This window comes from Trachurus japonicus, chromosome 11, assembly GCF_045865225.1.
Source record: "Trachurus japonicus isolate A0001 chromosome 11, Traja_1.0".
NCBI classification, from domain to species: domain Eukaryota; kingdom Metazoa; phylum Chordata; class Actinopteri; order Carangiformes; family Carangidae; genus Trachurus; species Trachurus japonicus.
Genome location: NC_140917.1, coordinates 27,011,181 through 27,136,417, shown reverse-complemented (window position 1 = coordinate 27,136,417; position 125,237 = coordinate 27,011,181). Strand labels below are relative to the sequence as shown.

The 125,237-nt window shown below is 42.3% G+C and overlaps 9 protein-coding genes and 1 long non-coding RNA gene across 19 annotated transcripts in view; 6 read left to right on the top strand and 4 right to left on the bottom strand.

Annotated features, from left to right (window-relative positions):
• Nucleotides 1–4,215: 4,215 nt before the first annotated feature.
• On the top strand, nucleotides 4,216–12,077 carry gpnmb (glycoprotein (transmembrane) nmb). Of its 2 annotated transcripts, none has more exons than XM_085792109.1 (12): nucleotides 4,216–4,454; nucleotides 5,984–6,139; nucleotides 6,221–6,361; nucleotides 6,941–7,114; nucleotides 7,212–7,373; nucleotides 7,452–7,778; nucleotides 8,805–8,864; nucleotides 9,021–9,230; nucleotides 10,814–10,919; nucleotides 11,324–11,544; nucleotides 11,647–11,737; nucleotides 11,884–12,077. In XM_085792109.1, the coding sequence occupies exons 1-12, from the start codon at nucleotides 4,382–4,384 to the stop codon at nucleotides 12,035–12,037; spliced, it is 1,875 nt and encodes a 624-aa protein (XP_085648235.1). In that variant the 5' UTR covers nucleotides 4,216–4,381; the 3' UTR covers nucleotides 12,038–12,077. The 2 variants fall into 2 exon arrangements, with proteins under 2 accessions (XP_085648235.1, XP_085648234.1); XM_085792108.1 differs by having other exon boundaries at nucleotides 6,221–6,382.
• A 1,629-nt stretch (nucleotides 12,078–13,706) lies between these two features.
• On the bottom strand, nucleotides 13,707–35,605 carry igf2bp3 (insulin-like growth factor 2 mRNA binding protein 3). 3 transcript variants are annotated; one of them, XM_085792111.1, is made up of 16 exons: nucleotides 34,819–35,367; nucleotides 33,684–33,744; nucleotides 27,684–27,732; nucleotides 24,094–24,145; nucleotides 23,743–23,806; nucleotides 22,641–22,919; nucleotides 22,379–22,513; nucleotides 21,807–21,929; nucleotides 21,486–21,621; nucleotides 20,258–20,389; nucleotides 20,011–20,079; nucleotides 18,924–19,043; nucleotides 18,698–18,772; nucleotides 17,065–17,196; nucleotides 16,810–16,923; nucleotides 15,960–16,426 (listed from the first exon to the last, which is right to left on the bottom strand). In XM_085792111.1, exons 1-16 carry the CDS (start codon nucleotides 34,991–34,993, stop codon nucleotides 16,325–16,327), a joined length of 1,818 nt encoding a protein of 605 aa, XP_085648237.1. In that variant the 5' UTR covers nucleotides 34,994–35,367; the 3' UTR covers nucleotides 15,960–16,324. The 3 variants fall into 3 exon arrangements, with proteins under 3 accessions (XP_085648239.1, XP_085648238.1, XP_085648237.1); XM_085792113.1 differs by lacking the exon at nucleotides 20,011–20,079 and having other exon boundaries at nucleotides 13,707–16,426; nucleotides 34,819–35,605; XM_085792112.1 differs by lacking the exon at nucleotides 20,011–20,079 and having other exon boundaries at nucleotides 13,707–16,426; nucleotides 18,924–19,046; nucleotides 34,819–35,480.
• A 7,618-nt stretch (nucleotides 35,606–43,223) lies between these two features.
• On the bottom strand, nucleotides 43,224–49,333 carry tra2a (transformer 2 alpha homolog). 2 transcript variants are annotated; one of them, XM_085792105.1, is made up of 9 exons: nucleotides 49,166–49,333; nucleotides 47,569–47,702; nucleotides 47,273–47,438; nucleotides 46,730–46,786; nucleotides 45,414–45,602; nucleotides 44,739–44,854; nucleotides 44,276–44,440; nucleotides 44,121–44,191; nucleotides 43,224–43,918 (listed from the first exon to the last, which is right to left on the bottom strand). In XM_085792105.1, the coding sequence occupies exons 1-9, from the start codon at nucleotides 49,199–49,201 to the stop codon at nucleotides 43,908–43,910; spliced, it is 945 nt and encodes a 314-aa protein (XP_085648231.1). In that variant the 5' UTR covers nucleotides 49,202–49,333; the 3' UTR covers nucleotides 43,224–43,907. The 2 variants fall into 2 exon arrangements, with proteins under 2 accessions (XP_085648231.1, XP_085648232.1); XM_085792106.1 differs by having other exon boundaries at nucleotides 44,282–44,440.
• Nucleotides 45,478–46,908, top strand: LOC146978999 (uncharacterized). Its single transcript, XR_015037148.1, has 2 exons — nucleotides 45,478–45,610; nucleotides 46,741–46,908. It is a non-coding gene; the product is annotated as an uncharacterized LOC146978999 (long non-coding RNA).
• A 1,037-nt stretch (nucleotides 49,334–50,370) lies between the features above and the next one.
• Nucleotides 50,371–80,962, bottom strand: ccdc126 (coiled-coil domain containing 126). 2 transcript variants are annotated; one of them, XM_085792104.1, is made up of 3 exons: nucleotides 80,945–80,962; nucleotides 51,746–51,987; nucleotides 50,371–51,605 (listed from the first exon to the last, which is right to left on the bottom strand). In XM_085792104.1, exons 2-3 carry the CDS (start codon nucleotides 51,981–51,983, stop codon nucleotides 51,400–51,402), a joined length of 444 nt encoding a protein of 147 aa, XP_085648230.1. In that variant the 5' UTR covers nucleotides 51,984–51,987; nucleotides 80,945–80,962; the 3' UTR covers nucleotides 50,371–51,399. The 2 variants fall into 2 exon arrangements, with proteins under 2 accessions (XP_085648230.1, XP_085648229.1); XM_085792103.1 differs by lacking the exon at nucleotides 80,945–80,962 and having other exon boundaries at nucleotides 51,746–52,263.
• Nucleotides 55,863–82,409, top strand: fam221a (family with sequence similarity 221 member A). Of its 2 annotated transcripts, XM_085792102.1 has the most exons (8): nucleotides 55,863–56,009; nucleotides 56,231–56,404; nucleotides 56,502–56,692; nucleotides 56,824–56,897; nucleotides 56,987–57,119; nucleotides 57,937–58,023; nucleotides 79,762–79,824; nucleotides 82,342–82,409. In XM_085792102.1, exons 1-7 carry the CDS (start codon nucleotides 55,945–55,947, stop codon nucleotides 79,773–79,775), a joined length of 738 nt encoding a protein of 245 aa, XP_085648228.1. In that variant the 5' UTR covers nucleotides 55,863–55,944; the 3' UTR covers nucleotides 79,776–79,824; nucleotides 82,342–82,409. The 2 variants fall into 2 exon arrangements, with proteins under 2 accessions (XP_085648228.1, XP_085648227.1); XM_085792101.1 differs by lacking the exons at nucleotides 79,762–79,824; nucleotides 82,342–82,409 and having other exon boundaries at nucleotides 57,937–58,093.
• npy (neuropeptide Y) lies at nucleotides 69,611–72,116 on the top strand. Its single transcript, XM_085792096.1, has 4 exons — nucleotides 69,611–69,714; nucleotides 69,971–70,158; nucleotides 71,592–71,681; nucleotides 71,773–72,116. The coding sequence occupies exons 2-4, from the start codon at nucleotides 69,971–69,973 to the stop codon at nucleotides 71,792–71,794; spliced, it is 300 nt and encodes a 99-aa protein (XP_085648222.1). The 5' UTR covers nucleotides 69,611–69,714; the 3' UTR covers nucleotides 71,795–72,116.
• Nucleotides 73,288–94,975, top strand: pals2b (protein associated with LIN7 2, MAGUK p55 family member b). 4 transcript variants are annotated; one of them, XM_085792100.1, is made up of 13 exons: nucleotides 73,288–73,397; nucleotides 79,762–79,824; nucleotides 86,613–86,713; nucleotides 87,362–87,514; nucleotides 89,417–89,569; nucleotides 89,788–90,015; nucleotides 90,809–90,940; nucleotides 91,048–91,144; nucleotides 91,482–91,550; nucleotides 91,636–91,797; nucleotides 91,901–92,103; nucleotides 92,244–92,372; nucleotides 93,325–94,975. In XM_085792100.1, exons 3-13 carry the CDS (start codon nucleotides 86,615–86,617, stop codon nucleotides 93,499–93,501), a joined length of 1,602 nt encoding a protein of 533 aa, XP_085648226.1. In that variant the 5' UTR covers nucleotides 73,288–73,397; nucleotides 79,762–79,824; nucleotides 86,613–86,614; the 3' UTR covers nucleotides 93,502–94,975. The 4 variants fall into 4 exon arrangements, with proteins under 4 accessions (XP_085648226.1, XP_085648225.1, XP_085648224.1 ...); XM_085792099.1 differs by having other exon boundaries at nucleotides 86,613–86,731; XM_085792098.1 differs by lacking the exons at nucleotides 73,288–73,397; nucleotides 79,762–79,824 and adding an exon at nucleotides 82,362–82,599.
• Nucleotides 94,976–103,076: 8,101 nt separating this feature from the next.
• Nucleotides 103,077–122,002, bottom strand: ago2 (argonaute RISC catalytic component 2). The gene is made up of 20 exons (XM_085792095.1): nucleotides 121,766–122,002; nucleotides 120,420–120,467; nucleotides 119,035–119,215; nucleotides 118,820–118,940; nucleotides 118,489–118,670; nucleotides 117,850–117,986; nucleotides 117,620–117,754; nucleotides 117,252–117,339; nucleotides 116,999–117,146; nucleotides 116,787–116,906; nucleotides 115,112–115,234; nucleotides 114,849–114,982; nucleotides 114,068–114,252; nucleotides 113,157–113,316; nucleotides 112,887–112,977; nucleotides 107,936–108,130; nucleotides 107,694–107,828; nucleotides 107,432–107,533; nucleotides 105,845–106,044; nucleotides 103,077–105,717 (listed from the first exon to the last, which is right to left on the bottom strand). Exons 1-20 carry the CDS (start codon nucleotides 121,782–121,784, stop codon nucleotides 105,609–105,611), a joined length of 2,613 nt encoding a protein of 870 aa, XP_085648221.1. The 5' UTR covers nucleotides 121,785–122,002; the 3' UTR covers nucleotides 103,077–105,608.
• Nucleotides 122,003–125,063: 3,061 nt separating this feature from the next.
• The window catches only part of dlx5a (distal-less homeobox 5a), a 1,859-nt gene continuing 1,685 nt past the window's right edge, over nucleotides 125,064–125,237 (top strand). Inside the window, exon 1 of the mRNA XM_085792093.1 lies at nucleotides 125,064–125,237. This exon is cut by the window's right edge and continues 403 nt beyond it. The gene's annotated coding sequence lies outside the window, so the exon portion shown is untranslated.

Sequence of the window (125,237 nt, the reverse complement as noted above, 5' to 3'; positions counted from 1 at the left end):
AAATCCCAGAAAGTTATTACAAGTGCTTCTAATAGAGCAGTGGCACAGATCCACGTCAAGACTCTGCGTGTTTTGTCCGAGCAACATCAGAAGGTTATAAATAAGCCCACATTGCAGTGGAATGAGAGCAGTGGATTGCGTTTTTATGTGCAGAGTGTTTTTATATTTTTCGTTCCAGTTGTGTGTGTGTGTGTGTGTGTGTGTGTGTGTGTGTGTGTGTGTGTGTGTGTGTGTGTGTGTGTGTGTGTGTGTGTGTGTGTGTGTGTGTGAGCGAGAGCGAGAGAGAGAGAGAGAGAGAGAGAGAGAGAGAGAGAGAGAGAGAGAGAGAGAGAGAGAGAGAGAGAGGCTGCTCGGTGCAGGCGTCTCCCCGGTGCGTCACACATCAAAGATGCTCTCTCCGGCCAGCTGGCTGCGGGCCTCGTGGTCCCATGACCGTCTGTCGGTGCCGGGAAGCGGGGCGGTCGCAGCCTCGATCTCCCTGGTTCGCCGAGGAGAACTTGGCAGCCGGGGCTGCTGTTTTCAACTGAATAGAGACAAAGACCTCCGTCCGCCCCAGTCTGAGACTTTTTTTTTTTGACAAGTGGAAAATGTTTTGTCATGAACTTGTTTTTTCCCACTGTATCAGATTATTGCAGCACAGCAAGTGGCACCATGCAGCCTCAGATTGTAAACATCCATTTTAATAGCGAAAATGCAAAAGGTCACCTGAGGATTTTTCAATGGAAATCACTAATAATTTCCAAATACATTTTCCAAGCCACCTTGGGTTGTGATATTTTCTTTTCCGGCCATGGCCAACAGGAGGTCAGACTGTACCCAAAGTTTTTCTTCACCACATCAGTACAAGTGAAGAGCTTCTGCGTCAGCCTCCTGCACAAACCTCTGCTCTGTGCTGACTGGAGCTGTGAAAGGCCACTGCAACTTGGCAGGACAGACTGTGGAGCTTTGAGGCCAGTTTGGCTGCAGTCACAGGCCAGTTCCCTGCCCTGCTGCTGCTGCTGCTGGTGCTGCTGCTGCTGCTGCTGGTGGTTTCTGGTTGGTGGTGGTGGTGGTGGTGGTGGTGGTATAGGGACTGACTGGCAGGCCTTGTGTGTGAAGAATGAGTGACTGGGTGGGGTGAGCAGATCCCTGCCCTCCTCCCATCACACACACACACACACACACACACACACACACACACACACACACAAAGAAACTCACCTCAGGATAACAGGCCACAGTGGCTTCTCAAGATTATGATTAGAGTACGCAGAGGAAGGGGGGAGGACGCACCTGGAGAGATGGAGCAAGAAGTTGAAAGAGCAAAGGGAGGAGTTCAGAGGGCAAGATGAGGGTGTTGCACTGAGGGTGGAAATGAAAGAAAGACATGAAAGAGAAGGAGAGAGAGAGAGAGAGCAAGAGAGGGAATGACCGGCTCCTGACTCCTGTGTTCCTGTGGGAATATGTTTATAAGCCTCAACGATCGAAAAGGAAAGAAGGTCTTCATGTATTTCCAGGGCTGCACACTGAACACTCCCATATGTTCCATCCTGCAGCCAAAACACACACTGAATTGAAGTTTCCACTGCCAGCACATTTTCAGACACACACATTAACACCAAAAGAACATGGACACACACAGACACACACAGAGAGAGACACACGCACACACACAAATACACACTGAGAAGGTCCAGAGTCCTGTCCGCATTCCCGGGAATGTGCCTGCATTCCTCCATTGGACCAGAAGCCAGAGCTGTAAATGAGAAGGCACGACAAGTACTCGCATGCATCCTCCCCTCACACACACACACACACACGCAGGGGGAGAGAGAGAGAGAGAGAGAGAGGTAGAAAGAGGGAGGGGGAGAGAGAGAGATAGAAGAGAAGAATGAAGCAGAGATATTTGGCTGCACGGTGCATTTTCAGGGCTGTTGTTCATTCATATTTCTGTTTTACAACCAGTTGAGTCTTTGTCTGGGTTGAAGAGAGAGAGAAAGAACACACACAAACACACACACACACACACGCACAAAACAATTAATTAACCACAGAATAGCTATTTATCTGGTTTTGATAATCAATTAATCACCATTAAGTCTTATTTTTAAGTAAATCTGCCAATACGTCACTGTTTATAACTGAATGGGAATGGCTGTTGGCCAATCACAACACATGTCAGCATGCCCCCTTATACATTATACATAGCCTATCATATAGTAGCCTGTAGACATATTGTTGAGGATGGATTGATTAATCAATATCATCATCAGCAGATAGACTGATAATTGTTTGTGTAGCCTATATACTGGAAATGATCCTATACTGTTAAAAGCACTTGGGTTGTCAACAGTTTGTGTTCTTATTCTAAATTCATAATCAATAGGCCTATGTATTGGAGTAATGTAACTACATGAATGAATGCCAGTCCAGCAGATGGAGGTGAGGGGGGCCCCGGCCCTCCACCTCTGGGAGCCTCACCGCCCTCAGCGGAGAGGTGCTGCCCCCCTCTGGTCACTGAGCGCTACTGACGGCTTCTCCACTTTTCATTCATGTTTATCTGACAAGACCAATCTGAGCTCAGGCTCCACTTACTACAGCTGCTCTGGAGCTCTCGGCCACGTGTCGTGGGCTTCATCTGCACATGCACTCAACACTTGGCTCGGTTGTCAGATGGGATAAATGAACGAGAAGAGGTTCAACGTCTGATGTTTTGTTTGTTTGTTTCCCAGCATGCTTCGCGATTATTTGTCTATTACTTATAGCCTATTTGTCAGTGATAGACCAACAGAAATAGCCTAGCCTATATACTACTGGAGATCAATTTCATTATGAATCATGATTATACTCATCTTTAAGGGTGTGGTTTGATTTTTAAATAACTGGATTGATTAAGACGAGGTGGGGCGAGGCTTTTCAAAACATTTATTATTAGCCTATCCTAATAATTATTATAGCCTATCATGATCGTCATCATCCCAGTTTAGGAGTTTGAATTGGCTATAGGTTATTCATTTATGTGTCCCAGATACTTTGACTTCAGCTTGAAGGAGGTTCAAATTATGAAATTACTGACTTGCTGTCTGGTGATTGGAAGTTTGTAACATTTTTCTTGCATGGGAGGAAACAGAGGCATATTATGTCTTTCTTTTGAATTCAACTCACGATAAGATCCCGGCAACCTCCAGTATTGTGGACATCCAGACTCTGCTCTGATGGTGGATTCATATCGTCACGTGTTTTGAAGCTATTTAATTCGTCCACACAGAGAGCTGCTCCTCTCTGCTCATATACTCTCCTCTACTTTTAAACACATACATGAAGAGTGGGTACATGGTAAATGTAGGCTATAATGTCACTCCCCAGCTTTGGGAGCCCTTTGCTGCAACTTTCCCCAACTTTCCTTGTGACAACAGAGGAGCCGCTGAAAGAGCAGTCACATGTCCGACAGTCTGTGTGGACAACGAACGCAGCAGCGCTGAATATCAGGCGCTTTCCTTCTGCTTTTTTTCCCTTCTAATTTGTTTAGCTATTATTCATTTCTCCTTCATTGCGGGAGAAGCTGCGATGTGGCGCAATAACCTGTCCGATCTCACCATGACACAGCAAATGACCACCTCGTGCGCTCAGCTGTCACACACGGTTATAGGTTATCAAGCGTTCAAAACCACAATGCAAAGAAAAACACGGCTGTCATTTCATTTCACTTAATATGATTCCACAGATCCAAGGACTTTTATTTATCATCTGTCTCTGTTCAGTCATATGAGCAAACACTCAACCAAAATCCAACTAACTCTATTTATTCTGTATTTTTAATTAAAAAAACAACAACAACATAATATTTACAATTAGTTTGTCAAGTTGGATGATGTTCATATTGAGAAAAGAGATGATGGTAGATTAGATCAATTAGAATAAGAGTTGTAAAATGACACCAGGCTATAGTAGCGCTCTGTTTTTACATTTTTAAAATAAACTAAACAATAATAAATGCAGCCTGAACTTAGTCCTATTTATGAATGTACAAGCTCTTTCGAAATATAAGCCTTGATGATTTCTTATCAAAGGCGAGTCTGGGTAAAGGCTGTGGGTATAGAGGAGGGGGGGTTGGGATGGGGTGGCGGTACAAGCGCAATGGACATAATAAGTGATGAGATGCGTCTTGTTAGGAAACATCACATGTTTGTGCGCTCAGCGGCCCCCAGATTAAATTAGAGAGCATCAGGACAGAGAGGGGAAGGGACTGGGACAAGCTGGACGAGCAGAGAGTGGGACAAGAGCTCTGTCGGTGCAGGGACACGCTGGGTTTTGGGGAGAGGCTACTTTATTTTTATTTGTTTGTTTTCGGGGGGCGCACTGTTCACACTTTGTCTTTCTAGTTTCCTGCTAACCGGTGGAGATGGAAGCCCTGACATTATATGTTTTTCTTTTGGCTTGTGTCTGCTCCCTGTATCAAGCTGATGGACGCAGAAGTAAGTACTGCTTTACAATTATAATATAAACTACAGCGGACCTGATATAATAGGTATAATAGGAAATATTAAATCCAGACTTGTATAAATCCAAATTTTGCTCCAATTTAAATATTCCCGCTGAACCTCGTGCGTTTTCTTACTAAAATAGGATTATATGATGTGGCATTATTGTCATTATTATTATTATTATTATTATTATTAATAAGTGTGCTATAAATTGACTTTTGGTGCTGGATGTTTTGCTCAGAGTTGATGTGTCACCTGTTCTGTCACCAGCTCTGTGCAGTCAGAGTCCCATGAGTTTAATTAAGGCGCGTGCCCTGGCTCTGCGTCTTCCTGCGGTTACACGGACACACAGCAGAAGACACTCAGGAAAATCTAGAAAAATGATCCACACGGAGGAAAAGATTTTACACTCTTCAAGAGAAAACGTCAAACTCTTCAAACGACACGTTTCCTCCCTCATGACTTCATATTTGATTCAAAGGAAATAAGAATCAATCCTCGGGTTATTCAAATAAGATATTTTTATTACAATGTAATCATTAATAAAGAAACGTTAAACCACATATTCTGTGCCCTATAGGTGTGTCTCGTGACATGCCGTAATTACCAGCAGATGTCTGTTTACACACAGCTGATCCGACTGTTTCCTTTAATCGAATTATGGCCGGAATTTGTTTTTCTTTTTCTTTTTTTTTCGTCTGTCATCCATATTTGATCGTTAAAGACGAGTTGCGTCTCAATTAAGGGGGAAGCAGAGGTCATGAGTTAGTGAGTTAATTCACAGATTAAAGGAATTTCATAGGATCAGATTAATTTTTTGACTAAGATAATGAATGTAGCTATAGAAAGCCAAGGCCAGGCGGTATGTGCTCAGCATGAAGGTTATTATCACCTCCCTCACTCAGTGATAAAAGGTTGTTACAGCTCCTTTTCATTTCCTTTTTTTCTTTTTCTTTTTTACCTCTCATCTCCAGTGATGGATGTATTGCCTGTATCCATCATCTTTTTATTCAAATTGGGCTTTTATGGAAATATTTGATTTAAACAGTATTATCTAAGAGAAATCTGATGTCACTTTTACTGTTTGACTTGAGATTTGAAATAAAAGTCTTTATGCCTCCTGAAAAGATTTCATTTCAGAAGGGTTTCATAGATCTATTGGTTTTTGGTTTTTCTGCACTTGTATGAAGAAGACACAAGGGGCTACAGCAGAAATTTAACATAATATGATAAAAGATAAATAAAATTTCATTAGAAGGACAAGGATTTGACCACATGAGATTATTAGTGACATTTGCTAAATAAAACTGCTGTGAATTACTTTTGATTATGATAATGAAGAAGATAGGATTTTCTTCCAAAAGTAAGTAAAAGAAAAGCTCCAGTATTTGTATTTTTTGAGGATTCTGGACAATCCTGGATTTCAGTTTTTCCCAGGGATCATCAGGGCCTTTTTTTTTTTTTTTTTTTTTTACAAGGTCTCTGAGTCTTAAACTGTGCTCTGGTCTCTCTCTCTCCAGCGTACGGTGACATGTTCCCCCACAAGCATGCCCTGGGAAAGTTCCCTTTTCCAATTCCACCGATCCCTGGCTGGGGTCCTGACACCAACCCGTGGGATGATTACCTCTACCCTCCACTAACCCCCCCTAAGCCAAAGGAGCTCACGCACCGAAAAGGTGACTAGGGTCATTTTGTTTTCCTGTCAAACGTCCACTATTGTGCTTTCAGTTGTTAACCCAGAACACACAACTCTGCAGGTAAACCCAAGGTTCGTCTGACCAGTGACGGTCCGGCTCTAAACGGCTCCTGCATCTCCTTCACTGCCAAGCTGGAGTACCCACCCTGCCAGAAGGAGGACGCCAGTGGGAACTTGGTCTGGGATGAGCACTGCGAGGACGGTACGGAGCTGGAGGCCTCAGGTGCTGCCAAGATGCCAGGCCAGGCCACGCCCCCACACAAAACACAAAACATCACACACACACACCAAATACATATATCAAACAAAAACACTTTCACAAAAGCTAAGCAATTAAAAAAAAAAAGGTTGAAGCTGTTACTCTTGGTCACTTTGGGGCAGTAGAGACATTTGTTACCAAATTACCTTAAAAAGTCGACATGGTGAACATTAGCAAACAGTTGGCTTTTTTTTACACATCCAGCAGATGAGAAAACAAAAACTGGAGTTTTGTTATTGACCATCCAACAAATTTTTTTCCAAGCTTCACACACTTTTTAACTCTTGATCTCCTGGCACTGGAACTAAGACATAAAGTTGCAGCCTTTGAATCCAAAACAGTGAGCTGATCGAGGCTAAATTGGTCTCTTGAGCTGAGGGGAAGGACAACATTGGGAAAGAATTTGTCACTAAGAGTAACCGCTTTAACATTACATGGACTCAATTGGGATAAAAAAAGAAAAGAAAGAATCATATTGAAATACAACACAACCTTTACTTAACTCTCTTCTCCTCTGTGCAGCCAATGGACAGCTTCGTTCAGGCTACGTGTACAACTGGACCTCTTGGTTGGATGACTACGGCTTTGGGAAGTGTATCGACATGAAAAAGTGCAACGTGTTCCCTGATGGGAAACCGTTCCCTCAGAGCAACGACTGGAGACGCAAGAGCTACGTCTACGTGTGGCACACGATGGGTGAGACCGACGCACAAGGTTCACAGATCTACACACACGCAGGAACACAATAAGAAACAGTTTTTTTTATCTTTGTTGTGCTCTCGGTTTGTTCTAGGTCAGTACTATGAGACGTGTGATGGCTCATCCTCCAGTGTGACCATCAACACCACCACCATCCCAGTGGGGGCTGAGGTCATGGAGGTCATGGTCTACAGGAAACGGGAGCGTAGGAAGTACAGTCCCCTCACCACCGACAACGCAGTCTTCTACGTCACAGGTGAGAGACAAATTTCACACACTCAGCTTTTTGTTTCAGAAACCCCAGAGACTGAATTATTTATCACTTCCCCTTTAGATAAGATCCCGGTGGCGGTCAACATCTCCCAGAAGGCTTCGGTCAATGAGTCAAAGGACGTTTTCTTCCGCGGTGAGGACGTGGTCTTCAAAGTCCAGCTCCATGACCCCAGTGGCTACCTCAAAACCGCCGCCTCCATCGACTACATCTGGGACTTCAGAGACGGCAACCAGCTGGTGACCCACCGCGAGGTGACCACACACGCCTACAGCTCGCTGGGGACCATGAGTGTGAAGCTGGTGGTGGAGGCAGCGTTCCCCGTGGAGTGTCCACCAGCCGCCGCCACCTCCACTCCCAAGAGCTTCACGCCGCCGCCGCCTCACACAGGTGCAAAGAAACTCTACAAGCATTTTGAGAAGATTATTAACAATTTTTTTTCTGCTTTCACCATCTTCATCTTAGTTTCACTTTTTAATGCCTTTAATACCAAAGGAGGGTGCAAAAGAACTCCACAGTGGTTAAAGTTAAAGAAACATTTCATCATTTTTAGGGTCTATGTTGACTTTTTAGCCAACAGTAACCTGAGAATTTAACACTCGGGTTTCTACCAAGGGGGGAGTTGTGGGTTCTACAAGTGATGACCACTTCCGCGTTCAAAAAGCTGCAGTACCCCGGTGGCCTCTGGGGGCTGGTACCAAAAGTGAGCAACTCTCCATTGACCCCTATGTTAAAATAGAAACTTTACAGCTTAAAAAAACATGTTTACAGCCTGGTACATGTTATTTTTTTGGTCTCTACCGATAGTTTCCACCTCCGTGAACACTGTGGGTGTGTGTGTGTGTGGGGGGGGTTGTACCACAACCGTTTTAGTGTTGTTTAGGCTACAAATTGGTACATAAATGGGGGACGTGGTTACGTTGAGTGACAGGTTCGCAGACAGTTACCGGCTGTTAATTGGTTGCTTCGAGTTCAGTGGGCGGGTTCTCGGCCAGCAAACCGCCGCACCTCTCCAAATATGGAAAGTAGACTCCCACTAAAATCCAAGATGGCGCAGTTCAAATGTCCGTAGTAGCGGCACAAAACAGACTCCCCCAAACCAATGGGTGACCTCGCGGGTGCTACGTCCATTCTTTAACCAGTTGTGTTAAATTGGTGGTGAGGGTGAATGAACGCTCTTCAAACCTGGAATCAAGAGTTTTCTGGAGGCGTTAAGGCACAAACCATGAATTGCAGCTTCCCTGCTTAGTGTCTGGTACTTTTTCTCTGTCTCTCTCTGCTGCTACATAACTTGTCCTTCATTATGAGCCGGAGACAAATAAATCCGGGACTTTCCCACCATTTAACACTTTGAAGTTGGATTACAGTGCACAGATGCGTCTTACATACAATATGTTCCTGTCTGTCCTCCTCCAGAGGCTCCTACACCTCCACCCCGGACTCATGCTGTTACTGTCAAGATGGAGACTACACGAGGTGAGGTTCCACAACCCACAATTTTCTTTTGTTTATTTATGTGTGAGACAGAGCGTAAAGGGGCTCATTCATCTTTAATAAAGAGTCAGTATCTTCATAAACACACACATGCTATGTACAGTGAGTCCAACTCTTGCCCCTTGTTTCCTGGTTCAGCACCAGCCACCACCAGCCGACCCATCCCCCACTCCTCCCCCAGTACCACAACAGGGTTGCCCACCACAGAGCCCCTGCCGCCTACCGTCGCCAGTGACACCCCAGAGGTCATCCCCACCATCCTGGCCGGGCTCCGCAGACGACGCCTCAACAGCAACGGGTGTTTCCGCTACGCCTACGGAACCTTCAGTGGGAACATCACCATTGTCGGTAGGTGGGAGGCTGCGGTTTGGTCTTCACCATGACAACCTGATGATGTCTGTTTGCCAGTTGGTCCAACGCCACTGTGGTCCAAACTGAAAAATCTTAAAGGGATAGTTCACCCAAAACTCAAATTGCACTCGTTATCTACTCACCCTCATGTGGACTAAGGGCTGGGAGAAGTTTCAGAGTCCTCCGTGGCTTCTCTGAGTTACAGGGGGTCTTGGCGTAGCAGTGCATGTCCATATAACGGTTACAAATGGATACCACTTTTCTTTGTAACAAAAAGACACACCAAAAAACATCCAAATACCTCCATGCTGCTCGTATGTAATGTCCGTCTTGTATTGAAGCCCCGAATCCTGGTCCGTCCGGGTCCGTCCTCTTCCTGGTCTTCAATACAAGACGGACATTACATACGAGCAGCATGGAGGTATTTGGATGTTTTTTGGTGTGTCTTTTTGTTACGAAGACAGTTGGTATCCATTTGCAACCGTTATATGGACATGCACTGCTACGCTGAGACCCCCTGTAGCTCAGAGAAGCCACAGAGGACTCTGAAACTTCTCCCAGCCCTTAGTCCACATGAGGGTGAGTAGATAACGAGTGCAATTTGAATTTTGGGTGAACTATCCCTTACTATCCTAAGTACAGGACGGCGGGTTTGTACTGAACTGCAGTAACTCTTCTGATCTGCTGAGCTTTCGTCTTGTGTTTCATCAGCTCAAATTTTAAATGTGTCCAGCAGTTTTATGAACTAAAGGAAAATTCAGATCTAATGACACCCTGTGTTGTTGTTGTTGTTTTGCAATTAGTTTACAAAACTTAACTTTCATAATTGTTGTCATCCTGGATCAAAAATGACCAGTTGATTGTTTATGAAACGGTATACAATTGTTATCCAACCATCATTACAAGAAATTTCCACTTTGTTTCAGACTCTTATAGGCCTCATTAACATCAAAACATACAGAATTTTTGGGTTAAAAAAAAAGGATTTGAAATGACAGATATATTACATTGTTGAAAACACAAGTTGATGAACTATGATTAATTCAATAGTGTGACCTATTGCCCCATTGCAGGGAAGACTACAGATGCTATTAATTTGAATAAAACTCCGGAAAAAAAAAGATTATTTTTGCATAACAAGGTGTGGTGAGGAACCATCCTTGTTATTTTTGGACAACTACATGAATAAAACAAACACATATCTGAATCTAATATTAAAACCTCTGGCTTAAAGAGAGCTACTAATATGGCTGGAGACCATGAGAGACAGGATGAGGATTGAGGTTACTGTTTTTATACAGTTCAGAATTAAAAGAAAACCCAATCCCCTTTTTTCATTTCAAATATAAACAAAAGAAATAAAAAATTATAGCAAACTTTGTCTTCCTTGTTGAATCCCATACTGATTTTTGTAGAATAAAAGAGAACAACGTAAGGATTATAAATTGTTGATCCCTATTGTTATAGGAATAAACACACACACAGCATCCTCCACTAAGAACCTTTGACCTTCATCATTTTAATATTATGAAAACATGATTACACATCTAAAACCAACTGCATTAATCTGTTCCCTACAGAGCCCAAGCACCCGGTCAGCAGCCAAGCAAACAGTCGCATTGTGGACGTGTCGGCTGCCAGAGTGACCAAAACTGACATCAGCTTCCTGGTCAAATGTCTGGGCAGGTGAGACTCTGTGATCAGTGTGGTTGAATGTTAACAGGCTACGTTTGTGTTATTTGTTTTTTCCCCCCACTGAATGGGTGAAGTCCATTATTATTTGATCTTTTGCTAGTATAGATAAATCAATACAGAAACTGAAACTTCTCTTGATTAGTTTAATGTTTACGATCTACAGATTTGTGGTGATTCAAAGAAAGTTATCATCAAAGCTTTCATAGATAAACCAAAAATTAGTGACTTAAGATAATCTGGTCAAGCCATTACACAATTCAAAGGACTTTAATAGTATTACTGTCTCGTAATTTAATTTAACATGTATTGTATCACTATCGGTTTATTTATGGTACACTCTCTTAAAGAAAAAAAAACTGTTTCAGTGATTTCATCCTTTCATCCCTCCTTCTCAGCATCCCCACTTCAGCCTGCACCATTGTGTCAGACCCCAGCTGCACTCAGGTGCGCAACATCATGTGCGATGATGTGCCGCCATCGTCGGCGTGCGAGGTGCATCTGACGCGGACGTTTCTGGAGCCCGGCACCTACTGCGTCAACATCACCCTGGAGGACTCCAGCAGCCTGGCCCTCGCCAGCACCACCGTCACCATCAACAAGTCCCAGGACCCCCCTGGTGAGTCACACACACAATGTGCAGTGTGTTTTTACACCCCACACATGTTCAGAAATAATTTAATTTACATTTTTTTGGTCTGTGGCTGCATCTGTCCTGCAGTGGCCAAGACTTCTCACACTGCAGAGGTGGTCCTGTCATCCAGCGCTGTGCTTGTGGCCGTCTTTGCATTGATCGCCTATCTAGTCTACAGGTGAGTGGTCATGTAATGAAGGAGCATACACTGTAATATAAACATAAACATCATTTATACCCAAGTAAAGTTTGGGCCTCCACATCCACAGTGTCCTTATCAATATGTGGTTATAATCTGACCCTCCCCCCTCTCCCCTCTCCCAGGCGCTACAAGGTGTACCGGCCCATCCGCAGGTCACTGGTGGAGGACGCCTGCGGCCACACTGTGGCTGGAGGTCCTATGGTCCGCCTGAGGGAGGCACTCTTCCCCTCCACTGAGGAGAGCCGTCACCTGCTGACAGAGCGACGCCCCCTGTAGGCCTTACAGAGCCACGCCAAAGGGCCTCTGCCCAGAAGAAGCATCACGACTGCCCCGTGAGGATCCAAGTAAAAATGTAATCATGAAAAAGTCAAGAGAGCATGATGGTGTCTGTGGAGAAGTTTTAATAAATAATACTCATGTCTTATTTTTTGTCTTAATTTAGTTGCTACATCAAAAGGCTAATGTTACAGCAGTATGTGATTGGTAGATAATTAACTAAGAGGCTGATGAATGTCTGGCTGCTCTTTTTAATCTCAGTGTTGAATGAAGTTGTTGCTAAGAGATGAAATGGGTTCAAGCCCTGTCTGTATTTTTTTAATCTAAAGCACTGCTTTAGAAAATGTTGTGCCAAGCATGGCTTTACAAAACTGTGCCTTATTCTGCAGTAACACTTAATGTGACGCTCACCCTGGGTGAATTATAATTGAAATTTGACAAACGCTGGGCTCAAAAGCTAAACCCAGGAATTCAGTGGAGACTTGACACAACTAATAAAGATTGAACTAACAACTTATCTTTTGAAGACGTTTGCTTTTGTCGTACGAATCATTTCACCAACTTTGATTCAGTTCAAACCATGACCAGCTTAGTCTTGGTTTTGAAACACTAAAAAGGTTCAATCTAATCGATCAGGGCTCTGTGGTCCAACTCGTCAATTTCAGATCAAGTTTGAGAGCCACTGCCCTATGGTAACTGCAAAGAGAGTGTACTGTAAAAGAACAGTATGGTACAGGTACAATTGGGATGGAGTAACACTATAAAACACAATATATATACACACTGTATATATAATTCTCAGCAGGTTTTAACAGGAACCACTGGACCATTTGTCAGCTTCCTTTGTCAACACCCACTCACAGGGATGTTGCTACTTGTCTGATCTGCAGCTGTAACTAATGAATAGATTTGGAAGTTCCCCTCATTTATTCAAGAAAATCCATCACAACAGAAGAAATAAGCACAAAATACCTTTGCAACTGAATTTATATGGATCTCAAGCAGCTAAGATTCAGCTCTGTCTGAACCACTTTGTCCCTGTGATTCAACAACCACATCATCCTTGTTTTGTGCCGTGAAGCTGCTGGCCTTTGAACAACATTCACCCAACAGTTCTTTGTCCAAGCCTATTGCACACAGTATAAAGTCATCCAGTTACACTGAGTTCAAGTACAGATGTGAAGAATTAGCATCAATTAGTTTCAGTGCTGTTCTCATCAGGAACTGATAAAGCCAAATACTTAATGCACTTTTAGAAACATTAGGGGGAATAAAAGGATAAACAGAGTTTAATTAATTTTTTTTTTTTTTATTCAGAGGCATTTGACAAGTGGAGCTGTGTGTGAGGAGGAGGTGAAGGGGCACAAGCATGGTTGCAGAGGGGGGGCGGGGGGGAGGGAATATCATGCTGAAATTGGATCACTTTTCCAATAGAAAAAAAAAACTCTGAGACCCAGTCCCTCAAATCTGTCCCATACCAAGAGGATGTTCCACAATACACAGCCAAGAAATGCTAACAGAAGAAAATAGCTACCGAATCAGCGAATGAGTGTAGCAACTGTGAAAGACAAAAAGGGAAGAAAAAAAAAAGACAGGACTTGTATCTATTTTGAAATCTTACAAATCAAAAACAAAAAAAAGGCAGGCCCTTTTTTTGAAAAATAAAACAAAAGTGTATTTTCTCGTTTTAACTATTGAATGCAAAAATCAAACACGTGATTTGACCTTTTCACAAAAAACCCAAGCAAAAGTTCAAATACATGTAAGCCACACCACCAAAAATAGAAAGCAGAAAGAAATAACTATCATTTGAGGATTTCAGTTAAGCCAAAAAGGAGTATATATAAACACTGGCAAAAAAGAAAATATTTTTTGATCACTTTCAATTATTCTCTCAATTCTAAACAGTACATGATTTTAGTTTAAGTTCTCATTCATATCTGGGGAAGCATGGGGGAGGCGTAAAGGGGGTGGGGTGGGGCGGGGGCTAAACTCTAACAAATAGAAGAATGCCTCTACTTCAAATATGTGTCTAAAGAGGTAGATCAAAACAAACTGCGGAGGAGGAGAGGGGAAGGGAGGCGCGCAGGGAGGGGAGGGGGAGGGGGGGGGGGGGTTGGCAGGAAGGAAGCGGGGAGCTGGGGAGCTGTCAGGGAAAATTTTAAGTATCACTTGTGCCCCTCAGTTTAAGCGCGGTGTTAGGATGGCGCGCCCATGTCAAAAAGAAGTGTTCGGGGGGACTGAGGTATCAGTGCGCGCTGGCGCTCAGTGGGGGTAGGGTGGGGTGCCTAGTGCCACAACAACCCCCCACCCCCTCAGCTGAGGTAGACGGCGTTCTACTGTGGAAGCATGGATACACTCAAGCACTTTTACCACAATCAACATATTTACATTCGGCATGAAGAGACAAATGAAATAAAATTGTATTATATTTAAGTTTTGGATTCCTTTCCTCTACTCTTACCCCCAGTCAGGGATCATTCAGTATTTTGTTTTGCCTTTTCCGGCGTGTTTTCCCTGTATGAACAACAAATCGAAACATCACGTTACATTTGTGGATTACAGAGAAAAATGTCATTTCTTTTGTTTAAATCATTTATTTTCCTAAAGCGCAAAAAGGAGAAAAAAAAAAATTGCGTCTATCAGTGTGACTCCCCCTACCCTCACCATGCAGTGAACGACGTTTACATTGCCTTGATGGCCTGGCTACAAGGGCCACTCCGAACTGACAAAGCTTGCTCTATGAAAATAAACCTAGTCGGGCTTGGACCTTGCTGAGACATAATCGTCAAGAAGGTGGCAGATGGCCTGGGAACAGAACAGACAGTAAACAGACGTTCTGCTGACTTTTCGGGACCGTTACCGTCCACGCCGTAGAGTCCTGACCACAGCCCTCGTAGGAAGGCGAAAAGGAATTCTTTTTGACAAATTAAAGTACCATTACCCATAACGATGTCAATCCCAAAACTAAATGGCATTGCTGCAATTATGTACGGTTGGCATTATTTGCATGTCTTAGTTGTTTTGTACTTTTTTCAGAAGATGGTGGACCCTCAGGGGAAAAACTGAGGCGATTTTCTCTCGATACTCCTGTCAGCCGCCAGCTGAGGGGGCGCCAACTCTTGCTCTGGCGCTGCTATGTACAAATAGACTTTATGTACAGGGTCATCTTAAGTCACACATACACATGTACAATGCCACCTAGAGCACCAGAGTTGAAAGCAAGGTCAGTTGGCAGCTGACCAAATTTTAAATTTTCTTAAAAAAATAAAAATGTTCAAAGACTATCAGCTTTATAAAGTATACAAAATACCACAAAAGCAAAATAAAAAAGAAAGGAACATTTTTCATATATATATAATCATTTTTTTCTCTTCTGAGGTACTAGATCCTGAGGTAGTTAAGTAAAATGCATATTAAATTGGTTTTCTTGGGCAGCAGCAGTTCGGCACCGTTTCCCTAAGTGTCAGTTGTGGCGCTGCCCTCACCTCTAAATATATATTCATCTATGTATATAGGTCTATCTATAAAATGCATCCGAATTTATAAAATGCCACTATCATTACAGGGGCAGGACGCCCAATATAATCCACCCTTGCAGGGGTCCTGTCCTGAAACAAGAATCTTTCCCCTAAACATGGCCCACCCGATCTGAGCCAACCCTCCCCCCAAATAAACCTCTCTGTTGGTCCGACCTGGACCTTGATAGCAATGCCTTTTCCTTTCCACAGAAAACTCATGAGAAAGCTTCATCAACCAATTAAACGCTATCAAAAAAAAAAGAAAAAAAAAGGGAAATAATAAAAAAAAAACAAAATCTGAAGTCAACCAAAACATCTTGTCAGGTTTGAAGTACCACACCAAGGAGGTGATAGGAGGGGGATCCTTATTTCTTCTTTGTGTTTCTAGTGTAAAAAAACAAAAAAAAGGGGAGAAAAAATGTTTTTCTTTATAAACACACCCGTGGGGGGAGGAGGAGAGCGGTCGAGGGGTGCGTACACGTGAGGGCAGGTGACATTGTTGGGAGCCCTCAGAAGTACATTCTCACAGAGATGCAGAGAGGTGAGGAGGGTGGCCGCGAGGAGGCGGGGAGCCTCTCTGTAGCCACGCTTGAAAGTTCATCAAGTAAGACAAGGAGGGGTGGATGTTCGGTTGGTGAAAACCTTTGACCCCTGAGATGAGCTTGACAACCCCTTGTCTTCTTCTCCCCCTGGACTCTGCTGCATCTGTCCATCTGTCGAGTCTTCTGGCAGATTCAGTCACCATTCCTCCAGGTCCGCGGGACCTTTACTTCCTGCGGGGCTGTGGAGGTTGGGCTCCAGGTGAGGGCTTGGGCTGCTGCTGCCTCCTCACCTGGGCCAGGATCTCCTGGATCTTCCTCTGGGCCAACTGGACGACATGGAGGAAACGCTCAGATCACAGCACAACGTAATCTAATAACGAGTCTGTCAAGGATCTCGTGACATCCTCAACGCAATGCATTATGGTCTGTCTGTCTTCTTTGCATATAGTGGCGCCATATGCAAAACCTCTGAGTTAACAAAATATGTAAATATACTGGATTTTCATAAAAGCACTTTATTTTGGTTATCACCTACTGCATACTTGCCCTTGCCGTTAAAACACTGTTAGTGAGTGGTTGCACGACTGTAGTGTAACATCTTACAGTAATTACTTTAATTCAATTAAACAGATCATGTGCGTCTGGGAAATTAGATCCAGGGCTTTGACCCCTCTGAGCTACATGTATATGTTTCTTTAGAGAGACCCACCTGGCATGCAAAGAAGTGTCCGCTAATCTTCACTATGACCTGGTCGTTCTCGTCCGGCGTCTGGTCCCTGGGCACCACCACCTCTGCACACGTCAGGTTCTGCAGCTCGTTCACCTGCAGCCGCAACACATCAAATAACCACTGGCTTCAGACTTGAAGACTTAAAAAGCTCAATTTGAAACAAACTTCAAAGTTAGCTTTAGAACATTTCTGGTTTGTGTTTGTAGTGATTAATGAATAAGTGTCCTTGTTTACAGTTTTTCCGCCCTTCCCGATGACTCGTCCAGCAGCAAAGGAGGGAACCTTGATGTGAGCCTCCAGTTTCACCTCTTCCTTAGGTCCAAAAAAATTCTCTTCCTTCAACTTGCCAAAGATGCGACACTGAGCCTGCAGCCACACAGGTTGGAGGACAGGTTAGTCATGCTGTATTTAAGACATTTTTCTAGGAAAAAGAAATAGCCTCACAAAAACTTACTTCTGGCTGTGAAATAGTCACTGACAAACCTCATCAACAGCTGCTACCATCAAATTCAACTACACATATACAGTTATGTTCATAATAATAGCAGTGTGTTTAAAAAGGTGAGTAAACCTCAAAATTCTTCAAATAAATTGTATTTTAAGGAACACAACTGCATTGGGGACACTACACATTCTATTTCAAACCAAGAAAATTGGAAAAAGTAATTTAATTTGATAATATTTTACAGAAAGTCAAGAAATATAATGTTCAAAAAAATAGCAGTGTTGACATGTTTCTTTACACGCTTGCTGGTGTGTTTGGGGTCATTGTCTTGTTTGGGGTCATTTCCTCTTCAGTATACGGCAACATGACTACTTCCAGTATTCTGGTGTACTCAAACTGATCCATGATCCCTGGTATGTGATAAATAGGACCAACACCATAGTACGAGAAACATCCCCATATCATGATACTTGCACCACCATGCTTCACCGTCTTCACCGTGTACTGTGGCTTGAATTCAGTGTTTGCAGGACGTCTGACAAACTGTCTGTGGCCCTTAGACACAAAAAGAACAATCTTACTCTCATCAGTCCACAAAATATTACGCCATTTCTTTTTAGGCCAGTCAATGTGTTATTTGGCAAATTGTAACCGCTTCATTACATGTTTTTTTTTTAACAATGGGACTTTGCGGGGGCTTCTTAGTGGTAGCTTGGCTTCACATAGACGTTGTCTGATTGTTGTAACAGGCAATCTTAGATCTTCTTTGATCCTCCTGGAGCTGATCATTGGCTGAGCCTTTGCCATTTTGCTTATTCTCCGATCCATTCGAATAGTCGTTTTTCTTTTTCTTCCGCGCCTTTCTGGTTTTGGCTGCCATTTTAAAGCCTTTGATATCATTTTAGCTGAACAACCTATCATTTTCTGCACTTCTTTATAGGTTTTCCCCTCTTTTATTAATTTCTTAATCAAAGAATGCTCTTCTTCTGAACAGTGTCTTAAACTACCCATTTTACTCTATTTTTCAAGGACAAATGCACAGCCAGCATATGCAGCATCAGTTGTCTTGATCCTTGAATAAGGGCCACCTGTTTAACACCTATTTTTTTTCACATAATCAATGACCTCAATAATTGAACCTGGCACTGCTATTTTTTTGAACACGCCCCTTTCAGTAAATGATTCAGTTTCACAGAATCAGCAGCATGCACGTCATGCCTGTTGGGTCTGTTGGTTTTCTATACCTTTACTAAACCTTCTAGAAAAAGTTGAAAAAAAAAAAAAAGTTGAAATTCTAACAAAATCAGTGGTTTATCTTACTAGTGATGTCGGACTGCTATTATTTTGAACACAACTGTACATTCTGCTTTTTTTTCCTGCCAACAGTGTTTTATGTGTTGCGCAGCTGTGAAGGTGCATCACCTTAAACTGAGCCTCTGGCGGTCCCACGATGATGACCATCCTCTGTTTGGCATCCATCCCTTCTGCAGGGGCGATCTGCAGGAGGGCAGATAGTTGGTATTAAAAAAAAAGAAGAGAACAGCAACCTTCATTTCCAATACCTGACAGTCAAGTGACAACAGGAAGACAGCCTGCGTCGACATGTTATCATTAAGATGCACAACTTCGCCGCCTGTCCGTCACTCACCTTGATTGAGGCTCCGGCAAAGTGTGACAGCTGTTTGATGTGTTGACCCTGTTTTCCGATGATGGCTCCCACTGCCAGCGCAGGGATGAACAGGTGAACGGTCTCCGACTCTGGGTGTCCCTGCTGGGGTATGAACGCTTTAGAACTCATGTTGACCGTCAGACGATCGCACAGACACTTCACTGCGGGCCGCTTGCTCAACTCCAGCCGTCAATGCACAAAACACTGAACCTAGCAGAAGCTACACCGGAGCTCATGCTCTCCGCTTTAAACAACCAGTCGGTCAGAAAGGGCACGTCGGTCCTGCCGTGACATGAACCGAGACACTACCATCACATTACTAGAGCAAACTGCATGCTCCCAAAACAAGTGTTTTTGCTCCTCACATCAAACGGTGTAATTACTTAAAAACATTTAGTCAAATTCCACAATCTGAATTTGCCACATGCACCAGTTTAGTGATTCCCTCCAGAAAGACAGTCAGACTGACAGTGGCATCTTAATGTGAAGCTCAATAACAGGAAATGCCCGACTACAGATGATTATTTACAGATGCCTTGTTGCAAACTGCTGCAGCATGTCACGCGTGTTAGCGGGGTGTGTGTGATTGACTTGAGCTCTGGAAGGGGAGGTGGCTGCATCGTCAAAGAGGAACAACAAGTAGCACTGTTGATTTTGGATGGAGCCCAATATTCCAGTCAATGTGTCAGCTGAGGGCACGCCAACAACTTGTTTTGGCAGTTTCCAAATCCTGGAGCAGGGCTTTTCGGCGCTGAAGATGTTTTACTCTACATTTGGAGAAACATGCACCTTATCTAACAAAAGCAAATGCTTCATATTTGGCAGAAATAAGATTCAAGCATCTGTTGGAGCCGGTCTAAAATATGACTACTAGCCAAGCTTCTGTTGCCCTCCACGGCTCGTGCCCCCCCATCCACCAGGTTAGACGTACATAGATTAGGGCCTGTCTAAAAGGTCAAGATCAATTGGCAGCTGGAGGAAAAACTTGGATGTAGCAGGCCCAGACCCCCGATCCTGCAGCGAGCAGCCACAAGCCGTGCAAAGCACTGTGGGACGGGCGACTTACAGCAAGGGGCTGGCTGCTCGCCGACTGCATAGAAGCCCAAAACTGCCCTTCAGCCCCATATGGACTGCACTAAAGGGAAAAAGAAACATGGAACTGAGTTGCTTAAGACTAAATGCTGTTTTAACAAACTGACCCAAGAGCTGAAGGTACATTGAGTTTAAGAAAAGACAACACAGCCTGTCCTGGGTTTGTAATGCTTATGTGTGAGGCGAGCCACTGCACTCTGTGACATGGAGACTTCACTTACTCCAAATGATGAGCATCCGCCGTGGGCTCCAGGAGGTGGGACACTGGACATGGAGGGGCCCATGCCTGGTGCGCCACTGGGAAACAAACCCAAAGCATTTAGATTCAAGCCAGGGATCAGGTTGGACTGGAGCTGGAGAGAAAGGAGAACATTTTTATTAGCGATATTCACCTCAAGTTGCACACTTGTTCATCAACATCACATCAAGTACAACCAGTCAAAACTATTTTACAGCGCTTATAACAGTGCAGAAGCTTTGCATATGCTTCTGATTTACTGTCTGAAAAGTGCTTGAAGAGACATCACACTAATACTGCTTTAAATGAGAGGGTGGTCATACAGCATCATTGTTCTCCCCATTAAAGGTTTCAGGAACACAAGTCATAGGACTGACTACACCTGTGGAAGAGGAGGTTAAGAAAGCAAGTCAACTATTGCAAAGCAGCTGGTTTGTTGAACATGCTGAGATATGCTCTTTTGGTGAGGTGAGTATTATGAACAGCAAGGAGAGGAGAACGCCCCCTACTTCCTCCCTTTAGCAGGCAGGTATCAGGTTTGTTTAACAGCAACGTGTAAACTGTGGACAGAACTAAAATGATCCACTGACTCCTAACAGCTTGATTTCACTTGTGAGCCCCTGACGGGAACACTAACAGCTGAGCCCCTGACGGGAACACTAACAGCTGATCCTCAGACTCCTGATGCATCTTTTTCTATATGAAATCTAAAAAACTTTACTATGTCCATCTCGTAAACAACATACACACTGTGCAATGAGTCTCATTTTCCAGAAACTGTGCCAACACCTCAGAGTTCAGCATCTATAGCTCAATGGCAAATGCTGGTAAACTGTTGACAATCATGTTGAGTTTAATTATACCAGATTTTTTAACCCAATATCATTTTAGGGGAATAAAAAAAAAATGGTATTCAAAAAGAAACCTGGTTTCAAACCAGGTTTCTTTTTGAATACCATATTTTTTGGTTCTCCATCTGGATTATGTCAAGGTTTTTTCCAAGTGTGTATTTATATGACAACAATTCAAGATGGGAGCGTGCTGCTACTACAGCAGGTGTATGTGCATGTAAACAGCATTATCTGATTTCCTTACAAAAAAAAGAAGCTTTCAGTTATTAAGCTTCATGTTTTCATGTAAACATCCATCAGTGACATTTTTTTTAAGTTTCAATGTTCAATGGAAACGTTCCACAGCACTGAGAAGCTTACGTTCATAGCAGCCATGTCGCTCTCGTACGATTCCCTTATCTTCTTCATCACCTCCTCTTCAGCTCTCGAGCACGCCTCGATGGCACCCTTCACTGTGATGGTCCGCTCTGGGTTGTACAAGGTCAGGTCCTGAAGACTGGACAAAACAATGGGAAGGGAGTGGCATGAAAACAACTGTGTCACAGTATATGTTGTGACAACACAGCAAAGACGACAACATTAAAAATGCATGGTGTGCTAAGTGGCACTTTTATGAATGGACTACAAGTAGTATGTGCTGAGAGAGCCATCAGGAAACTCGAGTGTGTCTGACAGACTTACGGTGAGATTGTGATCTTGGTCTCTGTGTCCTGCTCGATTTTTTTCAGGTTGCGTCCTTCCTTCCCAATTAATCTTCCTACAAAGTTGTTGTGTGCAAGGATCTTCAGTGGGATCTCCTCAGTACTGCACAAAACAAAGACAACATCAGAAGGCAATGTTCCTTCACATTCAGATTTAACCTCAACTACCAATATGTCCACTTCTCTTAATGCTCTGACATGTGCTTTTTTACACAGCCTGTGTACAAGCTGCCAGAGTTAATTTGTTGGGGGGAAATATGTTTTAAATGTATAAACAAGCCTGACTAATAAATCATTTGTATTTATCTCCCAACTACAAACTTCTGCCAATTATGCAGGGTTGTGCATCACAACATGAACACCATTATTTTTGACTGGATTATAACAAGTATGACTTAAGAATTTTAAATAAGACCATCACTGGAAATCTGATAAGGTCAAAGGATTTATTTACAGTGACTGTACTGAGTTTATTTGTGGCACATTTATGTGTGTCTTTTAATCCAATATGGTTCTTACAATTTTTCCTATCACTCTTAGTGAAAGACTTACAACTTTGTGTCAAGGGCTTCCTTCTGCATGATTTCCATGATGGTTCTGCACGCGTTCGAACAACCTTCAGGGGTGGAGTGAATTGTAATGGGCTTCTCCGCTGCACCTGCATTTTCTTTCCTATGGATGTCAATCCTGGAAGAAAAGCATAGATGGTTCAGAAAAAAAAAATCTGTGATGTTGAAAATGAACAGAACAAGCAAAAGAGATGGCATAACCCACTTGCAATGCTCGGTATAATTCCTGACCTCTGTGTACGTACTTTGAGTGGGTCTGTTTGGTGATGTTGCGGATGGTTGCGCCCTCCTTGCCGATAATCGCGCCTACGAACTGCGTTGGGACCAGCATGCGCAGTGGGATGTCTGACTGCACTTTGGGCCGAGCGCCCAGACCGGGAGAGCCTGAACGAGGGGGTCCGCGTGCATTAAAACCTCTCCTGCCCCCCGGTGAAGGACCCTCCGCTGCGGCCGTCTCATCAGGGATATAGGACACTTTCAAGGCATAGTTCTCCATCATAGATCCGTTCAGCTTCTCCATCGCCCTGGGGAGCAGAAATGTCAGTCTCCATATAAAACTCTTGATTCCCAGTGAATGGGGTATAATTTGCCAACACAGGAAGGCTTTCAGACAGCACTCATTGAGCGGGTGGAGGGGGGGGGGTGAGGGGCTCTGACTGGCGTAGCTGCCAAACAATGCTGTTCTCGCTATCACCATAAAGCGTCAGGTTTGATTTCTTTCCCATCACCTCATTAATGGCACAATCAAAGGGACGGGGACATTGAAACAAAAACACAAGGCCCCCCGCCAAGTTATAGCAGCTTCTCAGGTGATGGACACAAGCAACAGCGAGACAGCTAGAGCTTCTTCCAAGTCCAACAAACAGCAGGGCAGCGACTAATAATCACTTCCCTTTAGCTTAAGGAAACTCTAACCTTCAGACTGCACTCTCACTTTAACACACGTCTGCCCTGTTAGCCTCGAGGATTTAGATCTGTGGTGAAACAATTAAGCCTGGAGACTTCTACAACCACTCGTGCGGAGAGAAACACTGTAGTATGACTCATGTACACCAGGGGGCACCAGATGGCTAATTTAACCCCCTCCCTCTCCAACAAACACCCCACCCCCTCCTCCCCATCATCATTGCATGTCAAATTAAACTGGACTGGTTTTTGGAAGGAGGAAATCAGGTGCACAGGAGGAACAGTGCGCAGAGGAAGTTGATGCAATTTCCAATAGAGAGTTCTGGGTAAGGTGAAAAACCTTCGCAGATCATGTCAAAGACATCAAGACAGATGAGTTGGAGGTCAGTGATGCGAATACACTGCATCTGGGTGTGTGTATGCGAGTGTGCGTGTACTCACAGCCTGGCCTGGTCCTTGGCTGCATATCGAACATTGACTACTGCAGTCTCTGTGTCAGTGTTAACTGTGGAAGCACACACACACAGCAGAGTCAATTCACACACATTCAATAACAGTGACATAATAAACCACCACGGCAGTCTTCTTTTACGTTAAGTAATTGCAAGAAATTCTACAGTCATGCATTCATTTTTTTAAGATGCCAAAAAAATAAAATACAGTGTACAGTTGGAATAAAACATGGTACAGAAATTCAGAAACTAGCAAAAAAAAGGTGTGTGTTTTGAGGCAGAGTGGTGGGATTGCATCTCAGGCAGTATTGTAACACAAAGCTTAAACAAGCCTATTTACCTTGTTCACAGCTCTCTACTGCACCGTACTGAGCAAGCATACCATCCAACACCTAAGACAAAGAGAGAAAAAGCATGATTACTCAAAGACTTTTGAAGGCTCTGACCAGAACCTGTTAGCGAGCACAAGCTCATCTGTGGGAACCAGCCCAGCTCGCTGCTGGGACACACTCCATTAATTCTGAACCCCAGAGTTCAATGTTGAGTAACGTGGATAAATTTGCTGCCCTCTTGTAAAAGCCTGTCTACCTCAAATTATGACTCTCCCCTTAGGGCACTGAGCACAGCTCTGTGCACGTTTTTATAACATTTTACACTCTTTACTTGAAAAGTCACCATGTAAACAACGATTTCTATTTAAAGTTAGATTTACAAGCAGCAATCCAATACAATCTAACAGTAGGTGATTTATTTTAAAAATGAACCATTAAAAAAAAGAAGAAAAACTAAAGAGAAAACACACATAGCCATGGCTGCTTTGGTTGTTGTGCTTGTTTGATATGTATTTTTTTTTTTTTTTTTTAACACATTGCCAAAATGATCAACCTCATTAAAAAAAAAAAATCCCTACATGCTGAAATCATACACAAAGACGGCAAAAATTATTGAGTGCATCCAAAAGACGAACCACGCTGGCCACCTGCCCAAACTGGAGACCAAAGGATTTTAATTCATAGATGTGATCAAATGTGAGCGAGAGGGGGAGCGAGGGTTCTAAGCTAAGCTAAGACCTCCGACCATGCTCAGTCGAACCCAAAGCCACACCCCCAAGAGCTCAACCCCACTTTCTAGCCAACAAGCATGCGTCCCTGCCCCCCCACTCCACCAACCCACCAACCAAGCAACCTCCCGCCTCCCTGCCATCTCCACTCCCCATCATTGGCTGCTCCAGAGCAGATATGAGTTCCCTAAAGCCAAGAGTTGCAGGCTGCCGGCTGGCTGCTCCGCCCGTCCGTCTGCCGAGCCCAGCCAATGGGAATCCAGGCCATTCAGGAAAGGGTGGGGTACATTCCAGCAGGAAGCAGTGGCTGGGGGGAGGGGTACGAGTTCATGCTACACATTCTGTGAATCGGCGCACATGGAGGGGAAGGGGAAACAGTCCAGGCCCACCCACCCACTACAGCTTGTGAACACGCCACTACTCTCACCACTATTCTTTCGCCGTAAAGCTACATACACACACACACACACACACACCATGACCCATTGTCTTATCTACCTGATAAGATACATACAAGGCCTTTGCATCAAAAGATCCCACTCTGTTCTGTTCCTCCATTCTTCAACCCCCTCCCCCTCCGGGAGGGAGAAACCTCCATGTCACCTTTTGAGAAAGCAAACAGCTCGCTCACTACATACTAGGAACATGGGTGGATCTAGAGCTGCAGTTGAGGGACATGCGTAGGCAAAGCAAGCCCACCATTACAAAACACTGAGCCCGTCTGTAGCCATTTGATCACCGTGAGGCTGAAATCTAAAGACATGTATTGAACTTACGGTTTAGAATAAAACTGAACAATGGAGCAATTTCCTAAGGAAATTCTCATTAGGCTTCCATAGTCTTTATGGAGCAGAAAATTAAACTCCACACCACCACAAGCTCACGCTATCACTGCTAAACCTCTGCAGAGGGAGGAGAAGAAAAAAAAAAGTCACGTAAAGATCTGTTACTGACACATAAGATTCCACATGCAAGCTAACTGTGGGATTTTGAGTCTGACACGTAATTTAAAATTTAAAAAAATAAAAAAGCTTCAGTATCATTTCACCTTTTTCAAATTTTTCGTCAAGAAAAATTGTACGTAATCCCAGAAGATTAGTATGTAGTCAGTGAATACCAAAGAGTTTTAAATTAAATGCTTATCACATGCAAAGGAAGAAAGACATGCAATGCGCGCACACACACACACACACACACACACGACTGTTGCTCAACACTGACAGTCGTTTTTCACTAATCAGGCAGTGGCCTTGAAATCTGACCATGTTGCAGCTCACCATTTCTATTGATATTATTCATTTTTGCATGACAGCTTTTTGCCTGTTAACCCGTTAGAGGACAGGAGACAAGTGGACTGTTTTGGAGACTCCACACTGACCTTGAGCGGCAGTTTTAATGCTTAAAGTCTGTTTAAAAGCCACTGAAGAAACCTACTACAAGAACATCCAGTGAACTACTTATGCAACTGTGGACGGTTTTACATAATCAATTCAAACACGGTTTTCTGAAGACTTTGGGCACAAAAAATTTGGGGGTGCATTTTTGCCTAAAATGCCAAGAGTCATTTCCAGGCTTAATCCAGGATCAAGTCAAATTATTAATGCAGTTTAAAAGTGACCTGTGTTGAAGCAGTTGTGTGTGTGTGTGTGTGTGTGTGTGACTGTCATTTTGAAGAGCTTTAAAACAGCAAGTTGTGATTGTTTCTTTTCAGATTTCTGTATGTGGGACCTCTCTAGTTTGTATATGAACACAGTGATGACCCCAGTCACAATGCATGTACAATTTAATCTCATTTGGCATAATAACCCTAAAACTATTTGCACTTGGCTTAAGTTTGCACTGTTGTATTACACCAATGGAGTGAAGAATATTCATGTAGCTATAATTTAAGAGGAATTTGTGGTGGCACTTGTGGCTTGACACAATATTATTAATATGTTATTTAGTTGCAAATTAACACCTTGTGTGTTCAACACCTGAAGTCCAACCATGTCCTTAAATTTCACACATATCATAACCTCTGAAAAAAACATCTCTATTTCAGGGGCAACACAAAGGATTGCATTTAATTGCAGGAGTGCAGATTTTAACACACACCAACACATGTTTGTGCACCTTAAATTAATCTGAGTGATAATTTCTCGACAGCACACCAAGACAACTACAATACACAGCTCGAAATAAGTAAATTGACTTTCTAAAAATAACAAGCTAAATAGAGATTTCCCATGAACCATATAAGGACTTCAACAATTGGACTGGCCGGGTCAAACCCCTCGTCACATGAATGTTTCACAGCCCCTTAGACAATACCCTTATTTTATTTTTAACTCATTTTCACACAAGGGGTCTTCAAACTTGCACGCCATAAGTGTTGAAGGACAGTCAAGTCAAAAGAAACCAAAGAAGCAAGTCAAATAAAGAAAACAGCTTTTTCATTATGCTTTAAAAACATGTCTCTTTACACGAGCTGAATTGATGCTCCAATCATGTGCTTTGCTTCAAGTCTCCCCCAAACTGGAAACCAGTTAAATCATCAAGACAACACAATTCTCTCATTTTTCCCAGCATCTTTGTTAAGTCAAACATCCCCATCCTCTCTCCTGTCATTCCCCAGCTCCTGTGCATAGAAACCGTAAAAACTCAATCTTGCAAATCTCCAATGCTTAAGTCCAAGTGATATTGATATTACCAATCATTTTCACCAACTGCATTTCTACCCACTGGTCTGAGCTGCAATCGTCTTTAAACACATCATCAAGCACATCCTCAATTGTAACCCAAAGGAGGGGGGGGGGGCAGGTGACTCCAGAGGCCACTACCCCATGGTGCCCCGCCCTGGAAGCAGTTAGCAGCCTGTTAGCACTCACCTCCCACTGCATATGAGGAGGGATGTTCCTGATCTGCAGCTTACAGCTCCTGGAGAGAGAACAAGCGATGAAGAGGGTGGGGGATGGATGAAAGAAAAGAAATGGATGAAGGTAGATGAGAGAAGAGATGGGAGAAGAAGAGGGGGGGGGGGCAGTTAATAGGGCACAATGAGACAAATTAAAGGAAAAACCGCATTGCAATCACAAAACACACAGGTCATCGTTCCCTCCGCTAAGTAAAGAGATGGACGAGGGTGGAGAAGCTGCAGATACGACTTCTGCTTCAATTCCACTCCCAACTCAGCAGGCAGCAGGTGCAGTGAGACAACCTGGGTAGAAACGTGGGAGGAAGTGAAGGAGAAGGGCGATTTAGAATCACCACTGGGAGGTTCGGGGGGGCTAAATTGAGTTGAGTGTGCTCAAAATTAAAATTAAACTAAAACCATACTACGCCCTTTCTCCCAAACCACCAATTTTGTCACCGAGTGCGAAGGACAAGATGGGGAGGAGAAACCGGACGGTGAGGCTGGAGAAAGGGGTGGGAAGAGGCATCAAGGAGAGAGAGGGGGGGTGGGGGGGATTGAAAAGACTAAGATATGCTATCCAAATGTCTTGTCGACACAGTTTGAGTCAAGCATGTGCCCTGTAGCATTGCATCATGAGGTTTCAGCCACTGCTAGGCTCAAGCCCACTTCTTTCAACCAAAATAGACACTTATCCAGGAGCATCCAGCTGTTGTTATGAAAAAATAAATAAAATAAAAAATGTAAAAAGGAGGGGAGGGGTGGGGGTGGCAGTGCCACACAGACACCAAGGGGAATCTCCATTAGCCAATTCGCAGTAAAGGAAGATTTCAAATTGTGTGCTTGTTTCATAGAGTGTGCACACACAGCAGATGCAAGTGGAGACTAGGAGATACAATGGTGCTGCTGTGTGCGCTGTCACAAGAAACAACCAGGACAGAAATTCCCCCATTTTCATCCTTTTAGGAGTGATGGTTCCCAATTTAGTGGCACTGTGTACAGCAGCGTGAATACAGTGAATACAGTGGCTGTTTGGAGGTCACGCAGACAATGGAACTTGTGGATCAATGAGTCAGAGTTTCACTGCATGAGGATGTTGCATTAAAAAAAAAAAAAGTCAAGTGAGAAATGTGCAGCCTGCTCCTCAACCTACCGCCTGTTGCCACACACACAAACCTAAAGGATCACAACGTACATATGCTGTGAGCTCAGGCATGAAAACACACAATGAGGAATCACAAACCCTGACCCCCCCCCCCCACCCCCACCCCCCAACCCCCACCCCATTTCCACACCAGCCTTATGCTCTTTCACGCATACCTGATACATATGCACATAATCGTTGGGTTATATTGCGTGGACACAATTTTCCGTCCTGTGTGTAGAAACTTTAAGGTACAGAGTTACGTTACACACCTCTTGTTTCTTTTGCTCAGGCTTCAATCAGCTGCTAAATGACGTTTAAAATGCAACTCATCTGCTTGTACAAACTGCTGCACTTATGATGGTTGTTTTGTAAATCTGCAAACACTTCACAACATTCAGCATTTATTAAACTTACTCTAAACACTATCAACTCAAATTCAACAGAATATGTGACCATTTAATTAAAGAACTGCACACAGGCTAATCTAGGTAGTAAAAAAAAAAAACACAGCGTACTGCACATGTGCAACAAGGGCTGCAGTAGTTGAAATTCCTCATTTTAGCCACTACGGCCGTAATCCAGCCAACAGAAGTTCAACAACATTTTTAATTTGAGACATTAGGTAACTACTTTATCCTAAATGGACAAATTGTAAAGAAAATTCCCAAATAACTTCCAAGAGGAATTCCAGCCGTTTCCGGCCCAGTGTGCCATTCCTGACTGATCCGGCCCCCGTCTCCCTCTCTCTCTCTCCGCACATTCTGTATGCTCTGCATTGCGGTGGGAACACCAATGCGAAATGTGCAAATGCACCAAGCACTTCCAGTCGGATTAACCTATAGCTCCACACAGCACACAGAAGAAGTCAGCCAGGGTGTGGGGTGGGGTGGGGTGGGGGTTGGGGGAGGTATACATTCCCTGGCCCCAGCCTTTGAATTGAGGTGGGGGTGGGGGGGGGTTTGAGAGTGGGGTGTGGTGTTTGGTGGGGGGGCTAGCCCTGTTTCAGGCAAGGGTAACAAGGGCCCTCTCTGCCCTGTGGGGGTGGGGTCCTGTTGCCATGGACACGGACAAGTCCACTGACAGGAACATGTAGAGCGGGGTTAAAAGTGGGAGGGGGAGGGAAGGAGGGGAGGGCCAGGAGTGACTGGGGTTGGCTCGTCATGTGATGGCCAAGAGGAGGCCTGGCTCCTTATTTACTTTTAAAATGGACCAACACGCTACATGTCCCCCCCCCGTCCTCCGCCGCCCAGCTGGGACCTCCAGGGTCTGCACCGTGGACATTTGTTCACACAAGTGTGTGAAGAGACACGAATGCAAGAGTGCACATGCATCCATAAAAGACTAAATTCATTTCAAAATAAATAAATGTATAAAAAAAAAAAAGGTAGATACAAAAACCGCAAGAGGCTTCACAAGTCAAGAACCATGACGCTGCACCACACCTGTGTTCATCTCCACTTCTGAGTCGTCCTCCCATACTGAGGCGCTCTACGTCAACACAACCACATACGGCGTTGGTGCACACGTGATCTGTGCTCATGGCCCATCCACAGCCATTGACTGTTAGTATGCAGAGGTTCTGAATGACTGAACTCTACAGTCTGGTTTCCGCTGCCCTCTCACAGGCCTTAGACGTACCGTGCACCCAATAAGCTACATTCAACACTTTGCGTTTGGATAGATTGGTTTTGGAATTCCCTCAGAGGATTCCAGTGAGTTGAATATCAACAGTTAGAAATGACTCAACTTCTGCAAAGACTATTACACCTCCCCCCACCGCACACACACAAAATACATTTACGTATATTTAAGAGAAAGCAAAAAAAAAAAAAAAAAGACAATGTGATCCTGATTTGAGCCTAGTAGGAGGCAGAGTTAAGGAACCTTTGCCTGCAGTCTGGGTAAAACAAGGGGCCACATTCATAATTCTCTGGCACCCCAAGTCTCCGTCCCAAATCCCCGTTTTTGCAGGTGGGGCCCCACAGTGACCCCATGACCCAGAATTCTTGTAATAAGAGCCAGGAGCCATTTCTACAAAGAGCACTGATACGATCTACACTATTGTTTCAATTTATATATATTTTTTTCATAGTATTTGGTTTGGGGAAAAAACGTTGCCATTTAGAGAGGAAAAAAAAGAAAAAAGGAGGAACAGGGAGAGAGAGCTGAAACTTTACACCACTCAGCACATACAATTGCAACACCATATATGCTGTAAAATAATCAAAGTTATGCACCTTTGAACAAAGTATGTTTAACGCCCTACTCAACCAGTGCGCACACACACACACGCCCCCCCCCCCTCTTATAGCCATGCCATTTTCTTTTTCTTCCTGTACACGTGACTAAGCGGCTACGTTCATATGGGAATGAGCAAGCAATTTTTTATTTTATTAAATTTATCCAACATGGTTATATTATCTGCAGTCCAACACCCAATGACATTGTTGCAAGTCTGTTTGGCTTAGCTAAAGGACTGAATTAAATATCTGGACTGAAATTTTAAAAGAAAAGAAAAAAAAATGCTCATTCAGTAACTGCTGATAAAAATGCAGTTTATGTGGTCCAATTGCTCCAACAATAAATGCAATACACTTATGTAAAAGGTCTAGGTCAGAGTTAATAGATAATTGCCATGATGTCAGTTGTAAAAAATTATCTCAGGTTTAACACAAATTTAGATATACCTGTAAGATTCTGATTAATGCTTGACATCCTACTGAAAAATGTGCACGCTTTCATTAGAAAATAAAAACATATTGTCAAGAATGTGTGGGCGTCTTCTTTAAATTCCAGATTTAAAAAAAAGGGAAATTAAATTAAAGCTAAGCACAAATCATATCCAGGAGTCAGGCAAAAATTAAATATAACTGTCCACATGATGATGGTACAGTTTTATAACTGTAAAGAAAACAATGCATCCATGGTGAAGATGTTTTCAATTAACATAATTTTGTTGTGTTATGTTGTTAATACTTAGAATATTTTCAGGAGTCACGGCTAAAAGCAGCAGATGTTTAAGGTGCTGCAATGGCGATAATTTTAGTGACCCTCTTTTTCACCACAACCATGACAAATTCTTAGGAATGTACATCAAAATCTAATTACGAGATGGAATTTGGCCAATGTGAAACGCCCCACTGCAGAGCACGTCACCCCCCAAAACGCAGCCCTGTCTTCATGAACCCCCCAAAAAAACTGCAGATACCCCACCTTGATCCCTTGCCTGCTGTAGCACTTCCCCTTCCTGAGGGGTTCAAAGGTTAAGCCATGGTGATTGGCCAAGCCCCCAGCTGATATTTGCAGGCAGGAATGCAAAGAGGGGCCCCAGTGCACAAGTGTGTATGTGTAGCCTATACTCAGAATACTGTTCCTATTGACTGCTGCCATGTTCCATGTTGTAAAGGGAGGGCACGTTTTGTACTTTTTTGAAGTGTGGCTGAAACTCGACTCTGTTGCTGCCATGGCCAACACAGCAGACTGCACTGAGACACAGCAACGTCACCAGATTTTTTTTTTTTTTTTAAGTGATCAGGAAAAAAATAAATTTGGGTGGGGGGGGAGGAAGGTCTACCAATTTGACGCAAATTCCCACGTAGCTCACCTGGTTTATTTTTTCCACCCACGACCACCACCTCCCTTCAAGCTATACATTACACCAACAGCTAACCAGGTACCAGAGGAACGTGTCTGTGATGTCCAGGTGGAAAATACAATTCACGTGAAGACGTCCAAAATCCCCTGCGTGCTCCGTTTTTCATATCTAAACACTTTGAAAATTATTTCCAGCCACGTACAATGGGTCAAAAAAAAAAAGCTCCACACCTCACTCTGATTTCAAAAACGTGGCTTCTCACTTTGCATAAAATAAATCAAACTTCACACGAATCAAACTGTGCACGTTATGTGTAATATCTTTTAGAAATAATTACCAATTAACAAAAACAAGGGCCATTTCATTCGAGCACAGATTTAATTATGACCAAACTGCGTCACCACCTAAAAATCCGCACACAATGCCCCAAAAGCCTCAGTATTTTCACGTCCTCTGCGCACATTGCGTAGACTCCACAAAAACACATTTAAGGGACACCTTGTACGCAACCATTAAGTCAAAGACAAGTGTCCAGTGTGGCTACGAGGGGTCTAACTCTGAAACTAAGGTTTTCCGTGACTTGGGCCCCAAACCTCCCATTCCACTCGCGTTTGGGAGTCCATCTCATGCAACAGCAGCACAATGTGCAGAGGAGGGCGGAAGCGTAGGGCAGGCAGGGAGAATGACGGGCAGATCCTTCTCAAATGGACGACTCCACAAGGCCTGTACGCCTCAAATGCAGCCTGCCTGCACACATTTCCAACCTAACACACTCGGGCTTTTTGCTAATCGCCCTGAGGTTGGAGCTCAAATAATATCAAGCCCTGTACGTGTAGCCTACATAAAAATAAAAAATACTGGAGGGGTGGACGAGCGACAAAATACAGGCATGTGCTAGTTAAACCCAAATGCACGACGGTAGTGTTAGGAGCACCACACTGTCATGGCGAGAGGAGGGAGTAACACAACCATACGCCCCTTTCGTTTGACCCCCAGAACATTCACAAAAAGAGGACACCTCGTTTGAGCTAAATGAAAATAGTTACACCACTGAATTATCAATGGTCTCACAGCGACATACATACACATCACCAGCACCAGGCTACGTCCTTTAAAAAAAGAGGAGGAAGAAAAAACAAAAGCAACAAATGAAAGGCTTCTTGTAGAAAATGGCTACAGTGGAGAGGGAAAAAACTGAGTTGAACCCAGCACTGTTTTAATAAAACTCGACCTACCTTTGACGTTTAGGGACCGAGTGCTCCACTTCGAGAAGTTTCCCATGAAGTTCAACTTTACCTAGAAAACAAAAAATGCAACTATTTTAATTTCGCCGAGTCCTTTGACCTCTCACACAGGCCTTCTTCCTTTTCTCTACAGTGGGGATTTTTGTATTCAGGGTTAGTGTTTACTCCTCGTTTTTAAAGGGAGTGTGCTAAAAATCTAAACATGCATTATGTGGACATGGGTATTTTCAGCATGCTGTGATATTAGCAACACAAAATGCTGATTGTGCGAGACACCAATAGCACGAGGACACGAAATGAGCCACACATTAGCTCAATACGTACAATTCTGAGAGTTTAGCTAAATTGTTACGTGTCCTGTGTGTGAGAGAGCGTGTATGTATGAGTGTGTGTGAGTGTGAGTGTGTGTGTATGTGTGTGTGAGTGTGTGTGTGTGTGTGTGTGTGTGTATGTAGGTGTGAACAGGCGTAAGTTTAATTTAATAACTAAACCATGAGACGAAGTGGATAATATACAAAAGCAAATGGTCGTGGGGCTCAGTTAGTTGGCCTACATTTGACCAACACAATTAAACCACCTGGTGTGTCAGCATGGGCGAAATGGCTTCACAATGTAGCGAGTTGGAGAAGGCCTACTACACTTTCAAACTGGGATAAGAGTGCAAGTTTACATTGAAACGAGTAAGAGCAGTAACCCACCACGGCCCCGTGCTGCTACCCGTGCCAAGGTGGACTGTGTGTGTGATAGAAGCCCACAGTAAGAGCTCAATACACGGCGTCCACAGCCCGCATATGCGCCCCACTGCCCTGAACGGCACATAACCCGAAAGCCTTGGTATTCTCATCCTCATGATTGTGTTTACTCGACCATTTTATCAAGCGACACTCAGTGAAATTACAAGAGCCGAATTTCACTCAAACCACGGGCAGCTATTTCTCTGAGCCCACGGTGTCAAAAGGCCAAGTAAAGGTTGTGTGAGAGAAAGAAATGCTTGGATACACCCCCACCCTACAGGACTATACATGCATTTCTCATAAGGGGCCTGAAGTAAAGGCAATCTTCACACAATTTGCAGCGGTTCGTGCGTCTTTACCCAAATCGCACTTTCAAGCCCAAATTTTCTCACCTGAAAGAACATCGATGGCTTTCATCGCAGCCTTCTCGTCCGGGCAATCCACAAACGCATAGCCAGTTTTGACAAGAAATGGACCACTGTGCGGAATCTTCCACTGCTCAAAGATAGTTTCGAAGTCCTCCTCGCTCGCTTCTGCGCTCACGTTGCCAATGTATAGCTTATTCATGTTCTGCGCCGAAAAGGGACAATCTTTGCGCTGAGGGAGAGTTATTTGCTCTCACGGATGTGCAGTGTTTGGAGTAGCCTAAATCGCCTTTACTACTACGGAGTGGCTGTGGCGTGCTTCCCGGTCGTTCAAGCCACAGATAGATTTAAACTGGCAGCCTCACAGTGCGTTTGCGCTCCCTCGCCCCTCTGTCTCTATCGCGCAATAAATAAATGCTCAATTATTAATCTCGTGTCTCCAAACGATGGCGGGCTGGGTGAAAAGGAGGAGAAACTACTTTGTGTCTTCCTCCAAACCCCTTGGCAAAGAGACAGAGAATGTCACACACGGTAAGGCTGGCGCCCGCCTCTAAGTCTAGAGCCTAGAATAAGAAGAAGAAGAAGGGGGAGAAAAAAATCCTCTGCTATTCCGGCTTTTTTGAATGAGCCACGTGTTCAAACTACAAATCAGCCCACACGTGAGGAATCCCAATTGCTCAATTAAGTGTTTGGGATTGGGGAAAATTGCACGGGAATCTGGGGTGGGGACAGCAGAGGGGAGTGGAGAAAAAAGGAGGGGAAGAGTGGATTGGTGTTGGGAAAAAACCTGGCGAGCTATGTGCGTAAAGGGATTCCGTGAGAACCCAGTGTATCTTTACTAGAATCACATTCGTGTGCCTTTCTCTGCAAACCCTCGATCCTCATTGGTCGGTTGAGGAATAGTAAAACGGCAGTGCGCTCACGCACGCCCATAGCAGGGAGACGCTGATATTGCGGGGGCTTGTGCGCACGGCTGTGCTAAGTGCGCTGTGCTGATGACAGTAGGAGGAAAAGGGGGGTGGGGTCATTCATAAATGATGTTGCGCTGTATTGTTAAATTGCATACTGAACACATTTAATTTCTAGAATCTAGCATAGGGAGGGCCCTATGCCCCTCCTTGGGCCCTCGCGCAATATGGGAATGACACGTACTCCTATCCACATGACGGCATCCATCTTCTCCAACTAGAGTGGAGCCATGCCCTTCCCGTTGCACAGCGCAAAGTCCAACTGCAGGCCCGACTTGTCCATTATCACACAAAATATTATAAAGGGGGTGTCTGTGGGCGAGATGAGAGCGGACACACCACTTGTTTCTTCCAACTTTCACCATTTTGTAGAACGAGGAAGCTTTCGCCATGTGGCCAGGATGCACATGGCGAAGCCCTGCACAGCTATACCGCCGCTATGGATTTGCATTTACTAAAAGAGGGAGGGGTCTCCTTCACCAAAGTGCCCCTAGTGTGCTATGTAAAGGCACAGCCCAATTGGATCACGTGTGGAATACTAAAATCTTACACAACTGTCAATACGATCTTTTGTAAATCACTGGCGAAGGCCGGCAGCTCACACGTAGGTCACTCTGCGGAGAATGGCCGTGTTTACGGAATTAACGGGCTCTGAAGCCGTATACCTGTTGATGGTATAAGGGCCGGGACGCAGTCAGAGCACGACTGGTCCAAGTGTTTTCACACCAAGGACACTGAAATGAAAATGTACACACAGGGTCACGCTCATGTACGGATCCAAACGGACAAGCCTTGTAGAAAAAACACAGTGGCACATACAAACATTAAATAAAATCCTAAAAATAGGCTACTATCTATCTATCTATCTATCTATCTATCTATCTATCTATCTATCTATCTATCTATCTATCTATCTATCTATCTATCTATCTATCTATCTATCTATCTATCTATCTGGGTCATAACACAAAGCTGACATTAGGTTAGGCAATAGGAATATGTGCTCACACATGATCCATATTAATATACAGCACATATATCACATATAATTATGGGTTGTCACACATCTTGAGTCTGAATTGGGTTAAAGCTGAGATCTGAACTTTAATGTTGTGAATGTGCTAAATATAGAGACATACACTCAGCTGCTGCTTTACACAGATCTAAAACTAATACAGCCCAATACAACAGTGGTGTAATCAATTCTGCCTTTACAAAGCATTAAATGTTCTTTTGTTGTTGTTGTTGTTGTTGTTGTTGAAACGTTTTAAAAAGAGATTTTTAGCAGCTACTGTTAAAATGGTGTTGAATTCTACCACATTATATTGTGTAAGTGTTTATATTTTTTTGTCCACCACATGTGTTTATTAGTGTAGACAAAATGTAGGAAGGCAGCTAAAACTGCTTTAAAAAAAACAAAAAAAAAACGCTTCATGTAGGTAGAATTTATTGCAGAAATGTTATATTAGACTGCATTAGTTTCAGATTCTGGCGATTGAGTGTATGTGTCCATATTTGGTATGTTCATAACATTAAAGGTCAAAAATTCAGCTTTTGCCTAATACCTTTAACCTCAGGGTTTATGCTACATAAGTGTTTCCATGAATGAATGCACAGGATACGTGACAGTAGCCTATAATATGAGGTATGTGAGCTACACAGCATTCCTACTTCCTATATGTGTCAGACAGTTTTTTTTATGTTTTTCATCATGAGGGCATACCCTACCTAATGGGACCTTTTACTTTCAATAATTATGTTTTACGAGTTGTTTTATATGAACTATGAGTGGCAAATTAAAAACTAAGTGTTAATTGTAGCCAGAAAGTAGCTATGTGAAGTATAAAAAAGTTGCATATACTATTAATAATGTTTCTCTCTCCTGTTGGTGTATGTTTTTCATTATAACAAACATAACCTTTTATTAGCATATTTGCTGTGTCACCTTGAAAAGTTACTTTAACTGTATTTCAGGGACAGAAAACTGTAGTAAAACGAGTTGCGGTGGGTGTAACCCTGCAGCTGCCTGTGCACAAGGCTCTGCTCTGAGCTGAGATGATAGCACTGTGGCCCTGCTCTGCTTGCTGCTCCACAGCCATAGGTGTGCATGCACATGTAAAGCAGGTTACAAAGGGAGTGTTGGTTTAGTGGGCCCTTCAGCCACTGGCTCAGACTGGGGCCATGGCTGTCTCAGTGGGTTTACTCCTCTGCTGCTGAACAAACACACCAAGCCCTCCGATTGGTGGGGAACACCGTCCAATCAGCTCGCTGCACAGCCGCTCCGTACTACTGCTGCTGGCTCGGCCTCAACGCGCTCATTCATTGGCTCCTCGGCTCGACTATTCTATATGAATCAGCGCGCCAATTATGCATTTGTCTTCATGTTTCCTCTGCTGGGCTTTGTCATAAGACATAAAGATGTAACGAATCACGAGCCAGTGGCCAGATCCGCGGCTCTTTTCACAACTTCTCTCAACTTTCCAGGAAGTTTCAGGGTCTCAGTGTTTACATCCATGAGCCACTCAAATAAACAGGTTAAACCAAAAAACTATGTTCTAAATTTCATTTAAACTTCACTTATACTCGCTTTTAATTGTTTTATAATATGTTTTAAGTTTCAACTCCCGAAAAGTTTTATAACAACTTTTCACTCAGTGCTTAGACCCATATATCCCCTCTGTATGGACTTATATAAGAGATGTATTAAACCTGGGCGCCTTCAGTCGGCCTAATTAGGCTCATACAATTTTTTCCAACCTGGTTTACGTGGATCTAAAGATTTCCACTGCAAACGAAATAACGAAACGCACGCGGAGGATGTTGGTGTGAAAGTGTGGAGAGAGCCCTGCAGATGGTGGATGTGAGCAGTGGACGTATAGAGACAGCAGTCATGGGAGTGCTCGCCTGGCTCTGTCGGTTTAAATGAACTGATGCATGGCTGCAGCCTCTGTGTGTGTGTGTGTGTGTGTGTGTGTGTGTGTGTGTGTGTGTGTGTGTGTGTGTGTGTGTGTGTGTGTGTGTGTGTGTGTGTGTGTGTGTGTGTGTGACAGACAGTGTGTGTATGTGTGTGGCTGCAGGGTCTGCAGGAGGAGTAGTGAATGTATCGCTGAGGAATGTACAGAAAGTCTCCCCGCCCCCAGTCTCAGGACTCCTCACTATGGACAAATTCCATAGGGGCAAAACTGACATAAAGTTTCAGAGCAGACTGCATCCTATGTGGGAAGATTTGTGCGGTTTAATGTCAGTGTAGGTAAAAAAGAACTGACAAAATCGATCTTGTTAAACATAGTCTAGGTTATTTCTAGAGAGAAAGAAAGAAAGAGAGAGAGAGAGGAGGGAGAGGGGAGGGGGAGGAGGGGGTAGATTGTTTAAGTAAAAGGCAGCTTATAGCCCAACTTTGAGCTGCTGGCCTCACTCCAAGATATAGGCTACGTCGCCAAACGCAAGGCTCTTTCACAAAGCCCTTTAGGCTACACTGAATCAAGGGATTCTGATTTCCGGTGAGATTGCTTCTTCTTTTTTTTTAAGAAAAGAAAATGTATTGTTAGGTGATTTCAAATCTTGAACAATGTTGTCTTTCCAGTTGAATTGTAACCATTAAATCCACTGGCTGACCGCTACGGACAGAGTCAGGCAACACTGTGGTGCTGGTGTACGCCATGTTGAGGAGAATCTAGGTCCTTACAGTAACATTAACTGATGGAAACAGTCCTTATCGATGTTAATGCAACTCTTCTCCTATTTTTTTTGGGAGGGTCCAGCATATGTGTGCTATTTTAAACCAAGTGCTTTCTTGCAGGCTCCATAAGAAAGAAAAAAAAATTGGATGATTTTTTCCTCCACATATTCTCCTATGGGATGACACCCTTCATCTCATTAGAAAATGGCGGTTTGTGCCCCCTTCAAAAACACATGCCAAGGTACATTTCTTTTTTACACAGCAAATAATGAGTTAATGCTTCCTGGCAAAAATATGAAAAAGACAATTATATCTCAGCTGATATCTTTGATATTTGGAAAAAAAAGAAAAAGAAAAGAAAGAATAATAGAAAAACTGCAGGTTTTCTAGTTTTATCCTCTCTTACACATTTATTTCCAAATAAAAGTTAAATCCAGGAAATTATCATTGAATGGTGAACTGAGTCTTAATGAGTAGTTATAGAAAAGATGTGTAAATGTTAGGACATTTTTATGGAAGTAATTCATGTCTTGTTTTACTGAAAATAGCCTCTAAAAGCTATTAAGAGCAGCCACACATTGTTTCCGTCACACTATTGTTTTGTTTCACATGTGACAACAACTCTGCCTGTGTTCTTCTGATGAAATATTTGTTTAATTGGATGTAATTTGATTAAATCCTCTGCAGACTGTACTTTCCATGCTGCGTAGTGTGTAAAAGAAACAGCCTGAAAATTCTCCCTTGTTTTTCTTTTTTCAGTATTCCAAGATAAATGTGTTTTCTTTTGGTTGATTCTTGTATTTTTTGTGATGTTAAGATGGATGTTTTTTGTGTGTTGTTTTTTAACCGTTGTGAATCATAGGATCAATTAGTTAAACAGAACATGTTCATGTGCTAAAGTCTCACGAAAGTGGGTGTTTTCACGCAGAGTCACATGAATATTTGCAGACTTGGTCACACACTGCAGCCAACTCTGCATGGCCCAGCCTTAGCATGTATACAGTTTGGTCTCTCCTGCAGGACAACTTCCCTCCTGGCTGCTGTTGTTTACTGGTTTCAGCACCTTGATTGATTAGTTACACAGTGATTTGTGTTGAGAAAATGTATTTCTTAGCACCTCATAAGCAATCTGCTCCTTCAATATCTTGTTTTCTAAAAGAAGAGAGAAACATGATTTATTGTTGCTTTAGAGTTTTCACACTTGTTATTTTACATTAGATTATGTTTATGGAAAAATAAAGTGTGTGATTTGTTGAATCTGGAGTGGAATATGTCATATTTTTACTCAAGTGGAAAAACTTTAGCAAATTTTTGTTTGAAATTGAACTTTTATTTATTGTACATTGACTTAGATTTGAGGGCAACAGTGTTGGAGGTAATTGTTTGTCAACTTTTGGATTTTGATGAATAATTTCATTACACAAATACAATTTATTTAATGTGGATTTAAAAGGGATTTTGAACCAGCAACCTTTTTTTAGTGACGTAACAATACAATTTATATTTCTGCTGTCTAAATTGTGAGGTGTATTTATGCATAAAACACTGATCGCAAGCTTCAAATAGTTTTTAAATTGAAGATAAATTATTCCACTATGTTGAGACAAATTACGTTAAGAGGTGAAAAGTAATATAAACACATTTCTGGCTCAGTAATGGACTGATTATTTGTTGAATTTGGGCAGACATAAATAGATGAATGCATTTAACCTCCAAACAATGTCATCTACAGAAAACATATTTCATTCACTTAAGATGAAGAGACACAGATCAACTTAAGTGAAATGATAAAAAGGCTCATGTGACGTTTCTTCTCCACATCTCACATCACCAAGAACTCTGAGTGGTAAAAAAAAAAGATAAAGAGCGTGTGCTGATGAAATAACAGACACTTGTTAATATTTGTTGTTCCAAGTGCACTCGGATGTTTGTTGCTCCGACGTGAACCGCTCAGGAGAAGGGGAATGTAAGCCTATACACCCCCACCCCCACCACACACCCCTAACCCCCCCCTCCACCAGTCATCCTGTGTTGAGGCCATATAGAACACATGGACCTGCTGCTGCCTGCTAACCTTCAGACATTGTCCTGTACGTTAGGAGCCCGTCCTCCCACATTTACATAAATCACAAACACACGATGGTGAAGCCACAGGTTACATCTGGTGCAGACCTTGGGCGTGTTCACTTCACTACAATAAATAATTGACATGTACACTAAAACTCTATGATAAAGTTGATGGAAAAATGAGAGAAGATGGTGATGGTAACAGACCCAGGAGTGTTGGTTTCAGAAACACCCATTTATTTTGTGAAGTAGTAGCCTAAATATAACCTGCCTCCTCTAAGTGATATACTTAACAATACTCCTGATATTGTCCTTTCTCTGAACCAGAAAAATAGAATAATGTTCTTGTATCTGTCTTTCTCAATATTTCACTCCCAAGTTCTATAGGTGAGCTACGGCTGCAGGGAATCCCAATATTATGTAAACCCATTCTGTCCCCTACTGGTCATCCTATGGCTAGATAGCCCCACGACCACGACACCTGTGTCCAAGGGCACTTTGAGTAAGGAATAAGAAATTCATATATATTTATAGAACATCACATTTAGGCACAGATGAAGAATATTATCAGCATATTGTTAAATGTGTACACCTGTTCTACACGGTGAAAAGTGGCTGCACTTACACATCAGACCAGGGGACAGTGACTCAAACCCTATAGTCTACTTGATAATGACACAAAGCTGTATAGGTCAATGTCTATGGTGGATGTGTACGATGATCAAAGTCCACTTAACAATAATAATAATTAAAAAAATCAAAGGTGAAAATGAGTACAAAAGGTACAGACTTGAGCTGTGACTGTGGCGTTGAGTGTCTTTATTGAGAAAGACCTCATACTTTGACCCTTTTATCCGTCCTGCTAGTGGTTACCTTGGAACCTTAAAGACTTATCTTGGAGTCAGTGTGAATGAACGCATAACTCTGAGGGGCCCCATGACATGTCAGTAGTGATTATTAACCCCATTTGAATGAAGTGCCTTACTATTGGGACGAAGGTCTACTGATCAAGAGCCCTCCAATCCGGGTTTATTTTTGCGGTTAAGTCATGCCGTTTCAAGATCTCGTAAACCACAGATATCTAAACCTGTACCTGTTTGAGACAAATAAATGATTTTGATGTTGTGATGAAACGATCTGTTCAATGCAGGGACATTTAAATGGTATCAGTGCTGCATGAAGAACACACCTGGCCTGGTTCTGTCATAGTTTTTTTTAATAGGAGCACACATTTGTTACTTTAGATAGGGAAATGTTCTAGTAATGCGTTTGTTGCGGTACATCACATCATCATCACATGAAAGTGAAAGAGGTTTTGTATTTGTGTATTTTATAGGCACCATGATGATGTATGAGAAAAGCAGAAGCTCTTGGTGTTGTTACTGTAAATATTCATTTAGAGGCGTTTTTCCCCTTACATGTGAACCTGTGTGTTATGTAATGAAAGTCACCCAATAAAAACGTATTGGTAAAACTTGATCCTTGCATGTTTTCATTCGTGAGAGGAAACTGAACTTGTGGAGAATCTATTGTGACTCCTGATCAGCTGCTTTATATGTGTGAACATAAACTTATCATGCACATCACCTCGCTCTGTGAAACTCTCCCAGCTCCTTTTCCCACCTCACCCACTCAACTTACAGTAATAACTCCCACCTATACAACCATAGCTCGACTTCAATTTCATGCATATTAAGTCAGAAAAACACCTTACAAACTTTGGAGTTTTCATAAAGTTATATTTCCATACAAAGAAACAACAATTAAAAAAATTGAAATACATAAAACTCTCTGGAGAAACAGAATTGACGAGTTCCTTGTCTAAAAAAGAAAAAAAAATTGAATGTGAGCAGAGAACCAACCACTTATGGCATGGTAACACTTTATTTTACAGCACCATTTACCTGCTACTTACCAGTAAACTCACTTGGCGACAGGCAACACAGAGAATAATCAAATTTCTTATCTTTACTGCACAGACTTTATTAGTAAAATTCCTCACGTAATACAGGTTGTAAAACCAAGTGTCACCGTTTACTTACTAAAATCTAATTTTCAATCTCCATCATAATTAGGATGATGTTAACAGTGATAGTTGAACAGGAAAAAAATATATTGCTGCTGCAGAAAAATGAAGAGGGAAGGATGTAGGTCTAAGAGTGAAGCAACAGAAACCAACAGTCGCTGAGTTCTTTGCTCACACCCAAAATGGATGCGTGAAAAATGTCTACAAATTAAGACATCCTTTGCATGTAAACAAGAACTATCTCAAACTTAAAGAGTTTGGTTGATAAGGACATGCTAATTCAAAAATGTACCCCTCGGAGAAAAACAAAACAAAAAACACCTCGATGTGTCACACATCAACTACTGGAGGGAAGCTGAACATTGAAAGAAGCGACTTAGTATCGTCCTGTGAAGAGAAAATATGAAAGGCATATTAGAAGCAGCACAGTCAGTGAAGTATTAACACAATTAATCAATCTACTGAGAGACTAAGCTACAGTTACGTGCTTAAATATGCAAACTAGCAGCAGTCTGACTTCATGTTCCAGGATGATACAATGGATGCAGATTGGTGAGCTTCTTGTTTGCGTTTTTCTCTTCACACTTACGTGGGCTGTAGGAGCGAGACCGTGAGCGAGACCTGTATCGACTGTAGTAGGGTGATGGAGAGCGCCTGCGACTGCAAAGAGGCAAAACAAGATTTAATACATTTTCTCCCACGCAAAAGTGTAGAACGCCGACTTTGTTCTCACAAATTACTCACCTGTACCTGTAGTCGTACTCATCGTATCTGTCATAGCGGTCGCGGTCGTAGCCGCGGTCATAGTACGAGTCTCTCCCTCTCCTGCTGCTGCTGCCCCCGCCGCCGCCACCACCACCGCCGCCGCCGCCCCCGCCACCTCCTCCTCCTCCTCCTCCGCCGCCATTGCTGTTGAAATAAGGAGAAACGAGGGTCAGGCTTCTTTCTTTCTTGCGAAACACAGTGCCACGTCAAAATCGGCATATGTGGTAATAAATCACAAAATTGTGTTTCAAGAAAATATTCGGAGTTGGATCTCAAATTATATGAGTAAGCTCTGACATCAGAGCATTACGCTATCCCCGCTCTTCAGTCGCGATGGCTCAAATGAACGTTTATGCTTCTCGGGGACTTCAGCTATGTGATGTAAATCGAATGCTTTCACGTGAAACCGATATGTCAGACTTGACATTAGTGTTGATCTTACTGAGTTGGTCGGCCCATGTAGATCCCTGGTGTCGGGGTATGAGGACGCTTGGTAATGGAATAATCTACCCTGATCCGCCTCCCGTCCAGCTCCATGCCGTTGGCTCGCTCCATCGCCTAGGGAACGCAAGAGGGAGGACAAGACAGAGATGTTATCTGACTGTTGCGAGCTCTTTGGCAAATATTATTTAATTCACAACAACCCACCAACAGTACACACAGTAACCCCCTGCTCTGAGATGCAAGGTGAGGGAATTTGTGGCAAGGCAGACACCTAGTGGTACACTTGTGTAATCACAGCTGAATGAATTGGAAATAAGAGCCAAAAAAAAAAAGAAAAAAGAACCCAACAGGTGGCCTTATCTTGAAGGACCTTTGAACCTGTATGTACTATGTAACTATGAAAACAAACTGCAAAACAATATGTAGCTGCTAGTGACTATATATGGCTGAAAATCTTACAGAAGAATTTAACATAAACTGATAAAAAAAAAAAGTCTGGATTCAACTTGCCAGATCTAAGAACTAATATACTTTACACCCCAGAGACTGTAACTATACATAAAGATTCAAATGTAACTACATAGAAGGACAGAAAACAAACGAGTGTCAGGAAACAGGACTGAAGCTTGCTGGCATCTGACTGAAAAATAAAAACCCCAAACATTTCCAATACCTCTTTGGAGTCATCAATCCTCTCGAAGTAAACAAAGGCAAAGCCACGGGACCGACCCGTGCGCTGGTCGTACACCACATTGACCCCAGCCAGAGGACCGTAGCGTGAGAACACCTCCCTCAGGTCACGTTCTGTGGTGTACAGGCTCAGGCCAAACACCCCCAAACAAGTGCTGGGGTCAGGGTTCGCCTGGAAGGGTCAACAATAAGGGTCAGAGTTGATGGTACCGCCTATCACGTCACCCAACTAATGATGTGCATACAATTACCAATGTACTTTGGTATACAAAACACAATTCATCATGCATGCAGCATTTTACATGTGGAGAGGAATCTCTTTCCAAAACACAAATACAGAAAACAACACCTACATTAATATCTTACATTGACTGATTTAAAAACATCCTTATTTATACATTTTCTTCAGGTTAGTTTTCACTGTTCATGGAGAAAATACCAGTCCAACTTCATTGGATACTTACTCTTTACATTATGACTTCTGGCTAACAACTGTGGCTAGGTTACTTGATGAAAACTGAAAATCTGTTTTACAACAGGGTACTAAAACTTTCCCTCTAAGCATCTCCACTTGTACCAGTGCAAATAACTGCTCAGTGGGTAAACTGTGACAGCTTTAATAACCCCTTAAACTGCTTCCAAAAAGATGCCCTGGGGACACCTATACAAAGTACAAACCCATTCCATTTGCCATCTGTTTGCTTGGAGATTTCCTGCTTTGCATTTTCACATGGACCTCTTAAAGCAGCATTGTGCTACAGACATACTGACCTTACAAACTGTGTTGCTGCAACAACTATCTATTTTATGATACTCCATGCCACATGGAAGACAGAGGAAGTTAATGTACTTGATTCTTATTTATTATTACTTTCTATTATAAAAGCGTAGATTTATTTATTGATCCCAAGCTTGAAACATCAGTGTATCCAGTTTTCTTAAATATTTAATGCGTCTTTGTCACAGTAAAGTTTCAGCAAGATGTATATACATGTAGTTTATCATTTTATCCACCCATACGTTGTTACTTGTTCATATGAAAGGATACAGAGTATTATAGCTAAAATACATGAAAACTGCATATGCACACATTCATTTTCTTTGGTAATTGAACAAATATATCAAAATCTGTGTAATATGGCATTTTGATTGCAAACAGTCAGTTTGCTGTCATTTTCCTTCCACCAGGTGGTATTTACACACATATCCATCATCCTGTACCACACTGGGAGCAGCAACTTTGACCCACACAAAAACATTACATTATTATCCCCTAAAAATGTCAGAAGGTCCACATACCCTAACATCAGTATCACCGCCGCCATGACTGTATGCTTCTTTTGTGAAGTCATGGCTCTGTTGATATAATGAAAGGAGGGGAGGGTTAAGGAAAGGGGTTATTAAATGTCACGTCAGAGTGGTTTCCCACAGCATTAACCACAGTCTTCTGAAAATTAACTTTCTCACAATTAAAACAATGACAAGTCCACCTGCACTTGACTTTAAAACTATATCATAATATCCTTATGTGTGTTTGTACCAAACTCAAATCCATGTGCAAAAAGTTGTTTTTAACAGATCTAATACAATGGGATTTATCTTATCCAGAGAGATAGTGCTGAATTGATGATCTTAAAATGAGAAGTTGTGTCCGAGTCTTTTTAACTTACAGAAATGACTCTTCTCAAAAAAAGTATGTATTTCCAAAACATTTTGATGTGACTAATTTTGTGTTCGATCTATCAAGTGACTGTATCTGCTCAATAAACCAAATATGTGAGAAAACATATGTCAAGTGTAGTTGCTTCTCCTTTGTTCTTTTCTCGATCTCGTCAAACTCACCCTGCTGCCAGTGTGGCGGCGCCGGTTGGACATTGGGGAAGTACTCTGGCTCCTCTTGCGGCGGTACTCCGGGCTGTAGGAACGGGAGCGGGACTTCCTCCGATGGGAATAGGATCGAGAGCGTGAGCGGCTGTAACGGCGGTTTGAGTGCCGTCTAGATCGAGACCTGCAGAAGATGGGACAGAGGAGAAGAGGCACAACAGAAAGGAGGTAAGCGGTTGATGGATTTCAGTGTTAAGTTTCTTTGTGATATGACAGGACAATAGCAGAAATAATAGAAAATGGAGACAGCATACCTAGATTTTGACCGAGAGCGGGATCTGGACTCAGAGCGTTTGGAGGCCCGGGATGGGCTCGGGGTGCCGGACCTGCTCTCCGACTTGACCCGAGCTGGACTCCCACGATCCGATTTAGATGGGGAGCGTGACCCCTATTGCCACAGCAGCATGTTAACAATCTTCTCATGGACACATTCATTTATTTCTTTACACAAAAACATAAGAGTATGTTGCACACATACAGTTCAACTGTCTAAGATGTACAGCTTATGTACTGTGAAGGAAAAGGTTAGTAATCTTACAGTGTCACTGAATAAATAGGTGGTGTACAATGTGGTATGTCATTAACCCTATATAGCAATTGTACATGACAGGTCTATTTCCATGTCCACCTGGGCCATCACGGGAAAAGTAAAACATGCATGTTTATGTTACAGAAAGGGAGCATAGTAAAGAAAAGACATACGTGACACAAACAGTATATTTACTTAACCTAGAGACACATTCATTCTTCCAGATTCTTTACACGCTACTGCCTTCTCTCAGGATTTCTATCCTTCTTCATTCTTCTTTTTTCAGTTTTCTCATTTTCTGATTCCAGGTCTGTTTTTCCTCTCTTCACCCAAACTGAAACCAGTTTCATTTTAGCCATTACACCGCAAGCGCTTCTATCTGACACCATTCTTCCGTCACATTTCCTCCCTTTCCACTTCTATGTTCTGCTCTGTACATGTTTTCATTAGCCTTCTTTTATCTTGAAAATTTTCTTCATCATTCTTGGATAAAACTCTTCAAATCCTTCTCGATCAATAACCTTAATGAAAAAAGAACATTCAATAAAATTAAGATCATAGGGTTTAAAAGGAGAAAATCTTAAATGAAATGAAAAAGAACACTGAATGCAGTACAATTACATTAAGTTTTAATTATTCAGGAAATTATATATATGTATATTTAAAAAAGTGAGCAATATTACAACAATTTAAAATATATGATAATAACAAGTAAAGCTCTTAGATAATGTGTTTTTAGCAGTGTTTCAGATGGCTAATTCAGAGCGTGAAAGCAGGGCAGGAAGAGTGGCTTGGTTCAACTACAAGTAGGCTAAATGCTACAACAGACAAAAACCCAGGTGGCCGATGTGCAGTAGCGTGTCGGCCATATTATATATTTAATGTCCGAATTTAAGGCTCGCAAAACGTTCATGTACCAATAAGTCATGTACAATGGAAATAACCGAAAACTGAAGGTTTGGTCCTCCAGCGGTGCTCGGCCTCAGTGAGACCTGCAGAGCAGCACCGCTGGAGGAGGAGCAGGTCGGCTACAGCCGGTCCTGCTAGCAGAGCGGGAACCACCGGTAATGTGCGACTAGTTTCGGTTACATGGTCGACTAGTAGGGGCATGTGAAAACACCCCTGGCTAAGTTTAGCCAAAAACATAAATAAAAAGCGTATAACGTCGACGCTAAGCGATTAATTTAGCATTAGCTCGAGTTTAGATTAGCTCGCGGTGAATCCCTCTACAATGTCCTTTATCGGCAGCCACACGGAGGAGAAAGGAAAAAGGAAGAAATGAGGAGATAACATTCACGTAATCACTCGACGTGCTCACTTACCCGAGCTTCGCAGTTTCCATCGTCAATGTCGCTCATTGTTGAGTATAAGCTAACGCGACCGCGTGCTTTTAACAGAGAGTAGCTGCGACTGAGCTTTCACACAATATATTTGTCTCCCTGGATGATTATTAGCTAGAAGAAGATGGCGCATGAGGTGGGTGTTATGTTTATGTACTGCAGCATCTACGTCATCTCCTTTCTCGTCGCCCACGCCCCCTTCACAAACAAAATCCAAGGCGTCCTTGAACGCCTCATCAAAACACACCCCGGAGCATGGATGTATTAGCCCCGGAGACTCAAAAAGTGACGGCGGTAATACAACGCCATTATCACAATATGACTTTGAAATTACTCCATTACAAACAAAGTCCCGCAGTGTGGTCTGTGAAATCTGAATTCAAAACCTGTCTTTATAAATTCACTTGTACAGAAACACGCACAGATTTATCTCAAAGGAGGTTAACCTCATTTGAGATACTATGACCTGGACAAATGAGAATATGCACAGGCTTACGCACATATTTAAGACACATTCGTATGCCCCATAGACTGTATATAAAAGAGGTATGCCCTCTTTGGAAACCCTATTTTTTACAGTCTATGTGGAAACCACAGCAATGCATAGAACCAAATAAGGCTGAATTCTTTGTGAGGCACATCTCACCACCCAATGTATAAGACCTCCTGAATCACATTAATAAGCATATTTTTTTTTACCCCTGTCAAAATTAATCTACAATTATCAAGCTGAAGGTGATAATGGGATCAGTTTTCCATGAGGTTAATTTATTAGTAAAGCTATGTCACAGCAGCTGACTGCATGGCTCACCACCATCTTTTCAACTTTAGCATTATGAGGCAAAGTACAATAATGCTGTCACTCAGAGTAAACACAGTCAAACCAAAAGTCAATAAATTCATTCTAATGACCCGGATATACATACAGGTGTGTCATATGTCAGAAACATGATGTTAATAAGTAAATAAGCAATTGTGACTATTATCTTATAATTTAATCACATTTCTTCATGTTTTTCCCCCCCGCTTTAACCCGCATTGACTTTGTCCCAAATAAGTGAAATTGATGAAATTATTGCCCATTTTTGTGGCAGGACCAAGTCATCGTGTAAATGAGTACTGTGATGAGAAAATTAAAGATTTTCCACCTATGGGCAGGACAGGATGAGGTATTTTGCCTGCGCCTCAAATATTATAGAGAACATACTCAGCAGGCTGGCTGGAGGAATGAATATTTCAAAGCCTAAAGTATACCTAAAGTCAAAGTTGGATGAGCCCAGTATTTTTAGAAAATCTCTCACAGAGTCACAGTGCAACATGAACCCTGAACATGTGTAAGCAGTAGGTCAGTCATCTTAACAGCACTACAGGGCTAAATACTGACCACACAGTACATTCAGTCTGTTCCACATCTACATTAAAACATCTCTCAGCAGAGAAAACGTTGGGTTACAATTGAGATAAATCTCTCTCTCTCTCTCTCTCACACACACACACACACGCGCGATCATGTTTACAGTAGCAAGTAGACATCGTCTCATCATGTTCTGCATATCTCCCCACATTGTTTCTCAGCAATTGTACACACTTTCTTCAGAGTGCAAATAACATTCTTTGGATTATGTCTTAGAAGTGAACTATACAGTTTAATTCACCTTGAAATGACTACATGTCTAAGCTAAAACCTTGTTCATATGTTTTTCGCAGCTGCAACAGCAAAAAAAAAAACCAACCCTGAAATGTTTCTATTCCTTACTATAATGACTGTTTAGTTCAGCATGTTGATATGTTGAAGCAGTATTGTAAATATCTTTACAATGTAGACAGAGAAACATTTTGAGCCATGTTATATGATTAAGCATATGGGATTCAATTTGAGTTCCAAAAGTTCATACGTTACGTTTGCTTTCGCTTTAACAGTCACCCGATTCAAATATGGCATTATCAAAATTGCTAGAATGTAAGCTGAATAAAATCAGCAATGAAAATATAAAAATGCACTAAACAGTCTTGGTAAAAAGAAAAATAAATATCAGCATATGATAGGACATAGCATGAAAAAGTCCTCTCTCTTCTTAGATGCATCCCAAATGTGAAGGTTCTGGATGTCCATACGTCTCACTATTGCTTTTCAGTTGTCTGATGCTTTTACATCAGTGATAAATGCTGGAAAAGTGTGATGTGCTAAAAACAAAAACAATTTCCATCTATCAGAGCTATGCTCCTTGATGTGGTCGAGGCCTGTTAGGCATGTGTGGGTGTAGGCGGGATGTCCCTGGGTGGCTGGAGGCCAGAACGCCCCCTGCTGTGTGGGAAGTGTTAGTGGAGGAGGCATTGACCACCAGTTCGATTTTCCCCTCCAGTTTGACCAACCGTGTCAGGATGTCATCCAGCAGCACGGCTATAGTCCTCTTCAGATCCGCTGTGTGTACAAGAGGAGAGACAGTAAATACCACAAAAAATAAAAAATCAATGCTATAAAAGTGTTCATATAAGATGAACTAAGTTTGTCATTTAATTTGCGGGAAAGATGAGTGATCGCCCCCAACTTCTTCCACTTACCGTAACCAGCCATGGAGGTTCCCTGCGGCCCACCTGGTGCATTCTGGTTCTCCTCCGTCAGGACCTTCACATATCGCCGACTGAGCTCGAGGATTTGCTCACGCAGCTCAGCGCTGCTCTGATGTCGAGGCTGCTGCACCGTGTAGCGCAGCAGCATGAGACCCCATGCCAGGCCAAATACCAGCAGCAGCACGCTCAGCTTTTGGGACATGTTCCTCCGCAGGAGTGCACCCAGCATGGTACTGGGCGGGGGCAGTGAAGGGGAGGGCCACTAGAGAGGCCTGGTCTGAGGCTGATGGTCTTGTCTTTGATAATGAGTGTGACAGTTTGTTGATTCCTGTAGGGAAATTCCCCTCTCTGCTGTCCTTATCCTCACAGAGGTCAGGGGGTTAAAGTCCACTACAAAGCATTCCTAGAGCTGGAGTGGATTCAGTGTCTCGCTCAAGTAAACCCCAGCAGTGCTTGTGCAATAACCGTACAGTTCAAGAAGTTGCTCAGACTACTAGAGCATCCTGTGCCTGCTAAGAAAAAAGTGTGAGAAAGTGACTGAACAATGGCAGATTGCAGGAAGTGGCTCAAGACAAATGTAGACGCCTGAAGACACTCATAGTCAGTCGGCTTTGTTGACGCCCTGTAGTTTCAAGATTTCCAGCACCAAACCACGCATGCAGATTCAGCCTTCAGGCAGGTTGTCCACAGACATGGTTGACTGTTGAAAAAGTAGAAGAAGAGATGAAATTAATAACAAGGAGGAAGAAACACAGGCTGTTATCAACTTTTTATAGGTTCATTTAGCACAGATAATGTCATGAATTGGCAAAAGAACCTGACATTCTGCAAAGCAAAAACCATCATCTTTTATGTAGCCCATCTAGGTTAACTCATACTATCCTCAGAGCCCCACTGGGAATTGTGGTTTTTAATGAGCAGAACTGTGAGGATTTCTGAGTGAATAAATGCAAGATTTTCCAACACACACAAACATAACCGCATGTGCTGGATGAAGAACAAGATCCACCTCATCATTATTGGCGAAGAGGCTGGTGGCTACATCAAAGTGGCTTTCTAGACTATTTAGCTATTATAAAAAGACAGATTTCTTTTCTGCTTTGGGTCAGGGTGCACAATAGCCCACTCATCAACAAATCTTTTTCAGCCCTCTTAGCCCAGAAACCTGATTACCAGTTTAGATTTCATGGGTCCCACTTTGCAGCTCCAGATAAAAGAAGCAGCAACAGACAGAGGCATAGAGGGCATTCAGTCTCTAATCCCATCTCCACAATGGTTATTGGACTGACAAATAGCCCGGGAGTGCACTGTGCACATGCAGGGGGAAATTAGACAGTCATTTCTCAGTTTTCACAACTTTGTCACCAAGTTCATTCTCTGTGCTCCCTCTTGGGTGTGGTAGTGTCACTGCTGAGGCCTCCGCAGGGACAATGGCAGAGGGAATAAATTATGAAAAGAAAAGTAACAGAATCTGTTTAGTGAAGCATCACATTGTCTCACACACATACGCATACAGGTCCTTCCTATGATTGGGCGCTACTGTGCATCAGCAGCACACATGAACTAGGTAGGTGAAACTGAGATGAAAGAAACTAGTCAGGAAGCAAAATGCAGTCTGAAAAACATGCAAATGCACTTAATAGCTTTGCAAAGCTCTACTACCTACTACACGGTCTAGTGCCATTGACTGATTGATGTTATTGCATTAGGTGTACAGTGCTTCTCTCTCCTCATAAAAATACAGGCGTCACACTAACTGAGCTAATTTTAACTGTTCACCAAAGTGCTGCAAAATTTCTAAGAAAACAGTTATTTTCACAGTGCTGGGTTATCTGGTCGACACAGCTCTGCAGATAATGCATGATACACAGCAACCCTATACACAATCAAGGACAGATAATACTTCAGGCTCGAGTTCAAACTCTCTGTGGTAGCTGGATTGTCAACGGATAAGGGTAAGCTATGTCAACCACAGAGCAGAAACTGATAAGCCTTCAGAATGATTTTTTGAGCCATCCATGTGTCAACAAATGGGTCGTATTCACCTTAGGGTTGACACCAGAGGAATTCTGGTATTTTGACACTGACTTCTCTTCACTCTCATGCCGGCTTATTCACCAGAGCCTGTCATTGTTCTGTGGAAAGCCACACCATTAAGACCACAGCCTCAGTGCAATGAATGTTCCACTTGTTTAAATATAGTGTTCCTAAGTGGGATGATTGACAGTGATAAGGCACACATTACCAGCCTGCATACCTAAACTACAAGTTGAATATTGACCACAACGTGTCACGTGTGACTCAGCCGTAGCTGGCAGGGATCTGCAGAGCTTAGACTGAAAATTGAAATGTTAATACAGTTATAGCGAAGGTGGTGACATATATGAAGGTTTGGATGCTGTGCTCAAGTGTCACTTTGAGGCTACAGGCAGCAGCGTAAACACAGCGTCAGTAACTAGGCACAGATTGGCACAGATTGACCAGTTAGCTAACATGCTGACTTGCTGAACTTGTTGTGTTTATTTCGATGCGTCAGGTAGGAAAAGTAGGACACCAAACCACACTCTGATAGCCAGGGACGAGAAATGCAAAACGCACTAATGTCAGACACTTGAATACAATACTTTTCACTTAATGTTTGTTTTAAATATTAATTAGCAGCCGAAGCTGTTTCCAACTCAACTGACATTTCATGTTAGCTCGATGCGTTAGCTCGGCCAGACTCAAACTTGGCAGTTAAAAAAAACAAAAACAACAAAAAGGTTTTAAAATAGTAATAATACAACGGCGAATGTAGCTATTAACATTAAAAGAGAGAATTTACCTCCACGTGTTGGCTTCGGAGCTATCTTGCGGCTGAAGCAGGCATGACCAGGCTCCAGAGCAGCAGCGACGAGGCGGCTGTGAGCTCCAGCTGCTACCGCTGGCTGACACTCAATGATGCTTGTTGTCTGACAACACCCGGACTGCTGCTGCTGCTGCTGCTACTACTGCTACTACTGCTGCTGCTGAGGGAAACAAACCCGCTGTCTCCGGTACAACAAAACTTCAGCTGCCGTGGGATCTGCTCACTCACTCTGGGAGTCACTTCTGCGTCTTCATATGGTCTCGGCTACGATGGGGTCCTTGCGTACGAAAGTCAGCAGCTTGAATTCCAAGCATGCAACTGTGCGGACTGTCATGGTTCCCCCGAACGTCCACTGCGTGCGTCATTACCACGGAATCATGGGAAATGTATTCTATTCATACAATTGGCACCATAGACATACATTGGCACATTCAATGCAATAAAGCCGCCGAGATACTGACAAAAAATAAAGCTATAAAGACAGAACATATCACTGATTTGCGTTAGCCTACTATCCACCAAGACGTGCAGATCATGTCTATATCGTCGGTCCAAGACCAATTCTGGACGCCTAAACGACGTGCAAACTATTTGGACGTCTAATCATGACCCCACTTGGACGTCAATATGCAGTTAAACATTTGAACGTCAGGCTTAAGACAGGTGCAGGAAATTGACATGATTCATGATTGTAGTAGCCTAGTAGGTAATAGTAGGTGGACAAATATGCCTAATAATATTGCTATCAACATGATTAATAAATACGAATATTGTTTGTGATTAATAGGCTAATTTACCTACTGTGCACAGAGACGTCCAAACGACATGTCTTTCTGTCTAATTTTGGTCCCCTGAAGGTGCAGACTCTTACTCCAGATGACGTCCAGATGTGGGCATGTAGGTTTTTTCTATGTTCAATTTAAACTCATTTAAGACATTGTTCTTTTTTGAGTAGCCTACATGTGATATTTTGTTATTTTACATCTTTCTGAGTACATGTGATAGCCTATTTGTATTTTAGGCCTACATCTTTCTAGTTTTCCTACTGTTTTTTTCCCCATTTCATTTTATTTTATTTATTTTTATTTATTTATTTGGAAATGCAATTTGTGGGGAAATGTTCGATGTTTTTCCTCTCCTCCTAGGTGTGTGTGTGTGTGTGTGTGTTTGCTTGTTTGTTTGTTTTCATTAATTCATTAATTCATTTTATTAATTGTGCTGTTCACTTTGCGACCGTTAGAGGGACGTCGTCTACGTCGTCTACGTTTCTACCATTGATTTCCATAGCAACCTGGAAGCTGGAGGTAAACAGTTTGCTCACATAAGTTTTGGATTTCTGGCAATGGAGACGATAGATCTGGATGGATCGGCTCTAAAAGCAGTCGATGAGTACTGGGAGTACAGAAGGTTTGTCCCATCCAAAGACTTGATGCTTTCATGTGCTTGGTTTTTAGCTATAGCCTACTCTCTAGAGGAGTTTACACTTGGGAATTATGGCTGATGTCACTGTGCCAGCTTGCTGGAACTACAAAACATAACAATATTTTTGCTACAGGGTGCTGAGTTTATTGTGTAGGTAAATATATATTTAAAACTGTAGTACTTTACAGTGGTTTGTATTTTTCTAGGATTGTGGGTGATGATGATGGAGGCAGGCTGTTCACCCCACAGCAATATGAAGAATACAAGAGGAAGATGATCCCTCTGCGTATGAAGAACAGGCTGTATGTGAGCTTTGGGATGCCAGGAGGTATCGACTGCAAACTCATTGGTCCTGAGACACAGTGCTTCTGTGCACACAGGTATAGTCCATGACGCCATTACACATTAAATCAGACAATCCGTCTTCCACATGTAGAAGTGCACAAACTCATGTGTGGGTGACATAATCTTGTCCAGGTACAAGCAACATAAAACAGACTTTGAAGTGGTTCCCTCTGAGCGGCCCCTGGCCCTACCATGCCAGGTCAGGGGATGTCTCTGTCCTGCCTATCAGTATGTTCCCCAGATCGGACCAAACCATGTCCGCTGCCGGTGTAAACACTTACCTCAGGATCACAGTGAAGCTGCTGGCCACTTGTGCAAGAAATGTGAGTCTGAAATCATTACGTTTAACAGCAGTAGTTCACAGGAACTCTTATCCAGGAGGAATCATAATATAAATGCAATCAATGATCCAGATCATTTTGACATACCTGTTTCCTAATAACTTCTCTTTCAGGCAATTCCTGTTCTGGGTTCCACAGCCCCTTCATCTGTGGATGTGGCCGGCCGTGCTCTGCCCACAAGACCCTGGTGAGTTGAGTGAAAAATCAAACACATTTTTTCACATGAATTTGCACACTTCACATGATTTCAGTTTGAATCAAATTATCTTTTTGCAGGTTGAGACAAAATCTGAGAGGGAGGCACGGGGTCAGCCAGTAGGAAGGGACGTCCCGTATGCTGCCATGGGGGGACTGACAGGGTTCAGCTCCTTGATGGATGGCTACCTCGCACTGGAGGCCTGTGGTTCAGGTACTGGATATGTGCTGACATACCGGTATCTATCTATCTGACAATCTATCAAAACAAATAGGTATGTCTGAGCAATATTGTAAGTGAGTCTGCAACATTAACAAAAAACATCAGCTCCAAGGCAGAACAAATATCAGTCAGTGTAGTTCTCTGCTGAGATGTATGCCAGTATTAGACTTTTAGTAGAGGCGTGTGCTCTGAACAAAAGGTAAAGAAAGTTCCCTTCAGAGGCATGTGAGGGCAGCAAAGAGCAGTGCAGCCTCAGTGTTGAATAAGTCTGCAGAGCAGGTTTTTGTTCAGGTCAGAAGTGTAGATGCTTTTCTTTTCTCCCCCTCTTTCTGAATGCATTTGTATGGATACATACAAAACCCATGTTTGTCACGTTTCTGAGAAACTGATTATGTTCTTGTATAACACATTTTGTTAGAAAAAGAAAAGAAAAAGAAAAAGAAAACATACAACATTAAGTTTGCAGTTATTTCAGACAAATAATGGCTTGGTCTTTTCTGAAAACCATGTAAATTTGATTAATGATTGAATGTGCAACATCATTTACACATTTTTGTCCATTTATGTGTAGTTAATTATGCATGATTTAATATGCTGGTAATTGATTACTCCACAATTTGGCATTTGCATTCCACACACACAAGTAGTGAGTTAAAAGTCACATGTAAATGTGATGCAGGTCCTGGTATAAGTAGTGGACATAACATACTGTGGATATTAAATAAGCTCCACACCTGAGAGATACACAATATTCTCTGTTGGGAACCAAAATATCTCATTTCCCAAAATTCTGCTGTACCTTTTTCAGATCAAGACAGAGAGGGGAGCAGTCATCAGAGCAGAGCAGCATCAGGAATTAACCAAACGTCTACTGAGGCATCCAACCGTGTTCTCAGTAAGAAAAAAGAAAAGAAAAAAAGAGACCAACAAATGTTAGAATGAAATTTTATCCCTTAGTGACAATACAGTATGTCAAACTCTGATATTATATTTTGGACAATTAAAATCTACCATATTTATGATTTCAATTTGATTGTTTGCAAAGAAGTGCCTTGCCATAACCCTGTAACATAAACAGCAGTCAACAACAGCAGTGATTAAACTCCACCAACACAACTCAACAGTTGAATGACAATGTATTGATCCAATCAGAGGTTTAAGTGAGGGGGAGTCATCAGCAGCGTCTCTATGATCCAGATTTCAGTATATGACATAGTTTTTCTTGTTCACTTTTAAGAACTGAGACTGGAACAAATCAAAACCATTTTGATAGAGCTTGAACCAATCTGAATACATATTAAAGATTAAACACATCCATCATCAGAAGATTTTATCTGTGTAATATTGGATGTTGCTTGTGAGCAGTAAAAAAAAGTCTGTAAGGGTAAAATTGCGATATTTAGATTAGTATAATTTAAACATCGTTGAAGGGAGCTTCTTTAAGTTTTAAGTGTCCTATGTCTATATAAATAAATATGTCCCAGCTGATACGCTACTCCAATTAAGCCATGCTCACCAGTTCCCTTACATTTACCTCTTATTTACCTCTCTATACGTTCCATAAATTGGTCACTTTACACATCTGACGTTTGTGTGATTGATGTTCCCTTATGGAGAGAAAGCCACCCACTCAACATGTCTCCAAAATAACAGCAGAACCGTGGAGCTACGTGCTCAGCGATGAGCGCAGTTTTTAATTTGAAGATAGATGTACTGTCGTCGATTGATTAATCCCATTCCTCACGGCAGATCAGCGGTGATGAGAGCTGATTTAATCCACGTAGTGAATGGAGATTGAAGCGGGTCATGTTGTCGACATTGGCAGCCCACTTTCCTGCGTCTTTAACCGGGAAATAAAATTAACAGGGATCTAAATCAGGATTCACTCCCACTCAAATGTTCCCACTGTGTGGATGGGAAGTCATACTAGATCAGCATCGACATTGGTCAAGTCACCTGTGTTGTAATGTAATTATTACCTGAGGGCACTTGGTTTGTGTGTGTGTGTGTGTGTGTGTGTGTGTGGGTGTGAGAGAGAGAGAGAGAACTGAACAGGTGGTCTTGAAGGAAAGAAAGTAGGGCTACACCTGAAGCACAGCACAGATGCACCTGAGTCCAATCTGTAAACTGACACTTCAGATTCAGTGTAGCTACGATGACCATGGCATCAGGTTGCCAAAGCATAAAGCATGCACACATTAATGGTCACAGACACACTTTGAACTGCACTTTGAATCATGTTTCTCCTTCTCTACTCAGAAGAGCTTTGTTGACTGAATCAAGCACCTTTTAAAAAATCACTTGACCTGTTTCCACCGCTTGCTCGTGGGCATTTTTTCCCACAGAGTGGTAGAGGCAGTTGTTGGAGTGTGATGGGGAGAGAAATAGCAAAAAAACCCAATTAATTTAAAAAGGGTAAAGGCCTGACACATTAGTCTTCCATAATTACAATTTAGGGTAATTGCCTCTCCATAGCAACCCTGTTTAGGAGGCTACAGGTAATTTACTTCGGCCATTGGTTGAGGGGGATGACTACTACCCTTACCTAATCCCCATGGAAACCACGCCCAACTTGACTGACAGCCTCGACATCACAAATCAGGAGGCAAGGATAGAAGAATAAATTGGCAATTACTGCGTACGGAAACACTTAATTACTCCAGTGACAGTTCTGGTAAGCACACACTGACTCAACTGCAGACGAAGAACACACTCCCCTAATTTCCCCACAGGCGGAGAAAGAGGTAACAAAAACTCAGAGGCACGAAGGAACACAACAGACTGTTGAGACATATTCCCAAGCAGATGCTACTGAGAGGAAAAATATGGCTTGAAATAGAATCAAAATGCAATACAGACAAATGAGGACATCCGTTAACTCCCTACCTGTAGGCTATATTTACTGTCGGTTTGAGCCCATTGGAATGGGAAAGTATTATGAGTTCATAATAATAATCTCAGTTATATAATCATCTAAATCTTTGCTTCTATTCTTTTTCATTCTCTTCACATATCATTTTTTCTTCAATGGAGTCAATATTAAAGATACACATTGATCTGTGTAGTGGTAGTCATTGCTCTTAAGTGTGTTTTAGCACCCTTTAGCTTACTGTTTTGGTTTTCCGTCCTGCAGCTTTAATGTTTTAGCTCACTCTCACATGCTCTCACTGGCAAAGGTTTTCGGAACAGGCAGCTGCCTCAGTGAAAAAGCTTCCAAAACTCTCTGAGATCAAGCATCAACCTCCAAGGCTGAAAAATGAAGCCAAGATGGAAGAACCAAAAACTGCACGTCTGGCTCCGAAAGCGAGTCAATCCCCTCTAGACTCCCATGTTAAAATATCCAACTTTAGAGCAGAAATAAACATGTTTACTGTACAGTTTCGCACAAAACCTTCTGCATAAGTGAGAACAAAAGCGATCTAATTTCTGATAATATTATAGCTTTAACAAAATGTTTCAGGGAGTATTATTATTTAATCTAACATGTACAACATTGACATTTGGAGGGAATGCAGATTACGTAAATAAACATATGTGACAGAGAAATAGACTGTGACTCATTCCACAGTTATGCAATATTATTTTCCTGATGTGAAAATATAATTTATTTCTTAAATTTATTTTGTTGTATTATTGTTCACCTATCACAATTCCACGCTGAACATTTGAAGATTCACGGTCTAGAGCCCCGACAGCTCTCTGTGGTAAAGCTAGCTTTTACAATTTTTACGATCGCTATGACCCATTTTTCAATACTTTTAAGACTTTTTTCAAAACTATTCACACAGTTAGCACAACATCAGCCTGTGTGGGCTATTTAACACATTTCTTGTTTGTTTGACACAAAATACATACATTTTATACATTTAAAATTTGTTTTCACTTCTTTTACACACAAGCTTACAAAGACCAAGATGGTAACTGCTACATTTTCAATTGCTTTACGTAAACACTTTGTCAAAACAGAAAACCTGTTCAAAGCCAAATCTAAAGGCTAAAGTGAACAGCAGTTCACATTGTAGACTGAAACATATTTATGACCTGTATTTTGTTTCATTACTTTTGAAAAACAGTTGATTGAGCTCATGAAAATACATAATCACAGCTGATTCTTTTTTTTCTTTTTAGTGAATAGTGAATGACAGCTAATGTAAATGCTGATTTTCTTTCTCTTTACTCTAAGTAATTTTCATTTGCAAATACTGTGATACAGCAAATCCTGTCATTTATTGTCTACCTCTTTCATAAACTCTTCTGCAAAGCTGCTCTGAGATAGGTCGTTCACTTTTTCACTGAGTGTTACAAAAAAAGGAACAAAATTCATGCCCAACAAATGAAAAATGAAGAGGGGTTCAAAATAAACTACAACACGAACATCAATTTATGATCAATACAATAATCTGTCTATTGTAAAACAGTAGAGCATGTGACATATTCAAAGTGATTCAGTTTGTGTTATTTACGTATGACAGTTGTTAGTGTTTTTTATGACACTGTGCTGTGACAGACTACAGTACATGTTTCTGTTGGAAGACAACATGTGTCAGTGTTTTGGTAGATTTGGTGAGTTGTGTTGGAAATGTGTGTCTGTGTTTAGTTACACTGTGTGATTTTGAGCATGAAATTAACTGTTTTGGGAATTGTGTGTTTGTGTGAAGAGTTTTGAAAAAGTGTTTTAAGTATTGAAAAACGGGTCATAGCAGCAATTGTGAAAAAAACAAAACAACTGTAATTATATAATAGCCCTCTAAGCAATTTTCAAGCATCAACTCATTAATCTTCTCAGCCTCACATCAGTCTCCTTTTTCCTCTAATAATCTGTAGAATCAGAATCTTCAGACTGTTTTCTGCTCAGGACAGAGCACACGGCTTGTTCAGGTTTGAAGACGAACAAAAAAGAATCACAGTTGCCCAAAAGTGCAGCACAGTCCAACATAAGATTCAGAACACGGCAAGCATTTGTGTGTATGTGTGTGTGTGCGTGTGCGACTGTGTGTTGCCTCTCTTTTGTGGAAGACACAGTGGGAAACTGACAATGCAGCAACTCAGATTGGATAACCTCCTGTGAGTGCAGACTTGGGGAGTGGTGAGAGATGGATTTGGCTTTTTCACAAAGTACTGTGATAATGAACAGAAAGGGATGTTGTATGGCTGGGTTAAATCAATAGTAATGTGTTTGACTAACAAAAATGTGGTTCAGCACCTGCGGGCACACACACAAAACCCATACACATATTAATGGCATGTGTCTAACATAGGCCTACTTAGCATGCTGCATAAAGGAAGTTATGGAAGTTAGTGTTAATTCTTGTAACAACAGAGCGGAGACAGCAGTGCCACTTACCAATGGCACACAAAGGGTTTAGAAGAACACATTGTAAATGAAGGTACTGAGTCATAAAGGACTTGATGTATGAGGAGCCCGAGAAGTAAAAACAGCTAACAAGAGTTGTCTAAGGAAGAGCTTATATTTATATTCGTGTAGTCTCATTTTTGGGGGATCGAAAGAAGATGGTGACTGTCCTGGCCTAAACCCAGAATCATATATCCTTTTGAACACACTCTTAATAAGAAATAAATTGTTTATAGTTTTACATAATGATCTTGCCAAGAGTAAGAGGAGCTGTGTCCAGTGTATGGCTATTGTTAGTTGCAGGTTAGCTTAGTTCTGTGCAGAGGGAAGAAAAACTCACATCAAACAGCACGATGTAGGCTACATTTGACTGTTGGATGACTATTTACTGTTGACCCTCAACGGCCAGTGTGACAACTCTGTAGACATTAGCTGTATGTTAGCATGATCTGATGTTTGCATTCAGATCATCCTCCAATCAAATTCCTCCCACCTGGTTCCAGTTTTCACACAGGTAAAATTGTTAGCTAAGCTAAACAGCTGCTGGCTTTAGGTTTAAAATCAGCTGTCAGATATGTGAGGGTATTGATTTTCTTGTGTATGTGTTAGTAAAAGAGCAACAACAAGTATGCAATCAAAGACTACTCCAACTCCTTTACTACATTTGTGTTTTGATGAAAAATGAGTTGCCTTAATCTGAATTAAAATAAATAATCATTTAGTATCAAGCCTAATTGTTGACCTGGTCTTCCAACGTCAGCAGTTTGTGCTGCATCAGTATCTGTTTGTCTGTTGGTCAGAATCATGACTCAGGCTACGTCTTACATAAACGCCATTGTGATTTCTAATAACAACTTTTCACCATCTCAACATGTGTCTGCACATGTTTCAGAGATCTGCTAATGTGTCCCTGTGCATGACTGAATGTGCTCAAAGTCATTTTATGTGTACCCTCCACCTGCTAACTGAATGATAACATCTGAAAATTACTTAAATTTGCAGAAAAAGTGGGGCGGTACGTGGCGCAGTGGTTAAAGCGGCCGCTCCATGTCGAGGCTACAGTCCTCAACGCAGGCGTCCCCGGTTCGAATCCCGCGTCGGGCAGACCTTTCCTGCATGTCATTCTCCCTCTCTCTGCCTCCCCCTTTCCTGTCTATCTCACTGTGTGCTATCCAATAAAGGCAAAAAGGCCAAAAAATATACTTAAAAAAAAAAAAATTGCAGAATAAGTATTTGGACAGACATAATGGTTGACTGACCACCATCAAAAAAAAAACAACAACATCGTGAATGCAGCACACACTTGAGAATTCATGCTTTTAACCGGTTTTCTAATGCATTAGGTGGATGGATTGCTTAAATCATACATTTCCTCTCCATTATCAGGCTCCTCGTCTGTGAAACCCGCACATGCAGTAGCATGGTCTCCATGTGCCGGTAATATATTTAACTTGACTGCATCAGTGCTGGTGAGGCATTGTGATGTTTATCTTTATTTGTGCATAATGTCTTGTGTTAAATGTGTTAATTTCCCACATTAGCATAAACACAAAGCCCAGGCTTTCAACAGGTGTTTAAGGTTATTTCTATTAATTTATTTATTTTTGTCTTAACCTACATTGGGTCTTTGTTTTAAATTCAGAAATGACTCGACATAACATAAAAACTCTAAAAATGGTCAGCAATTTAACACAGATTTTGTAGTTTATAGCCATATTCGTAAGCAGTTATTCTTTATTGGAAGAGGAAATCAGTTTAAAATGGTTTCAAATGATTATATCCATTCAGTAAGACTGAACAATTCCTATTCCAGGAGACATGTAGAAATAAACATCATACATACGTATATTTGCATTTATATGCAATAATATTTAGTATCTTTAGGTGCAACAAACACGCTGAGAACTTGCCATAACACTGACACATCCAGACTGTGGTCTGCCGTAGGTCACAACAGATATTAAATCAAAGTTTGCTGCCCTTTGACGTGGGTATACAACTTTCATCAGGGTTCCTAATGTTCACGCTCAGGACTCTGACCTGCACACCTGAGCCGAGCCAACCTGTCACAGCTTGGCGGCCTGACCCTGTGTGTGTCTGTCAATCAAAAGACCTTATATGAGGTTTGTGTTGACGTGGTGTCTGTGCTGCTTTCACCCTGCGGGAGCAGATGTGGCAGGGACACATTTATATACACAAACAGAGGCAGACTCACTCTCACACAGATTGCAGACGACAGCAAGGAACATTGAGTGAGGAGGTAAAGACAGGTCAATTAAAACACTAGAGTCTAGATGGGGTGACTCTTACAGCTGTGGGGGCTTAATTAAAGCCATAGAAGAACAAATGAGAAAACGACAAAGGACATTCATTTCTTGTTATTCCCTCATTGAGCAGCTGTCAGTATTGTGCTATACTCTGAACTGAACGTGGAGAAAAGCGTGTGTTCTCTGAGATGTTATATGGTTCAGTAATTGTTTGCAAAGGCTGTCAATTAATGTCAAAGCCAAAACAAAGAAGCCAAATTTGGGGAGATGCAGCTTTGAAGTGTTGATAGCTAACAGCCCAGAAGAGTGGATCGCAGAAACATCTTTGGTGGTGAACCAGCTTTGTGAAAACAACCTAATTATTGTTAAGGGATTTATGCGTATCGCTCCGAAACTGCATTGAAATTGTAGATTTGTTTTCTGTTTTGTTGAACATCAATGCAACACACAAAATAACACAAAAATATCCCATAAACCTCCAACATGGACCTAACATCAAAACCTCTGTTATCAATTTGAAGCCGCAGCCCACAGAGGGAAGCCAGGGGGGAGGGGGGGCTGCCCCTGCCCTATCTAATAGTAGCCCTTGCTTACCAGGAGTAACAGATTGTCGCCAGAGCACAATAGAGAAGTCAAAAGCGGCAATTTAGATGTCAGAGTTGTGTGTAAAAACAGTGTAATAGCCAAGAAAGAACCTAAGCTGCACGAGTTTAGCCTGTTTTATTTGTCTCCCCGGTCCGTTTGCATGCAGCTATAACTGCCTGAGAGAGCAGATACAGGCACTGCTGCTTGTCAGTGTTTCCTTTTACAGTTGTACGCACTGTAAATTTGACAAGTGTGATTCACAGCAGCAGAAAATTACAGACCTTTCCATCTCAACAAATCTTGGGGGAGAACTTATTGTCTAAAGCAGGAGGAAGGCTGATGAGAGGAGGAGAAAACTAAATTTGCATTTAAACAGCTTGTTCTCAAAAAAGACCTGTTCTCTGCTGAACTGATTTCTGGGAACGACCAACCAAGCTGCAAGAAATGTATCTGTACTGTAATGTACTGACTGTACTGCTTTACCGAAAGGTGCTACATTTAGCCATACAGTCTGTCACTGTCACACTACTTGTAGGCATATTGATAGATATAATTATGAACAATCAGGTCTGTATTGAAGATGATTGGCATCTATCTTTCTAATAACATTAATATTATTAGGCCTGATTAGAATTAGTGACCATCTTTCCCCTCATCCCTGTTCACAACATCCCATTATCATTTGTCTCCCTTTGAGCTGGAAGAGCGCCGCCCTCTTCTTCTATTTGTGCTGCACAGAAATCCAGCAGGTTTCCACCAAAACCTGACCTGGTTGAGCCGTTTTAATTATAGAACATATAATACATATTTAATGGATAGAATACTGCCTGAGACTGATACCAGCCTAAGCTTGGACTAATCCTCTCTGTGTCAAACAAGCAGAGAAGATGGCTTTAGGAAAACATCTTCTAACACTGCAGGGTCCTAAGGTGAATCTGTTTATTTTTCATTTCTCAATGCTCCTCATTTTCATATTTGAACTCACTCTCAACAAATACTTTAAAGGACGTTAGTGAGTGTCTTGGTATCTCCTATCTTCTCTGTCTTTTGGCCCCAGGCCCAGTTGCTCCTGCTGATGATGTACATTTTTGAAAGGTTTTGAAAAAGATCAGCCATGAACTAAACTAGGTGGGCTCGTTAGGCTTAGGCAACCACACCTTGAATTAGTTTCAACTGTGCATTGATACACAAATATTGCGCTAGCCCCCACCAGTTACATCCCCCTGCAGATAAGCAGTATATAGCCAATGGATGGGCACTTCAGCTATACAGACAATAAATAAATAATAATTAATAAATAAATAAATTGATTTTTGTCTTTAAAAGAATGTGCTCTGAGATAAGTTCTGTTATGATCTGGTGCTATATTTATAACCAATTGCTTAAAATTGGCTCGCTGGTGGCAGGAAAAACAGAGCAAACACTCACCAGTCTCATCTGTTAACCCATCCCACTGATGATTTTCAGTGTAAAATGCCCTCACAATAATTTCACTAATGTCTCAACTAATGTAATGCTAAACATATAACCTTTCAGTCAGTCAGCAGAAGCAACTCTGGAAGGAAGATGTATGTTTCTATGTTGATGATTTCGTTTTTATTGTATCAATTACACCTCTCTGTCTGAATGTTTAAAGGCAGTTTGACTCCTGCTGCCATGCCAAGTGCTTCCTTAAAGACATGGATTTGTCTGTGAGTGTTTCTTAATCCACTGTGTGACAAGCGTATTTAGTTTGGGATTCATCCACCGTGTTGTTAACATTTGGTTCCACCAGGTTTAGATCAAGGAGCTACGAGGGCTCCGTGAAGAAATAAATGTCACTCTGTAGTGGAACCATTTGGTGCAGCATTTGGTTTGAAGTTCTGGGGAAATGATAAAGACAGGGACATGAAGAGATGCACACGGTCTGCAACAGTATTGAGGTGACACACAGGTGGTAATGAGGAGTTCAGAAAAACACTCCCTAACAAATCACTCCCACAACAGTGTGTACCTACTGTTGACACGAGGCATGGTGGATCTATACAGGCAGGGATTAGTTTAGGCCAAATTCTGAACAGGGTTTTTTTTTTTGCCAAAAGTCAAGATGGCTGTCTGACTTGTTGGTCACTTTGACCCAGGCTAAAATATATCAAGAATATTTTGATGGTGTAGTGACCCTTCTCTTTCTAAACCGAATTAAAAGAAACTATCATGGTGGCTGATCTGTGGTGGTTGATGGGTAAAACATAGAGCGTCCAACAAAGTTTCACAGAGAACCTATTATTGTGAACGAAAATCCAAGTCTTTTATAAACAAAAGTTTCAATATAAATCAATAAAACCTTTTCCTTTTCCTTTTTAAAAATAAATAAATAAATAAAATAAACACCAAAATAAATGCTGAAATGACTCCAACAGATGGATTATTATGGAAATGTGTAGAGTTATTCATGGAACGTCCATGGAGAAAATGGATTCAAATCCCCTGGGTGACCTTATGACCTTTCCTCTCAGTGTGTATTGGTTCAATTGCTCTGAACATGCACATGGTTCCTGAACTGTAATAATAACATTTTTGATGCAATGTCATTGGGTCTGAAGCATATCGGCACCACTCTCATGTGTGTTTGGTGCTAATCAGCAAATATTAGCATGTCACCAAGCTAGTGTTTGCATTTAGCACAAAGCAGCGACATGCGGGCTCACAAAGCTGCCAGCACGGCGGACAACTTGGGAGTGTAACCCTACATGACCTGTCTGCCTCAATGACTGACAGTCTGAATTTAGAAGCTGAACATTTGGGCAAATCAGAAGACGTCACCTGTGTCTAGAGCTGACGCACTAACACAACTGACCTCTCAGCTGTGCCGCGGTGCTTTATGCATCTATTCCATTCACGTGGCAGACACTCACGAAGGTGCAAGCTGTTTGCTTTAAAAACAGTCTTATACCTATTGAAGTGAGTCAGTGAGTGTGCACGATCCCCTGAAGAGGACTAGAGCCACTAATTCCTGCCTGTGCTCATCGTGATTCGGTCATGACTTTGTGTTTCATATTCTCTCACTTGTATCTCATTCCTCATCTCCCTCTTGGCATCCTGTGTCATACAAAAAGCCCTTAACACATCCTCTGCACAACTTAAAAAGCAGCTCCGCTGAAGAATACTGATTTTGATAGATTATATGGCTGCGAGCTTGTATACAAAAGGATTATGAATAGGAGGTAAATGAAGCACTTGGTGATACAGATTCATTTGAAGTGCTATTTGGGTTTTCTTATTAAGTGGGTATCTTGGAGATTGGGCTCTTCTTTGGCTGACGTGTCTCGATATTCAAATTTTACGGCTTTTGTTCGCGCTGAGTGTCCCAGTCTCTCTTTCCACCCGATGGATTGAACTGCAAAATGAAATTAGTGGACTGATTCAGTCAAACAGCATGTCAAAAAAAGCAGTCGTGAACATGAGTCTGTTTGAGATCTTTTTATCCCAGATCACCCGAGGCGTCGTCATAGCAGCTTCTTTTCGTAAGGAGGCCGCCTATTGAAGGCTCATTTGAAGTTCGCCCACAGTGTTGCATTACTGCCATTCTTTTGTGACTTCAGATGGGATTATTGATCTCATTATACAGAAGAATCAGTAGTTGATTGTGAAATCATCAATCACTGTCTTTCGCACCAACACCAAAATATCACACTGTACGCTTGTATAGGGTATTCATCATGCTGTAACTTTCTGTGAGGATATGGCAGATGTGTGTGTGTGTGTGTGTGTGTGTGTGTGTGTGTGTGTGTGTGTGTGTGTGTGTGTGTGTGTGTGTGTGTGTGTGTGTGTGTGTGTGTGTGTGGTGTGTGTGTGATGTGCCTGCCCATAGACACACCTGCATGTGAGATGTAGAATATAATACGGTAGCAGCACAGTCATTTCTGTTTCCAAATGGAATACATGACACATGAGCAACAGTGACTAATTGGTGAACTTATTCTAATGGAATTACTGCATTATCCATCTGATCACTTTCCTAAAATGAAATTGTAACAGCTGGATTGGTCATGTTCTGTAAAAAAACAAAAAACAAAAAAAAAACGACTCCATCTCGTCCCTCTGGATCTCATTGAAAACAAGCCTTATTAACTCACTCTATTTTTAGTTTGTAATGTTATTTTACGTCTTAATTTAATAAATAAATAAACAACTGTAAAAAGGACACTAATGACAGCATCAGCTGTGACGTTCACACGAGAAAAGGCTGAGACTTGCGCTAAACGGGCGCAGCTCTGACGCGTGTTTCTGCAGCGCGTCTGGCGCACACGGATATAAAACCCAGCGCACTCCAAGAGCCCAGAAGAGCAGAAGAGACGCCTCGGGACAGCGCGCAACTCTCCCCTTGACCTTACTGGGAATAGTAAGTATCTTGATATTTGATTTACAGACATGTTGACACGAATGTATTAACTTGTTTAAAGTCTCTCTACCTGACTTCTGGTGCGTAAGTCCTGGTGGTTTTTGGAGCTCCATCACTATGTTTTTACTTCGACCAATAAGAAATGAAGATGTCTTGGCAATGATTTGCTTAGCTCAGTAAATAATAGTTCATTTAAAGAAAGTGGGAATTGAAGGCACGGTGATGGGAGACTGACAGTTTCCCCGTGTCTGTGCAGATGCAGCCTAACTTGGTGAGCTGGCTGGGGACTGTGGGGTTCCTGCTATGGGCGCTGCTGTGCCTGGGCGCCCTGACGGAGGGATACCCGGTGAAACCGGAGAACCCCGGGGAGGACGCCCCGGCGGAGGAACTGGCCAAATACTACTCAGCACTGAGACACTACATCAACCTCATCACGAGACAGAGGTAGGCGGACTAATTACAGCTCTCTGCCAGAACAACAAAGGAAAGAACAGAATGAGTTTGCACTTGGAGGTACATTTAATATATAATTTGAAAGAATACTTTGGAATCATTTTCCTGCTCTATTGAATCAGTAAAATAGTAGTCCACTGGTCACAATATTGTATTTCTGCTCAATATCAATATACCAGTGTTTAACACTTCTACTTAGATTTCAGATGAAGAAAATGTTCAGTGCTTCATAATATTCTTCTATTTGAAGCCATTCAGCTGTATCTCTCAACACTCTAGGCAAGGCAGTTTTATTTGTATAGCCCGTTTTTACAAACAGTTTGTCTCAAAGGGCTTTACATGGCATCATAACAACATCCTCTGCCCTTAGACCCTCACATCCACTGAGGAAAAACTCCATAGAAAACCTGTTTAACAGGGAAAAATTTGAGAAACCCCAGGGTGAGCAACAGAGGAGGGATCCCTCACCCAGGACGGGCAGACGTGCAATAGATGTTGTATATCATTTCCAAGTTGTAACAGAGACAGGCAGGTTGCTTGTTCTCCTGGCTGTAATGTCATGAGTTCCTCAAAATGAAAAAAAGTAAGCTGTTTCTTCATAATATATCTTTTTTTTTTTTTTTTTTAAGTATTTTTTTTGTGGCTTTTTTGCCTTTTTATTTGATAGCACAGTGAGATAGACAGGAAAGGGGGAGGCAGAGAGAGGGGGAATGACATGCAGGAAGGGTCTGCCCGATTCGAACCGGGGACGCCTGCGTTGAGGACTGTAGCCGCTCTAACCACTGTGCCACGCACCGCCCCTTCATAATATATCTTTGATGTGGCCTTACCTTAGTAACTTGACAGTACAGCAACAAGATGTGAAGGTTGTCCATAAGTCCATTTCTCTTTGTTGGAACTGTCAGTCAGATTCTTGCAGGTCTGCACCTTCTCCTATAAGTCATAGAGCAGGAAACACCTGCTGCCCAGTTACCACCTGTAAAAAAAAAAAAAGAAAAGGAAAGGAAAAAAAAGTGAGGAGAAGCGAGCGCCACGGTCAGCATGCCGTGTCAAATCACCCACAGCTTTCAGCTTTCGTCTGAATGTCAGGAGCTTGGACGCCGCTGCAGGCGTTTATCCGTCCCAGGGGCACAAGCACGCCGGCACAGCTTATCATCTGAGGGACAGAAAAGGAAATACAACCACCTGTGATGCAACTCCTGTCTGTGCCTGCTGGGTCTCGGCCTGGCTGTGTTCACTTGTCACTGTACTTGTAATTGGACATATGACACAAGGACATGCAGAGTAATAGAGTCAGTTATCTATATTCCTTTTTATGGCTTTAGTCAAAGTTTCTTTGATCTTTTTTTTTTTTTTTTCATGTGAGTGTCACCTCAGCCTGACACTAAGTCACCAGTTTGCCTGTCTGTCTCTGTGTGTCCCAGGTACGGGAAGAGGTCCAGTCCTGAGATCCTGGACACACTGGTCTCAGAGCTGCTGTTGAAGGAAAGCACAGACACACTCCCACAGTCGCGGTATGTGTGTCTGTCGTATACGTTCGCTGTGTGATTGTGGGCACAACTTGTCTATAGCTGACCCTCGACCTTTTTGCTCCTCTCTCAGCAGATACGACCCGTCACTGTGGTGATGCTGACCATCAGCTTTGGCTCCGCTACTCTTCACTGCCGCCGCCCCGCCGCTGCTGACATTCTGACCTCTACACATCTGGCACATCACACCCTCCTGCACCAAGATACCACTCTGCCTCTACCCCCTTTTACCCCCATGAGCCGCCACATATATTCAGCCCCTCCTCTATAACCATCAGCTACTGTCAAAACTGCTTATAGTATGTGCCATAAAATTGTAAATAGTTTATTCAGAGTTATCATCTGTGAAACCTCAATGTAAAGTGGGGTAGGGGCATGTTGATTGTATTGTATAATTGTGCTATTAAAGAATCATTGTTTGAAGGAAAGTAGTATTTGGTATTCATTAAATGTTGTTGTTTTTACACATGTGATTCACTAAATCATAGAAAACATGTGTAGTTGTCTGGGCTATCGCAGTAGATTGTAGTGGAGATGTGAAATCATTAATATTCTACATGATTAATTAATTGAGCCAGCAGACATCCCAAGTCTTGAATGCCACATCTCAAACACTTGTCTGCATGACGTCTTCCCCTCGTGATAAGATCAAGTATGGACTTGCTGTGCCACACCTCGCTTGCCAGCTGGAACCGGCTAATGTGTCTCTATGAGACGGGATAATGGGACAAGCGCAGGAAAAAAGCACATTCAAACTGGGCCTAACAAGCATGAATGGTTCAGTAAAAAACCTACATGGTCAGAAAACATTTGGCTGATTTGAAGCTGCACAATTGGGTGGCTAATGGCGCTCTCTTGTGGCCATGAAGATAAGTACCTACTCTGAAAGTAAATGGGGGGGAGAGAGGATATTTTCAGGGAGCATTATTGCAATTACATGAGTGCATGGTTAGTCTACCGCAACCTGACATCAGATCAGCCCAGAGAGCACAAATCAAGCAATTAGGAGTTGCTGCAGACACATAGTCTCCATATGAAATCAGATAGCCTATAGCGCAAAGACTGAAGAAACATATCCTATATACCTGCTTTCCTACTGCTTGGACATTTAACCATCAGTGTAGAACCAAACAGTAGGACACCTGTCCCTATATTACACTGAACCATGAGGTGGAGACTTTAAATAAGCATTCATCCCCCAATAGCTCTCTGTCCCAAGTGAAAACTCAGATAAAAGTAGCCTATATGAGAAATAAATGTGGAGTGTGGTAAAGCGTTGTATGCAGCTGTATAGGGCCTCACCCTGATCTCTTGGTGCATAAACAAGGCCTGGTGTAACTGTGTTTGAGGCCTGATTGTGTGTGGAGGCATTCTGGGATGGCTGCATTGTTTATTTGAAGTCATTCTAAACAACAGCTGCTGAAATGTGGCCTGTTTATGTGAATGGACGCGTGAATGATAGAGGGAAAATACTATATGCACAATACAATATGTAGCTATTCTCCCAGGGAGGGTTGAACCTCGGCCGCTATTGGCCGTTTCTCTATGACGTGAGGGGAGGGGGCGGGGCGTGTGTGTTTGATTGGCATCGTGTTCTCTGGTAGTCTGCTGCGGGACCAGGACAGACAGCTGAGGGGGGTCTGGATGTCCAACCGGGACGGTCGGCTGGACTACCGCGAACTCACGCGCACAGATTCACAGGTAAGCCCCGGCTCGTGCTCATATTCGCCATGTGAAGGTTTTACGTTCATTCATCCGCCGCCGCTCCAGCGGGGAGACAAAGACACTTTGCCGTGTTGGAGGTGCAGCAGCAGAGTTTGACAGAAGGGGAGGTTTTGCCCCCCCTATAGAGCCCGCTGCGCTGGGAGAGCGGGCTGGATTCACACACAAACCAGTTTGCTTTGGGCACCTATTGTGCAGTCGGTACGCGTCCCTTTTCCTCCTCGTTTCCCCCCTTTCTCTCTGCACATCACGAGGAAGGATCCAGCCAGCGGATGGGGTTGTAGTCGCAAGTGTGCGCACGCCACAATGGCTCGGATGGGTAACAAAAAATGGCCGCACGTGTGTGTGTGTGAGGAGATCGGTGTGAATGTAGGGCTACAGCTGTCTGGTCAGCCAACAAAACGGCACAGGCATTTCTGGCATGGATCTGGCGCACGGTTCGAGCCAAGCGCACGGATCTGGATCTGGCGCACGGATGTTTGGCCGTGCGTCACAACCCGTGGCGTAGATCCATGACAGGGAAAGATAGGACATGAGGAAGAGCGGCCGGTTGGAGCTTATTGGAAGGAAAGACGGAATGATACAGACTGCAACATCTACGGCCAAGCACAGGGTGGTGGGCTGGAGATAAGACACAGAGCGCACACACAGTCATCTCTGTATAGTCTGTCAGGTTACATGTTCACACCTGCTGTTGTCTGGATAACTTCCACAACACAGATATCAACACAGCATTATTTGTATTGAGCTGGTGCTGAATGAAAACGGAGAAGGCTTGGCACAGACTGAGACTGGCCAACCAGAGGCGCAGCCAGACGCTCCTATTGATTTTTTATTTTTTGTCCCCCCCCACCTCCACTGAGATATATGAGTGCACCATCTAGCAAATAATAATGCGCTAACACGATGTCAGACCCACTTTATGTGAGCACTTAGTGGAAACATAAAACCACCTACATATCATAACAGACTACAGTGGGTCTTGGGACTCCCTTGCTTCAGAGGAGCATAGGTCACTTGGCGAAGGTTTATAAGCTGTTTAGCCTCCCGCACGTGATGGGGGAAGCCCATGCATGCACATACGCAATATCCTTGGGGATCCTTCCTGGGAGGGGCTACATAGGCCACCAGACCACCAGAAGAAGGAGTTTGTATGGATCTGGTTGCATCAAAACGACAGTTTATGGCGCCTTTCTTTTATCCCTTCAGTTGTATAAGAAACAAATTCAATTTTTTTTTCCAAATTGAATAGGAAGAACAAAGGGAGGAAGGGAAGGAGACAGAGACAGCTGAGTGCATTAGAGGGAATGTGTGGTGCCAGGGCAGGGATAAGAGTTTGGAGTCATGATCCAGGATGACCTTTATTGTTGTGCCTCTTGACAAGGCACAAAGTCAGATCTCCCAGCCGTCAGAACCATCCTCCCATCCTCCTTCCCGTCATTAGGGCGGAGGGAAACACACACTTTTCATAACACACATTCCTGATGTTGGAATGTATGAGAGTGAGTCATTTAGAGACCAGATCCAACACTCTGAAGCTTCTACTATTCCATTATTAATACACAGCTATGGGAGAGATGGTACAGAACTAAAAGGAGGAGGGGCAGAGCATGAGAGAGACAGAGACATGGGAGTGTACACACACACACACACACACACACACACACACACACACACACACACACACTGGAGTGACTCAAACCTCCCAGCTCCAACAACACATCATTATCTACACACCTACAATCAACCCTCCCTCCCGGCACCAGGCGGCACCTTCCTGCTGTTCACACACAACTGACCACGCAACAGTTACCGTAAGTTAATTGCATCTCTGTGCAAAAGACAAAACAAAACAAAAGACCTAATCTCTACAGGGAAGAACCTTATATTGAACTGAATAACAGATTTGATAACAGGCAAGTGAAGGCAAACGTCTTTGGCCATTTTTTTTTGCTTGCTGCAGCCTATAGTGCTGATTCACCAGATTTCATCCATCACCAAGGCCTTAAAGGGGCACGCCACTGCAGATAAACAATAACATAATCCATGGACCACGAGACAGTTTGAGTTTGTGCAGGGAAACACCTCCTTTAGTCCAATCATAGCAGGGAAATGTTGAACCTGGGACGTTCACCTCGAATGTTAGGAGAATTGGGAACAAGATGCGTTGAGATAAACAGCATATTCAACTGAAATGCATTAAAATCATATAAGATGATCATGCATGTCAGATTTACTGGAGCAGCTCCTGCTAGTATAGACCATATAGTCCTGCCTCTATGATGTGTTTGTAATTCTCACCAATATTCAAAACCAAGACAGAATGAAGCCAAACACACTCCCAGCCAGTGAACTCATATGAGCCTCATTCCTTTTCCTCATCTCTTCCTCTCTCTCCCCGGTGCACCCATCACCCTTTTTCTTTACCATCCAACATCACAAAACATCACTTCTCTCATTCCTGAAACTTTGCAGTCTCGTTAAGTGCTGTTGCATCACTCCCCCACCCCCATCCCCTCCCTCTCTTCTCCTTAATACTAATGATCAGTAACAGGAGGAGTGGAAGGCAGAGAGACTGAGAAGGAGCAGGCGCAGCCATGTGGCTGCTTAGATTATGTCACGAGGTGCTCGTTATTAAGATCGCTGCATGTGCGGTGCCCAAGGGTTCTGACCAGCTGTGGACGGCAGTGTGGCTCCATCAGCTGGTGAAGCCCAGACGTCCCACCAGCTGGATCATCACCCAGGAAGACAATGAGGTCACTTTTTTTTGGTGAAGTGCACTGATGCAACAATTGATGTTTGCGTTAAATGATGGTAATTTAGACTGCAGTGTCAGGTGAGGTGAAGAGATGAGCATGAATCAGCAGAAAATGCGGATAAAGCTGCGCCCTCAACATTTGCGGTGGATTTGGAGAAACGGAGCTGATTGCATCAACCTCCTATTGACAGCCCCGTCAACAGCTGCAGTTATAATAATAGGGCAATAACTGCTATGATGGATATATGCAGATATCGATCTGCTAAGATGGCCATCTTGGGGGGGTAGCAGTGTAATCCTCTTACTCAGTGGCTGTGTTAACACATGGAGTGACCTACATAGAGTTTGTCTGGAGGCAGAGGGTGATGGGTGGGAGGCGGGACAGGAACAGCCAGTCATACACGTATGTCGACATGTGTGTACAAACTGTCTCCTTCAATACGTTGCTGGCTGCAGTGCTCACTACCACACCAGCGTCATACAGAGGGGGAGGCTGCTGCTGCTGCTGCTGCTGCTCAGCGCTCGGGGGAAGTTTACTAATTGCTCTCTGCTACCCCCGGAGTCGGCCAATGAAGTGACATCTGGACTCGCAGGCAGGACAGAGCTCACTGGCCTCCTTTGTGATTCTCAAGCCATTGAGAGGAAGCAAGAGTGACGGCTGCTCTCAGAGGCCTGAGCGTTAAGTGTTTCAGGGGAGAATAGACACGGAGAGAGAGCACACAGGCATTATGTCAACGTTTCCTCCAGGATGGATGCCTTATGGCCATGACAGTTGTGTGTATTCATCATGTTTCATTTAACTCCATCTGAGGCCTAAAACTCACAAGAAAAAAAGCACTCAGTGAGACACGGAGCCAAAGGTAGAGTGAGATTTCCTGCTAGCGTGACTGGAACTGGAGGAATTAAAACCACACAGGCCCTGCTGATGTTTGCCTGTGCTTTTAATAGCGCACGTACGCACACACACACACACACACACACACAAGCTTGTTTACATGTGTGAGACAGCGGTGATGTTTCGTACAAAAACAAACACTCTGATTCCCCCCCCCCACCCCACCTCTTCTCCCTTCATAATCCTCCTCCTCCTTCCATGAGCTGTCCATCATCTGAGTGCTTGGCAACCGGGGGCACTCAGAGGGCTTTTGTTGGCCCACACACCAGCCAATGGCAGCTGGTGTTTGCAAGTGACCGCTTCCTGTGATTTTCTCTCCGTCCCAGGAGGAGGGAGCAGGAGCAGGAGCAGGAGCAGGAGCAGGAGCAGGAGCAGGAGCGGACAGCGGTGGAGGTAACAGGACATCAGGACATCGCTGAGTCCAGTCCAGTGCCTGCTCCGTGTTACGTTCACTGTGACACACTCTGGCTCGGCTGCTGAAACATTTAAGTGTGTTGTAACCTATTTCCTACTAGTCCTTGAGGTGACCAGGCTTTTGCATGCAAATATGTGCACGCACAAGCTCCCTACAAATGCCCTATGTAAAGCAGATTCTAAGAGGGCACTAAAGCACAGTCCGACACCAAAATACAGTTTTGTGCAGCCATCACTAGAAGAAACCTAATTACCTGTCAGTTTCTAGAGAGTGAAACGGATTTGAAAGGTGTTTGCATTGCACACGACCTCTCACGCCACCCTCTTCTCTCTCAAGGCTCTCGTTTCTCCTCTCCTCCTTTCATCCCCACAGGGGAGAGAGGCTTTTCCCACAGCTCGGTCTAATCTTTGAGGATTCTTCTCTCTTTCCTCTTTACGACTCCTAATGTGTCTTTTATCTATCCCCCTCGTCCCGTGGTCTAAATCTATTCTCCTGAAATGCTCCCATTCCTTCTGTCCCCACCCCCTCTTCTCTAAAATCAGGTTGTGAACTTCCCAGTTTTTCCTGATGAGTTTTTGCTCCTCGTTCAGACCTCTGATTGGCCCGTCTCCTGCTCCGTGGTGCGGATGACTTGGTGACGAATCGCCCTGGTGGCTTTGCCTCCATTAACATTCTTGCAGGGGATATCTTTCACTTCCAATGAGCGTGTCAGGCCTGATCGTAATCTGTGTTGCGTAATGAATCGACCCCTCGCTTTCTCTCTTCCTCTTTCTTCTTCTCGTACAATAAAGGACCAATTAGCTTGAGCGTGATGAGTGAAAATACGCTGGTACAGCAGAAAGGGGTAATGGCAAAAAGCAGTGATGATGAGTGGACTTCCTCTGTCACCTTGTAAAAGTTTTAGCTCTTGGGAACTGATCTGCCTGAGCATGTTGGTGTGAGTGGAACTAGAGTTGAGTTTAAGGTCAAACTTGAAGTGGTCGGTGCTGTCGCCTCCTGACTGTGAGAGTGTACACTAACACGGAGAAACACTCTCAGCCTTCACAGCGTTTAGTAGATGCTTTTACACACCTAGTGCGTAGGCAGAAGTTGTGACTTTTTCCCAGACCATCTCTCCTTCCCGTGCAGCTCAGGGCAACTGAAGTATATAGAGAAATGGAGGGAAAAGTGGGAGAGGCTGAACGAAATGAAGCGTGCAAGAGTGAAGAGTGATAATCTATTGAGTGCAGGCATCAGTTATTTGTAATCACACAATTTCATTGTTTTTTTTGCTGGCTTGCATTCTCTTAATGGTTCATTTCACAATGGTTATTCACAGCAGCGTGAATGGGTTCAGAGCTGCCAGACTTTGCTCTTCTATTAGACAGATAACGTTTTGAACGTCACACAGTGAGGCAGGGGATGTCGCAGCGGTGGCGGCGATCCGTTCTGTCCACACAGAGATCAAAAGAAGAGAGGCAAAGAAATGGCCTCTGAAACGCTGCCTTTATGGCTGACAAAGAAATTCATCTTTAATTTGAGTTTGACCTTGAGCACGCTCACTTCCTTGTTCCGCTGCTCTCCATCATCTTTTATGATCTTCATCAGCAGATGTAGTTTGCAGCTGACTATAAAACCTATAATGGTTTTACATAGTTAAAGGTTGAGATTGACATTTCATTGTTTCTCTACTGAGGTACATGTTATATTATTGAAAGCCCCAGAACAAGAGAGTAGGGGGACCCTGAGTGGAGATTTTCCTCAACATGGATCCATCAGTTTTTTTTTGTTTGTAGCATCAGCTCAGGTATCACATAAATCATTACACAGACATTTTGGCTGTTTCTAAATGACCTCTTTCTGCTGCATCTGTGACTGTGCACATCAATCCTTAATTTGACAGTATTGGTTATTTGTAAGCTGCTGAAACTTCACTTGATAAGATTATGATGGTGTTGTATACGCATGAGTGAATGTGCGACATATGAGCCTCTCTTCGAATGAATGCATACTGCTTTGTCATTACTTTCACAGAATAGTGGCCATTTACTACGTTGATGGCGCTGTGCCAGCTGATGATGCAGGCCTCCCTGAATAGCTAAGGGCAATGAATCGCCCCTGAATGGCATAGACAGATGAAGCAGATGGAGAGGGCGAAAGGAGTCTGAACGCCCAAGCAAGTGTGTGAGGAATGATGAAAACCAGTGTGGAGGAATGCAAGTAGAGCTGAATATTCATGCCTCATGAGGCTCGGCCTCACAAAGTTTCATGCATCTCTCTCTCTTTCTCTCTCCAGGTCTTCACAGTTGACTGATGAGTAGCCAGTAGGACTGTGGTTGGGCTACACCGACTGGCACAGGTAAACACGATTTCCTCCCCGCCTCTTCCTCTGCACCGACTCGCTGAAGATGTTCAGGAAAATGTTTTTCTGCATGCTGGCATGATTTTGTCAGTTCAGTGGGAGAAGTGCCAGTCTTTGAAGTGAGGATGTGCCCATCACTTCTCTTAGAAAAACATCTCTCAAGGCAGGAAGGGAGCGGCTGGTTTTCTCATGGCTGTTTTATGCTCTTGTAGATTACAAGGTTATGAGACATTTACTGCACTTGAAGGTTCCTACTCATATCCATCTGAACTAATGAAATTGAAGTCTCACGGTTTTTAATATACAAATAAAATGTTAATTTTCATTCATTACCTATGAATGACTGTGACTGGAAGGAAGCACATCTGTTACAGATGTTGGGGATCAGTAGGCCTATATGATGTCTCCACATCCTGGTAAATGTTCAGGTCTGGTCTCAGGTACAGAGTTCTTACTCACATAGGTTTCTCTTACCTTTTAAAACACAAGTGTGTTTTTTTTTACCAACAGAAATAGCCTAGGCTTATTGCTCAATAATAAACCAATTATTTTAATTGTATCGCAGTCTCTTTGTTCTCTGTAGAGACTGGAAGTTGGTGATTACTTGTTCTCTTAAATTCTGTCGACTTCCCACGATGCTTTGTTTTACCCTGAGTAAATTGTTTCTTTTCACACAGCTGTTCCGCCTCAGTCAAACTCTGTGTAAAATCAGCTCTCATCTTTTTACTTTCTAAAACCTTGTGTGTCTTCAACAAACTGTGAACTGCCTGTAGTTCTGTGGGGGCATGTAGTTGAAGGGTGCACTGATTCTCACTGCTGGAAACCATCCTCACTTCAGAGGCAGCGAGTAGCGACAGTGTTGCTGAAGGCCGTTTCAACCCGTCGACAAGCCAGCGCTGTCGTTGTGGTAGAGATGTTTGGGTGCCGGATGTGAAAAGAGAGGGAGAGAGAGAGAGATTCTGTAATCCCGTGCTTTTTGTGGCCGGATTAAAATCCCACGTCCCGAGTTGGGGGAGGGGTTGACTCGTGGAGTTGAGGATGGAGTGGAGGGAGTGGCGGAGCGGATTAAAGCCTGCAGATCTGCTCCTTGCACAGCTGTGTCGCTGTAGGAGGGGACTGATGGGCGGTGAAGGGGAGGAGCCTTTTTTTTTTTTTTTTACATTTTTTTACATTTTTTTTACATTATTCACATTGTCATTGCTCTGATTGTTGATCGTACAACAGACGCAAGAAGGACTATCTAACAAAAAATATGCTGAGCTTTTGTAGTTGGGTTGTTTTATGTCACTATATATTTGTAATGGCTCAAGGGCGTTCCCTGGCTGCTTGGCAGAGTTAGTCCCCCAACTGCCATCGTACAGTCATTCATTGTCCCCAGAGGATGAATCCTAGAGACTGGAGCTCCCTTGACTTTTCATCTTAAAATTTTCCATTCATCCAATTAAACATCCCATTTGATTCAAACATTCATGATCCCCCAGTTCATGCTTATTTAATTCACGGTGATTATTCATTTGCATCATCACCATATAAAAAAGGATTGGAGAAAATGTTTTTAGAAAGGAAACAAGGTTCCTTCTATGAAAGTGCTGCACCCAGTAAATTTGCCCAAAAGTATTTAGGCCCAGGAGTGCAGAAGCTCAAGTTGCAGCCAAAGAAATGTGCATAATCCTGTCAGCACTGTAAATCCACTGACTTAGTGAGAAGTAAGGTAGTAAGGGTGCATTAATTTAAGGAGGGATGGAGATGAAAGAAGAAACCCAGAGAGCAAAAAGCTCACATTAGGCAGACACATGCTGCTTTAAGGAGGTGGATGACCGCTGAGGGAACACGTACAAGTACAATCTGTCCACACTGAGAGTTTCTGAACCCTGAACAGTGTGAATGAGAGAAAGAAAGAGGGAAAGAATAGGAATGTAAGGTCAGGCTCCATTCAGTAACACTTATGTAAGATTACTTACATAATGGGCCATTGAACTGGTGTCTATGTGCATGTGTGCCTCCTTCCAGACAAGAGGGGCAACTTGACTTTGGGTGGGGTCAGGGAAACACAAGGAGGGGTACTCAAGCAAGCCCTCCACAGCAGGAGAGGATTGTGGGATTATGTGTGCGTGTATGTGTGTGTGTGTTATCAGCAGAGGAGGGGGTTAGGGTTAGGAAGGGAAGGTATTAAAGCCAGAGTGGAGGGAGGGGACCGACCAGCACTGAACGCATGTCCACATCTGTGTGTTCAATCCAGCTCTCTACCTCTCAGCCTCTGGCCATGCCTGTCTTTCTGAACTCATCTTCACATCGGTATCTTCTCTCCTCTTAAATATCTCCCCCTCATCTCTCCTTCCTCTCTCCTCCGCTCCTTTTCCCCTCCTCATCTCTCAATATTCCCCGATCTTAATCCCACTCTATTGTCGTTCTCTTTGTGTTTCTTTGTTTCTCTCATTCCCTGTCCTCAATCCCTCTCCTCTCTCTCTCTCTCCTCTCTACTCTCCCTTTTGTGTGTTTTCTTCGGGAGTTTAGAGGGTCAGCAGTGCCAGACAAGAGGATTGGAGGACAGAAGACATAGTTGCAAAACTGCTGGTGGTTTACTAGTGGTTAGCCTTAGCATACTTGTGGCAGCAGGGAGGAAGAAGGAGGGCTTGGCGATGGTCACAGCTATGGAGGATGCTTCCCCCAATGGGGTACGGGAGGAGGAGGAGGAGGTGACGCCCCAGGGACAGCCTGGCATGGAGGCGCCACCGGCCATGCGGTCCACCCAGGGAGCAGAAACACCTGGAGGTGAGGAAAGGGGGAGAAGGCGGGGTGTTACATACTCAAATTTAGAGATATTGTAGTCCTTTGGTTTGAAATTTGAGATATACAGACTGATGTTAGTGTTTCATGAAACATTTCTAATCAGAAGGGAGCATTAGTAGATGATCTGATCATCCTTTAGAGCAGTGGCTCCTAACCTGCAATGACTGCACCCGTCAGATGATCTTAAGTATCCCCTTCATCAACCACCGGTCATGTTCAAAATCTGAATTCATGTTTAAACTGGATGTTGCCTAATATCATTAATATTCTGTATTTGAACTGACAGTATTTAGGCTGACTTGGTAATATTGTTTCATCTATATTAGTAATGGTTCAAAGATGTTTTCAAACTGTCAGTTTTAAATAAATCTGAGTAGACTTTAGCCTTTCAATTTCTTCATACGGATCTTCAACAATTCAAGTAATTTCCAACCATTTCATACTCTTCATATATTGTTTCATCTCTTCAAGGTTGCTTCAGCAGTTTCTTCACTTAATTCAGCATTGTTTTAATAATTTATTCAGCTCATTCAGCTTCAATTTATTCAGCTCATTCAGCTTCCAGCTTTCAGCATTCACCCGTATTTCCTTCAGGAAATGCATTCTCTAGTTTCATCATTCATGAGCTAAAACTTTTATTGTGCTTTACTTTAACCTTTTGCACATTCATTTAGTCTTACCAATCCAATTTAACCAGTTAAACATCACTTTTAAATAGTTTAATTGTTGATCCCTGATCTAAAAAGGTTAGCTAACTAGCTGTTTCATCTGTTGCACTTCGCTATTTCAACAGGTTATGCAATACTTTCAGCAAAATGTTTACACTTCTCTGGTTTTAAAATCTAGTTTCCGCACATTATCAATCCCATTAATATTAGTTTCATCAATTCATATCTTTTCATAGTAGTTTAGCTACTCGACAGTCTCTCAACGCAGCGTCTGGCAGCTGTAGATCTATGAGCCCTTGGGTAAAACTGAGGTTGAGAATCTCTGCTGTAAAGGAGCTTTTGCTGTGAGAGTTGCCTATTTTCCCCCTAAGGTGTGTCAGTGCTCAACCTGCACTGCTGAAAAATACACTGAAATATATTTTGTTATGGGTGATGTTACTTTTTTTTTTTTTTGCCAGTCAAGGTGCTCCTCTGATCTCCATCTCACAAGCAAAAAAAAAAAAAATCACACGTAATACAGGTTGCCAGGTCTTTCCTTGTGGGATTTGTCTTGCGTTCCTTGAGAAACAGAGTTAGGAATTCTTAAGCAGGGAGTCTCTGCATTGGTATTCAATCCACACAGAGCCGGTAGGTGTACACAGAGGCGGTGGTTAGATGGTGAGAGAGACAGCAAGCGCAGACCAGAGAGCCACAGAGGGAAGAGTTAAGAACAGGTAAGCAGGATGATTCATTAACTAGATGAACCAGCTGGGGAAAAAAACACTACTGTTCACTGTCCAGTGCTGTAATCTCTTAGCTTTTACAACTTCTTCAGGCCAGGCTTAGCAAGAGGCTGGTAGGTGGTTGTATCACCATGCCATATTTCATAGGATTATAGAGACTTTGTAGTATAGGCTTTAGTTCATCTCAAATCTCTCACTAGATAGGAAAACATCTCGTGGTTGCCTGTGGAGATGAGTAATGTACACACAAGTACACGTGGCGATGGGGGCTGGGATGAGCAAACATTCCTGTGGTTGAGGACGCAATGTCACAATGAGCTGACCACGCGGGTAGAGGTCAACACAGAGAGGGAGAGAGCACAAAACCTTAGTTGTGCAGTCATTGTGTTTACACTGGTGTATTTTTGAGATTCTGTCCAAATATATTAGCGAGGTAGGTTTAGCCTCTGCTGTGTATTTTTATTCTCCTTCACACAAATCGGCGACTTTATTTTAGATTGACTCCCACAAGTTATTGTGTTTTAATTGTGAAATGGGAAACACATTACTCTGCATATTCCCAGAGGTTGCACCATGACTAATCTTAATTAAAGTGTGAGTGACTGCACTGCAATCAGGCTGGTGTTTTAATACTGGTTTGTGGTTGTGTGGTTGTGTGGATGCTTTTACTAAAACTACCACTCTGCTCTGAAGGTCTGTGTTGTCCCTAAAGAAACTGCACATCCTTTTACTATCTATTGTATATCAGAGCTGAGGTTTAGACTGTGACTTCTTATGGTCTCAAGAGATACATGTATTGCTTTGTGGATAACCAGGTTTAATAGTCTGCAGAGCTTCTCCTATTTGTCCTTTAAAAGGATCATAAATATTTAAGGTTTGTTTTTTTTGCATGGAGCCTGCTGTTTATGTAGTCTGTCTGTGCTCTGTGTTCAAGTCACAGTGAGGTTCACTTCACTGTGAGATAAATTGTTTTTACAAAATGTCTTCCTTTGTAATCATGCAACTATGTGACTTCAATGAGGAATTGCTGAATATGAAAATTAGACTGTCAAACTAGTTTAAATGGTGTGGCAATTTTTCTACTGCAAACCAAAAAAAGTAGAATTGAGATTCTATCTAGAACAGAAATATATTGATTATGAAAGAAGAAGCACACATCCAGCCCTCACGAAAGGAGACGTGTGAGAGTATTTGATGCAGTAGATCCTACACTGACATTTTGAAGAAACATATGTCAAACTGCCATGTGAAATGCTCCTCATGTGGTAAATTACTTAAGTAAACTATCTGAAACCACAACTTTTATGAATTGATCACATGGTGTTCCAACAGCGTGACTGTTTTTGGAAGGGCTGAATAGATTTTTATCTCAACTCCACACATATCGCAGCAGAAAACACCTCAAACAACAACACAGTTTCTAATTCCGAGGCAACAATTTAATATGTGTTACTTTGTGTAAACGAGAGTGTGGCTTTATGACATTATGAGTCAGGGTTATTATGGCATAATAATGAGCTAGTGGAGCAACGCATAAAGATATCATGAGAGAGGATCAAGTGCATACAAGTGCTGACTGGACATTTTAACTGCCCACATAAGTGTGTAATGGTACAGAGACACACACACACACACACACACACACACACACACACACACACACACACACACACACACACACACACACACACACACACACACATTCCCAGGGCTTTAAGTGTCTTAAACAGGCTTACATGGGCTTTGAGACCCTGGCATTAGGGTGTTAGCTGGCTGATACCTACAGTCCTCACCACTCCCTCTCTGTGTTTGTGAACTTTACAGAGTTCATTTGTCAGGACAACAACATAAATCCTGGACACCTGGAGTGTATTATGTTTTATTACCTATTTAATGGTACAAATTATATGTTGGCCATTGAACAGTCAAGTTGTGCAGAATGGCATATCATATAGGGATGTCACGATTACTTGTTTTCACAATTAATCGCGGTATTTAACGCCACAATTAATTGATCGTAAAGGTTCATAAATACAGTCACTTTCTGAAAAAGGTTACCGGTAGGCTATGTCTGAACCATATCGGCAGATGTGCGCCAAAGTAAAGGTAAATGCACAGATTGTTCCATTTATCTAAAGTAACACTGAATTGGTAGGAATTTAAATGTTAGCGTGTCATTTGTATTTAAAAAAAGAAAAGATTAAAATAAACTTAAACATTTGGTATAGCTGACAATTAATGACTTAAATATTTCAAACACTTACCCCTGGGGATTAATAACTGGTCCTATATTAGGCTATTATAGGATTATTTCTAATTGTACCAAGAAAATCTATAATCATGACATCCCTAATGAATATTGTGACGTTTTGTAGCATTTGGGCCCATATTTGCTCCAAGCGGCGAACATGAAAGTGAGAGGCTTGTTCTGACATTCTCAAGCCAAGGACTGTCTCTCTCCCTCTGGCTGCTGCAGTATCCTCAACACCGTTGTGTGTGTGTTTATGCTTTGTATGACTTTCACGCCTGGCTAACTCATCTCTCTTATCTCTCTCCCTCTTTGTCTGTCTGCGGGTGTATCTGTGTCTCTCCACCGTCCACCCAGCCATGCAGCAGGTTGTGGATAACCTGGGTGAGCTGCCCACCTCCACGGGCGCCAAAGACATTGACCTGCTCTTCCTACGCGGCATCATGGAAAGTCCCACTGTACGCTCCCAGGCTAAGGTAGCACACACACATAGCTCGGGGTGAGCGGCAGCGAGCAGACTAACACTGTAGCCGGCTCCGAGACGTGGCCTGCTTCGCTCTGCTGTGGCTGAGGCACAGTAAGGCTCTGACTAACAGAGCGCACACAGGAATTACACAAGTGGATACAAGCTGTCAAGTCACAAAATGAAGTATCTGTGCCCTGTTGTGCCTGTTTACTGACAGTGCATGTCTTGACTCTGCACACAGACACACGTCGTCTCCAGTGCTGTTTGAAAGCTATAGTGTGCTGCTGTGAGTTCAGGTGGAGGACAGCTGCCTGTCGGGCCCGTCAGGCAGGCTGTTGTCATTTTCCACCATTCAGCTTCTGCCCTGCAGGGCTGGAACTTGTACAGATGACAGATGACTAAACATAAACAAAGACTGCTTTGACTTTTTACAGCATAACATAAGGCGGACGGCGGCTTGCTTACACAGCCAAACTAATCCCACCATAACTCGGCTCTATACCCTGTATGCAGAATACAACATGACATCAGCAATCAGCTCTCTTACAAAACAAAATATTCCTCCATTCATCACATCCGAAAGAAATGTTCCATCCCTGAGCCACTCTGTCTCCCAACCTTCCCCCCCCCCCCCTCCCAGGCTCACGAGCAGCTGGAGGAAGTCAAGCTGGAGGCGGTGCAGGACAACAACATGGAGTTGGTGACAGAGATTCTGGGCGACATCAGCCACCTCAAGGTTAAAGACGACAGCGCGGCCGAACTGTCCAAGATACTGCAGGAGCCACACTTCCAGGTGGGAAACTCATGCACACACACACACACACACACACACACACACACACACACACACAGGGCCGTTGCTAGGAATTCTGGGCCCCCTGAAAGAATACTAAAGTGGGCCCCTGACTTTTCCACTTTTTTTCTTAGACTACATATGTATTATCATTTTTTATTTAGCCTACTTTGTTTTGATGCTAATGCAGCATTACTATGAGTATTAGTCAGGGTCTTATGCAGAATAATACAATCAAAATCGACTTAAAACATTAGACTTACAATAGAGCATATAATTAGGGATCTGAGTATGGCATCTTTTATCTTTTTATTTTTTCCTCAAATTGATTTGTTTTTAACTTGGCCTAATTTTATTCATATGATTGTTTTTGTTTTATCACTGCTATTGTTTTATTGTCACTGTGTATTATTACTGCCTGATTGTTGATTAATACTGTTTTTAATTGTTTGATGATTTGTTTAAAGCACCTTGAGATGCATTTCATGTATGAAAGGCGCTAAATAAAATTATTATTATTATACAAAGATTAGACTACTGGGGTTTTTATGGGCCCCACTGGGCGCTGGGCCCCTAGAATTATCATCACCTTTCTCCCCTATACAACGGCCCTGCACACACACATTGCACAATTTACATGCTGCATGTTAAATATTTGTTCTGCCGATAGACTAAATACAACCTGATTTATGAATGTCGTGGTGCTGCCAGTGGATTGAATATTAACTGGTTTTGGGAAGTGCAGGTGGCCGGTGACACTGAACTGGGCGTGTAGCCGTAATGTTTTGACTGTAGTTACAGTAACACAGAGCTGATGTTTTGGATCCTGTCCTCGTGCATCAGTAGGACACTAACCTCTATCCTCAGACTGACCAGGGGCTTTACACAGGCCAGACCAATAGGAGTCGGACTTCTGAGCCTAACAGGCCTCTGCACCAATCAGGGCCCTGTGTGCTGTAAGCTGGAGGATAAGACCCTGTTGACCTACTGAGGGAGAAAGAGAGAGAAAGAGAGAGAGAGAAAGGGAGAGACAGGGAGGGAGGGAAAGGCAAACTGGGGAGAAAAGAGAAGAGGAATGAGGGAAACAGATATTACATCACATACTGAATGTGTGAGTATATGGACTTTTTTTCTGTCACTTGTTGGTAGGTACTTCAAGCGTAGTCCCGATAGTATATCAAGACACAGGCTAGGACAAAAGCTGGTGGACGGACACTCGGCAAACCAAGAATTAATTGAATGCATTTTGGTTGTAATCCATATTTGGGATTTGTGCCATTAGACGATTAGTTTTTTTTTTTTTTTTAAGCCACAATATTTAATATGCTTGTGAGAAGGCACATCTGGGAAGTTTGTTGTTTAAACAGCTTTGTGCTCACAATTATCATGCTTTTTTTTTTTTTTTCCCCCGAAATTAAACCCGAGAGACAAATGGTGAATGAACTGTTACAGATGCTGCAGCATTGCAAATTAAACACTTATTCTGTGGCGGTACAGGCTTCTGATCGACTGTCTGTCCATGAGCCGGCTGTCTTTGTTCCACCTCTACCATCTGTCAACGTCTTCTACAGCTGTCATCACTTTATCTTCACTTGAGACATCAAGTCACAGTTTTGTGGGCAGTAATAATGGTTCAAACTTAAATGCAAGTGCAGTGGCAGCAAACAACTTAATAACGTCATTTAAACAGAAACACACAGGTCATACCAGACCGTGTTCAGGTGTAACAGCAAAACCAGTGAGCGTGTTGAACAGGACAAAGGTTGATTTTATAGCTCATGGATTCAACTTTTCATTTGTCAGAGGAAGAATGTTCTTTTCTCCTCTTTCAAACTTACGTAAGCATGGTCACTCTCTCTCTCTCTCTCACTTTATCCTTCTCTCTCTCTCTCTCTCTCTCAGTCTCTTTTGGAGGCACATGACATGGTGGCCTCAAAGTGTTATGAAGTCCCGCCCCCGGCTGAAACGGCCAATGACGCGGCCGTGAACAGCGCTCTGATGCAGGCCGATGCTGTGCGCATGATTGGCATCCGAAAGAAGGCCGGAGAGCCACTGGTGAGTGGAGACACAGAATGAGAGTGTGTGTATGAATCCTGCTAGCAGGGAGTGGTTGAGCACATAACCACATGAATAGCTGCGTGAATCATTAATTATGTGAGTACGTGTCAGAACAAGGGGGCTGGTGGTTGGAGGTGAATGAAAGAGGGTGTGGATGAAAAAACAAAAGAGATATTGGAGGATAAACATCACCGTCCTCCTTGTCTTCGTCTCAGGGTGTGACATTCCGTGTGGAGAAAGACGACCTGGTCATTGCTCGGATCCTGCATGGCGGCATGATTGACAGGCAGGGCCTGCTCCATGTGGGTGACATCATAAAGGAGGTGAATGGGAAGGACGTGGGCAACAACCCCACCGAGCTGCAGGAAATGCTCAAAGACTGCAGCGGGGGGATTACACTGAAAATACTCCCCAGTTACCGAGACGCTCCAGCACCTCCACAGGTACAGTCGCACACGAGTGTCAAATGAGATGATAATATAGACACAAACATGCACACTTATGTAATGAGCAGGCAGATGTTGGGCAGTGGTACAGAGCTGGTGATCTGTCCTGCGGCCTTCCCACAATCCCCTGTGCAGGAATGTGAACCCTTGGAGCCCTATTAATAACACTCCACGTCCTATCTAGGTCACACTAGCTGTTTCTGTCTCTTACACACACGTTTCCTGCATGGAAAGTACAGTAATGTACGATATATCCAGTTATTTCTCTCTCGTTCATTCATGCACCACAGATTTTTCGAGCTGTTATGCCTCCTGCATAGAAAAGTCCTGCAGAGATTGTGTATCCTGAACAAACAGACATAAACTTGGAAATGCCTGTTTGGCTTAAATTGAATGAACAGCAGCAGAACTGAATGACACGTAATGTAAAATCACATCCTGCTCTGTGGCTCACGGCGCACTGCACTGTATACTTTACTGGCTTGTTTTATTGCTTCCTCTAGCTGCTTGTTTAATCTAATACATCGGCCAGAGCACTTACTACACTGGCTGGCAAAAGCCTCCACCGTTGGCGCAGCGTGAGCAGCTGTGTCGGGTGCAGTGTGCGACGTAATGGGCGTGAATGAGCCGCTGTTTCTGTGTTAGAGTGTGAGACAGCATGCTGGGCTCACGGCCCTTTTGTTTTTCTAGTTTGTGTGTGTCCGTGCAGTTTGTCCACAACCACTTGACCCACAAACATGTAGGAATTAACTTCTGCAAAGGCTCAAAACACTTCATGTGCTCATCACAGGTCTATGTGAGGCCGTACTTTGACTACAACCCAGCCAATGATAACCTGATCCCTTGCCGAGAGGCTGGGATGGCTTTCAAGAAAGGCGACATCCTTCAGATTGTCAACAGAGAGGATCCCAACTGGTGGCAGGTGAGCCGTCCTCTATCTCTTTCTTTCCTTTGTGTGTCTGTCACTGAATCACAGGCACGAAAAAGATTCCAAGTCTTAACTATGACCTAATCTGTAATCTGTGCCAGGCGTGTCATGTGGTGGCCGGAGCCACAGGACTGATACCCAGTCAGTTCTTGGAGGAGAAGAGGAAAGCGTTCGTCCCTCGAGACTTTGACGGATCAGGTAGGCCGCTGCAAACATTTCTTGGCGCTGGTCTGTATAAACACTGTAAATCGTGCTTTGGTTAGAGCTACAACTCAAGTTTCCAGTTTCTCTCTTGAGCGAGGCTGATGTTGAAAAGATGGATTGCCCTTAACTCTGTCGGCGTGTTTGTTGCCAGACCTCTGTCACCTCGCTATTGCTTTTACCACTGAAAACTGATTTATAGTGAAAAAGCCTGGGTAGCCCATGGTTTTCAAACCATCAGAATATGGTCCACACCTGCCCCCTTCTGACCAGATGCTGTAACTGCAAAAAGAGAAAAAGCACAAGTGTCTAAATGGTCATTCTTGTTTTGTAGGGATCCTTTGTGGCACTATAGCTGGCAAAAAGAAGAAGAAGATGATGTACCTGACAGCCAAGAATGCAGGTCAGAAAGCTCTTCATCGCTCTGACATCCTCATTATCTTTTTCTTTGGCGGGTTCATAGTGTAATTGTGTCTGTGTTTAAACAGAGTTTGACAGACACGAGCTGCAGATCTATGAGGAAGTGGCAAAAGTGCCAGCATTCCAGAGAAAGACTCTGGTTCTCATCGGTGCACAGGGCGTTGGTCGACGCAGCCTGAAAAACCGACTGATGGTCCTCCAGCCCACCCGCTTCGGCACAACTATACCATGTAGGTCCCACGTTGTCTGTCTGTATTTAGGAATTCTGTCACTAAGCAAGAAAGCTTTACGACGTCCAAGCAAACACTTAACTCTGCTTCTGTCCTCTGTTAGACACTTCACGGCGTCCTCGTGACGACGAGCTGGATGGCAACTCCTACCACTTCACCAGTAGGACGGAAATGGAGATGGATGTGAAGGCTGGCCGCTTCCTGGAGCACGGGGAATACGATGGCAACCTGTACGGCACCAAGATCGAGTCCATCCATGAGGTGGTGGGCACGGGACGCACCTGCATCCTGGATGTCAACCCACAGGTGAGAGACGGTTTAAATTCTATTCAGGGTTAAAGTTTGTCAAAAGAATATTTAACAATATCTCCAGGTACGTTTGACTAATGCAACTGTACTTTTTTATATTTTGACTAAAATGTCGCCTTTTGGTCCCCTCTCTCCAGGCTTTGAAGGTGCTGAAAACAGCAGAGTTCATGCCTTATGTGGTGTTCATTGCAGCGCCAGATTTTGATACACTCAAGGGCATGCACAAAGCTGTGGTGGACGCAGGCATCACAACTAAGCAGCTCACGGTAGGTGAACACCAACACCACCTGGAAGAAAGAGAAAACCAGGCATATGAGCATCTATCTTACTTCGTACTTTATTTTAGTGGAAATACTACATTATCAATATACTACATCCACACAAATAAAACACCTACATTCAAAGTTGTAGTAAAGGTAGCAGTGTGGTTTACATAAATATCAAAGTTTTAGGCAATTTTAGGCCCTTCAACTTGGCCCTTTCAGACCATAGCAAGTATTCAATCTTATTTATGATTCATATTTTTTGTCAAATTTAAAGGGACATTGTGTAACTTCTCCTGTTATCTATTCACGAAAATCGATTATTTCGTTCAAAAGTATGTTTGTCATTAATCAGTAATCACCCCCATGAACAAACTGAAGTGTTCCTTTCAGCTCTGAATTAGCCGTTCAAAGAAAGCTGTTCGGTAGAAAGCCGGTAAAACGTGGGTCAGGTAAACAATACGACATCGCCGTGACAACATATTGTCATGTGTATTGTTTTGCCTCGTGTTGACGGACCACTTGTTTACATAGAGGCTTGTTTATGCTGTTACGTGCAGCGGCTGTCGTCCGTCTGCCGCCTGCCCAATTTCCTGTGAATGCAGCATGAAAAATACGATTGATTTGCTTGTGATATACAACCACAACGCTAGATGGGAGTAATTCCTACACAATGTACCTTTAAGTTACAAATATCTAGTAACTGCAGTTTTATAATACATTAAGTGGAGTCAAAATTACAATAATCTCTGAAATTGTGGAGCAAAGGAATAAAGGAGTTTAAAGTACCTCTTTTTCAATCTGATGCTGATGCAAAATCCCTGGAAAAAAAGTTATTCAAATCACGTAATTCCTCAGTCATTCATCATTTTCCTACATTTTACACTATTTGTGCGTCTCACATTAGCAGCTTGTACATGGCTCCACAACTCACCTGTCTTGTGTGTGTCGGCAGGATGTGGACCTGAGGAAAACCGTGGATGAGAGTGCCCGCATCCAGAGGGCCTACAGCCACTACTTCGACCTGACCATCACCAACGACAACCTGGACAAGGCCTTTGAGACATTACAGGCCGCCGTGGACAAACTGTGCAGTGAACCCCAGTGGGTCCCAGTGAACTGGGTGTACTGAGGACCAGCAGCAGCCACTGAGCGGGTCACACTGACCCATCAGCATGTGTGTGTTTCTGACCACAAAGGCCAAAGAAGAGAAGAAAAGGGCAGAGATGCATCCGCAAAAAAACAAACATAAAATAATAATAAAAAAATACTACTCCTACTGCTCTTTCTCCTCTTAGGCCTGCACGCCGTGCAACTTTTTTTCTACTCAAAACTCAAAGGGAAAGAGTGCTTATTTATTTTATAACTTTTTATGAAAGATCTTTCTATTCAGTGTGGAATTCCAGTGAGAATGAAACAAAAAAAAAATCTGGTCACGCACTTGGGCCATATTTTTACATTAATTTATTGTTGTAGTAGTTACATGTCTTATTTTGTAGTTGTTTCTCATGATTTCAAGTGTTTTTGTCGTCTTCCTTCATGGACACCTAGGATTTATGATCCCCATCCAATTTACCAATTGAAGACAAGGAGCGAGGAGAATCATCAGAAGATCTTTGATCTGCCATTGTCCAAGAAACCAGTCAGCATCACACATCACTGCCATGTCTGAGTAACCTGTGGAGCTGTGTTTTATTTTCACCCCCCCTACAACTGAAACCTTTAACGTTAAGTAGCTGGCCCTAGATCCTGTCCACAGTGTCATCCACGGGATAAATTGGCTAAGAAATAAAGAGGTTGAAAGGCATGTTTGTGCACAACTCCTCTACTGTGTGAAAGAAAAATAACTTTTATTATGTACCTTTTTCAAAGATGAAACACTGGTAATTTGTCTAGTTTTGTTTTCTTACAGTAGTTTTTCATCAGTGTGGTGATTTCTAGTGTAGTGTTTTATCACACATGATCCTTTGCTTTGTTTTTAAATTGTCCTCTTATGCCAGTCAGTCTGGAGTGTGATCATCACAGTGGCATTGATCATCATCCTTACTGTCTATACATGAACCAATTTGTTATATGTGAATGTGGCTCAAACCGACTCCCTCCTTATTGTCCTTACTTTCAGTGTTGCAGTATGCCAAAGCCTGAATCAATACTCCAAATAAAGTTTGAAATTCACTGCTGTTAGATCTGATTGGTCTTTCAACTACAGCCTTTAAAATTGATTAATTCTTACTATACTAACACAATATGACTTTGGATGGTAAATGTATCTAGCAAAGCCAAAGGGTAAAATTTTAGCTCTACTATACAATGTCTCATAATGTTCTGTAAAACTTTGTCAAAACAAGGAAAATATGTTTAAAATGGTGTTAAGGTGAGGCCATTTCATTTATCCCCATTTCAAATTTCTTCTGACAATAACCTATATGGATATTCTCTGTAATATATGTAACATTTTATTATCCTGAGGTCAACCTGTGCCACGTCTAGCCCTGTTTATGTGTTTCACACCAACCTCATGTCTACAGATTTGTTTTTACATTTTTATCAGCAAAGTTATGATGAATAAAGTTTATTAAACCTCACAAAAGTGGTTCTTTAAAAAATGTGTATGTGATTCTAATGTAAAGTTAGGGCTGGTTATTAGGAAGGCTACCTTTTGGGGGTAGGCTATATAACCTACTTAAGTGTATAGCACCATTAAGCTGTCTGCTAGCAGAGATGATCAGCCAGTAGGCTACTTAGTGCCTGACTGCAGACGACTGAGAAATGTTTTCTTTTTTGAAGTCATATGTAACATTTAATAAGTCTTCCATAGAAGGCTATAGATACAGGTTGTAAGAATGAGAGTGGGGGATACAAAGCTGATACCATTTTCCTTAATTAGCAGTTTACATGTCAAAATGTTCCCTGATTGCTAGTTTAGCTAATTGTTAGTTTACCTCTCCATTTACTCGCTGTACTCGCGTTACTTCTGCAGTTCCTCTTCTCAACAGGTCACTGACTGCACCAATCACAAACTGTGTCCCAATCCAGGGGCCACATCCTCCGGGGGCCGGGGCCCGGGGCCCTGCTCAAAGAGGGAACAGCCCTCCATCGAGCGATGGAGCATTAGAACGTTTCCAGTCCAGTGCGATTGATGTCGTGCGTCACCAGCTGCGCCCGACGGTACCTTGCGGCTCATGTTGCCAAGCAACCGAATACATTTTTACATAGCATCTTGATGTTACGGTCCTTTAACTGCATAACCAAGTTGAAACACATTATTTACTGAAACTGTGTAATCCTTGGTCATGTTGTTTGTTTTCAGGGATGCAGAATCATAACAGATGGATCCTCGGTTACCAGGGAAACGAAGCTCCGGACGATCTAGTCGCGCCGCTATGACGTATATTGCAATTTGGACATGCATGGATGTATTATAATACGGTAGATCCATGATTTGGACATACACACAAAAAAAGAGTTTGGACACAGACTGAAATATATTGATAAGAATTGTTTATTAGGCCTTAAGTATTATTCCTAATACCATATGTTTGTCTGTCACTTTATATAGCTTTTATTATTCTTATTTATTTGATTATCTTTTATTATTTTGTTTATTACTATTTTTTCCCTCTTTTTCATATTTAGTTCATTCGTGTATTGCTATTTGGAGATTTCTGATTGCTTCTACACTATGTACCTATTAGACTTTGTTTATTGCTGAACATAAATAAAGACTAAAAAAAAGTTAAGCAGTGTAACTGAGCCACCATGGCTTAACTCCACTTGGCTTCTCTCTAGGACCTGGTCACTGCTGCACTACTACAGGAATCTGAATATAATCAAGCTGTCTTTGACATTATTAAACAAATTACATATAAACAAAAAATAAATAAATTAGACAAGAGGACCTTTTCAACATTTTTATTAATTAATGCAACTTACAGTCAAGCCAAAGAGTGAACTATATTAAGTGATACGTATTCACATTATGTCCTAACAGGGTTTACAGCATATCTTGTGTTCTGTAAGCATAATTGTTAACAAAAATAAGGAAATGTAAAATAGAAATCAAAAGCTTACAACTTTACAACAACAAGAACAAGGAGCTTAGCAGTGGATGTGAACAAATTAAATCAGCAACATGAAGACCCTCACCAGAACAGGAATGACAGCAAATTCAGTTTTGGCATGTCGTGGTTTAAATAAGGGAGGAGAGAGAGAAAAAGAGAGAGAGAGAAAGAGAAAAGAGAGAGAGAGAGAGAGAAAGAAAGAGAGAGAGAATAAACAACTCAAAACTGAGCTCAAAATGACACAAATGAAGGGAGGTTTGAATTCACACGGCTGTGCAAGGCTGCCTTTGCCAAGAGACTTTGGTCACTTTGCTTCTCCATCATGGCTTACAATGAAAAATCACACAAGGTATAAAATGAAAATGGCCAATGAAGGGAAAAAAGCATTGAGAACAATGGAGTGTCCTGGAATTAATTCTAAGCAAGAATGAATGAGTGGATGAGGGATGTATTATATATTTTGTCAAAAATCTACAGATGATTGTCGTTTTTTTCTGAAATGAGCAAGAAAATCAAAGGTTTTGCAGTCGATTACAACTCCAGGACAGCCCCTACATTCATAGGAGGTAGATAACATGGCAATGATGCGACACAAACTTTTTAAAAAAAATGTGTCTGAACAGGAATCAAGCTCTGTCAAGTCTGTCAAAGTGTAGTGCATAATTTGTTCCAACGTTTAAGGCCAAATAGGAACCTCACTAGAACTAAGGCTACTTTAAGACAAAGGTGTGGAGGGTGGGGGGGTGGGGGGGGTTTGGGACAGGGACACAGTAAACAGATACAGCCCTTACACGGCAATACCTGAGTCAACAGTCATTTTATACCTCAGGGCCTCACAGGATGCTCAACGCACATCAACTCTTTGTCAACTGAACCCAATATTTTTTTTTTGGCTACACAGACATGGAGAATATGCAAAAACAAAAAGACAGAAAGAAAACTAAACAAAAAAAAAACGATGTGGCTACAGCTTAGAAATATTCTGATGAGATGCAGATATAAATTGCATAAATGACACATTCTCATTTGGCCACAAGGAACAATGTACTCCTGTGTTACAACAGACTATCAGATTAACTGGATGTGGCATTTGCACAGCCTGTAGTGACCTTCAACCCTCCCAAAGGGGAAAAATTAAAAATTTTATTGGACAATATGAAGTACACTAAAGAAAAAAGTCAATGCAGCATATATCAGGCTTATGAGGTACTTCATGAATATATATAGATATATCAACCTTTTTAGAAAAGCTCTTCAAAGTCATATTATTCCTTATAATTCCTATTGATAGCATAAAATACCTCGTCATTTCTTTTTACTTTCTGCCCGACCTCACGTGGGCTTTTTTTTGTCTTGAGACTGCTTTGAAAGTGCAAAACACAAATACTGATCGTTCTATGCAGCATCTACACGCAAGGTTGCATGATAATTAAGATTTTTTTTTTCCTATGTGGTGCAGCAGATTTTGTAAAACCTCCATGTTTGAAAGGACTCAGAAACCCAAAGTCGGGGCTGATGGAAAGGAGAGATATCCCACAAAAGGCACACATAAATCGACTACAAACACACCGGATGTATTCAGTTTAGACTAAATGACAAGAATCTGAAGTTAATTGCCACACAACCTCATATGTACCTTTTGTTGAAGTTTACAATGGCTCGATACAATGTAAAGTCTGTTCAAATGTGTGTATTCCCTTTGTAAATTGTTGCATGCAAAACCATATCTTAAACCCTTAAACGAAAAACGGCATCGAGTCTGGCTAATCATAGGAAAAGCGGAAATGAACTGAGTAAGAGACAGGGACATCCACCCTGATTTTATTGCAGTACTGGGATAACAACACGGCAGAGAAATGTAGGCATTTGATCTCATGGAGTGGCTCTATCCAGTATGAAACCCTAATATTTCCACATTCTGGTAAAACAGAAACAGAAAAGCTGCTTCTATATGTTTATCTACCCATTTGCTTGAGTATTGTCCTACTAACTCTTAAAGTCTAAGATGGTTGTTGAGAGTTGCCTTGACCTTGTAAAGAGTATAGACTGGTGTATAAAAGAACAAGTGATTGCCAGTAATCCACAACTCACCCTCTGACATTATTGCTGTACATACATCTATCCAAAAACACCTGCACTGCCACTACAGACATCTTTCAATACCATCAAAACTTTGCTGGAATATGAACACACACTCATAGTGGATGGTAATTACAACGGCACATTTGTCAATATATGATCCGGTCATGACCACAGTTTATTAGTAATTACCACAAGAATGAGTCCTAGATTGCTCTGGGCTATTTTTGTTGCCATCTTTGGAAAAATGAAGGAGTTACAGAAAACAATGAGACTCCCAATTACAAAAATTTGGTCCCCTATAAAGTGTAACCAACTAAAGCAACCAACCAGTCATACATGATTACTTGGTTTTCCATTTATTAAGGTTCAAGAAAAGAACAGTGCTCTTACGTGATATTGGCTCGTGTTGGTTTGGTCACTACAATTTTTGATTTTGTTACCATTATTATAAATTAGGGCTAATATTAGCTAGCACCTGTCACTGTTCTGAGGTAGTTTTTTCCAAGTTGGTAAATAAAAAGCCAAGTTATTCCGAAGACTAGAAATGCTTTGAAAAAATACAAAAATACCCACCAGTCTTGCATGATTGGATGCGTGTAGATCAACTGGATGCCACTGGTTTGGTGAAGCTCAGTAACAGTTACCTTCTGTTGAAGCCATATTTACTATGGCCCCATGTAAAACCCCAAATGTCCACCGGATGCAGCTGCGTCACATTCTAGCTGGTTCGGAGGCTGTTTCCCAGCTCCACCAGCAGTTTAGAGCGTTGAGTAATTAAATGAGTCACATTCAGCCACAAAGTTTCAATATGCAAAACAAGAGTCCACAGCCAGGCTTGGGACTCTGTGAAACTGTGCCAACATCAACATGCTAACATGCTTATTACGACAAAGCTAACATGCTGATATTTAGTGGCTGGACTTTTACCATGTTCACCTACTTAGTGTGTTAGCATGCTAGCATTTGATATTCATCACTGTAAGTACATCTGAGGTGGATAGGAATGTTAGTACTTTGGCGAGCATTTGGTCGTAAACCAAACTGTTGGGCAAACTAAGATTTGATTTGATGGTGGCACAAGGTGGAAAGTAAAAGAATTGTTAAATGAATATTGATCGTCTGGACCTGGATTTTTGTACCATATCACTGAATGAGTAAAAACTTTGATCTGCTGGTGCCGGTAGAGGAGTAGTCAGGGGATCAACTAAACTGGTTATGATTCATCCTCCTGGGATCCTGAACAAACTTCCACAGCGATCCATACAATAGTCATTCAAATGCTGAAGTCAGGACCAAAGTCAAAACAACAAAGTGGCTGCTGAGGGACTGCCTGAAGAAAACAAGACACTAAAAGAACCAAAACACAAAGTAGCCGCATGTGGTGGACATGAGAGATGATGGCTCTTTCCTCAGGTTTGTATTCAAATGTGTACTCTATGATTCAGACTTGTAGTTAAAAACAACGACAATATAGCCAAGCTTATATTGTCACATGGCTGCAGGTAACTGCGGACATTGGCATGACAGACTCACTTTCTTGGACAAAGTGATGCTTCAGAAAGGTTCATCTATGAATAGGAACAGGACCCATATGCCTGCTGAAGCCAACAGAGTGCCATGTAAACCAGAAGCTGTCATTTATAAAACTGGGAGAGAAAAAAACCACACAGCTGTGTAATAATACAATCACTGAAAGTAGGAACAGAAGCAACACTCAAACAACCTTAGCCTCATTGCTTCCAAGTGGCACTGCACCAGTGAGTTAGTGAGTCAAACTCATGGGAGGATTTTACAGGACAACTCTGCGAGGACAGAAAGATCAGACCGAGGGTTTAAGCAGAGGACAAAAATCTAACGGCAAACAACGTCACACACCAAAGCAACCACCATATATACACACACAGCTCTTATGTTACAGCACATCTCACAAGCATGACCAGAACTGAAAAAATGACTACTCTTTGCAACCAGTGTGAAAAAAAATCATGTCTCCTAGAACTACAGTAGCCAACACCCAGAGAAAGACAACTGTAGACTCATTTATCTGATGTTAATCAGTGAAAGGATTAATGATATCAGCTGTGATGTGGACAAATATCTATGTCAATGAAATATTAAAAGAAGGAAACATAATACTTTCTGCAACTGTTAAAGCCTATAAATAAGAGGAAAAATAAAACAAACACCTAAAATGAGAAGAAAAGGCTGTACACATGAAGCAAACAGGAGTATAAATGTACTGGATGGATAGCCTATACAACTTTACAAACCACGCAGACTCTAAGTACATTCATTGTTATTATTTGGAGCTAGGAAAATAGGTTTGACTCTACAAGAGGTTCCTTTATGTAGCAATAGATTCTCTACAAGAGACGGATGAGAAGCAGAGAGGAGAGACATTACTGTACAGAGAGTAATGGTTTGGAATAAGCTAAAGGGTGTTGCTTCTATTGAAAACTGTTTGTTTTTTTTATTCCAAGACCATTAAAAAGCCACTACTTTTTCAACCCTAAAATTTAAACATCTATAATAGAAGAAAACCTGCTATCTTCAAAATAAAATTAACTTAGCTTATGATATGTTATTTAATTTTACACATCAGCTATTTCTAGAACCTGCTTTGTCTCAGTTTTGTTCACTCCACAAAAGATGATGGAGAACTGCCAAACTCAAGTGAATGTGTGAATTTAATTTACCAATCTAAAGTTGTATTAATATTATGGTTTCCACTGCAGGCGTTTTGAAAGCCTTACTAAGCACCTTGAGCACGATTTCTACCGAGAGAGCAGTGCCACAATCATCTAGGCTGGTGTATTTGTGTCATACACATTCTTGTTTTAGCTCAATATAATCAAGCAGATTTCTGTTAAAAAGGAAAAAAGCCTCTTCTGAATTTGGATATGCATTGTATACAGTGTGGTGGTGTCACGACGAGGCCTTATTTTCAGTATGATCAGTTTGCAGTCTTGAACGGGGACTGTGACCATGTAAAACCTTCCGCACTTTGGCATCACGTCGGCAACGAGCAGTGCGATAAACAGAAATCTTATTATCCACAGCTATTCGGCTCTTCAGCTCCAGTCGGTTGGTTTTGTATAAAGCACCTTTCTCCCACATCACTATGCAAAGGCAACCCACCCACGCAACTACAAGTTTCACTCTTTCATTAACATTTAAGGGCATCGGGAGAGGTTTTTTTTTTTGTGAAAGACGACATGCTGAATGCTGGTTGGCTAGACAAGTGCGCACACTGAGGCTCAGAGGCCTGTGGACTGTGCGTCTTTTATTTTGAAAAGCCACCAATGCCGACAGCTCCTTTCGAAACAAAAGGAGAGAGAGAGAGAAAAAGAAGAGGCTGCCATTCTGCCACCCGATAAATACTCTTAATGCTGCAACAGCTACAAAGTCCATTCATGTTTAGTGCAAAAACAACATCATCAAATGTTTGAGTTACATCTCCAAGAAAAGCAATGCCATTCTGATCTGGTATTTTAAGGTGCTGGTATAGGTAATGTAAAACACAAAGAAGCAGTGATAACAAGTACAAACATATCTCCTAAAATGACACCTTGATGTTTGGAATTTTAGTGAGTTGCTCCTTTAGGACACTTGTCAAATGGCAGTCAAATGTTCATGATCTTGTTGCTCATTTAAACTTTTTCACTTTAAATATAATATGGCAAGAGTCTTTTGGAGAACAAGAGACCGCCAACTAAAACGCTAAATACCCAGGCATCCCTTTGACAGACAGTCTGAAGACTGGACATTCAAAGAAGTGAATGATGTGGAGACAAGCACATTTACATTTCCTAGTACGGAGCCAGCGACAGGCTTTACCTGACACGTATGAGTAATTTGTTCTGATCCAGTCACACTTGTTTAAATGACAGATTATATACAATGACAATTAATGTTCTGTGATGAAAGTTACCTGATCAGATTTACTTTGCTGTGCCATACGTTTTACAAACATCTGTTGACATGGATTTCAGCACTTATCTTTCAAGCTGATCCTAAGACGGGGGCTGTTTTCTAGTTTGTTTCAGCTTTCAAGCAACTTGTATTAACAGTCTGACTGACAGCACCACTGGGATACAATTACAATTTGACCAGATCAAAGATCACGCCTCATGTGGGCTTTGCATTTGCCAACATACGCTGCCCAGGTGGGGAAGAGAAAAAAAAAAAAAATCAAGGTGTCGAGCGAAAGTTTGTCATTTCATTGGTGCATAGAATTAAAGGAAAGAAAACAGGGAAAGCTGTGTGTGTGAATACAAACACACTTCAAGAATTTGGTCGTACAGCTCAACACTCAAAACTCCTATTAGGAAAAAAACAAAAAACAAAACTAAAACACATTCTCTCTTATCAGTCTGAGTAAAACTATGGGAAAAAAATCACTACATAACTACATAAACTAAGAAAAGCGCGTTCACCATCATGCACACCAAGCGTTTAGAACCTCTACTGTCAATGCAAGACTCAAACAATGCCAATTAAACAGATAGCAGGGGTAATTATACAGAAATGGCCAGCAGTGTGATGTTACCATAACACTTAAACAGGTAACAAGAGGTAGAACACACGGCCATTTCCATACAATTACACCAGTGTCACACAATATGGCCGAGCCTCCTGCTTCGATTGAGGAACACACATCTATAGAAGTCATACCAACGTTCTGCTATCAAAAGTGCATCCAAATTTACATGTTGTGAGACCAGCACCGATAAGAACAATATTGACATCATAACAGTAAATATCAAGTACGTGATTTTCAGAATGCCCCACAAACACAGTCAGTCGGATTTTCTAGTTGCTTTTACAGGTAACGAGTTGAAAGGGTTAACACAGAGAGGTCGTCAGAGGGAGAGAAAAGATCCTCAAACTGATGAAGCGTCTTTTCACATACGAGTAAAAAGCTTTGCGGACCAATCCAGTGAGGATTTAAGGTGGTTTACAGTGACAACATCTAGCACCTAGAATCAAGATGTTGATGTTTGTGCTTCCATGTTTTGTAAAAGTTTGTAATCTTGTTTGGCTAAGAAAGATTGTGTGTTACAAAGGATACACCCAATTTTATAGGCTATAAAATCTACAATGTTACAAATGACCACATAAATACTTCATCCCAGTAGAAAGGCATGAAGATGCTGATAAGCACTAAGAAACGCTACTAAATGCAACATGCTAAAAAACAACAATAACAAAAAAAAAGCCCTGATTATCTACCTCTATAAATGACCCAAATACATGTGAGACACCCCGCTGTTAAATCTCTTGGCTAAAAATGATGCATAGTTAGAAAATATAGACTACTCGCCTCCAATCAAGACTATGAACATTCGCCAGCTTAACTTAGCAGTAAAACGTAGGTGGGATGTTAGGAAATGTCTAGAATTATTAGTAAGACTGTAACAGTCTTAGAAGGCAAGAGAATATTTGCATTTAAAATCTGTATACAAATAGACAGTGTTAATTTAGACTACACGTGGGCCGGTCATTTAAAAAAATTCTTTACAATATTTTCAGCAGCCTCCACTGAAAGCTTATTCAAAATATACCTTATTACCAACATTACTATATATAGTAGAAAGACTCACAAAAAGTCATTTGCATAAAACCCAAGCTGTTGTGCGACGACTGCTCCCAGTTCATGGAGCAAACACTATAATTCAAGAGGTTTTTCTTTTTTTTTTTTTTGTTTTAAGGGAATTTCAAATCAGTTTGACTCTAAAATGTTGCAGCTTTCACTCCACTGTACCGAATGCCTGAATATCGAGACACCACACAAATATCGCTCTGACAAAAGACACTGCAGAAAATACTATTCTGCTGCTATATACATTAAAAAATAGAAGTAGGGTTAATATGAATAGAGGGAGAAATTAACAATTGTGGCAAATGCCTAAATGTCTAAAACATGAGTCAGCTACATGCATATTCTTACAAAAAATGATGATTGAAATTAAAATAGACTTAAAAAACAGAAGGGAACAAAGGTGAATTTTATCAAGTTCCCTTCTATGTCGAAATCATGTGTTTATCATCAACACGGCTCAGAGTACATTAAAAAGGAGTCCTTGTTGGGAACCAGTCCCAATATGCTATTTGTCTGCAGGGGGATTAGGTGACTGGTGCATCTTTGTCAGTTCAGAGTAACAAGTGAGGCAGAGGAGAGTAAAATCGCTGTTCTTTTAAATCGGAACAATAAAAAGCCCACCCTCCCATCTATAATAAACTGTTGGTTCAAGGGTTGATAACAGATCTGACGCAAAGGATCCTTTAGTAAGCCGTCACCAGATTTGGCATAAAATGATCACCAATGTAAATCAAGGACAAATACTGAAAAACCCAGCAGATGTGGGCCAAATAATTCATAGTTTTACATAGAAATGACGACAGAGAGGTGGTCTCGAATGGCACTTTTTCATCACATAGTGCCCTATGTGAAAATCAAACACAAGCCCCAATGTAGTAAGTACTTCTGTCCTGGTTTAAAGTACCCGTTCTGGTCAGTGCACTTTGCTTTGATTGGCTGATAAATAATGTTTGTCAGAGGAGCAAATCATTAGGCATATAAACAGTTAATGGGCCCCTCGTATTTTTTGATGTCTCATTCTCCCTTCAAGCACCAAGACCATAACAAATAATAGAATCAGGAGAAGGAGGGTGAACAGCCTTGTTCTAAATCATTAACCACCCCAATGTAAAATGTTACTGCCCACTAGTTTAAAAATGGTAGATTCCATCTATCAGTGTACAAACTTTTCCTTTCCCTCTCAGACTTTGCAACATGTTTCCCTACAACAAATACAAACACACACAAATACACAACATGTAAATAAAACCTCTTCTAGCACAATCCCCGTGATAGAGGGACTGTTTTGCATCTTAGTCTAATAGCTTGCTTGGTTTGGGGTGCGTTAGGGGCTGAAGTACAATTGTAGACTTGTGGGTAACTGACAGGTTTGTTAAGTAGGGAGATCACGATGTGAAACCACTGTGACGCCATCTACCGCTGAAGAGCGAGACAGCAGGGGGTAGTGTGTTCCATCAGAGGGTCTCACCCACGCCAACCTGGGGTTGTGTGCTCTCAGGCAAAGTACATGGTACGCAGCGTGTCCTGGTGGATCTGGACAGCCTTGGCCAAGGCCTGGTGGTCACGCCCATTGCTCTGGCCCGATGTATGACTTCCTTCAGCACTGAAATCACAACAAATTTATTTATTCCATCACTGAAAACTGTTCAATAACATTTCACAGGGCTTGCTTTATCAGATGACGTGTACACATGAGGTGGTAGAGATGGCGAGTGGCTTCAGGTCCTTACCTGTCATGCTCTTTGTCCACCAAGTGATAGCGAGCCCGGAAAGCTACCAAGTGGGCGTAGTAAGCTGGTGCTGGGATGGAAACTGACCGGGTGCAGCGCACGTAGGTGTGGCACAGCTGGTATGTGAGAACCTGCAATTCATCTGAAGAGAAGTGGTTGTCGTCCCAGAGCACGTGGTAGTGAGACGGCCTGCTGGTGCCCTGCAAGGAGAGAAGAGGAATGACAAGTGTTACTCGAGTGCTCACTGTTAGGGCTGTTTTCGACTAAGGATTTTCATAGTCGAATCTGATTCGTCAGATTTTGCCGTAGTCGACTGATCGTCGAACCTTTTTTTTTTTTAGATAGCAGCAAATTTGCGACTTTTTCCCGTTTCAAACAAAAGAGCTAAAACACCCAAAACAATGGTAGGTGTAAAACAAATACCTTTATTTATTTTCCACACTTTGGATGATTTTTAGTAGCCATTGTGAGCCAGGGTATGCGTTTATGTTACGTTGCCCTGGACAACGCTCCTTTTGCTCGGACTGTGAGTGGCAAATCAAACATCCCTCAACGTGATGAAGGATAGCGGTGGTCGTGGACACAGAGAAACCGGGTAAAACATGTAGTATCAAAACAAACGGAGGTCAGAAGGACTCGACAATCCGTACATTACCTTAAACAATCCTGTAACACACAGTGTGACCGCGGCAGCGGCAGAGAGACAGACAGGCTGCAGAGGGACGAGATCACAGCTGTGACTCCCGACACTGATGGTGCGTTCATGACAACTCGGAAGTCGGAAAAAAAACAAGTTCCTCTTCTGAAAAACTCTGACATGTCAAACTTTAGGATGTGTTAGAGACTAATTCATCTGTCTAACCATCAGAACTATTGACACTTGAAACGGTAAACACAGCTGATCCATCGAAAAAGAATCACCGCTGGAGTTAATTTATTTTCCGTGATTGAAAACAGGTTCTTGAATGTAACTCGGTCAAAGTCAGATGTATCCTCACAATGTTTTGCTGTTCTGTCAGGTCATGCATGATAAATGCTACAAAGTTAGACTGTCAGACTTCCTTGATTTTAAACTTTGGCGGCTCTGCCCCTCGTCTTTTTGCCACTCCGTGAGTGTTCTGCAGTGACTTCTGAGTACCGTGACTTTGACGGTCCTGCAGTGCTGCTCACCTCCGCTCATTTGAAAAAAAAAAAAACCTCCGCTCATTTGATTGTGCAACTGCAGTGGGTGATTTATTAATACGTAGTAAGAAGCTAAGACTACCGTTTAAATGCACACATCATTTTGAACTCTTTATTAACAGAAAGTAGGCAGATTTTGTATCAAAATAGTCTTTTTATAACGAAAAAAGACATTCTATGTAACAATTTATGCTCAGCAGCCGTGGGCACCCCCATATAGTCAGAATGGTATGGTCCTGGTTAGATTCGACTACGAGGTTCATAGTCGAATCAGACCCCTCCGAATCGAATCGTCGAATAGTCGACTTTTGGAGGTCAGCCCTACTCACTGTGCCTGCAAAACGCTTTATGTGGCCTGTTTAACTCGCCGGTTGAGTTACAGTTGATACCGTCTGCGGTTATTACCTGAATTCCAGCGTGACTGCAAAGGTAGAAGTCAAATTCTGATGGGTGAGTGATCTTGGTGTCCACTGTGGTACCTGCGGGGATGTTGCCGCTCTTCCCGACCTACAGAAAGTTCCACATATATAAATAAATAATAGAGCAACACATGCAGGAGCTGGTCTGGTGTTAATATGCGAGTATAGCTTTTAGTGCATGCACTCCCTCTCACTTAAGTTGGTTTATGAAACAAAATTCTAATTCACATCAATAATGCAGTACAGACCCTCTCATTTCTGTCCATGCAGAACAGTCTTGTGTGGTGTCTCTTCTGTACGACAACAAAGGTGATACCAGGCTGGTAGTCCTTCTCTAGTTTGATGCAGGCCTCACGGATCGCCAGCAGCTCGTGCTGAAGAACCTGCTCACATTCGAGTCAAACAATATTGCTCATTAGAAGCTGAAAGAATGCAGAGAAATTCAATGAAACAAATATGTACATCTTAAAATAACTTTAGAGATTTTTACCTGGTTGAACTGGCCCTCTGAGATGCCATCACGGTAGTAGATGATCCTTGTGGGCTTGAAGCGGGTGGACTTGTAGAACTGGATGAGGAGCTCTCTCACCATGGTGGCCAAGTCCTGGATGATGTCTTGACGGTGCTGCTGCACCCGGACTGTGGCACAGTATCTGCTGGGGTGAGCATCCATGCTACCAACAACCTGCAGAGGAAAATCAAACATCATTTGTTTGATAAATGGAAGGAGTCACTCAGGGACTTCATGTACACGGATCATGCTCTCTTGATGACATCTTACTCCCAGTTATGCTCCATGTCTTGTGATTATGAGGTTGTTATGGCCAATGTGTTAAAGTTACCAACTCTCAATTCAAGATGACTGTGTAGACGTCATGTTGACTGTGGCCACCTGTCAAATATTCAGGGGCTGAACTCTCAGTGTCCTTTAGCTCTCCATTAACAGGTCAGGAACTTAGCCTGTATCTTCCTGGGTTGCACAACTCAAAAAATTCAGACTCTGTGGTTACAGGTCATACAGTACCCATGTAACGCTATGTACTTCAAATACGATGATCTGAGGTGTAGTGACAACTGTTTGAGTAATGGAGCACACCTATGACAGTATAGTATACTTAGATCAGTCAAGTACAATCATAAAGTCAGTCTAACATTTAATCATTTAACACTAGAACCGCCAAGACGGTCTCAGAGACCGTTTGTGTTTTTCTTATGTAAATTACTTTGTTTACATTAAACCTACAGGTCTCTCAGTCCGTGACTTTTCCTAAATATATGTGTTTGATGGTTTCTGAAGCTTACAACTTATTAAAATGAAACACACTCGATTTCTGAGCAATTATACCTCGGACCGCCAACAGCGGTCCCACAGACCGCTGCATATAAACGGCAGTTATAGATCGCTATGTCCAGCTGTGATCACACAGCAATTATTACAATGTTTCTATTTTGCAGTTTTCGCGCTGAGAGAGAGAGACAGAGAGAAAGGGGGAGAAAGAGAGAGAGAGAGAGAGAGAGAGAGACACCGGGTGTATACGAGCAGAAACTGAAACAGGCCGGTTAGAAAAGAAAAGAGGAAAATCAGAGAATACGTCACTTTCAACTGTAGGCAGACGTGTGTGCTGTAGGTGCAACAAGCGGTGCTGTAACATCACTCAGTCTAACCCCCCAACCACATCTAATCAAGACCCCAACACAACATACAACATAATATGAAGAAGAACTAACACTACTAGAAATTAAATCTTATTTTTTCTACTTACAGAACTGTTTGGGACTGGAAACAATGTAATTACACGTGACGGTCTGGGAGACCGCTGTGGCGTTTTAAGGGGGATTAGAATGTTGGCGGTTCTAGTGTTAAACAGTTTCATCATGATGAGAATATGGCGCAGCCTCACGCATCCAGCTTGCCCTAGTTATATCACAGGATACAAATGTATAGCAAGTTGTTGTTTGTGTGGCATTAAACAGCAAACGGGAAATGAAAACAAGTAGTTTGCGTTGTTTGAATGGTTTCTTTACTCAAAGGTTCGGTCTGGAGTTTTGTGCCCAGAAATAAACGTTAGACTTATACAAATGAAATCCGTCTTAATCATCACCTATGGGTTAGGGTTAGTCCTGTGTGGTGGTGGTGGCTGTGTCTGCAGCGCCCCCTCCCCCTGCCTGTATTTTGGTATTTTGCTGTGTTTTGTTGTGCACATGGACGTTTCTGGGTGGAGAGCGAGAGAGTCTGTGTTTTCTCTCCGGCCAATGACGGAGCTCAGGTGAAGCTACGTGCAGCAGAGTAGGAGGCTCAGGGCTGCTTGCCGCAATGAGTGAAGCGCTGGAACCGCGGACCGATTCCCGGCCGTCACCAACAACTAAAGCCTCGACTGGTAACAAGTATTAGGGCTGCTGTGGTGAGCTAGCTTGATGCCAACTTCGGCTAGCGGTAGAGCAGGGGTCACCAACGTGGTGCCCGCGAGGACGACCTGAGGTGCCCGCAGCACGTGTTCTAAAAATAGCATTTGTCACCATGAAAATCCAGTAAAATGTAATGTTATTGTTCTAAATGCTGGGGAGAGCACAAAAGTAGGAATAGTATGATAATTAATGTTTTAAATGAGCCGGGACTTACCGCGTTAATTAAGATTAATTAATTACACAAAAATTAACGTAATCGCACTTATTTTTGCACCGCGGAACGTTTCTCACTGGATGAGTTTCAGTACCAATTATACTGGAGCACAATGATTTAATGATTTAAAAAGCTGCCGGCATTGATCACTACCTGAGGAGTTATGTAGCCCGAACGCAGCTCAAACCGACCCGGTGCCGCAGCATGGTGACCAAGCTTTGGTAAACACACCGGATCCGAACCGTTACAGTATCCTCTCGTATTTTAGCCGGCCGCTACCGGAGCTGAACAGCTGACATGTGGTCAAGACGTAGCTACAGACCTGTCACTGCCTCACGGTGCATAAGACTTCAACCTCAGAGCTGTCTGTCTCCCTAAACATCACACAGGGACAACATGGAGCTGTCTGTGTGATTGGTTACTGAGTTTTATTCATGTTTACATCAGGCTGAGTTCAACAAATCAGTTTATGCTACTGTGATTTGCATCCCTAGTCTGTTGGTCTTGGTTAAGTACCACCTTGAAAAAAAAGCAATGTTTTGTTGCTTAAGCTTATGTATTCAGTCATTATTCAATGCTATACTAAAATCCATGTAAAAAAATATCTATCATTTTTGGCCAGTAAAGAATCTTTCTGGACTGTAGATTTTCAAGATTAATCTGATTATTTAAGAATATTTTTGTGAAGATGCATTTTTATTTCATTTGCATGTGTTTCAAACCACATTATACTCATTATCATCATTATTATTGTTATTTTTATTATATTTAAGATGAACGTTGCAACATTATATTTTGGATCGAACAAGTAGCCCTTCATATTGCTCGGGACTCTTGAAGTAGCTCTTGGTTTCAAAAAGGTTGGTGACCCCTGCGGTAGAGGTTAGCATCCACCGCTAACACAGTCTTCCCAGCTCACCACAATGGCATAACAACATAACTGGAGGCTCCTGTTGTTGGTGATGATTGGCTATCGGCCCATGGCTCCAGCGCTTCTCTCGGACTGTATTTCCTTTCCGGTCCTGACAACTGTTGCTGTCTGGGGCACAAGGCTACACACTACAGTTGATCCCAAGAGGAGGGGCCCAGTTGAAATGTTTTGTTTTCAAACTGCAATGAACAAAACTCCAGACTCTACCTTTAATTGTGTTGAGCTAGATGAGTCGCATTCAGAGGAAAAGTTGCAGGGCTGAGCTTGCTTTCATTTCTAGGTACTGTCCAAGTTTAACAGGCTGACTTTGCCACGCATCTTTACAAATAAACAATAAAATCACTTAGGGCTGGGCGATATGAGAAAAAAATCCTATCACAATAATTTTTTTCATATCAGTCGATATCGATATATATCACGATAGGACTCAAGTCACTGTTTTTGTCAAGCCCAAATGTTCCATCATACTCACAAGTGAGATTTGAAGATATCAGAAGGTTATTTCTGATTTAAATATTTATTTTTCGTCAAAAATTGAACATTTCAGATGTAATGATTAACATATAAAAGCAATGAGTAGCCTAATAACAGTTTCAGATAAATAAAACTGGTATTATATACAGTTAGTTTCAACCAAATAATTTGATTGGACAAGAGACATACATGAGTGCTGATATACAGTACAACAGCACTGGGTCTTTTTACAGACATTATCACTCCGCTGTTCAGGCGTTCTTTAACATTACATCAGACAGGAGTTAGGTCAGACTAGAGCCAGGCTCCCCATACAGGAGCTGCTCCATCTCTCTGCTGCTGCTACAGTTATAAACGGACGTGAAAATTAAAACCCGGACCTGACGTGGCCCGTCTAATTAGCGATCATTCTCAGCCTAAACCCGGCTGAAAAAGAAATAGGAAGAGAAATCGCCGCGGTTAGCGCTTGCTTCGCAAGTGGCCAGTGTTTAGGTCGGCACAGCTGAACAGTGTCGCTCTGGTGTGAGGAGCAGCAGCAGCAGCAGCAGCAGCAGCAGCAGCAGCAGCAGCAGCAGCAGCAGCAGCAGCAGCAGCAGCGGCCACGCCGTAACTGCGCTCCCTTTGATGTGTGACGGCGAGCCGCTCCGACTGCCTGCTGTCTCCGTGGTTAAAGTTTAGGGTTGTTTACACCTACTGTATTAGAGTTCAATCAATCTGGGTTAATGTAAACATGACGTACCACGTCTTTTCGCGGTCACTCGTTCTCCTCCATTTTTTCTTTTGAGGCAACACTCATTCTCTCTCTCTTTTTTACTGGCGATGCCCCGCTGCTGACGCCAGGCTGCAGCAGCCCAAACATTACCACGTGTTGTTGTGCTGTGTACAGTCTTCCTATGCTGTGTCAATCTAACCTGGTTGGCTCAGCCAGTGGTTCAGCGCGGCGCAACTCTCGTTTTCATTGGCTGTTTCAAAACATGAATGAATGAAACCTATCGACTTTCTATCGACCACATTTCATATTGCTATTGAGTAAAGTTATATCGCGATATATATCGTTATCGTTTTATCGCCCAGCCATAAAATCACTGAGCATCTACTGGCAACTATTAGGGTGGGATGTTACTTCAATTTATGAATTATTTTTTAATCATAAAGAGGAAATGATTCTCTTGCTGTAAAAGTACCATAGTACAGATTTTTACTGGAAGCTGTTGCCTGCAGGGACTGAGGGGAGCAGCTGAGACTCAACCATACAGATAAAGTGCAGGCCATTAAACGATACAAAGAGCTGCAGAGAGATCTGTGGTAATTCTCTGTGATTTTGGGACATTGAGTGAACTTACATTATTTGCGCTCACATTACACCACATTAAATTAGTTTGTTCATCTTGTGTTGTATGCTGAGATGCTACTTACAGCAGCAATGGAAGGCTTTTTTCCATCTCCTGCAGGCGGATGAGTCACATCTGCGCCAAGGAAGATCACTGGCTGCTGGAACACCATTGGCCTGGAACAAATGCGCAGTACAGACAGAGATTAGACACACACAAAAAAAAACATTCCTGACATTTTTGTATAATAAATTAACAAAAACATGTTATTGTTGTTCTGCTTTTGTATTGAGGGCCGCCTCCCGTCTGTTTGCTGTTGAGATTTCAATCAGGCTGTAGTAGTTATTCCACTGACCTGCCCTGTGGGAGGAGGATATTATTGACACCACCCAGCTTCACGTTGATCTTCAGACAGAGGTTGGACAGAGTCTGAGGTGTGGTCTTCTGAACGTTCTTCACCTGTACACACTGCGTGGCCATGCCAAGCACCGTGTCCCCAACACGTTTCACCTCAGCTAAAACACACATTAGGACAACATGGAGAGGTCAGTTAGTGAAACACAGATACACACCAATCACGGCAATTAAGGATCATGGCTGTATGATTTAAGACCATTGTTGTTTCAGTGACAGAGTTGAGAAGCCAATGGGAGAGTCACAAAGAAATTCATCTTCATCTGGTCCTTATTTCCCTATGGTTATTTCCTAAAATAGAGGCAGCGACTGAAGCAGTCACCATCTTACAGTTGTTCCCTAGAATAATTGTAAGAGCTACAAATATGACACACTCTACTCCCTCTACTAGTACAATACAAATCCTTGTTAATTTGGGAAAGTGTTTAAGACTTGAACAACTTTTTTTTGTCAATTAGTATTACAAGTGGTTGAACAACAACACTAGTTGTGTCTTCTTGGTAGTATCATTCTGTCAAATTATATTTATATTCAGGTTTTTCACACACAAGGTTCATGTGAAGTATATCTTGTCTCAAAGAGAAAACATTTATCTCCACTTCTGGAAAAACGTCAAAGAATGAGCAGGAACATTTACATAACATTTACAATAACATTTACAAACAACATTTACTATAAATAAGATGGCTATGGTCTATCACTTTGTACTTTACTTTCATAGTTGTCAGTCTGAATTTAATCTCATTAAAAGTGCCTTGGTTTTTAAAACGAATGTCCTTGACATCCCTAATTTCTGGAGAAAGAAAACACAGCATATTCAAGAACAACGGAAGGTGTGCGTGGACCCCTCACCATATACAGGTGTCTTTCCTGGTAGGATGACCACCACCAGCTGGAGGCCCTGGTAGGTGTACTTGAGGTGCCGGAACATGGGCTCCACGCTGTCTGCTCCCTGGGCGTACTTACAGAAGCAAGGCTGACCTTGGATGGGCATTCCTGCATCCCTAGAGATCTTCCTCAGTTGATCTGTGAATGCTCTGAAATGGATGGGGAACAGGTTTTAACCCACAGTTCAGAAAGTTTAAGAAGTTCAGTTTCTCTTCATTTACATCTGAACTATTAGATGTAACACAAGTCTCGTTTAAACTGAAGTTATGGAGCCACATCAGAGCAAAAATGAAGAGGAGGTCAAGGATTCAAAACACATAATCCCTTACTGCCTGCAAAAGCGATACGAACCATGTCTCAAGGGTTCAAACTCTTCTGATTTAATTCCTCTTTAACTAAATACTACATGTGGCATGCAACATGTCTGAGCTTGTAATATACTCTGCATACAGTTGAGTACATAGTTACAAATAAAGGTCCCTGTGTGCTCAAATTAGAGCCGGTACACTTGGTCTTCATATCGAGACAGGCAGATATGTAAGCATAGCAGAAGAGGATAGAATTTGTACTTAAGATGTGGAGAACAAATAGCATTTTGTGTCCATTCTATGACTCTGTCAGACAAAGACTGTTTATTAAGGTAGACCCAAAAACTGAATTTGTGTGGTTGGACGACGTCTAGAAGCTAAAGCGTCTTTTTCAGTTTGATATTGATACATATGTACAATCTCTGAATGTAACTTACTTGAGCAGGAGTTCAGTGCATTGTCTCTGTGGTGCAAAGCAGGCGATGGCCCACACTTTGATCTCGATGCCAGTGTGAAACTGCTTGTTCCTCATGTCCCACACTCCTTGGATTGGCGTGGCTATTGCTTTGTTCTGAAAATCATAACAGCAACCTTATGAGTGTTGATCACTGTGCAAAATGTGAAGTTGCAGCTATGTACTGGACAAATATATATTGAATCAAAGATGCCAGCAACACATGTTAGCTGACAATGAACATACCCTGCCTCCATACAGAATTGAAGGTGCCTGCAGGACACGGCCGTTCACTTCCGTCATCTCGTCTCTCACCATCACTCCAAATTCTCGAACGTAAGGATCAGTGTTGAAGTTGGCACTTCTCATCTAAGAGAGACAAAAACATACGAGTTGAAAACCTTCAAACTGTACAAACATTTGAGCTAAAATGTTTCATTTTTTACATATTTGCGTTTGCATGTACATGGTTTATAACAAAAAACAATCATCTAAACAACACCCGTGTTTGAATTTAGACGCAGTGTAAACAGTATAAACTGAGAACTATGATAGGGCAGGAGGGCAGGTCAGTTTTCACTGGCATCGTGAAACCGCTACTCAAGTAGCTAATTGGCAAACACCACTGAGCCTGTGCTTAGTGTCAAACAGAGATGGGATTTATGGCTCTCTGAGGGGAGCCGGATCTCGGTGAGCCGTTCCTTTCGAATAGCTGTTCAAAAAACTGGCTCATTTGACTGATTTTTATATTTATTAAGTTTTAAGAAGCCAGCCTGGTGGTAACTCATTTTATCTTGGAAATAATCACTGGGAGGTATGATGGGGTGAGATCTGGAACAAAATAATACAAAATTAGTTAAGAGTTTGAATTATCCTGAAATAACCCCATTTGATATGTGTGGACTAGATTTTAACATCTGAATTGGATTCATTGTAAATATTAAGACCGCTGCAGCTGCTCTGCTCTCCGAGGCAAGGGCACTCACATGTCTCTGCTTTTTCTTTTTTTACTGGAGCACTCACATGAAGGCAGCGTGCACAACTAGGTGGTGTCATGCTACATTTGCATATCTAATAAGCACCGTGGCGTGCAGCTGGTCTGCACTCCTCCCCATGTAACAGGGGAAGTACACTGGGAACAGCCGCGACGCGATACATAAGCCGGGTGGAGCGGAGTCTTTTACCTGCTACACCAGGCACGGACGTGACGCGACCAGGACGGGACAGTTCTATGTAGTTTTTACCTGTTGGAGGACCGCGTAGCCGCGCATTGAGGAAATAAAATAGACCAGCTGTGCAAAACAACGACTTCAATTGACTGTTATGAACACAGAGTGATGTGGAAAAAAAAAAAAAAAAGTTGAAAAGAATCGGTTCATTTGTGAACGTCACAACACTACAAACTAAAGAACTTGACAGCACACACAGAGACTAGACTCTAATGTCATTTTTCTTGACTACAATGATATTGGACCACTGTGTACGTGGCTGTTTTATGGCAGTCACCATGAGCACAGACAACTGGCTGGTGAGAATATCTGTTGGCAGGAGCAGCTGTCATGTGCTTGTGTTACAAAGTTCTCTGGTGTAGACAGTCATGTGCCAGGAGACAACAACCGTGTTACAAGCGTCTGTTGTTTCGTTTTTGGACGGTGGTTCCAGCTCTGACCGGCGAGCCACTGACTTTACCATTTTGACATGGTTTTCTACTGAGCTAAGACTCACAGAGGAATCCTGGCATGTAGCAGGCCAGTGTAAACAAACACTTCCAGTGTTTACTGTGTCATATCGTTGCAGAAGCAGTGTCAAGCTTATGGAAGCCGAGGTTTAAACAAGGTTTCAACTTTGACATCATGGCGGTTTTCAGACACATCTAACATTTGCGTGCAGCTCTGTAAACATTTATCTCATGGTTACTCACCAATTTACTAATTTCATCCTGACGGTCTGGTGCTGACCTGGCTGTAGCACGGATCATAGTGGATGTCTGATTGTCTGTCAGCTTTTTGATGCAGCGCTGTCCTGCCACTATGTTACACACCTGGAGAGGAGACACAAAACACGTTTTAAAGAATACAAACTGGGTCGTTGGGTAACTGATACTGGTAAGCACACAAATCACAGGTGACTTACCTCCAGAGGTAGGTAGGTGTGCTTCTGCTCCTGTCCCACCTGTAGACATGGGAGGTGTGGGTATCGCAGGATGAGCTTGTACTTGTCTTTGAAGTACTGTGCTACCGTGCATTCAATAGTTTGGCCGTTCTCCTGTTGAAGGGGGAACCTAAAGGAATGGATACAACATCATAAATCGCATGTATTTAAAACTGTACGTCATCGCCGACTACTTCAACAACAGCATAACCCAGAGAGAGAAGAGTATTGTTACGTTTGGTGGCTGGCAGGTCTTCGGGTCACATTGCACACTCTGTACTTCCTCTTCATCTGCCCGCAGTGAGTGATCTCCACCTTCAGACCTGATTATAGGAATCACAAAGATTTCAAAAACATCAAACAACCAGAAGAAAAATAATTGTCGATGACAGTGTGATAAATCATAAGGAGGAAGCACATAAGCAATAAAGACTTGAGAATCACAATTTATCTCAAAGGAGTTTAAACTAACTGGTTGAATCAAGAGTCTGTTTTAAAACTGTGCCTCAGCTCCCAGTTTTTTGATATAAATACATTTCGCCAAGAAAAATCGAATCAATCTCTGTCAACTTGTTGCCGAGTGGGCTCCTGGGCTTTACTTACCTTTGATTTCTTTTGTAAATTTCACTCGTTGAGAGTCTGTTAAGGGCTTCTGTTGTTCTTCAATGCTTTTGAAATCCAGGACCTCACACATGAACTCAATCACAGGCTGGGCTTTGTAGAATGCAGTGGCCGAAACTGCAAACAGATCCAAGCACAGAGAGGTGAGCTTCACAGAGAAAACACTTATTTTGATGAACCTTTTGCAGAAGAAACATCGAAAACAAAATTACCATCAATGTTGAGCATCATTTTCCAGAGAGAAGGCCTGACGGACTGGTGGAAACCAAACCACACTTCTCTGCCGCCGCCGAGGGGGTTTGAACATCCCTCAGAGGGAGTAAAGAAAGAGCGGCCCACCGGGGTATACCTGTAACAGAAAACATAAAACCTGGTTAACATGCTCAGAGAAACGGAGGCAGTTCAACAAACCAGTCAAAAGAAAGACGAGTCAACGTTTAGGATTTGTGGTAGATGGTGCATCCTTTGTGATGCTAACAATCTCTGCCTTTAGTTGTGGAACCATGTTGTGCTCAGAAAACCACATAAATGAAAAACAGGTTAAACAACACCTTTCTATTGTGCTATGTTTATTCCTTCTGACCTGATTGCTGTAATCAGGGCAGAAAATGAATGTGGCTTCTTTTTATTGGGATACAACTGGGTTACTCATATTGCGTGACATGATTTTCACTTACAGTAGTTGAATGGATTTGTATCAGTTGTGACTATACATCTGCACCTCACATGATGTTGACTGATTTAGAGGAGTGATCTGCGAAATGTCTACGATATATTGTTTGTGCTAAAACAACTATTTTAATTGCAAATGTATCAATAAATGTATCAATATTCAACAATCAAAGTCTCACCTCATAGAGGGCAAATGTCTCATGACCACATCCAAGGCTTGGATGGTCTCGAAGGGGACGCTGGGTAGCCGTCCTGATAGTGCCTCGTGCAGAGCTTGCAGACTAACGCAGGACACCCACTTGATGGATACTTTGAAGCTGCGGTCCTTGCCTTCACCAGGAATGGTCACCTCTAGTTCCACCTGTGAGGCAGAGGGACAAGAAAATAAGAAGGGACTTATTACAGTGACAATGCTGTGATGTTTTCAGTCTAACATTTTTAACTCTTGATTTATGCGTTTGTCCTTGGGTGGAGATTTCATCGTTGCAGGTCGTCCCATATAATACTCACTTTGTCTCTGCCTATGGGCAAGGGCATGGCAGTATAGAGATTCTTCCTCCCATCATACACTGGTTTTCGATCACCGAAGATCTGTGTTTTAAAGTGCTGGACCATGTGCTCCACAATTTCACTGGGAACAAAATAAACAAATAAGTTGCAACAATGACCAGAACACCACCACCAATCTTTCATTGGGGCTCCAGATCAACTACACGTGCGCATACCGATTGACCCTCCTGGGGCATTTCTCAGGCTTGATATCGATGTCATAATGGTAGACCTCCAGTTTGGGGATTTCCATCTCAAAGAAGTTGGCCTGGAGCTTGATTGTCCTGCCCATGGTGCCAAAGTCTGGCCGTGAAGGTGGCTTGAACACATATTCTGGCACTGGAGAAGATGGGGGTTCTGCAAGGTTGAAAGAAGTTGATGGAGAAAGACAAAATGCATAATAAGTATCACAGGTTACAGATCAAGAACATTTACATCGAAGTACATTTCTAGACCTGATAAATTAGGGATGTTCACATCTATAAACTGAACAGTTTTTCAGATTAAAAAAAGTACTGCATGTGAACAATTAAGATTTTATATAATCATAATAATTAGTAAACAAAAAGTAAGTAGGGAATTGTATGATTTATATATCATGTTCCAAATCAAACGGCTGAAAAAAAGATCAAATTGTACAATAATTTTACAGGATGTAGATTGTAGTGCTGTTGAACTGTACTGTATATCAAAGAGAGGCGTTTCTGTTATTTAGCCTTCACTCACTGATAACAATGAGGTGGACAAAATAGTAGCTACGCCTATACTATACTGTATGCATGGCAATTCATTACAACAGTACCAGTAGCTGCACTTTACAAAATGACGATGAAGATGAAAGAACACCTCTAAAACAATTTGCACACAAATGTAATAGACTACATTCGATCTAGTGTTTATGAGCTGACTGGCAAAACTCAAACTGTTACCTCTTGATAAGGTGTATGAGTATATTCTATAGGAACCAGTCTGTTCTCCTCACACCCTGGAGGACTTTGTGGGGTTTCAATTTTATAGATTATTCCGGAGAAGAAGTAATAAGCTTTTGTTCAACATGTTGAACCAAGAAGCTCCATATCTGCAACTTCAGATACGAGTCAGACTGACAGAGCACACTCTCCATTCCTTTCAGTGCCTTATCTTTGTGCCCCAGCCTCTGCTTCAACCAAGCACATTAATACCCATAAAACCTAACAATATATAGTGGGGTACCCAGTATATACCATTAGTGTTATTGTTGAATGGGCTTTGGTGTGTGTACATCCACAGCTATTCAGAGCACATTATGTGGTGCATTTAGAGGAAACTGCTCATCTAGAACGACATTACCTTCTTCAGAAACTCACCTCTAGGCCTATGACAAAATCACCCATGTCCCATTCCCTGGATAATTCTATTATTCTGAATTTTCCCAACAATTTTATGCACTTTGAATGAATGTATACTTTAAAGCTTGAAGGATGTCTTTACAAAAAACTATTTCACATAATGTTGCCATTTGTTAGGTCCACTCTTTGGACCAGTTTATCAACTTTGTAGCCCAAATACTGGAAATGCTTACCAGAGCTTAATGACCCAGAGGAACGGGGTCCCTCAAGCATCTCGGCTGCTACAGGGGACAAAAATGACATGTTATGAATACTCAGAAATTCACTTGATTGCCCAATACATGCTGTACTTTAACATATAAAGTGGTGAAGATGCACATCTGGGTCATTTATTTAAGGACAGAAGACTTTTTCCATTTAGTATTTCTCAACAAGTTAAAATTAGAAATTTCTTTGAGGAGTTAGCAGCAAGACACCATACACCATCTTTACTTGTACTTTCCCATGGCAAACTCTTGCTTCATTTCAGCAGGTCTTGCTCTCTTATCACCTCCACAGCGCTGTCCTCCACAATCAAGGGAGACTTTTTCAAAACTCTTATCAATGTGCACACAGAGGCAATGGTGCAAGCTGGCAATCTTAACAGTGCTATAACCACCCTTTCTCCTAGGAACAGGCTAATGCTACATGTCAATTTATATTTCAGCTCTACCAGCAGACGCCTCCCATAACACATAAAACAATCCCTAAAAACAACTAGTATATTTGACAGACACACCATGCAGTGTTGATAGTGTTTACTCTGTTTGATAAAAAGTCAATGATTAACAGGAAACCATATATAAACAGCAGATGCTACAATATCCAACATTATCTGCTTGTCCAATGGGAATCAGCTGTTTACACTGTTACTGTAGCTAAACTCAGCCAAACATCATCATCTGCATAATCATCTTTAATGTTATGAAGTCAAGTGTTAACACTGTAACGTTACATCGACACTGATTTGAAGGCGTCGGGGAATTTATATCGTGGCCAAAGAAACGATGTCACGTTTCCAAACCTCATTTAAGTTGGATACTGCTAGCTTAAACCATAGCTAAGATTGGTGATTAGATTAGATAGCATGGTCGGCCGCTAAATATTGCTGCATCTCTGTACCTTTGTGTTAAATAGGGATACGCAGCAAAACTAGGGTCCACGTTTGTTGTCGTGTGGTTTGTTAGGAAAATGTACGCCAATCGACCCCGCCTCGTGAAATTACACCGAGGAGTAAAGTAACAACAAGTTAGGGAAACGAGGAGGCACCGTGTGAGCTAACGTGGCTAACAGCAGCTCGTTGTTGTTGCACGCTAGCTAAGCTCACCTCCACTACCAAAGCCTCCTCTTAGGACTAGATTTTTTTTTTTTGGTCAAACAGATTTGTTGACTTTATCTATCTAATAGCTAAAAAGACACATTGTACCCTGCGTTTCACAACGACTCACTGCGAAGTGGAATAAAAATGTTACAACTAGTTAGTTCATCGTTGCTATAGCCGCATCAGTTAGCCGATGCTAACGTTAGCTCGGGCACTTACCTCCAGCAGAGGAATACATTTTGTCGACTTTTTAAGCGTGTGTCGTGGACGTACAGATGATACTCCACTTTATTTTGGCCAAATTCCACCGAAACTCATACGTGGTCGAAAACTATTAGTATAAACAAGAGAGAATAAGGGAACCCAGTTCAGAAATAAAGATATTTAGTAAGCCAAGTGGTAAATATTTGGAGTCTCTCATCCTCGGCACGGCCCCATCCCCCCAACACACAAAACAGGAGCCGAGAGAAACGATAGTTCCCGCCCATCTACTTCCGTCTTCGGTCATTTCCTTTAAAGCAACTTAAACCTTCACAAATGGGGTACACTTTCGTTTGATATTTATTCTTTATAAATGTTATGAGTATGTCGTTATGTCCAACCAGTGCCACAATTTGAGCTTTTGTGACACCCGATAAGCTTTACACTCAGGTAACAGAAATAAAAATTAAAAATCACGTTTTGTGTTGTATACAATATTTACACCATAAATATAGTTATCTGTCATATTAAATAGGCATATATAAACCTATAGGACAGAATTCGTATGTCAAAAAGTTGCACACGAGTTTAACTTTGTTATTTCGCTTCAAAATACACCCGTTATATGTCTATGGACGTGAATAAGAGGGGCACTATCTTGCGGTTTGAACTCTTTGGTGACGTCAGACGCACGCTGCGCGCTTTCAGCTTTGACTCCGATTCAAATCGGCGAACCGCAGAAACGCTACTTTTCTCGATTAAATATGTTTAGAAATACGTATATATGGCACTGTATAACGTGTATAACGATATTTTCAGGCTACATTCAGGTGTTAGGCACAACCCGAGTCAGTAAAAACTTGTCAACAAGCAATACATCACAGGAAGAAATTTGTGTACCCGGCGGGGGATGTATTTCCGGGTTGGCGGAAAAGGTAAGCTACCTGAGAGAAACTGTTGTCATAAGAAAGGCATCTCTTATTACTATCACTGGGCAAATTCAATGTTTTGTTTATTTTTAATTTTGAAATATATAACAGCCTACGTATAGTTTGTATGTTTGCAGCATACATACATAAAAATACTTTAAAATATAAATTTAATTTTACTGTTTATGTCATGAATTTAGCGTGGAAAAAGTGGAATATGCAAAAGGCTTGGAAGTCTGCTGAAGTTGGTATTAAATAGTTATGAATCACTTTTTGGTATTTATCGCAGCTTGCAAACACTTTTTGTAGCAGTTCAAAGTTTGTCTGTTCTTAAGCTTTCCCCCAAAATGCTGTCTAGCAAACCATTTTCTTGTTGATTCAGGCCACTGTGAGGGTTGTGCCAAAAGTGTTTTCGTTGTTTGTTTTTTGTAGGCTAGATCATGGTGGGTTTGAAGCCTGCATCAGATGACTGTCCCAATTTAGTCAATCTTTTCACTTTCTGACAGCAGGACAATTAGGCCTATTTCTAGAACTAGCTGATGTACAATTTAATGTTTTCAGAACAACAAGCTGCTGAACAACCCTCAAGAATAGCACTTAAATGCAGAACAGTTGGCACCTTTTGAACATTGTTGCTCTTTTTTTTCTCCTTTCTTTTTTGTTGTTGCTTTGAACACTCCCCCGGTGATTGCATTCAGAGAGCTCAGTTTTAGCTTAATATTAGTGGCAGCACTTTCTAAAATAATTCTGGGTTAGAGTCTTGCCTGACATCTGCAAAACAACATCTGGATAAACATTGCTTTGCAGATGTCAGACATGGACTGTTATGATGACTTGGCTGCTGAGGTTTCTTTCTGGTTACTCACATAGGCTATAAAACCTGGTTGTGGATCAATTCTGTACAGATGAATGATGCACAGTAGTGTTTTCTGCCAAGGAGACATGAAGTTTTATCTCAAAGTTTTACTGGTCTTACAGATCTTTTATTCACTTCCTTGTCTTCAATGTATCTTTACTTACTGCCTGACAAGTTCCAAGAAGTCAATCAAGATATACTGTAGCAACTTTGTGACTTTCTTTTTTGATTTGAAATGACCCTAGTAGCCTATTCTTTTCACATAAAAAATAATCAAAATGGTTAATGTTAATAAATGTATGCATACAACAGTATTCGTGCACAGTTTTTACTTCTTGCACTACAGTAATCAGGATGTGGTTATGGCCTGGACAATGAAAATTTGTGATTTATTACAAATGCGAAAATGTAAACTGAGTGCAGCTCAGAAAGCTCAGTATGAGTGTGGTCTCTCTTATCGGTGTCTTGTACTTCCATCCCCTGTTCACTGTGTTGACACTGGATGGTGGATACAGCTTATCCATAATGCATGATACAACATTTGATGTGATGTGTAGCCTACCAATATTGGTGATTTCTTTGCTCACAACTGTTGTCTTAAATCCCTATGGACGTTTGGTTTGGCTTTTAACATATACTCATATAAATATATCTTGACGGTGAGCTCTTATTCATCTTGCATGTCTCTTTGTTAAAAGACAGTGAAAAGTCCATGGGTTTGAGTCCAGTGAGTTTGGCGTGCAGTTCCACAGTTTGTCCACTGGTCGGCGCTGTTCACCAGTGAATGTGTGTGGACTGAGGCGCTGAGCATTGCTTTTGCTCTGCAGCAGCTTTCCAACAGATAAGATAAGATTAATCCTTTAATGACCCTGTTGGTGGAAGCTGTTCGATATTGGTATTATACATTATCAGTCGTAGGCCAATGGCTGAGTAACTATTGTTATTATGTTGTTATTGTTGAACATTCATATCTGGCACATTGCATATATTGGATTTGTTTATAATATTTTGCATATGGACATGTAACACTCTTGGAATTAATGGTGGCTATATATTATGGAATGGGACATGTACATTTTTTGTGCAAATAGTACATAACAACCAATTAACTCAGTGTGTGACTGAAGGTTATTGGGATTTATGTTTTATTTCTCTTTAAAATTAGATTATTGTAATATTGGATTTCACGCTCATTCTGACATTTGTATTTGTCCAACCAACACAAATGAAATAAAATAGAATAGAATAACATCGAGTCTGCTTTAATATAATGCATAAATAAAGAATAACGCAGACAATCGTAATCATCGGTCAGTCTTAAAGCAGAAGGCCTTCCTGCTAATGAGGTTTTGTCCCTCTAATTCGACCTTCTGAAAACGTCGACTGGCTACACGGCCAGCACTTTAATTGTTCCCATTGATTGATAGAATAAAAACACAACAATGCAGCCAGATAGCCCGGGTGGTTTCCCTCCTATAAGGAAGCTGGCTGAGTGAATTGGGTGTAGCTGTGTCTGTGTGCGCCTTGGCCAATGGAACCAGATCCTCCCTGCAGTGCGTAAGAGCGCGATTTAGGATTTAACCAAGTCTTTGCTGCGAGGCTGGCTGCAGTCTTCACCAGAGCCCGACGGCCTGAGAGCCTTTCAACAATGCCAGTGTAGTTTTCACACCACTTTGGAGTCAGACTGCCTCGTTTTTTTTTTATT

Coding starts and splice junctions, on each gene's coding strand:
- gpnmb (XM_085792108.1), top strand. CDS start 4,382: ATGGAAGCCCTGACATTATATGTTTTTCTTTTGGCTTGTGTCTGCTCC. Junction 7,115..7,211: donor CTACGTGTGGCACACGATGG/GTGAGACCGACG, acceptor GGTTTGTTCTAG/GTCAGTACTATGAGACGTGT. Junction 9,231..10,813: donor TGGGAACATCACCATTGTCG/GTAGGTGGGAGG, acceptor TGTTCCCTACAG/AGCCCAAGCACCCGGTCAGC.
- npy (XM_085792096.1), top strand. CDS start 69,971: ATGCAGCCTAACTTGGTGAGCTGGCTGGGGACTGTGGGGTTCCTGCTA. Junction 70,159..71,591: donor AACCTCATCACGAGACAGAG/GTAGGCGGACTA, acceptor TGTGTGTCCCAG/GTACGGGAAGAGGTCCAGTC. Junction 71,682..71,772: donor GACACACTCCCACAGTCGCG/GTATGTGTGTCT, acceptor CTCTCTCAGCAG/ATACGACCCGTCACTGTGGT.
- fam221a (XM_085792101.1), top strand. CDS start 55,945: ATGGAGACGATAGATCTGGATGGATCGGCTCTAAAAGCAGTCGATGAG. Junction 56,405..56,501: donor CAGTGCTTCTGTGCACACAG/GTATAGTCCATG, acceptor AATCTTGTCCAG/GTACAAGCAACATAAAACAG. Junction 56,898..56,986: donor GCTCTGCCCACAAGACCCTG/GTGAGTTGAGTG, acceptor ATCTTTTTGCAG/GTTGAGACAAAATCTGAGAG.
- pals2b (XM_085792097.1), top strand. CDS start 82,467: ATGGTCACAGCTATGGAGGATGCTTCCCCCAATGGGGTACGGGAGGAG. Junction 87,515..89,416: donor TGCAGGAGCCACACTTCCAG/GTGGGAAACTCA, acceptor TCTCTCTCTCAG/TCTCTTTTGGAGGCACATGA. Junction 92,104..92,243: donor TCCTGGATGTCAACCCACAG/GTGAGAGACGGT, acceptor CCCTCTCTCCAG/GCTTTGAAGGTGCTGAAAAC.
- ccdc126 (XM_085792104.1), bottom strand. CDS start 51,983: ATGCTGGGTGCACTCCTGCGGAGGAACATGTCCCAAAAGCTGAGCGTG. Junction 51,606..51,745: donor AACCTCCATGGCTGGTTACG/GTAAGTGGAAGA, acceptor TTGTACACACAG/CGGATCTGAAGAGGACTATA.
- tra2a (XM_085792105.1), bottom strand. CDS start 49,201: ATGAGCGACATTGACGATGGAAACTGCGAAGCTCGG. Junction 47,439..47,568: donor CGCTCTCGGTCAAAATCTAG/GTATGCTGTCTC, acceptor CATCTTCTGCAG/GTCTCGATCTAGACGGCACT. Junction 44,855..45,413: donor GGATTGATGACTCCAAAGAG/GTATTGGAAATG, acceptor TGCGTTCCCTAG/GCGATGGAGCGAGCCAACGG.
- ago2 (XM_085792095.1), bottom strand. Junction 118,671..118,819: donor TGCCCATAGGCAGAGACAAA/GTGAGTATTATA, acceptor TCTGCCTCACAG/GTGGAACTAGAGGTGACCAT. Junction 115,235..116,786: donor AGGATGAAATTAGTAAATTG/GTGAGTAACCAT, acceptor TGTCTCTCTTAG/ATGAGAAGTGCCAACTTCAA.
- igf2bp3 (XM_085792111.1), bottom strand. CDS start 34,993: ATGAATAAGCTATACATTGGCAACGTGAGCGCAGAAGCGAGCGAGGAG. Junction 22,514..22,640: donor ACCAAACAGACCCACTCAAA/GTACGTACACAG, acceptor CTTTTCTTCCAG/GATTGACATCCATAGGAAAG. Junction 19,044..20,010: donor CGAGCAGCCAGCCCCTTGCT/GTAAGTCGCCCG, acceptor ATACCCCAGCAG/GGACACCCAGAGTCGGAGAC.